Here is a 138797-nt window from a genome sequence, read left to right on the forward strand (position 1 = left end):
TTGAAGGTGGTGGAGTTGTTGGAACTGATGGCAGTGGAACACTGATGAAATTTAGTTCCAAGGGAAAACTTCTTGAGCATCGCAAATATGATCGGGAGTACAAAAAAGTTACAAAATATTTTGAGATGTATAGAGAAAGTTTGCTGTTATTCCCCGGTGAACAACAACCCATCCTTTGTGCAACATCACTCCCTAGTGGCTTTAAGGAAGCAACTAACGAAGAGAAAGCAACATCACTCCCCGGGGACTTTAAGGAAGCAACTAAAGAGGAGGAAGAGAAAGCAACAACATCACTCCCTGGTGACTTTAAGGAAGCAACTAAAGAGGAGAAAGAGAAAGCAAGATCACTCCCGGGTGACTTTAAGGAAGCAAGATCGCTCCCTGGTGACTTTAAGGAAGCAATTGAAGAGGAGAAAGAGAAAGAAATTGAAGATGAAGAAGCAATTGAAGATGAGGAAGAGGAAGCAACTGAAGATTCGAATGTATCGGAAGGGGAGTATCCAACTGAAGATGAGGAAGATGCAACTGAAGATGAGGAAAAGGGAGAATTTGATGATGATGATGATAGTGATCGTGATGATGATGATGATCGTGATAATGACGATGATGATGATGATGATGATGATGATGATGATCGTGATCGTGATCGTGATAGTGATAGTGATAGTGATAGTGATAGTGATAGTGATAGTGATGATGATGATGATGATGATGATGATGATGATCGTGATAGTCATGATGATGATAGTGATCGTGATAGTGATGATTATGATGATGAGGATGAAGATGACCAACTGTAACTGTCCAAGAAACAAGAAAAAATAGTATGTAATATTCTCCAACCCTTGTTACCCTTTTGTTCTTATTCTTTTGCATTACAAAAAATGAAATGCTTAAGGCATGATACATGAAAATGATACTTTATTGTTTTCTTTATTTTTGTTAAAAACTGATACAGGGAAAGGTGAGGTTTGGTGGTGGATTTACTTCACTGATAATTAGAGAAAATATGTAATATCTAGCTATGTAGAAAAGTAAAGGCAATATGTGTGGAAGATTGTACATGAAAAAATGTTTGCTCTATCACTTATGTTTTTCTGTTACATTTGACAATTTGATTTTAAAGATAAAATCTTATCAAATATCTGTATGTTGACATTTAAAATCATCTCATCTTTCTTGCAAGCCACAAAGTAAGCAAAAATGCTTTATACAATTTCCTCAATGTCCTAACTTTTCTTCAAATTATGACACTGCTAGCCAAAAGAGGTTGTCATATATAGGATATATTACACATGATAACCTCGTTTCAATGCAGAAATAGTGCATGCAGATATATTAGCAGTGATTGGGTTTAGAGCACACATTAAAATTTAATTATGTTTTGAAGTAGGACTTTTATCAAATTTTAGTTGGAGTAAGTATATACTATGTAGAATCATTTTTTATTTTCCACTTAATATTGTAATTGCATTTGCATTTTGTTTCCCTTACCCTCTTTTACATGGTTTTCAGATTAACACTTAGGTGCCTTTGTTCGATGTTTTGACTTGAAGTTGTGGAGATACTGTGGTCTTAACCATATAGTACCTTAAAGATGGGATGGAGCGAAAGGTTTTGAAACTAGTCAAGTTGTGTTATGAATTGATCTTGTGTGTAATTGATTTAACCACTTTGTCACATTGATCTTTTGTTTGATAAGGTTTTTTTGTCGTACTTTCATGATATCCCTTATGATACTAAGTAGTTTGGATGTCTATTGCAAGGACATCAGCTTGACTTGCTAATGCCTCTGTTCATATTTTTTTTCTTCCTTTATCAAGATTATATCTATTACTAAAAGGGAAAAAAGGTGTAGTCTTCACTTTCAAGATATTTTTAGCTGCATAATCTATCCAGAAGTTATAAATCACATAGATCTTCAATCTTACAGCAACTTGCGTAATCTTTTTTGGTTAACAAATTATGTATGACTTGGTATCAGAAAAATTATGAATAGAAGTTAACATATGAGATTGCTATATGGCTATGCTTTGCGTTGTTGCATTTATTTTCCACTCTACGCTTTAGGTTTGTCATAAATTTTAAGGTTTGAAATGTTGTATAGTGCATCAAATTAGTGGCAATGGACAGAGTTGATAGTAGATTTTTTCACTTAAGTTTATTGATGTTGACAGCCTATGGTTTGAAGACTTTGTATTTGCCTTGTACTTCCCCCTTCTTTCAAGATCCTTCATCCCATGTCAAAAAGAAATTGTTTATTTTGAGGGAAGTGTTTCAGTAATTAGTACCCTTTCCTTGAAGACTTTGTAGGGTGTTGCTCTGATGTTTGTTACTGTGCTGCTGTTCTTACACGGCACAATACCCTTCTGATCTAAGGTTCTTGGTCCTAGGGTTCACGCCGCACAATACCTTCAATGTAGAGTAAATGGAACTTGCTTTATTCATTAGTGACTTAGCCTTTTATAGAGGGACTGAAGTCATGACCTAAACCTATTACATTTGGACCTTACTCCCACCTTATTGGGCCTTGAGTGCAACAACCCTGTCAATACATTCTTAATACATGTACCTACATAGTCTCGACATTCGTATGATTGCGGTCTCGACATATACTAGTGGTCTCGACACACACATAAAGTTATCTCGACTCGTCATATTTCATACAAGAGTATACCCTTTGAGGACATGCCCAGATTAATTAGGGCGGGTCCAGTTCACATGCCCGCAAGACGTCAAGTCCTTAATGTCTAAGGACGAAGCGCGTCTTCTTTATGCTTCCATTGAGGCGGGTCCGGTCCACATGCCTGCAAGACGTCGAGTCCTTAATATCTAAGGACGAAGCGCGTCTTCTTTATGCTTCCATCGTGGCGGGTCCGGTCCGTATGCCTGCACGACACGCGTCGACCGTTGTTACCCTCTATTCCTTTCCCGATCTCTTGCCTTTCTAACTGACACGTTTTCGGGAATCTCAACAACTTTTCATTTGAAATTGCAACTTGTCTGTCGCGTCCCATCAATTCTGGTCAACAGTCGCTTCAACAGTCATGTCTTTCTACATCCCTCGAGAATAGAAAAATGAGCATTTAAAATCCCCTAAATCATCATTCAAACATCATTAAACCACAACCCATCAAGCCCAATCCAGGGGCGCGATGGACGGCGCGTGACCAACCACCTTCCCTGTGTCTTCCTATAAATAGGGGTGAAAACCCAAATTGACACTTTTCCCCCTCTAAAATATCTCTACCCTTCTCACTTCCGTCCAAAAATCACGACCATGGAGTCCGGTGGCTCAAACCCGTCGGTCGAGGCCTCGAAAGCCACTCCAGGCGCGGCGCTGGATCCGTCGTCGGGCACTTCTCCGGCCAACGTCTCTGCCGCTCCTGTCGCCCTCTCCGGTAAGAAAAATGTTCTTCCCTTTCTCTCTCTGCAATCGCTGGTTCTGCCTTTCTTCATCTTTCTTTCTAAAAGATATTTCTTTTCTCTCTATCGCACTCTCTTTGCTCCTCTTTCTTATCTGACCTCTTCTTGTTCTTCTTCAACTCCGCCGTCGTTTGATCTCTCAATTTCCATATTCCGGCGATGCTTCAACCGCGTCGGGCCATCGTATCGTCGTCACCACCGCCGACGCGTTCGACGAATCCTCCACCACTTGGAGCGATTCGGAATCAGACGAGGATTTGCCACCCCTTTTTCCGGGTTCGATAACTCCAGTAGCCCGCTCTAGCTTCTTGATACCACTTTACCCAAACCTCTTGACCCCAAGCTGCGTATAAGCAAAGAGTTCCTCCAGCCGTCTATTTACGTCACCATGGAGGATGTCAAGGCCATCGATCAAGCCTGTGGAGGGCTTTGTCGAGACGGGTACAAAGATCTGCTGCTTCTTGGCGTGACGGGTCCAGATGAGTGGATTACCTCTCACAAAATGCCTGGATCTCGCGTCACATTATTTTTACCTGTACTCCACTTTGTTCGTCGAGATGGGGTTTAAACTTCCCTTTTCCAACTTCATTTGTGAGACTTTGTATGTTCTGAACATAGCCCCGACCCAACTGCATCCTAACAGTCGGGGCTGTCTTCGTGGCTTTGAAATCATCTGCAAGTACCTTGGGATCACCCCTCTTACACCTTGTTCTTCTGCTTCTACTGGATAAAAGGAGTTGCCAGTGTTTTTCGCAACTTGTTGTCATTCACCACCTTTAACAAACGCTTCCATGCCTTCAGGAGCAACTTTCAAGTCTCTTTCAATCGGAGGTGGTTCAAAGTACTTGACAATCCTGAATTTGCCCAACTCACCACATACGCAGACTGTACTTACAAGTTCTCGCTGTATTGGACTGAGTCGCCTAAAACGTCAATAAAAATTACAAATAAGATGTTGACACCCGACGAGGTCCATGCTTCGGAATATCTGAAAACGCTTACTGTCGTGAGTTGCGCCCAATTATTTGAGGTCGCCGCTCAAAACAGAGTTGCCGAGTTTCTAGTATCTGGCGAGTGTCTTCCCTTTTTTTTGTTTTTTGTGACCATGTGTCCTTTACTTATACTTTCCTTTCATTTGCAGTTTCTGATGATGCTACTTTCACTTTGAACGGGATGGCGGCTTTTCGGAAGCGTCAACGCGCCCTTGAAAAATATCAGAGATTACACGCCCAAGTCGGGGGTGCCAAAAAGAACAACGTGGAGAAAAAAACTGTCCGAGAAACTGCTCCCGTCCCGCCCCCAAAAGATGTCGACAGGGAAAAAAGGGAAAGAAGCAGCTCCGTGGATTCTGACACTCAACCTATCAAGAGATTTCTGCCAGCTTCTCCGAGCACCAAACCTTCTGGATCCACTAGTCCTTCTTGTGATGACAAGTGGTGGAGACTACTGGTGAATTTCGAAGATCTGACCTTAGAATCTGCATCCTTGCCTTGGGACACTCGCCTTAATTCCAGATTCGTTTCTGAGAAGATATCCTTGGATTTGTTGCAGCTTGTCGTGCAACGATTGGGTGTGTCAGAATCGTGTGAAGCCATGGCTAACTTTTCATTGAAGGTTGCAACACTTACCACTTGTTTATCTAAGGCCTTTGCAGAACAAGACACCAGGCGAGAGCGTCTTGACTCAGAGATATTAAAGCTGAAGATGTTATTGGACAAGACACAGCGTGAATTTGGGATCTCGCCTCAAAGGAAAAAGAAGTTGTTGATGCTAGTTTCAAGAAGACTATTGAGGATTTGAATGGGCGAGTTGAGTAGTAATCTGGTGAGAAGAAGTTGTTGAATGACGAGCTTGCGGCTTTACGTTCCCAATCTGAGGCTCAACTGAAAGAGAAAGAAGATGAACTCACCACTTTACGCTCTCGTTATAAGGACCAAGTAACTCTCTTTAATGAAATCGTCAACACCCTGACCAACAAGGCTATTGATAAGTTTGAAGAGGGCTTCGATCATGCAAAGAGTCAAGTACTTTTTCTCGACCCAGATTTTATCACCAAATGTAACATCCCGATTTCCAGGTGTCACTTAGCGAATCAAACTTAAACTTTAAGGGGAAAAATGGTATATTTTTTTTTTCGTTTTCTTTTTAGAATGAAAGGAATTTTCAAAATAAAGACGCGGCCCGAAATGCGATAAACATAAACTAATTTACAATACTATTACAGCCCTGCTGTAACCCCAAAGTGTCACGAGTATCAGCAAGTGACAGAAAGTGAGCCCGAAGGCAGAATAAGTTAAAGTCCAGAAATCAAGTGAGAAGTTATAAGTACAATCCTCCAAAACATGAGGGAGTCAGCCCAAAACGGCCTCTTCCATACCTCCTAATGTCCGACTACTCTCTGTGTTCCCCACGACAGAGAACCACACAAAAAGTAATGTGTCGGGGACCTACCCTGCCCCAAATATAGACTCGACTAGTCAGAGCTATAACAATGGCACCTAACCTTGAAAGACTCTATACACCCATACCATACACTTCTACCCTCGACCCTCATCTGATCATGCATTCCGTCCGGGTCCTCGCTGAAGGGTTTAGTAGTAGTCATTACGCTCCTGGACCTCCCCAAGAGATGAGGCATCTCGAACTAGTTGTCGAGCGTCTCGCAGCAGGCCGACCGCCCAAACACAAACATACAACCAAAGCCAAGGCGCTAGGTTCAACTTACGGAATACAATAGATATACAAACATCATGCGATAAGAGGGGTATATATATATATATATATATATATATATATATATTCCTAGCATGTTATCGAGGCTCTAACAATAATTCAATAGACAATATCACACATTTCCAGTTAAGGTGCATGTATGCTTGCAATGCAATTCAAAATGATCCGGATAGTTCAATTGGGATGGGCACCATCGAGTCAGTCACCACTGGCCTAGTGTGTGACCTTTTCCGCTCGGGTGTCGCTTACAACCCATGCATAGTCGGATCAATTCTAACCACCCTAGGTTGAACCATTTCCGCCTGCTATGCCGAAGATACACTCTTGGTGTTCTTCGTGAAGGCCTAGTCTTTCGACCGTCCCAACCTTCGTGAAGCCCGACCGAAGCCGTACCGACTTCACTGAGGCCCGATCTTTCGATTGTCCCAACCCCGAATGTATGCATGATGCAATATGGTTAGCCAAACATCGAATCGTCCTCGCACGTACGTGTTTAACTATAAATCCCAATTTTAAAAGTACCTGAAGATCAAAGTAGTCTTTGCGACTAGGCTGTGATAAGCCGGAGTACATATTGCACTCAGTGACGTTTCCCTGGTCACTATGGTTCACCCCCATGGCGACCATCAAATCTAAAGAACTCAACAATGTCGACTCTATGACTGGGCTGTAATAAGCCGGAGTACAGATCGTACTCAGTCACATTTCTCTGGTCACTAGGGTTCATCCTCGTGGCGACCATCGAATCTCACAATTTAAGACTTATCGACTTTTCCCGTTTTTTCAAAATCATTTCTAACTCCCAAATTACCCTAAGGTCTCATTAATTAGTTAAAGCGTTCAAGTTTGAGTTAAATCCATTATGAGGTTTTAATAGCGAAATCTATGTTATAGTGATTCTCAATTCTAAGTCCTAACTATTCAAAGTTTCTGAATCCCCCAAATATAATCCCCGGGAAAAGTCTAAGTATTTCAGGAAGGGCTAGATCTCAGACCTTTGGTCAGGACCTACCTAGGGTTATTATTTCAACCCGAAAGATCGAATGAATCAATTCAAATGTCTTACACTCCTCAATCACGTCAAGCGCACAATTCAATAACAATATCAATATCTCAAGCTATAAGAAGCAATATAACAATAATTCTGTGCGGAAATCATAAGACAGAAACCAGTAAACGGCCGAAGCCTCTCAGAAAACGGAGACACACGTCTCATATAAGTTCACTCGGCCGAAGCCTCTAGAAAACATTTTCCCAGTTCAAAGCGATAAACAATATTTAAAGCAATATGCAATATCAAGCAATATTCAAGTCGAATTTATCGACGCCTACAATACAATAGCTAGTAAGTAAGTTTCCCTAACCTCTAGTTGTTCCAGCCTCGCGGTGTAGGTTTTCCTCACAAGCTTGCTCGGTAATACCCAAAGTTCCTTCAACTGAACCTTGGAGCAAACAAAGCGAAAATCAATCCCAAGTCAATCAATTCGATCATAACAAAGTTAACTAACGATGGACAAAACTTATGAAGCCTCAGAGTACAACAATTGAGCACGAGAGGACGAGTTATCGCGAAAAACGAATTCCCCCCCCCCTAAACATGTTCTCGGCCACTCAAGGAAAATAGGGGTTTCGGCGCTTTTTCTTCGATCTAAATTAACTCCTAGGTAGTTTTAGGGTAAAACTAGGGCAAGGAAATTGTCGGAAAAATTTTAGAATGAACGGGTGGAATTACGACTTGTTGGGCACTTTGGTCCAAAATTAAAGCTCAAAATCTCAAAGTTGAAACTTTGAAAAACAAAATTGATGGGGTCGTTCACAACGACATTTATAGCAACTAATCTTAAGGGAACTAAGTTGAATTGTGGCTTTTTGAAGATAAAGTTTCAATATGTGAGTAAATGGGTTTCTATACCGTTTTTCAGATCTACGACGACTCGATCGAAATCGGCGCGCATCGGCGAGAGATTTAGGTAGCGTTTGGTAGACAGGTGGGAAGGGAACGGAACAGGACATATGAGTTCCGTTTTGTGTTTGTCATGTATTTAAGATGGAACGAAACGGGACAAAAGGCTCCAGGAACGGGACACTTTGGTTCCCTGAAAAATGGTGGAACGGAAGGGAACGGAACATAACACTCTCTTAAAACTTTTGCAAGTTCAAAACTACCCCTAATTTATATTTGAAATTTTATGTATCTAAACAGTTTAAAATTACTTCTAAAATTGAAAGCACTTATTATATTTGTAGACAAAGTTAATGAAAATCTATTTTTTCAAAAAAAATCACTTAAAATAAAATCAGTTATTTTTTCAAAAGTAAAAATCACTTTTTGTAAGCAATGATAAACGAGCCAATTAGAGTGCGTTTGATTCAACTTATTTTGGAAAAAATCACTTTTTAATCAAAAAATAACTTTTTAAATCAAAAAATTATTTTTTAAATCAAAAAATCGTTTTTTGTGTTTGTTTCAGCTGAAGCTCAAAACAGATTATTTGAAACAGTTACTTTAGATTATCATGAAAATCTATGATGATAGATGAGAGGAGGTAAAACAAAGTGATTTTAATCAGAGTAGTCAAACACGAATCAACTTAATTAAAATAAAATCAATTATTTTTTCAAAAGTAAAATTAGTTTTTGTAAGCAATGATAAACGAGCCAATTAGAGTGCGTTTGATTCAACTTATTTTGGAAAATCACTTTTTAAATCAAAAAATCATTTTTAAAATCAAAAAATCACTTTTTGTGTTTGTTCCAGCTGAAGCTGAAAACAGATTATTTGAAACAGTTACTTTAACTTATAATGAAAATCTATGATGATAGTTGAGAGTAGATGAAAAAAAGTGTTTTTAATTAGAATAGTCAAACACGAATCAATTTATGCTTTTCTCAAAATCTCTTAAAATATATATATAGTTAAAAAACAATTTTTTTAATCTAAACAAACGCACTTAAAATAGCTTAAATAAATAATTAGGTTTCTGCTTTTTTCAATAGCATACTGAAACAACTTAAACAATATATAAGTGATTATTTTAAAGAAATAAGTGATTATTTCATGAAGTAAGCAATAACAAACGGTTTCTTTGAAAAATGTTCAATTGAGTTCAATTTGTTTTCATCAATCAAATATTAAACATGCAGGGTTATATATGTAATTAAAATCATGGTTCTGTTCTATTGATTTGGTGTTACCAAACACAACACACAGAACATTATTGTCCTGTTCTGTCTCGTTCTGTTACGTTCTGTCCTGTTCCGTTCCGTCACCAAACGCTACCTTAGCTTGTTGGGAAGTCATAGAAGGTAGTTCAAATGAATAATCGAGAAAATCGGACAATTTTACAAAAGGCTCAAAACTAGGAGCTCAGAAAGAGATAAAGAAACGCGATAACAAGAATGATCAGAGGTAAGAAGTGAGTAGATTACCTCTGTGCCGTGAAGTAGAGACAAACAACTCGAAGATCCGTCAAGAAACGGCGAAGTTCTCCCTCTCCCTCTCTTCCTCCTTGCTCGCGGCCTCAATGGTGGAGAATGGTGAGTTTTTTTGTTTTTTATCTATTTATAGGAGAGAGAAATCGCTGGAAAAAGAATATTTCGCGATTCCGATTTTTGCAGTGCGTTCCTCTGTGGATTCTAAGTGAGATTCTGGTGACAGAATTCCAGAACTCAAAACAAGTCCCTTGAACTTGAAGAAAACGATCCAAAAGCTGTACGAACTAAAATGCTACGAAAAACTACTTTTTGCTGTGAAAGTCGGATGACAAAACTTCCTTTTGAAGAAAGGTTGGAAACGTCGAAAGAAATTTGGCAACACGGATGGAAACTTCTTTAGAAGTTCCGAATAGAAAAAGTCTTCATTCAGTGTTTGAATTTAAAGTCTTGAGAGAATAGAATTTAGCATCGTCGGACTTCCGAGAAGTGAAACCTATCGTGCGTATAGTCCAGAGTTCCGAAATGAAACGCTGGTCGAGGGAAAAATAAAGAGGGCCTCTTATTTTTCCAAGGATTTAGAATTTCGCTTTAACAGTGCTTTAAGAGCGGAATTAGCCTTTTCTATACACTCTCGCCATAAGGCGGGTGTGCAGACGATTCGTACTAACTCCTATAACGACTATGGTACTATCCTCAACCAATTCCTGAACTTTCTTCTTCATTAAACTTTCCCAAACATCAAACGCTTGCACGGGGTCCTGTCACGCTTACACCGATCCTATGCGTGAGTCGAAAAAATAATTATTTAAACCAGCTACGAAATCTGGGTCTTACACCCTACAAGGAAATCGTCAACAACAAATTGGTTGGTTCTGACTCGGAGTCTGAGGACTTGGCTGGCGATGAAGGAGATTTCCAAGAGGAAGATGTTCGAGAAAGTGGTGAGGTTGTGGTCCCGAAGGTTCCCGAAGATGGTGAAGTTATTCCAATTGAAGATGGTGTTACTGTTGAAGCTGACCCGCCCACCAATGGTGTTGAAGTAACAACCATTCTTGAGCAAGTTGTTGGCGAGTGTCCACCTGCCGATGAAGATGTCACAAATTAGTTTTCCTTTCCTGACTTTATTTTGGGTTCCTGTAACTTGTATAGTTTTACTTTCCTGTTTTCTCCTTTTTGTTGTTATTTGTTGTGGTTTGAACAATGTTTGCGACTTCCTTAATGCTTATTTCTGTTTTCCTCTTCCAAGGATTTTGTTTTGCGTTTGAATTTACGTTGTTGTTTTTTCTCTGAATATGCATCAGCATTGAACACGTTTATTTCATAATGACGAGTCGCGCCTTCGGCGACTCGTTTCCGTTAATGTGACGAGTGTCACGTAAGTGGTCTTGAACCATCAATAACAGCACGTGCTCTTCATCTGAAAATGCATCAGCTTGAGCGCGCGTATTTTGTCAAGACGAGTCGTGCCTTCGGCGACTCGTTTCTGTTATTGTGACGAGTGTCACGTAAGTGGTCTTGGACCATCAATAACGACACGTGCTCTTCATCTGAAAATGCATCAGCTTGAGCACGCGTACTTTATCGTGGCGAGTCGTGCCTTCGGCGACTCGTTTCCATTATTGTGACGAGTGTCACGTAAGTGGTCTTGGACCATCAATAACGACACGTGCAAAACCCTTAACCCTAGCCTTCTTGGGTCTGCCCCTTGGCCTGGAAACTTTCACAGTCTCAATGAGTAGAGAATGATCAGTAGAGGGGGAAGGCAAAGAGGAAAAGTTGGCTCCCGAATCCTCCGTGCCAGAAGAACCGAGACCAATGACAGCAACACTCACCTCCTCCCCAAGACCATCGCCCTCTCCAATCACCTCAACCACGTGAGAACCGAGAAACAGAGGATCAAGCTCAGGGAAAAGGAAAACGTCGGGAACCCTTTCACCCAAAAAGCACCCCCTAACGAGCCCTTGACCCATCTCCTCTTCTTCAAGAATCTTACCTCTAACGTTGGAGATAGAAGCCATCTGCGAAGGAAAGCCCTTGCTGTGAGCACATCCAGAAACCGAGGCCTTCAACACGTCCCTGGGGAACCTGGCCGGAGACACCGACAGGGCCACCCCACCCACCCTGAGACCATCAATCGCACAGGCAGCAAAAGAGGCATGCTCCACTGAGAGAAAACTGACGAAACCGAAACGAAATCGCCTCCCAATCTTGCGGTTTCATTGAACAAAAACCCTCAAGATGCTTCCAAACATAGAGAAAAGACCCTGAATGTGATGGTAGCTGATCGAATCTTCGATGTCGTTGACGAAGAGAGTATAAACGTTGCTCCTTGATCCGTGATTGCTCGGAATCAAAACCCCCTTCTCGCACCCAATTCCCCCTTTTTCCCGACTCAGCAAAATTAGCGTCCAGGGCCAGTAACGGACTGCCCCAGACCTCCTCCAGTTCATCCTCTTCCACATCGCCATCTTCCGCCACCGGGCCTTGCCCCCTTCCGCCTACAGCCGCCGCAAGGTTTGCTTGGGTTGGAGAAACCCTAGCAGAGCTTGACATGTCGTTATCTTTTAATATTTTTTATATTTACATTTTCATATTTCCTCTCTCGTTTTTCTTTTTTAAATACGCATTATATCACATATTTAAGTTTTTTTTTCTAATCCTAGTTACATTCTAATTCCATTTTTTTCCTAATTTGTTATGCACTGAATCAATATACTAAAACAATTCTTTTGGTACATCGGAAAGATAAATTGCACCCTTCAGGAATCGATCCCTGGACCTCCCCCTACCCAACTCATATGTCCCCCAGTTCTACCACTTGAGCTATCATAAACCATGTATTATTTTATATACGAAAACATAAAATACAAGAAGTTTGAGTTAATTTCCAAATCAATCCTCTAAAAATATTTGATATTAATTTTTTTATATTGCATGTTTGATATCATTTTGAACGGAAGATATTACATTTATTTTTTTATTTTGATATAAAAAAATAACCAAGTCATTAAAAAAAGACTTTGTTAGCATATATCTTAATAGTATAACAATCACAAATAATTTTTATTAATTGTTCTAATAACATTAAAAATCATTAAATGTTAAATTAATACAGTAGATGTTTTTTTAATAAAGTCACAATTGATTATTAAATGAATATTAATAAATTAATTATTTTCAAAAATATGAAATTATTTAATATTTAAATTACTAGAAAATCAAAAATATAATTATGATATCATCTACCTCCTAATTATAGTATGAGAGAGAAAATTTATGAAGAAAGACATTGAATGAGGGGGTGACACTTCGGAGTTGCCACTTTTTGCTTTAAGAAATAATATATAGTATAGAATTAAAGAAATCTAACAGGCACATGAAGTTTTAATTTTTTGTTGTGATGAAACATTTTTGTTCGAGGGAAAAGAGAAAGAGAGGTTAGGGAATGTGTGCGCTGGTTAGGAAAGTATGCGAGGTTACTCACAATGTGCCATGACTTAGCCTATATCAGACCCAAGTTAGACCACATCAAGTTCATAGATAGACAAGGTTAAGAATTTTTTGAAAGCCTATTTTGTTATTAGAAAAAGTTCAGCTTAGTCTACTCAAAAAGTCTTATAAGTCTTACAGGTCGACCTATTTAAATAAATATATATAATAAGGGTTAATGATCAAATTAGTCTCTGATTTTGTAAGCGAGTTTGAATTTAGTCCTTCAGCGGAAAAATGACATTTAGTGACGGTTATTTTTACAATTACTGGTTGTTTTGGACCGCCACTAAACGTCATTTTTTTGCTAAGGGACTAAAATCAAAGTCGCTTAGAGAGTTGCTAATTTTAAGTCACCCGTCCAGTGCTCCTTGTCTTGGCGTTGCCACGGGACATAGGCCCTTTTAATATGGAAAGACATTGAGTTTGTTTGATTGTAGTTTTTAAAAACTGTTTTCTGTTTTTACAATTGAAAAATTGAAAAAACTTGTATAAAAAATTGTTTATGTGATCAACATTCACAGCCTGTTTAGTTCGCCCAAAATGTCACTTGACACATAATGATGGTAGAATGGGAATTACCGCCTTGGGAACCAGATAAGTCTGGCTAATGAACTAGAGCAAAATGCATCCTATCATCTTTCTAATGTCAAATGACAAGGATGAAGGGGGTTATGTGTTGGCATCCAAAAAAAGGAAAAATTCGGCTAACAACATCAGTTGTTGATTAGTTGATTTCGACTGTTTGAATATGGCAATTTGGCCAGTTGTTAGTTGATGGATCGACTATCAGTCAGTCATTAGTCGATCTGGATCGACTGCCATTCAACTGTTAGTCGATCGAGATCGATAGTCAGTCAGCTGTTAGCCGATTTGAATTGATCGTCAGTTAGCTTATTCGGATCGACTAACAGTCACCTGTTAGCCGATTTGAACTTTCAAATGTGGAGCCTAATTCGTTACTTAAGTTAAATTATCAGATAAAGCATGCGCTAAAAGAGATAATATAGTTATTTTTATAACAAAAAATTCCTACTTTTAAGGAGGGAATATCCTGCATGCATTTTGAGAATTTTACAATAACTACTTAATCTTTAAGTGACATTTTCGTCCAATACTTGAAGATATTGGATTCACTTGGCACAAGTATAGGAGTTTCATGTGAAATGGAGGTAGTAACTTTAAATCTTTAAGCTTTATTTCATTTACATCCAACCAATTTAAGTCTTTCTTCATCCATTTTTTTCTTACCTTCGTTAGTAGTCATCCTTTTGACACAAACTGTTCAATGGCGATCACTAAGAGTTTTTTAGAGTGTTTTAGGAACCTGGATTGAGGAACAGAGTCACTTCCTCAAGTAACCGCTTGATTATGAAAGCGTTACATTGGTTTCTCAATTGACCTAAACAGTTACCTAGTTCCCAAAACTATTTGTAAACCAAAAGTTATATATTATTAAATGTTGTATTAGAACTTCTCCTATCGAGCCTAATTGTATCGAATTTTATACCATACAATAAGTTATGGAAGTGGAACAACCACCTTTGGATGGAAGTGAGTCTATTCCCAAATAATAGCTCAAGTGGTTTTTTCTTATGAGTAAAAAATTATATTCAAACTAGCACAAGAGGTGCTAAAGCCGAATACAAGAGAAGAAGAAAAAGAGAGAAAAACAAAAATAATTACAAACTGGTAGCAAATTAACCAGCAAGCCCCACGATAAAAAACTAAAGCCAGCCCCACTAGCAGTGACAGATGCAAACCCAAAAAGCTCCAAGAGCCACCCCATTATATAAAAGCATAATACTTAAAACTATCCTTCACCATCATTGACACAACGTACTGTCAGCCACACCAAGAGTCAAAACCAAAGCATCCTCTCCACACTAGAGATGGCCCCAGCGGGAGAAAAGAAAAAGCTGGCCTGCAATTTACAACATGGACAAACACTCCAAGGGGCAAGACTTCCATTCATACAGAGTTGCAAAATCTACTCCATCGTGCCTTGAGCCAATGCATAAATAAATACATTTGAAATCTTTAAACCCCAATATCCATTCCAATGCGAAGTAAGAAAACAAAAAACCCTTCTCTTCTCGACATGGAGAACGAGAACGAGAAGAACCTCAGTCTACCTACCGAGTTGATCATTGAAATTCTGCTTCGGCTACCGGTGAGATCTTTACTGCGCTTTAGAAGGGTTTGTACGTCATGGTCCTCCCTCATTTCTGATCCCCAATTCGCAGAATCCCATTTTGACTTGAATGCTGCACCCACTGATCGTCTTCTTCTTCGATTTATCAATGAGAATAGGGCTAGAGTTCAATCCTTTGATCTAGCTTCATCACTTCGCGACCGTTCTGCTGTCAAAACCCTCAATTTCCCCTCTCCATCCATGTCGTGTGATCACAACCCTATACATTTCTTAGGTTCTTGCAGGGGGTTTATGCTTTTAGCCTATGAACGTACTTCTGATTTCATTGTGTGGAATCCAACAACAGGTTTCGATAAACAAATTCAACATTTTGAAAGTGACTTCATGTCTGCCTCTCTACATGGTTTTGGGTATGACAAATCAACAGATGATTATTTTGTTGTTCTTATAAGACTACTGATTAGAGCTAACCAAGCTGAAATTCAGGCTTTTTCTTTGAAATCCGAATCATGGCATGTCACTAAGTCTGTTAATAGTCAATATGTGGATCATGGTGATGATTTCAGCTCCGGGGTATTCTTGAATGATTCTCTTCATTGGCTGGTTGCTCCTACCGCTAGGGATACAAATGCTTATGTAGTTGCTGCCTTTGATTTGGTAGAAAAGAGTTTATCAGAGATTGAGATTCCTCTTTCACCTAATTTAGCAGCATTTGTGACAGGGAAAGTGTATCATTTGAGGGTTTTGGGAGAATGCCTCAGTGTGTGTTCCTCGGGTGGACATACGTATGGTAGGGCTGATATATGGGTCATGAAAAAATATAAAGTGCAGGCTTCTTGGACCAAAACTTTTGTCATATCTTCTTGTCACATTCCTTGCAGACACTTTTATCCAGTATGTTTCGTTGAAGGTGGGGGAGTTGTTGGAACTAATGGTCGTGGAACATTGATGAAATTTAGTTCCAAGGGAGAACTGCTTGAGCATCACAAATATGATCGGGAGTACAAAAAGGTTTTAAAATATTTTGAGATGTATAGAGAGAGTCTGCTGTTATTCCCTGGTGAACAACGACCCATCCTTTGTGCAACATCACTCCCTGGTGACTTTAAGGAAGCAACTGAAGAGGATGAAGAGAAAGCATTTGAAGATGAAGAAGCAATTGAAGATGAGTATGCAAGTGGAGATGAGGAAGATGATGCAACGGATGATTCAAATGCATCTGAAGGTGGGTATCCAACTGAAGATGAGGAAGATGCAACTGAAGATGAGGAAGAGGGAGAAACTGAAAATGATGATGATGATGATGACGATGATGGTGATGATAATGAGGATGAAGATGAAGATGACCTACTGTAACTGTTCAAGATTCAAGAAAAAATAGTATGTAATATTCTCCAACCCTTGTTACCTTTTTGTTCATATTCTTTTGCGTTACAAAACATGAAAAGCTTAATGCAGAAGGCATGATACATGAAAATGATACCTTACACATATACCATACTCTCTCTTTCTTCCTACCTAATAATGTTTTCTTTATTTTTTCAAAAAACACTGATACAAGTTAAGATCAGGTTTGGTGGTGGATTTAATTCACTCATGAGTAGATATCTAGCTCACGTAAGAAAGTAAAGGCTGTACAAGAAAAAATGTTTGCTCTATCACAGTGTCACTTATGTTTTTATGTTACATTTGACAATTTGATTTTAAAGATAAAATCTTATCAAATATCTGTATGTTGACAATTAAAATCATCTCATCTTTCTTGCAAGCCACAAAGTAAGCAAGAATGCTTTATACAATTTCCTCAATGTCCTAACTTTTCTTCAAATTACAACACTGCTAGCCAAAAGAGACTGTCATATATAGGATAAGATATTACATATGAATATATGATAACTCGTTTCAATGCAGAAATAGTGCATGTCTTAGCATTGGTTTCAGTCAGATTGGGTTTAGAGCACACATTAAAATTTAATTAGTTTTTGAAGTAGGACTTTAACTTTTATCAAATCTTAGTTGGAGTAAGTAGATACTATTTAGAATCATTTTTTTATTTTCCACTTAATATTGTAATTGCATTTGCATTTTGTTTCCCTTACCCTCTTTTACATGTTTTTCAGATTAACACTTGGTGCCTTTGTTCGATGTTTTGACTTGAAGTTGTGGAGATACTGTGGTCTTAACCATATAGTACCTTAAAGATGGGATGGAGCGAAAGGTTTTGAAACTAGTCAAGTTGTGTTATGAATTGAACTTGCGTGTAATTGATTTAAGTATTTAACCACTTTGTCACATTGATCTATTGTTTGATAAGGTTTTTTTTGGCGTTCTTTCATGATATCCCTTATGATACTAAGTAGTTTGGATGTCTATTGTAAGGACGGTGCAATGGATTAAAAAGAATTAGAGATTCAACTTGACTTGCTAATGTCTCTATTCATATTTTTTTCTTCCTTTATCAAGATTATATTTATTATTAAATGGGAAAAAAGGTGTAGTTTTCACTTTCAAGATTATTTTTAGCTGCATAATCTTGTAAATCACATAGATATATCTTCAATCTTACAGGCTACAGCAACTTCCGTTTTCTTTTATGGTTAACAAATTATGTATATATGGACTTGGTATCAGAAAAACTATGAATAGAAGTCAACATATGGGATTGCTATATGGCTATGCTTTGGGTTGTTGCATTTATTTTCCACTCTACGCTTTAGGTTTGAGATAATTTTTAAAGTTTGAAATATTGTATAGTGCATCAAATTGGTGGCAATGGACAGAGTCTATAGTAGATTTTTTCACTTAAGTTTATTGTTGTTGACAGCCTATGGTTTGAAGACTTTGTATTTGCTACTTCCCCCTTCTTTCAAGATCCTTCATCCCATGTCAAAAAGAAACTGTTTATTTTGAGGGCTGTGTTTCAGAAATTAGGAGTTAGGACCATTACCTTGACTTTGTAGGGTGCTGCTGATGTTTGTTAGTATGCTGGCATCATATGTTTCGTTAGTAGTGTACACCATTTGACATTATATAGGATCAAATTTAAGGTTTCAGACAAATTTCAATAATATCATTTCATCCATGCATGTAGCCAGCTTCCACCTAATGGGAAAGAGCTTTTTCTTTTCAATGTTAATTTGGGAACTAGGAAGTGGATAGGTAAAACACTCTCATTTGATTTTAAAGCATTCTGTATAAAGCAGGACAGAGTGTTGATTGCCAAGAGCTACTTCATCTATGGCAGCATTTTAAGAATTCCTAGTTTCTTACATATGCTGAAGCGTCCAATTGAAGAACTTGTACTTATCTCTCTAAGATTTTTCCCCTTGTTTTCCTATCATCTTATAACTAACGGTTGTCACGGTTATGATTGTGGTCATTACTTACAGCTATGTAAATTGCAACTTTTGCATCAAATGTAAACTTGTTGCCACAATCACACAATTGGGACCACACCCTGCAGTCTAAAATTTAGAATACCTGTACATATTTTACAAGGGGAATTGTTATTCAGACCCCGATAGCTATTTGAACCCTGTTAAATTTGTAAAATCCGAAAAAGCCCTTTATAAATTTTTTTCGCTCACACTTTCAAAATGCGTCCGTCTCGCACTTTCAAAGTGTGTCCATCACGCACTTTGCAAATGCGTTTTGGTCGCACTTTCACAGTGCGAGCGGAACGCACAATTTTTTTTTTTTCCTGTTTAATTTCTAGAAGGAATTTGAGACTGAAACTTTTTGGTTAAAGTAATAGGACCATTCTGAACTCAAATATGCAGTCAGAATCTCCAAAATCCTACACCTTCTAGTAGTCGCTTCACAATCAGGAGGGGTGCGATTTGGAAAAGTGGACAGTTTTTGGTGTCGGATGCTCAGGCGACCAACTCCAAAATTGAAGAGAAAAATCAAACGGTTATACCTTAGCCCCTTCTTTGAAGGTTCTAAGATTTGTGTAATTTAGCCAAATTCTTTCATCTGGTATTTTATTTTGAATTTCAATTTTTTTTATTCCACTATAAATCTCCAAATATTCTATCTTTATTTACTGTGGAGTCTCATAATTTTTAAAAATCATCTGATATCAGTTCTGTACAAATTTGCAGCAATTCGCTCTTTTAAAGTGCGTGAGTGACGCACTTTAAAAGTGCGTGCATAACGCACTTCTAAAGTGCGCTTATGTGCAGAAAAAAAATTAAAAACGATAGAAACAACTCCCTACAGTTGGAAGTTTTCAAAAACAACAGAAGATTGAGGTTGTGGTGGTGGTGGTGATGGTAGCAGCGGTGGTGGTTGGGGCGGCGGTGGTGGCGGTGGGGGCGGTGGTGGTGGTGGGTGGAGGTGGTGGGTGGAAGAAAGAGGAAAGAGGTAAGGAGAGAGGAGAGAGAATATGAGGATGGGGGGTGAGGATTTTTTTATATTTTTTTCATTAAGGGTATTTTAGTATTTTTACACTTTTTCAGGGGTCCAAATAGCTATTAGGGGTCTGAATAACAATTCCCTTTTACAATTAGCTTAAAGGTTTGAGTGGATGTAACCAAAAAAAGGTTTGAGTGGATGTTGTAACTATTTGAAGACTCAAAGATAATGACTGAGAAAGCAGATAGGTAGTCTAAACTAAGAAAAGATAATGCAGCAAATATAGTAATTCATTTAAGATAAGATTGTCTTTCTTATCATAAAATTATAGGGTTAAAATCTATAATCGTCCCTGTACTTTGACCGAGTTTTGAAAACTGTCCCTCGCCGAAAAATTATCTGAAAACCATTCTCAGACTATTGAAAATAATTTCAACCCATCCCTCAGGCCGCCTCAGGTCCGGCCAGCTCCTTACGTGGTTGTCCACGTCAATTGGGTTAAAACATATAATCGTCCCTGCACTTTGAGCGAGTTTTAAAAACCGCCCCTCGCCGAAAAATTATCTGAAAACCATCCTCAGACTATTGAAAATAATTTCAACTCATCCTACAAAATGCATAGCAACACAGGTCATGAACAAGCAACACATGGTGATGAACAAGCATGCATAATTTCAAGCAAATTTCAAGTTTCAAGCATCACTAAACCCAAATCGCACACTGTCAATTCGAACAAACGAAACCCTAAAATAGAAACAAGGTAGAAACAATCCGATTCAATTCCAAAATAGAAACCAACAACAACAACACACAACTCTCAAAACCAACAACAAATGTTGCTCGCAATTCGTATTCAACACCCTCTCAACAACAAAAACCCTAACTTTCAACAGTTAAATGAGAAGGATTGAGAAAAAACCTCACAAGCTTCCTTCCTAGTTCTTCGTCACAACCTCGGTGTTCTTCGTCCAAGGATGGTTTTCAGATAATTTTCCGGCGAGGAACGGTTTTCAAAACTCGCTCAAAGTTCAGGGACGGTTATAGTTTTTAACCCAAAATTATATGGCACAAATACTATAAAGTCATATAACTTTTTCAAATTTTAAAAAACCCTAACTCATTACCTACTTGTCCCTTCAACAAGAACTGATATTAACATGAAATATAGGAGGGCTAACAAAGAAACACACACAAATACAAAAGCTATCTTTCAAAAGAAAGAAGGTAGGTAGCCCGTTTTATTAAGCAGAAACAAATATAATAAACAAGGGTCATCCGGAAACCTAACTCATGAGAAATTCTTCATCAAAAAGTGATTTTATAAGGTTTACATTTAGAAATAAAAAGGGTTAGATATGTTATTTTATTTGAAATATACCATGTTTCTGATGTTAATCATTTTAAAATTATTTTTCCGTTTTTCATCCCTCGAATATAAGTCGTTTTATTTTTTGTCCTTAATGTTAACTTTTCAATCCAAAACAAACGGAAGTCCATGACAGCATTAGACATGGTATGATTTTAGTACCTTAAACATTTCTTGTTTCTAATTTTAATCCTTGGAAATTTTATTTTTCAGGGCAAATTCCAGGGACTATCTACTATAAGCCATCAAGGCAGAAACTATTCTTTCCCCCATCACCTCTTATCTCCCCCACCCATTGCCTTCTCCCTCACCCAACTCCTTCTTCCCCCAGCATTGCATTTCCCCCTTCCTTCCACCCCGAATCCCAACCCCCACCATCATCCACCAAGCCAAAAACTATTCCCTTGACCAAAACCTCAAAGTACCAAGTAAAACCCTCCATCGATCCCTTGTTGTTACCACGCAACTGCAATGAATGCTGCAAAATCATCGTTTACCTTCGTGAGATTCACCATACCTTCATTTCAACCTGTCAACCTTGAACTAGAGGTACCACAACCAGAGCATCATCCCTGAAACCAAAACCAAGAAACACTCACTCACAATCTCACTCCCAAAACATCATTTTTCCTGCAATAGAACTGGAACAAATAAACGTTCTCTCCCCAATCTCACAACCAGAATCAAAAGAAAAGAATTGGAATTGTGGTTCGGTATTTGAGGCCCACAACCAGTCTCACCCCCAAAATCAGACATGCAATCTCTGGATGTGCGAGAGAAGAGAGCATAGGAGATTGCGCGTTTGAATTGAAACGCACCGTTTCACTCAACAGGGGAAGAAAAAAAAAGTGGTGCAATATTTTTAAAGAAAGAAAATGGGTTGAAAACCCACGGTTTCTTTCTAATGTCACTCGAGAGCTATCCCCCCTCCCTTCTGTCTTCGTTCCAATCTTCCTCTCTCTCAAAATCCTTATCCTTCAATTAATACCTTCATCTTCACCATTTTTATTTCATGCACCAGCTCAACAGTAGAAAAGAGAAAGAAACACTAATACCTGTTGTAGTTTGAACTTGGAATTGGGTGGTTAGAAGGTTACACATATTTTGGGTTGGGTTATTTAGAGCTCTTTGAGGTAAACTCTACAACCCAAAGATTTAAGAAATTCGTTTTTATGGCATGAATTAGTAGTGGGTACTGTCATAGTATAGTAGGAAATCAAGAGTTTGATTTTTTTTCATGAGTTCTCTAAAACCCTAAGTCTCATAAATTGGGGGTTTTTATCTAATCTCTTTGCTACCCATTATTGATGCTCTGATTCACAAGGAGGCGTTTCTGTTGGTCCAACGGAAGGTGCAGAAAGGGGTTGAGCTTGCTCTTCATAGTTGTGAGTGCATAGTTTATAAAGTGGCAAGTTTTTATATTTAATTTTCATGGGAGAAACACAAAACTATATTTTCCGTTCAAGCTCTTTATATATTATATCTTATGTCCATGAGTTTTATACCATGTTTTGAAGTACATGAACTAATTGGTGTAGTTTTGTTGTTGTTGCTGCAAACCTTTGGCTTTTGATCACTTGTGATGCTTTTTTTTTTTTACTCTATGCGTTGTGATATTTAAGCTTTAAGTTTCTTTTTAAGGATTTTAGAAGATTCAAGAACGTGATGTGATGACTATGTGAAAGTTTGGAAATTAAACTCATGAGAAGGAAAAATGAAGCTTAATGAGATTTGAAATGTTAGTACATAATATATATATTTTTGGTATTTGAGCTGAACCTAAAACTATATTCTATCAAATCTTATGTTTGAAAATTATGTTATGAGTTATATTTCGGAAAGCCGTTCGTCGCAACGAAGAGATAATGCGACATATTTACCGTTCGTCGCAACGAAGAGATAATGCGACATATTTACCGTTCGTCGCAACGAAGAGATAATGCGACATATTTACCGTTCGTCACAACGAAGAGATAATGCGACATATGTACCGTTCGTCGCAACAAAGAGATAATGCGACCTATGCACTTTAAGTCATAGTATAGTACCGTTCGTCACAACGAAGAGATAATGTGACTATGCAAATTCATGCTTTTTAGTAGCGTACCGTTTGTCGCAACGAAGAGACAATGCGGCCTATATGCATATAGTTTGTGGAGGTGATTGTTGTTGAATGATGAAGGTTGAAGTTGCTTCCCAATTCTTGTTATTCCGTTATTGAATTTAAAGCTTGTGTGAAAGTGTATGGAGCTTTCAAAGATTTTTCCAAGAGGATATTGATTTAAAGTTTCTTATGTATATACATGATATACCAAAAATCTGGTTTTAATGATCGTGCCTTAAGTCTTCTCCTTTCCGCGCACTTTATTTATTATGCCTCACTAAGTCTTTGTGACTTACCCCATTATTATTTCCATTTTTTTTAGATTCACAAGCAGCTATGTAGCGGATTTCTGGGCCTTGCTAAGTTACCCAGGAGTCTTCACTTGTTTTGGTATGCCTCCATTGTCCGGTGGCTAGTATGTTCTTTTTGGTCGACTCCAGTATGATGCAGCCATAGGCATAGAGAGTCGTTTACTTACTTTGGGTTGTAATTATTAAACTCACAATGTTAGCAGTTTGTTGGGTTTGTACTCTTGAAACCCTATGATGGGTGTTATTTTGTTATGATGTAATATCTGGTTATTGGATATCTAGATGTATGTTATGACAGGTATTTATCATTTTGATGATGATGATGTTGAAAATACAAAGGAAACTCTGTCGAAATTTCAGTAGAACCTGATACTTTAATTTACGTGTCCATAGAGTGATTTTATCTTTAGGCTTGCCAGGCTAGTTGAGAGTTTGGTTGTTGCTAGCCTGTGCGCCGGTCACGTACTAGAGTGGGTCATGACATGAACCTTCATTGAACCTTTCAAACCCCTCAATTCTTCCTTTTAGTGTGCAAGAACCTGTCATCATCACCTTGTGTAGAAGAAGCTTCCTTGAAGTCCCTTAGATGCGAATCAAGACGTACTTGGGTGAAGGAGAAGCGGTGACAACATCTCTAACTGCAACAGAATAAGGTGTTTTTGATTGGGTTGGAAAGTGAATCATTGGTGGGATGAAGGGTTTGAGAGGTGAAAATGGAGTTTTCAACATATTTGAAATAAAAAATGTAAGGAATAAAATTGGAAACACTGTGTAACACCCCGATTTCGGTGGCGTCACTTTAGTAACCAAAAAGAAAGTTTAAGCGGAAAAACGTGAATATTTTTTTTATAATACACTCAAAGACTGAAAGAAATAAATTCCCCAACAAAAGATAATAGAACTAATATACGATAAATAATTACAGCCCCCACTATGAGTAACAAACCACGTCACGAGTATCCTCCAGTGACGGAAAGTAGTAGAAAGTAGCGCCCGTAGGCAATAGGTACAATCCAAAAGAAAGGTCAAGTGTCCGCAACACTATCCCTCAAAAATGAGAATAAGGCAGCCCAAACGGCCTAAAACAAGACCCCCTAGTCCAACCAACTCTCTGTGATTTCCGTAGAGAAACCACACAAAAAGCTATCGGCAGGAAACTACCCTGTCCCCAAATAAAACATGACGGTCATAGCTAAGACTCTACTCCTACACTAATCCTATCTCGAGTAAGTCGCTCGGTGGCCAGCGGGGTCGGCCACCCATGAACCGTAGTCCTCCTGATCAAGCATCTCCAACCTAGTCCCCCCGAAGGGTGAACCATCATGAACCAGTCCGCCATGGACATCTGACAAAGGGCGTAGTCCGCCAAAGCACACACAGAAGACGCGAGGGTCAACTCCAAAGAATTATATAAGTAATAACTTCAATAGATACAGTTTAAGTGATAGCTACTTAGACTTATAAGTTAGAGATAGCATCCTAGAGTTGTATATTCCACAATGAATATAGATGACAATAATAACAATTAACATGCATCAAATAAGGTTAACAAGTATCAATCACACTCGGCAACTAAGTTAGTATGCATGTTGCATGGAATGCAATGCTGGTAGACAAGATGCATTCCGGAGGGATGGGCATCAACGAGTCAGCCCTAACACCAGCCACGGTGGGACCATTTCTGCTCGCGCGTCTCTTACACCAAACAAAGTGTAGTCAGATCAGCAGTGAACCCAAAGGTCTGCATTTCTGTCTGCTATGAAGAATCACCGCAGTGTTCTTATGTGAAAATACGGGTCTTATGACCATTTTGGAATCCACCGAGGTCCGGTATCCGCGCCGTGTATTAACCTCAAAATGTGTGCATGAATGCAAAGTGATTAGCCAAACAACGTCTCCGACCTCACTCGACACGTCGCCACGTGTTCTAGCTAACTTATTGTCTCTAAAAAGAATACCCTAAGGCAAAAGTTGATTCTGCGACAAAAGACAATTAATTATAAAATGTAGTAACTCATGATGATTTCTCGAATCATCCTACTCATCTCCATCCGATGGTCAAAACTGCTCAGCGAGCAAAAGAGTATTAACACACTCAGAAACGTATAGTTTCCCCAAAACTTGGATTCGACGACACTTCTCATTTTCCAAAACTAATATTCAATCCTAAGCTTGCATCCGAGATTGTTATCATTATTTAAAGGTTTAGAGGTTGTTTAATATCTTATGAATTTTCCTTGTAAAAATAGTTTCCATTTAGTCTTATCGTATTTCCTATGAGTTTCAAGATCCCATAATCCCAAGTAATTCCCAGAGAATGTCTCAATCCACTAAAACCATAACAAGGCCCGAACTCCGTTCGTCCCGTAAAACTTTCTCAAAATCTCATAAAAATTTGGCATGACTTGCCCGTTATCCTCACTCTGAAGTACAGTAGATATATGAGTAATAGCATAGTTAAATTAGCACAGTCCAACAATCATGGCACAGATATCAACACATCCTAGATTAACCACGTAGCACTTAGCATATAGGGAAAATATCACACATCCTAGATTAACCATTTATCACATAACATGTAAGTCAATCCCAAAAACAATCAATAGATGACTAATCATCATTGTCAGCCGAAGCCTCAGAAAACATTTTCCCAGTCAAACACAAACAAGTGCATAAACAGTAAATCAAGTCGAATGCGTCGACACCTAAAGCATTAACTAATAGTTCAGTGAGTAGCCCTCACCTGTAGTTCCTCCAGGGTTCTCCTCAAACGCTCCTTCACAATCCACGCCTTGTTCTTCGGGAAATTCCTCAAAAGAACCTTAGAGCAAAAACCACAGAATTCCATCATAATCAGTCATAAACTCAGCAATCAATACTCATTGAGGTTACACGAAGTAGCATATACTCCGAGGTACGATAATCTAGCGTGATAGAACGAGTTTTCGAAAAAGAAATTTTCCTCCTCCCCCCTAGGGTGCTCACGGCCACACACAACAATTGTGTGCGTCGACTTTTCTTCGATCAAACTTGGTTCCTAGGCTATTATTAGTCGTAACTAAGGTGAATCTAAACTCGGAAAAATTATCGGATCGAAAACTGTCGCAGGGGTATTTTGGTCAATATTTTTAGCTCAGAATTTCAAAATTGGAATTTCGAAAAACAAATTGGATGGGGACGTCACCAACAACGTTTATGACGACTAATCCTACTAGCACTAAGCTATGTCGAGAGTTTTCAGTATAAAGGATGAAACTTTGTCTAAAAATGGGTATTTCCTACAGAAATGAATTCCGGGGGCATTTCGACGACATTCGGCAAAATGTAATCCGCTAGAAGAACTCTTGGGTACGTAGGGAAGATGTTTAGACACTAAAATCAAGCTATTTGGACAGTTTTACAAAAACCTCAAAACTTAGAGCACAGAAAGACATAGTGAAAAACTACGGAATTGACAATCAGAGGCAAGGATTAGCAACTATACCTCGATACCTTCAAGCAGCAATTGTCTGAGCAACGATCAAGCAAGAAATGGCGAAAATCTTCTCCTCCTTCCTCCTCCTTGAGCTTGCGGGTTTTGGGTAGAAAATGGGTGAGTTTTACCAAATTTTCCATTTTCTTGCTATTTATAGGTTTTGGAAAATGCGGAAAAATGAAAATTTCGCGATTCCGATTTTTCCTACGTATTCCTCGGAGAATTCTAAGATACGTTTTGGTGACAGAATTCCAGAACTCAAAACAGGTTTCTTGGAATTAAATCAAACGATCCAAAGTCAGTGTAAATCGATTTTACCCGAAAAGTTACTTTTTGCAGTGGATGTCGGAAGAGAAAACTTCCTTCTGAAGAAAGATTGGAAACATCAAGAGAAATGGGTTTTCACGTGTGGAATCTTTATTTGAAGCTCCGAATAGAAAAAGTCTTCATCGTCGGTTGATTTTAGGTTTCTTGAACTATCAGGGTTTTAGTTTCGGCAAACCTCCGAGGATTGGAATCGGACGTTCGTGCATTCTAGGGTTTCGCATCGAAACGCTTGTTTATAGACGATCAAGAGAAGTTCTAACATTTCTCTGAAGATTTTTGGAAATAGTTTCCATTGTGTCTTAAAGTGTAAATTAGTTATTTACTAGTGTTCTTGCCCTAGGTTTAAGCGTATATCAATCGTGCTATAACTTTTATCGATTTTGATACAATCCTTAGACCTTTCCTGAAATTTCTCCTTCATAAATTTATTCCATTCAATAAACTCTTGTTCAGGTTTCCCTTCACGATACATCAAACCTAATCGTGAATAGGAATTTTATTCACTTATCAAACCTACCCGACCCTTATTAGTCTAAGTTTTTTTTTGTAAGCCATGATTTATTATTAAAGGGCACAAGGGGTGCAACCCAATTATAAGATAGGTAATTCAAAACATAACAGAAAGGTAGATGGACAGCAGGGGATAGCGAAACAGAAGCAAAAAAGTTACAGTATAGGGGAAAAAGAGCAAAAATGTAAAAGCCAAGACTATCACCACTAATTCAAGGTAATGCTCCCTGCTTATGTATGTTCTGATCCTCCAAATAATCATTCAGCAGTCAGCATCCAGCAAAGAAATAGGAAAATGTGAGCATTCAGGGGAGGTAGGAGTACCATGTCCCTCACAACAATCTCCACTATACCAGCAGATTAATTCACAGCTTGTATGCAGAGGATGGGCTGAGAGATCCATTCATACAGTGAACAATGGAAACCCTTGACTCTCCTAGAAAGCCAATGCCATACACGAATTTGGGTCCTATCAAATAGCTCCTCCGGTTGTACCTGATTCCCATTAAAGATTATTCCATTCCTGAGCATCCATAGTGACCAAGTCATAGCCAGCCACACCATTCTCAAAACCGCATTCTGTTTTGATGCTAATCCCGGCCAGACATGTTGTAGCAGATGATCCTTACAGCTTCCTGGACATACTGATATTCCTCCCAACCAGCGAAGGCACCTTGTCGATAATTGTGAGCAACCGTGCATGTCACAAACAAGTGATCTGTTGTTTCTGTTTCATGTAAGCATAACACACAGCGTAGATCGTTATCAGTAGAAAGGACTCTTCGTTGTACCAATTTCTGCTTTGTAGGTAATCTGTCTAGTAGCATCCTCCAGGCAAAAACACAGACATTTGAGGGGGCTCTAGAACCCCAAACCAGATTGAAGACAGGGTCAATTGTTTCTGCTGGAATTCCTTTGAGTATTTTATAAGCGGATTGAACTGAGAAGACTCCATCCGTTTCAAATAACCACTTCCAAGAGTCAGGTACCTCATTCAGCACAATACACCCAATGGACCTTCTAAGATCATCCAGCAGCATTGTTTCACGAGGGCTCAGAATTCTTCGCCGTCTAAACAGCCAAGTTACCTCTCCATTTACCCACTGGTACATGTCTCTCAATTTGCTATTTTTTCTGAATAGAAAGGTGAAAGAGTTTGCTGAAGCTAGTTTTCAAGAGTTCATTCCCACACCACTTCTCTTTCCAAAAATGCACAGTGTTTCCACAACCAATTGTTTGCTTCAAACCTGTATCAAACCAGCACTCGTTTGAACAAGGATTATAGCATACTTTGAACAAATCACGCCACCAAATTGAGTCCTTGTTCAAAGAATTCAGTCCTCCTCCCTTTTCTCTATTTCCATAGCACGCCCAAATGATTTTGCTGCAAAGATCATTGTCTCTCCTCAAGAACTTCCATCTCCATTTTCCCAAAAGTACTAAATTGAAAGCGTCCCAATCCTTGACCCCTAAACCACCCTCCTCGTGTGGTCTACAAACCGAATCCCATTTTACCCAAGCAATCTTTGAACTTTGATCGGTTCCACCCCATAAGAACTTCCTCATGACCCTTTTTGCCTCCCTCAAGATACCCTTAGGAATTTGGAAAGAAAGAGAGGAAAAACAACAGGATTGCAGTCAAAATATTGTTTATCAAGCATACCCTACCTCCAAAGGATAGTGTTTTTTGTTTCCAAGATGATAACTTCTTTCTCAATCGATTCTAAACCGGCTGCCATAGGTTAGCTCTTCTAGGATTTCCGCCAATAGGAATGCCTAGATAGATGAAAGGGAGGCTTCCAACTCTACAATTCATGATAGTTGCAAACATCCGTAGCTCATCAATAGGCACATTAATTCCCACACAACAAGTTTTAAGGAAGTTGACCTTTAAACCTGAGGCGAGCTCGAAGCATCGAAGTATGCATTTCATGGAGAGGACATTTTGTAGAGATGCATTCCCCATGAGGAGCGTGTCATCCGCGAATTGATGAATTGCCACATCCACTTTTTCAGAATCACCCACCTTCACCCCTACTAGTTTATTAATCTCTGAAGCCCTTCTTACAAGACCCGTCAATCCTTCTGCCACTATTAGGAAAAGAAATGGTGCCAATGGATCACCTTGTCGAATTCCCCTCCTCATAGGGAATTCCTCGCCTGGGCTCCCATTCACCAAGACTGATATTGACGCTGATGATAAGCAACCGTCAATCCACTTGATCCACCGCTCACAGAAATTCATCCGCCTCATCATATACCGCAGGAAGCCCCACTCCACGGTGTCATAAGCTTTCTCAAAATCAACTTTGAGAAGAATAAATGGTTTCCTTCCTTTCTTTGCAGCATGTACAATTTCATTTGCCACTACTACCCCATCCAACATGCTACGACCTCCAAGAAAAGCTGACTGTTTCTCATCAATTATGTTTGGGAGTACACATTTCAAACGCTTAGCCAACAATTTGGCCACAACCTTGAATAAGCAGCCAATAAGTGAGATAGGCCGGAACTCATGAAGGCCTTGGGGAGAATGGACTTTTGGTATCAGAACAATGAAAGAAGCATTACTTCCTCTCGGCCATGAACCATTTGCCCAGAAGTCTTGTACCGCCCTCTGAATATCTTCCTTAAGAATCTCCCAGAACTCTTTAACAAATTTGAAATTGAAACCATCTGGGTCGGGGCTTTTGTTGCCATCACACTCCCACACAGCTTCTCTAATATCTTCCATGGATATGTCAGCGCACAAGAAGTGGTTATCCTCCTCTGAAATTCGATTGAACACCACACCATCTAAAGTAGGTCTTTGAAAATCAGGCTGAGCTTGGAATTTATCCTCAAAGAACTCTGTTGCACTTCTCTTAATTCGGCGTACATCTTCTACCTAACTCCCATCCATAATCAAACCCACAAGAGAATCAGCTTTCCTTTTCCAGTTGACAATAGAGTGGAAGTATTTAGTGTTCATATCTCCTCCTCATTCAGTTTTGAAATTCTCCAGAAATCGGCTTGTACATGTTGTCTCTCCATAGTTTCCTCATAAGATAGTCCCATGCCTTATGCCAAGGCATCCAATTCTCCTAATCTCTTCACTAGCCCCCTTCTCGAGGCGTTAACATCCCCAAACACCTTAACATTCCACTTTTTCAGATCAGCTTTTAACATTTTCAGCTTCTCCTTAAAGATGAAGATCCCTCTCCCTTGTACTTGTAGCTTTGTCCATGAGTCCTCCACAAACTTCTTGAAGGAATGGTGTTGGAACCAACAATTCAAGACCCTAAAAGGCTTCGGTCCCCAATTCTGCGCCACTAATCTCAACAAAAGCGGGCAATGATCAGAAATATCTCTATCCAAAACAACTTGAAAACAGTGTGGCCAAGTGCTAGCCCATCCTTGGGAAACTAGAAACCTGTCCAAGCGACTCATAGATTGTCCGTTCGGTTTAAACCAAGTGTATTTTCTACCATGAATTGGAATATCCATGACCTCCAAGTTATCAATGAAAGAATTAAACTCCGCTATCTCATTCAGAATATGATTAGACATCTCTGCCACCCCTCTCCTTTCATCCACTGGTCTGATTGCATTAAAATCTCCTGCAACACACCACGCCAGCACTGCTGATCTCCTTTTCCACTCTACTAACTGGGCCCAAAGTGTGCGTTTCTCCTCCAGAATACATGATGAGTAAACATTTACTATTACACAATCTACCTCATGTTCTCCCCATGATCCCAAGAGTCCAATAAAACCATTGCCCATCAGACAATCATGTAATTTAAAAGTGTCTTTGCGCCAAATGCAAAGTAAACCTCCAGCTCTATTGATAGCCGGTTTTGCTTTCCAATCAAAATTACCATCCCCCCAAAGAGCATAACAAAGTCGAGTACTAACCTCTTGCAATTTTGTCTCCTGAATGAGAATCATGTCCACTTGCTCCTCCACAACAATCTCGCGGATACGCCGCCATTTGACCCGACTGGCCACCCCTCTCACATTGAAGCTGAGCATCTTCATAGACAACCTCCATCATCCCCAACTCGATCTTTCTTGTTCATCAGTGCCCATCCATTTTGGTCTCACTTCTCCATCTCTATTAATCTCTCGACAATTTCATCTTCATTACCTTCAAAAACCGTCCCTAATTCTTTCCCCAAGCACCAGAGTTTTTTTGCCTCCCCCTCTAGGTTCTGTAGCCAATATCTTCTGTTACAGTTTGCCACTGCAGAATCAAGAAGTGAGTCACACAGGGAGAGCATTTGCTGTCGAGTTTCTTTTCTAGAGCCTGAGGTAGTAGTCTTCGAACTTGAAGCTTCAGCACTCACAATATGGTCACGCAAAACAGCAATCTGGTTTGGAGCTTGAGCAGGATTTTCTTCCTGGGCTAGAGGTAATGGCTCTTAGAAAGATATCCGTCCCTTCTCTTGATTTTTTCTAATATCAGGGCTGTCCGGATCTTCAATGGGGTCACTCATCACCACACTATCTGAAACGTAAAGTGCATCAGGGGAATGGATATTGGGGTTGAGAGCCACTCCTTGTGTCTGTTGTGTCGTTAGTAGCAGCTTGTTGGAGGAGATAAGGTTCAAAAAATCTGTATTGGCGTCGTGTGAAAATTAAGGACTTAAAGGAGACTAAATTGATAATGAATCTTAGATTTAAATGATAATGATAAATTGAGACTAAAGTTCTATCAAACTTTAAGAATTAAGATAGATAAAAGTGTAGCTTGATGTTGAGGCAAGAGGTGACCCAATAATTGGTTGTTGATTTCTTGGTTAAGGACAAGCAATTTCAAAGTGCTTCTGGGTAGACTAGTTTCATACTTCACGTTTGAAAATTGATGTGCAATGCCTACAATATACATGGTTTAGAGACAATCAGGAGGTCGCATAGCCTTGAGAAGATGATGGTTTCAACTCGAGTAGACATGGTCAACCTTGACGTTGCCATCCATGGCGGCAAGCGAACCTCAATCTCAGCGGGTTTGGTCGGAGAAGATGACCTTCTATTTTTTCTTGAAGGAAGAAAGGGATGCCAGGGTGAGGAGTTTTCAGAACAACGGATGATATGGATCGAGTAGTGTAGATACAAGATAATCTACTTATAACTTAAAAGCTCCTCCTTTAGCTTTTTCTAAAATGCTCTTATTTCCTCGGTTTTTAAAAATAAGTTATTTTAAAATTTTAGAACTTTATTAAAATTGTGTTTGACCCAATTTTAATTTAAAAATAACTTGAAAGTCTAAAAAAAGTCAGAGAGTAACTATGATTCATTCTAACTTTGGTTTGTTATTCAAATTTCAAATGAGACAATTCTCATTGTTATTGTGTTTGGTAATAACAACTAACAAGAGCCAAGACCAGTTACTTGCTCATGTCAAATTATGTCATCCACTACTTGTTTTTAGATTTTACCCCTTGGCCAATTGCACGTCGCAATTTCAAGAGTTACAAGCACGAAAAGATTGAAAATACTTGCATTATATAATGAAGGCAAAGTTTGTTCAATGACTAAGAAAGACAAACCATTCATGTGTTTTTTATAGGGCTGTGTACATAAATTTTGGGACTTAAGGCAAAAAAAATTGTTAAAGTGAGTTTTTTTATGAGAATTTTAAAGAGACTTAATATATCATATAAAATATCAATTTTATATTAATCTTCCAGTTCTTTAAGTATTTTTGGGGTGGGGGCCTTAGGTCATTGTCTATTTGGCCTAAGGCTCTCCACGGCCCTGGTTTTTTACCCAATAAATTTAACTTTTTTTTGCAAAATCGATTCTAAAGATTTTTTTTATAACATTTGACAACTTCTTTAATTTGTTTCAAGTGGTTAATTTTCTGTTCAATAACTTTTTTTTATCTTACCTTTGTGGTTTTTTTTTTTTTTTGTGTTTATGTTAAGAGTTTCATACACGGGTCTTCTTTTTATGTTTTTCTTATATATTCTAATTTCATCTTTGTAACCCAAAAAAAAGTTTAAATTTATGAAACTCTTCCATTGAATTACATATAAGTTTGTACAGGGTTTAAAAAAAGGTTACAGTTAAACATTTTATTATTTTATCATCAGACAGAATAAAAAGAAACAGAAGATTAATAATTTTTTTAACTAGCAACAATTATATTTCAAATTTAAAGGAAAAAAATAAAATGAACTTGATATCTTTTTTTTTGAAAGATAACAAACTTGATATCCGAAATAAAGTTATAAAAAAAAAGCAAAATCCACAATCCTTAAACCCTAATATCCATATGCCAGTGTTGTAACAAGACAAAACCCTCCTCTACAACTGAATGAAGAGACATGGAGAACGAGGAGAAGAACCTCACTCTATCTCACGAGTCCCTGTCAGCTACAGAACGAAGAGACACACGGAGAACGAGAAGAACCACACTGTACCTCACGAGTCTCTATCTGCTACGAAACGAAGCGACATGGAGAAAGAGAAGGAGAAGAAGAACCTCACTCTACCACACGAGTTGATCTTTGAAATTCTGATTCGGCTTCCGGTGAGATCTTTACTATGCCTTACAAGGGTTTGCAAATCATGGCTATCTCTCATTTCCGATCCCCAATTCGCTAAATCTCATTTTGACCTAAATGTTGCACCCACTCACCGTCTACTTCTTCGATTCCTCAATGAGGATCAAGTTGAATCGTTTGACCTAGGATCGTCACTTGACGACCGTTCTGCTGTCTTAACCCTCAATGCCCCGCCTCCATCCATGTCTTGTGATCGTCACAATCCTTTATATTTCTTGGGTTCTTGTAGGGGGTTTATGCTTTTAGTCTATGAAACAACAAGTGATGTCATTGTGTGGAATCCAACAACCAAATTCCATCAACGAATTCCCAAATTAGACCATGAGTTCATGTTTTGCAATCTATGTGGTTTTGGGTACGACAGTGCATCCGATGACTACTTTGTGGTTGTTATAACATTGTTTCATCAATTTCGAAATGGAACTAAGATTTATACTTTTTCTATGAAAACCAAATCATGGTGTGACACTAAGTATGTTAATAACGTTCATTATATGCGTTATCGACATGGTTTCCGCAGAGCTGAACCCGGTGTGTGTTTGAATAACTCTCTTCATTGGCTGGTCACTTCTATAGATACAAAGCTTTCTGTTGTAATTGCCTTTGATTTGGGAGAAAAGTGTTTATCCGATATTCCTTTGACATCTGAATTAGCGGTGGAGTTGACGCCGGAGGAAGAGTTGACACCGAAAGGGTATTCTTTGAGGGTGCTCGGAGGATGTCTCAGTCTATGTTACTCAAGTGAAGGTGTTTGGCGTGAACAGGCTGAGATATGGGTCATGAAAGAATATAAAGTACAATCTTCATGGACCAAAGTTTTTGTTATGTATTTTTGTGACATGGACATTCGTGTTAGGCACTTTTATCCGTTATGCTTCATTGAAGGTGGTAGAGTTGTTGGATCAAATAACAATGGAATGTTGATGAAGTTTGATGCTGAGGTAGAACTGCTTGAGCATCTCAAATATGATCGGGAGTACTATAAAATAGTTGTTAAATACTTTGAAATGTATAGAGAGAGCCTGCTATTTTTCCCTGGTGAGCAACGACTCCTTTGTGTAACTGAAGATCATGAGGAAAGTGAAGATGTGGAAGAGAAAGCAACCCAAGATGATGAGGAAGCAACTGAAGAAGAGAAAACAACTGGCGACGAGGAAGCCAAGTGAGGAAGATTGTATAAGATGAAATGTTTGCTCTATCTGTTACATTTGACAATTCAATTTTAGAGATAAAGTCTTATATCTATGTGTCATTTACCAGCAATGTTAGCCCGCATGGTAGTTGTTGAAATAAACTTCTCCCATGTCATGGGTTCAATTCTAGTATGAGAAAGCAGAGTGAAAAAAAATATCTGTGTCATTTACAATTAACTTATCTTTCTTGCAAGTCTATAAAGTATGCAAAAGTATCTTATATAATTTTCTCAATGTTCTAACTTCTGTTCAGATCATGATATTACTAGCCAAAATAGAATGTCATATACAAATTAAAATAAGATATTAAGGTATGGTTTTGACACAGTTTTTTTTTTTTCTAACTTCGTTTTTCTTTAAAGGACAAATTTTACCAAATACAATTTATGAAAAGTTCTTGATGAAAAAGATAATTAAAAGTTGGCTTATTAGCACTTTTGGTCTCCAGGTTTTAAAAATGTGCAAATGGAGTCCCTAAAGTTTAAACATAGCATTATGGGACCAAAAGTGCTAATAAGCCTAAAATGTTTTTTAGAAAAATGTATTAAAATAGTTTTTTTTACAAATAATTTTTATTTTATTTTCTTATGAATGCTATATGTCGTGTGGTCTTTCTACAATCAACTTCATTGTTGTCGCAGTCACGTATGTCAGCATCGCCTTTCCACCACTGTCATCATCGTCATATTACCTTCACCGTCGCCTCCACCCTCCACCACCACACTACCGACATCATCACACATCTTCAACCATCGCACTCCACCACCACCATCACCACTGTCACTATCATTACCACAACCACCTGCGCTAGCTACTAGGTGACACCCACCACCACCGCTTTCACCCTCTACCGCCACCTCCACCTCCACCATCACCACGACACCACCCCACCAGTATCACTTTTACCATTATCATCGTCGCCATAGCAGCCTCCATCCACCTCCACTGACACTATTGTTGTCGTCATTGACCTCCACCATCACCAACACCCCTGGCACGATCACCGTCGCCACCAAGTAGAAAAAGTACTATATTGATGGATTCAGGGCCGGCCTTGGGCCTGTGCAAGCAGGTCCACAGCCCAGGGCCTCCAAAAAGAAGGGGCCCCAAAATAAAAAATTTCATTAAACGTTTATAATAAAAAAACGCTAAATTATTAAAGTAAGAGATGTCAGTACTGTTGGCAACATTAAGGCTAGTTATAACCTCTCCTCCCTTAGTGCCTAGGTTCGAATCTGACTTGCTACATTTTGTATGATGTTTTTAAAATTTTATATTTTAAACATTTATATAACGGAATTAGTGACGGAAACTTTCGTCACAAAAGTAGCGATGAATTATCTGCTAATTTTCTTAAATAAGTGTAACATATTTTTTAATTTGTTAATGTTATTTACAATTTAAATAGATAATGTTCTTTAAAAAAACTTATTAGGGGTCCATTTTATTATTTGCTCAGGGCCTCCAAAATGTCGGGACCGGCCCTGGATGGATTAGTTTTGTTATTTTTATTACGAAGACTAAAAGAAGTTTATATTAATATAATTGAAGAGTTTATGTATCTTTCAAAACTCCAATATTTTATTACTATGTTCCTTAACCTGCACTTAAAATATCTGATAGATAGAATTCCGAGTTTTTATGGGAGTAGTTACATGATTCATGATTGTTGGCTGTAGCCATATCTTGAGAAAAACAATATATAGAAATTAATTTTGTATTACTTATAATTTTTTTTTGATTACTTATGTCTGGATAATGAAAAAAACTATGGATTTAATTATTTACAACTGTTGACCTCTTTGGCTAGTCCTAATCAAATTAAGTGCAATTGGGGTTTTCCAAATGACCCTAGATAAAGCTGGGTTAAATCACCATAATTCTAAATAAATTAATGATATTTAAAATGAATAAATAAATATGATCTTGAATTTCATTCGTACACTTAGAATCAGAGTGATTTACCTCAAATTTTATTTGTAGTTATTTAGACTACCAAAGGTAAATTATATTAGCTCTATAAAAATAACATCACCAAATTATTCCATTGAACGTAGGAAATAGTCCCTAGATGTACTTGAATGACAGCTCAAATGATAAGAACTAAGGACATATGAGTTAGGTGGGGTGGCCTAGTGATCAATTCCTGGAGGATGAAATTTATCTTTTTAATGTACAAAAAAGAAAATAGTCTCTAGATTGCACATTTTGTTCCTCCACATTAATATTCTATGTAAACACTTTGATAACAATTGTTTATCCTGGAGGACTTTTTTTCTCGCAAGGTGCATGTCCTTGAGGACTAATTTGATAACTAGTTTTTATGACGAAGAATAGTGTTATTAAACTCGGCTCTGACCGGTCGGTTGAATCGGTCTGACTGTGAACTGGTAGCATGATCGGTTCGAGTCACTAATCAAATCGGACGTGTAATCGGACTGTTACGAATCGGAGTGAACCGGCCGATTTTACCTAAAACCGATGACTCGGCCGAATTTAAATGAACCGATAAGTCATTTAATGAAGAAAAGAAGATGAAAAACTAGATTCTTTATTAGTTTATCCTCATTCACATCAAAAAATGAGAAGACAAAGATGAAGAAACTGGATTTTTTCTCCTCATTCACATGCATGGCCTTGGGTTTTTTTCCTACAACCACTCCAGTCAGGGTCATGTGCAATGCAAGGCAATATAGACAATTTTCTTAGCCCACCCTCTTCCCCACCACATCCTCTAGGAGAATCAGCTAATTCCTCCACCACTCCAGTCAGGGTCATGTGCAATGGTGGTTGAGAAACGGATGGAAACGGTGCATCACCAAGGGGACGAATTCCCTTCCCTCAAAGATGCAGCCACCATCACGACTCACGAGTGACATCCTCTAGGAGAATCAGCTAATTCCTCCACCACTCCAGTCAGAGTCATGTGCAATGCAAGGCAATATAGACAATTGTCTTAGCCCACCCTCTCCCCCCCCCCCCCAAAGTACATATGTAGTATATACTACCGAGACTTGAGAGAGATAATAGAAACAATGAAAAATCAGGCCATATTAATTGCAATGTAGGTGGGAGCTGGGAAGTGCAATTTGAATAGTGAAACTTTGGTAGTTATTAGTAGTAGTGTTTTGTATTAGCAAATTATATGTTCCCAAAAAAAAACTAATAAATAAAGTATCTATTATGTTTAAATTCCCAAAATAAAAAATTAATTTGTGTTTGCTCATAACTGTGTGTTTTTTTCTACAGTGTTGTACAAGTTTTCTTTTCGCTCATTGTTTCTATTCTCAAAATAAGAAAATTTCATTGTTTCTAACTTTAAGTAAATTATCAAAGGAGATACTTGATGTCAAAGTGTTTAAAAATCTTTCATTATTTCATTTCTTGCGTTCCAGGTTCTATTCTTCAACATTTTTTATTTATGATGAAGTATTATTTTATTTATATTTTTTATAATTGTTTTTTTTTTGCAAGAGATAATATCCAAAAGAAAGTATGAATCCTGTTTTAAAAAATTGAAGAAAAACAATTGAATCTCAACGTGGAGCTCCTAATAAATTTGTTACGATGTAGAAGTAAGTTTATTGGGTGAAAATGTGATAGAAAAATCACCAATAGATAATTATGACAACACAAATAGTCTCTCATAATGTGGATTATAAAACTCTGATAAATAATTTCGCAGCTCAAAAAATTAGAAGATTAATATAAAAGATTGATCATTTATATGATATATTAAGTACCTTTAAGATTCTTGTCAAAATTAAATCACTTTTACATTTTCACTTTATGCTCCAAAATGTGTATACAAGGCCCTCACTCCAAAAGAACGACAAACCCCCAAATTAAGAGGAAGAACCTACAGTCAACTTCCGCACAAACACAAAATCAAGGAACTTCGAAGAAAACATGGCATCGTGACGTCGTCCAAACTCATTGTCAGCTTTGTCGTCCTGCTCTCCGCTGGCAGCCTCACATCCTCGTTGTTGTCACCACAATTAGCCGACATGTCACTCCAATGAGAAGTAGTCATCGTTACTGTCCTCGCTCTAGTTTGATCGGAGCGAGAGTAAAAGGGAATCATGTTTAATTTCTCTCTTTTTTTTTCTTTAAATGGGCAAAAAAAATTGGGCTGAGGATTATCCCATTTATCTCTTCCTTTTTTTGTGTTAGGAGGTTTCGTCTTTTATTTAGTTTAATGGCTTAATGCAAGCTAGTTTATCAAACAGAGTGAAAAAAAATTGTACGAATTTACAAACTTTTTAACTTTTCAAAACTAACAATGAGTTTTAAGTAAAACAAAAAAAAGATAAAAAATAATTTAATATTCAAAATAAATAGAAAAAGTTAAAAGAAAAAACAACCAAGCAAAATCCTTAAACCCTAACAATATCCATTTCCTTCTAGGGACCTTTCTTCTTAATAGCCTTGACCTTATTAACAATAGGTTGGTCAGCAGTCACGCTTGACCTCTTCCTCTTTGGATTAGGAGTAAGGAACCTTTTCTCTTGCCCTTCAAATTGCCCTTTTCATTGTTATCACCACGACTAGCTTGACAGACCACTCTGATCATAAGTAGCCACCATTGTTGTACTCGCTAATCTTTGTCTTTTTTTTATAAATTTCGTATTTTCTCTCTTTTTTTTTGGGGCCAAAAAACCTACCTAGGCCAAAGAATTTTTTTATTTTTTTTTCTTTGAGTCAAGGCATTTGGTAGGTCCGCTACTGAGTAAAAGGAAATCACGTTTGATTTCTCTCCTTTTTTTGTTCAAATGAGCAAATTTTTATGGGTTGAGAACAATCCTATTGATCTCTTCCTTTTTTTTTGTGTTAGGATGTTTCGTCTTTTATTCTGTTTAATGCAAATTAGTTTTTTTTTTTGTATATCGGAAAGATAAATTGCACCCGTCAGGAATCGATCATTGGACTTCCACCACCCAACCCATATGTTCTTCAACTCCTACCACTTGAGCTATCCTATGAAACAAAGTGAAAAAAAATATAAATTTGACAATTTTTTTAACTTTTCAAAAGTAACAACGAGTTTAGGTAAAACAAAATTAAAGACGAAAAATAAAAGAATTTGATATTCAGATTAAAAAAAAAGTTAAACGAAAAAGCAACCAAGAAAAATCCTTAAACCCTAACAATATCCATTTCAATTCCACAGTGAATGTGAAGTAAACAAAACCCTCATCTTCTGTCTGCATCTGCTAGTCTGCTACAGAAGGAACGCAATGGAGAACGAGAAAGAGAAGAGCCTCACCACTCTACCTCTTCCCTCTCTCTCTGCCACTGATCGCAGCGACATGGAGAACCAGAACGAGAAGAACCCCTCTCTGCCTCACGAGTCTCTATCTGCTGCTGAACCAAGCAACGTGGCGAAGGAGAACGAGAACGAGAAGAACCTCACTCTACCTACCGAGTTGATTTTCGAAATTCTGCTTCGGCTACCAGTGAAATCTCTACTTCCCTTAAAAAGGGTTTGTAAGTCATGGTCCTCTATTATTTCCGATCCCCAATTTGCTAAATCCCATTTTGACCTGAATGCTGCACCCACTGATCGTCTTATTCTTCGATTTCTCGATGAGGATGGTAATAGAGTTGAATCCTTTGATCTAGCTTCATCACTTGACGACCGTGTCACCGTCAAAACCCACCATGTCCCGTCTCCATCCATGTGGTGTAATCACAACCCTTTACATTACTTAGGTTCTTGCAGGGGTTTTATGCTTTTAGCCTATGAACATACCGGTGATGTCATTGTGTGGAATCCAACAACCGGTTTCGATAAACAAGTTCCAGATATAGACCTTGGGTTCATGTTTAGCTATCTTTGTGGTTTTGGGTATGAAAGTTCAACTGATGACTATTTTATAGTTGTTATAACCCTGTATCGATCTTTCCTCCCGGAAACTCAAATGCGATGTTTTTCTCTGAAAAGTGATTCATGGTGTGACACTAGGTATGTTAATGTTCATTATATGGATTATGGACATGATTCTAAACATGGGGTCTTCTTGAATGACTCTCTTCATTGGCTGGTCATTTATAAGGATTCAAAGCTTCCTGTAGTTATTGCCTTTGATCTGGGGAAAAAGAGTTTATTGGAAATTCTTTTGCCACCTGAATTAGCGATGAAGTTGACACGGAAAGTGTATTATTTGAGGGTTCTGGGAGGATGCCTCAGTCTGTGTTACTCAGGTGGAAGAGGTTGGCATGAGAGGGCTGAGATATGGGTCATGAAAGAAAAAGTGCAATCTTCTTGGACCAAGGCTTTTGTTATGACTAATTCTTGTGACGTTCCTTGCAACCACTTTTATCCACTATGCTTCAATGAACGTGGTCGAGTTGTTGGAACAAATGGCAGAGGAAGATTGATAAAATTTAATGCCAAGGGAATAGTGCTTGAGCATCTCAAATATAATCGGGAGTACAAACATGTTCAAAAGTATTTTGAAATGTATAGAGAGAGTCTTCTGTTTTTCCCTGGTGAGGAACGATTCTATTGTGTAACTGAAGATGAGGGAAGTGAAGATGCAGAAAAGAAAACAATTGAAGATGAGGAAGCAACTGTAGGTGAGGAGGCGAAAGCAACTGAAGATGAGTATGCAAGTGAAGATGAGTATGCAACTGAAGATGAGTATGACTCTGAAGAGGAGTATTCAACCGACGAGGAGTATTCAACTGGAGATGAGTATGCAACTGAAGATGAGGAAGAGGAAGCAACTGATGATGAGGATGGAATTGAAGAAGACGAAACAACTGACGACGAGGAAGAGAACTAAAGATAACCTACAGTAACTGTCCAGGAAACAAAAAAAACTAGTATGCAATATTCTCCTACCCTAGTTACCTTTTTGTTCATATTCATTTGCATTATAAAAAAATGAGAAGCTAAATGCAGAATGCATGATACATGAAAATGATACCTTATTCTCCCTTTCTTCCTCTACCTAATAATATTTCGTGATGCTTGAAATTGTTAAGGAAATATGAGGTTTGGCGGTGGATTTAATTCACCGATGATTAGAGAAAATATTTAATATCTTGCTCTCGTAGAAAAGTTAAAGCCGATTTGAGTGGAAGATATTATAAGAAAATGTTTGCTCTATCAACATTTGACTAGTCAATTTTAAAAGATAAAATCTTATAAATTATCTCTATGTTGACATTTACAATTAGCTCACTTTTCTTGCATGCCACAGTATGCGAGTATATTCTTTACAATTTCCTCAATGTCCTAACTTTTGTTTAGATCATGATTGTGCTAGCCAGAAGAAAATGTCATATACAAAATAAGATATTAAATAACCTCATTTTAATGTAGAAATAATGTATGTTTTAGTTGTGATTTCAGTAAGATTGGGTTTAGAGCAAACTTTAAAATGTAATTATGTGTCTGAAATAGGATATATTAAATCATAGTAGGAGTTAAGTTAGTTTTTGATATGTAGAATCTTTTTTCCCCCTTTAGTATTGTTATTGCATTTGCATTTTGTATCTCTTACCCTCTTTTACATGGTTTTCAGGTTAACACTTAGGTGCCTTTACAATTCCTGACTTTTATTATTTAATGTGTTGTTCGATGTTTTCACATGAAGTTGTGGAGATATTGTGGTCTTAACCATAAGGGAGCTTGAAGATGGGATTGAGTGAAAGGGTTGAAACTAATCAAGTTGTGATATGAATGGATTTTGCGTGTAATGGATTTAACCACATTGTCACATTGGTCTAGTATTTGATTTGATACGGTTTTTTGTATAGTTTCATGATATCCCTAAAGATGCTTTGTAGTTTGTATGCCTTTATGGCAAGGACGGTGCAATGGATGAAAAAAAATTAGAATTTCAACTTAACATACTAATTTCTCCATTCATATTTTCTGTTTCTTTTATAAAGATTGTCTATTACTGAATGGGAAGAAAGCTCTAGTTTCCACTGTCAAGGTTATATTTAGCTGCATAGTCTATGACCAGGAGATAGGGCTGATGATACATGGTGAGGTTTGTTTCAATCCTACTAATTATAGTACCCTTACCTGAAAACTTATCCCTGTAGGGTATTTGTTACTATGCGACTGGTCTATGTGGAAAAGCTTAGAGTTCAAAAATAGGGACATTAGAAAAGGAATTGACTTAAGATTATTTGCTATCAAATTAAGAGTTGAAAACTCTCTTTCTGTGATCTCTTTTGATCTATCTCAGAAGTTACTTTGCAACTCTGGTCTGTTGAAGTCTTGCTTTTGAACCTAGTGCATTCCCATGATTAGGAACTGTCCTTAATGTGCCAATTTGTAAACGGAACATTCTAGATTCACGTAGAATCAAACTGCTCTGCAACCTCATTGCAGTGCTTAATTTTTGGTAGATGTTTCTATAATCCAAATGTTAGACATTATGAGTTTGATCGAGGCTTGTTTCTGTTTGATATATGTATATCCAAATGTTAGAATATATGGCATGTAGGATAATTAAGTCAGATAACTTTATGAAAATGTACAAATGCTCTCTTTCAAACAGAGGTAGGTAGGAACCCCGTTTTCACATTAAGGAGTAAGAACCAAGCAACCACTTCACACCCTTTAAGAAATTTAGTTAATTTAGGTAATTTCATAAATTTGTTATTGATTTATATAAACTTTCCAAAGTTACCCTCCACCAATTATTCCTAGGGTCTGTTTGATTGCAGTTTTAGTTTCCAATTTTTAAAACAATTTTCAGAAACAATTTTTAAAAACAGGTTTCAAAACAAGAAAAAAGTTTGAATGATATGTTTTCTAACATTAAGAAAACTGATATCTGAAAATTAAAAACAGAAATTGAAAACATCTTTTAGCTGTTTAGTTTTTTAGTTTTAAAAACTGAAAATGAAAACTGGTTTCAAAAGCAGTTTTTGAAACCATGTTGTATCAAACACATTTTCAGTTTTTAAAAATTGAAAACTGTTTTAAAAACTGCAAACAAACAAACCATTAATTTCTATGCATCAGTAATGCTATAGAAAGTGAAAAGAGAGATAAAATTCAGTTAAATAAGGGCATTTTTGTCCAAAAACATTAATGTTCTACAAACTCCAAGTTGTTTCTTATAAAAAGGACTAAGGTGCACCTTCCATTTGGTTCTTTTAAAAATGAACAGAGGGTTGCTCGGCCGAACATAAAATCTTTATAATAAAAAGTAACTTTACCGGGTTTATTTACTAGGTGAATTTTGTGATACCCAACTTTTTTTTTGGTGTGTTACCGAAATTAGGTGGCCCAATAGATTATTGATATGTGTAATTTAAGTTATAATTTTAGCATTTTCCTGAAGAAAAAAAAAAGGGTTGAGAGATTTTTAGGGAAATAGTTAAAAGGTGAGGGACATTAATAAAATAAAAAAGTTCTCTATGTCTGACACATCCTTATCCTCCTCAATATCTATCTATCTATCCGTTTGTAACCATCATGAAAACTCACTCAACTCTCATAAATTCTCCTCCCTTTAATCCACTTTCTATTTGATTCTTGCACCAAGGGGAAGCGAATTGCGTCGCTGTGATTATTCAAGATTGTAGATGAAGGAAAAGGGAAATCCCTAGACCAACAACACGATGATTGCGTATTAATGTCTTTGAGGAAAAGGAGGGGAAATTGTGGTCGATTTTGAAACCCTAGCTATGTGAATTGGAAGGTGTCATTGAGGATATGATTGGATGCAAATGGAAGAAAGTGAAAGGAAAGGATCAACGGTTGATCCGCCCTTTGGAGTGTGTTACTCGTCTTTTTTATTTGAAATGCGTGGACTCTATTTCCTAGAGATTAGTCTTGGGCTTCTAAGCCCCTCATTATAACTATTAAAAAAATTAATTTTTTAGTTTTTCAAAAGTAACTATTAGTTTTTTTTTTCTGGATGTAAGTAACTATTATGCTTTGTTTGGTAGATGTGAGTTTGTGAAGAGAGAGATAGGTTGGAGAGAGTTAAAGAAGAGAAATAAGAAGTACCCTTGTTTGGTAGAGGGGAGAGGGGGAGAGAGAACTAAGAAGGTGGGCTCTACCACGTTTCTCCCCAAAATGAAGAGAAATGGGGAGAGATAGGAGAGCTGCTGCTTTTAGACATATTTTTACATTTCTGGCGATTACAAGTTGCTAGGATGTGGTCAAAAACCGCCAAAAATGTTTTAACACAAGAAAAATAATTTTTTCTCTCTCCTCCACCTCGTTCTTTCTCTTCTATTTCTGTTCTCTTTTTATCTTACCAAACAACCTCTAAATTTACTTTATTTCTTATATATTTCTCTATACTCAACTTCTCTCTTCCATACTGAACGAAGGGACATGGATAACGAAATTACAGCATAAGAAGAAGAGTGAAATTGAGAAAAAATAGGCTAGTGAAACTATGAGCCAATATGTACTAAACAAGTTAGAATAAAGTGAAATTTAAGGGGTTGTTCGGGGTGGTTGCCAGTTTTTAGTTTTTTGTTTTCAAATGCAAATTTGGAAACAAAACGTGTTCGGCAAAAATGGAGCTGATGTGAGTTTTTACTGAATTTCAAAACCATTTTAGTCCGTTTTTTAAAACCACAAAATATTGTTTTGTGATTATAGTTTTTATTTTCAATAACATGTAACTTCATCACCACCACCACCACCACCATCACCCTCCACTGCCACCACAACGACCATTGCCGCCACCACAGCCACCACCATTATAGCTGCCACGACGATCACCCTCCAACACCACCACCACCACCACCAACGCCGACTCCACTACAACCACCACAATCTCCACCGCCACAACCACCACGTTGCTACCACCACCACCATCATCACGATCACAAGGTAACATCCCCCTCCACCACCACACCACCACAACCACCTCAACCTATAGATAATTGTTGTGGATTTACAAAGTTGATAATTATTTTAAAATTGAAAACCTCAAAAACTAAAATTGAAAACTAGTTTTGATTTTTAAAAATTTCAAAACATAAAGGCTTAATACATCAGAAGGCCCCTGTAATTGTAAAGGGAATCAAATTCAGGGCCTAAAAATTTTTTGCATCAAATTGGGTCCCTAGAAATTTTTTTTTAATTCAATTAAGGCCAAAGTGTGCCAGCAGACTATTTTATCCCAATCATCAATTCCACGTGGCTTTTATTATTATTTTTTAATTACAAAAATAATAAAAAATTATTTTTATTTCCAGCTCAATTAAATAATCAGAAAAAAATTAAAAACTTAATAAATCAATCCAGCCCTAATTAACTCATCTAACCCCAAAATTTATTTTCCACCCACATCTTCATCTTCATTCTGTTCATCTTCCACTTCCTCTTCTTCCATCAAACCCAGCAATCTAGAACCACCACCACCTCATCTTCTCTCTTCCATCAATCCCTAATCTAAACGGAGGATTTCTTTAACAAAAGCACAAGAAAACCCCTCCTCCACTATCGAAGCTTCATCACAGCCAAGCTCCAATTCCATCTTTCCTTTGCAGCAACCCACGGTAGAGAGAAGCAGAAACAACAGAGGCAAGGGTTTCTCGTAGATCCAAAGTTTACGGTTGCATCTCCAATCTTTACCCTAAACCCAGCAACACAACAACCTTACAACCTTCATGAACACAGACAGCAACAACAGCCTCCACCACCACAACCCACAACCTTCACCCTTTCTACAGAGCCCAGAAAAACAGACAAGAGAAGGAGAAGGAGGGATCCAGGGAAAGAGATCGAGAGAGACAGAGAACCCCCGATAGAAACCTCACACCCCAACCTCCATCGAGATCGAGACGGAGGGGGGATGGAGAGGCGCGGTGCGAGGAGCCGAGAGACAGCGAAGCGAGATCGAGAGACGATGGACCACCACCATGCCTTGCACCTTCCACCGCAAACTCCAGAACCCACCTTTGCTTTGGGTTTTTTGAGATTGGTTGTTGTTCTTGGTGATGGAGGAGGAAGGAGAGATTGAGTATTGTTTGGGTATTTTTGGTTTCTTGCTGGAATTTTATTTTTGGTTGTTGTTCTTAGTGATGGAGGAGGAAGGAGAACTTGGTTTCTTGTCTGGGTTCAATTTGGGGATGGGGAAGTTTTGTAATTGGGTTCAATTTGGGGATGAAAGGATTTAATCAGGGATTGGTTATAATTAGATTATTAGGTTAGTTTATTATTTAGATTATGTAATTGTTTTGTTAAGAGATTATTAGATTAGGATTTTATTAAGTTTTTTAATTTTTTTTTTCTGACTTAATAAATGAACTGGAATTAAAAATATTTTTTTAATAATTTTTATAATTTAAAAATAAATAAAAAAGCCACGTGGAATTGCTGACTAGGCTAAAATTGAAGTCTGGCAACATTTGTCCTTAATTGAATTAAAAAAAATTCTTAGGGACCCAATTTGATGCGAAATTTTTTCAGGCCCTGGAACTGATTCCCTTTACAATTTCAGGGGCCTTCTGATGTATTAAGCCAAACATAAAACCAAAAACCACCTCAAATGGGGCCTAAGGGTTGGGCAGGGCTTACCGCTACTAACTTGATTTCCATTCCATTTCAATGTGAAGTAAAGGAAACAAAACCCTTCTCATCTCTTTCTCTTCTCCTCTGGTACTGAACGAAGGGACATGGAGAACGAGAAGGAGAAGAACCTCAGTTAACCTCTTCCCTCTCTATCATCTACTACTGAGCAAAGCGACATTGGGAAGGAGAAGGAGATGAACCCCTCTCAGCCTCACGAGTCTCTATCTGCTGCTGAATCAAGCAACGTGGAGAACAAGAAGGAGAAGAAGAACCTCACTCTACCTACCGAGTTGATCGATGAAATTCTGCTTCGGTTACCGGTGAGATCTCTACTGCGCTTTAGAAGGGTTTGTAAGTCATGGTTCTCTCTCATTTCCGATCCCCAGTTTGCAAAATCCCATTTCGACTTAAATGCTGCACCCACTGATCGTCTTCTTCTTGGATTTCTTGATAAGGATAGAGAGAGAGTTGAATCCTTTGATCTAGCTTCATCACTTCACGACCGTTCCACTCTCAAAGCCCTCTATGTCCCACCTCCATCGGATTTCTCGATTCCTTGTAGACACAACCCTTTGTTTTTCTTCGGTTCTTGCAGGGGTTTTCTGCTTTTAGCCTATGAGAGTACTGGTGATATCATTGTGTGGAATCCAACAACCGGTTTCCATAAAGAAATTCCAGACCGTGGGTTAATGTTTATCTATCTATGTGGTTTTGGGTATGACAGCTCGTCCGATGACTACTTTGTTGTTATTATAACACCGTTTAGAACATACTTTCCTGAAACTGAAATGCATTGTTTTTCTTTGAAAACTGGTTCATGGTGTGACATTAGGTATGTTAATGTTCATTATATGGAGTATGGACATGATTCTAGACGTGGGGTGTTTATGAATGGCTCTCTTCATTGGCTGGTCATTTATAAGGATACAAAGCTTCCTGTAGTTATTGCCTTTGATCTGGGGGAAAAGAGTTTATCGGAGATTCATTTGTCATCTGAATTAGCAGCGGAGTTGACACGGAAAGTGTATTATTTGAGGGTACTGGGAGGATGTCTCAGTCTGTGTTACGCAGGTGCCAGTGGTGAGACGGCTGAGATATGGGTCATGAAAGAATATAAAGTGCAATCTTCTTGGACCAAGGCTTTTGTTATCACTAATTCTTGTGACGTTCCTTGCAAACACTTTTATCCAATATGCTTCAATGAAGGTAGTGGAGTTGTTGGAACAAATGGCAGAGGAAGATTGATGAAATTTAATGCCAAGGGAAAACTGCTTGAGCATCTCAAATATGGTCGGAAGTACAAACAGACTCAAATGTATTTTGAAATGTATAGAGAGATGCTGTTTTTCCCTGGTGAGGATCGATTCCATTGTGTAACTGAAGATGAGGGGAGTGAAGATGCGGAAGAGGAAACAATTGAAGATGAGAAAGCAACTGGAGGTGAGGAAGCGAGAGCAACTGAAGATGAGTATGCAACTGAAGATGAGTATTACTCTGAAGAGGAGTATTCAACTGGAGATGAGTATGCAACTGAAGATGAGGAAGAGGAAGCAACTGAAGATGATGATGGAATTGAAGAAGACGAAACAACTGACGACGAGGAAGAGAACTAAAGATAACCTACAGTAACTGTCCAAGAAACAAAAAAAACTAGTATGCAGTATTCTCCTACCCTACTTACCTTTTTGTTCATATTCATTTGCATGATAAAAAAAGGAGAAGCTAAATGCAGAATGCATGATACATGAAAATGATACCTTACATACCTTATTGTCCCTTTCTTCCTCTACCTAATAATATTTAGTGATGCTTGAAATTGTAAGGAAATATGAGGTATGGTGACTGATGGATTTAATTCACCGATGTTTAGAGAAAATATTTAATATCTTGGTCACGTAGAAAAGTTAAAGCCGATTTGAGTGGAAGATATTATAAGAAAAAAATGTTTGCTCTATCAGCATTTGACTAGTCAATTTTAAAAGATAAAATCTTATAAATGATCTCTATGTTGACATTTACAATTAGCTCACTTTTCTTGCAAGCCACAGTATGCAAGTATATTCTTTACAATTTCCTCAATGTCCTAACTTCTGTTCAGATCATGATTGTGCTAGCCAGAAGAGAATGCATATACAAAATAAGATATTAAATAACCTCATTTTAATGTAGAAATAGTGTATGTTTTAGCAGTGATTTCAGTAAGATTGGGTTTAGAGCAAATTTTAAAATGTAATTATGTGTCTGAAATAGGATATATCAAATCGTAGCAGGAGTTAAGTTAGTGTTTGATATGTAGAATTTTTTTTCCCCTCTTAATATTGTTATTGCATTTGCATTTTGTATACCTTACCCTCTTTTACATGGTTTTCAGGTTAACACTTAGGTGCCTTTACAATTCCTGACTTTTATTATTTAATGTGCTGTTCGATGTTTTCACTTGAAGTTGTGGAGACATTGCGGTCTTAACCATAAGGGAGCTTGAAGATGGGATTGAGTGAAAGGGTTGAAACTAATCAAGTTGTGATATGAATTGATCTTGCGTGTAATGGATTTAACCACATTGTCACATTGGTCTAGTATTTGATTTGAGAAGTTTTTTATAATAGTTTCATGATATCCCTAAAGATGCTTTGTAGTTTGTATGCCTTTATGGCAAGTACAGTGCAATGGATGAAAAAAATTAGAATTTCAACTTACTGAATGGGAAGAAAGCTCTCGGTTCCACTGGCAAGGTTATATTTAGCTGCATAGTCTATGACCAGGAGATAGGGCTGATTGATACACGGTGAGGTTTGGTTCAATCCTCACTAATTATAGTACCCTTTACCTGAAAACTTATCCCTGTAGGTTATTTGTTACTATGCGACTGGTCTATGTGGAAAAGATTATCTTCTATCAAATTAAGAGTTGAAAACTCTCTTTCTGTGATCTCTTTTGATCTATCTCAGAAGTTACTTTGCAACTCTAGTCTGTTGAAGTCTTGCGTTTGAACCTAACGCATTCCCATGATTAGGAACTGTCTTTAATGTTCCAATTTGTAAACGAACATTCTAGATTCACGTAGAATCAAACTGCTCTGCAACCTCATTGCAGTGCTTCATTTTTGGTAGATGTTTCTATAATCCAAATGTTAGACATTATGAGTTTGATCGAGGCTTGTTTCTGTTTGATATATGTATATCCAAATGTTAGAATATACGGCATGAAGATTATAATTAATTCAGATAACTTTCTGAAAATGTACAAAATCAGAAAATCTTAATAATAAAAAGTTTATTATTATTATGATTGTAAGGTTGTTTAAGTTTGGTCTCTCGTTGAAAAATATTATGATTATCGTCCCCACGATTGCACCCTCCAGTGAGGACTAAATGCAAACTTGGTGCAATCGTGGGGACGATAATTATAATATTTTCCGGCGATTGACTAAACTCAAACGACCTTACAAAGACATGGCTAATTTGATGATTAACACAATAAAAAAAGTCATATATGTCTGACGCATCCTCATCCTCCTGGATATCCATCTATCTATTAGTTTGTAACCATCATGAGAACCAACAATAGAAAATTCACTCAACTCTCTTAATTTCTCCCCCTTTTGATCCAGTTTCTATTTGATTCTCGCATTGAGGGAAAGCTAATTGCATTACCGATTATTATTCAAGATTGATGTATGAAGGAAAATGGAAATCCCTATACTGGCAACACGATGATTGTGTATTGATTGGTGTCTTTGAGGACAAAAAGAGGAAATTATGGTTGATTTTGAAACCCTAGCTGTATGAATTGAAGGTGTCGTTGAGGATATGATCGGATGCAAATGAAAGAAAGTAAAAGGAAATGATCAACGTCTGATCCGTCCTTTGGAGTGTGTTACTCATCTTTTTTTATTTTTTAGTACATCGGAAAGATAAATTGCATCCGCCAAGAATCAATCCCTATACCCAACTCATATGTCCCCTAACTCCTACTACTTGAGCTATCCTACGGGGACTACGAGATTTGAGTTTGTCACCCTAGGTATGTAAAAATTTCGTATCTATTTCAGTATGTAAAAATAGAGACATTTTCAATTTCAGTTGATACGAAACTTTAAGTTCCGTATAAAATACCTGGTTTTAAAAAAAAATGGTAGGGTGCCAAGCCCATACATAGGGTGGCAAACCCAAATCCAGGGGACTACATATCTTTTTTATGAAACATTGAAACGTGTGGTCTATATTTCCTACAAGGCTTAATTACAACTTTGGTCCCTGAAGTTTACAAAAGCCACGATTTTGGTCCATCACCTAATTTAATTACATAAATCGTCCATCACCTAACACTTTGTGAGCAACGTTAGTCATTTTGTCAATTTGCTAACGGAAGGAGGCTGAGGTGGATTAATAATTTGACGTGGATGACACTGGGGAGTGAGAGAGAGAGTCACATGGGGAGCACGTGACCTCCAACGGTCACCTTCTTTCCTTTTTCTCCTATAAAACAGAGGCAGCTCGCGTGTAAGGGTAAGGGTCCTTCTCCAACTACTGCAACTCACGTGAAAGACGAAGAAGCTTCTCCAACTGCTGCAGGTCCTTGGGTTCGACGGTTATGGGGGGATTTAGCGAAGGTTCATCTGCCTGTTCTGGATCTGGAAGGCGATTCCACAAGTCCAAGCCACTGAAGATTCTTTGTGATTGCGGAGTTGAAGCTCTCCTTGTAGCATTAGGGACACCATACAATCATGGAAGGGTGTTTTATGGCTGTGGATTGTACAAGGGTCCCCATGTGACTCTCTCTCACTCCCCAGTGTTGTCCACGTCAGATTATTAATCCACCTCAGCCTCCTTCCGTTAGCAAATTGACAGAATGACTAACGTTGCTCACGGAGTGTTAGGTGAGGGACGATTTATGTAATTAAATTAGGTGAGGGACCAAAATTGTGGCTTTTGTAAACGTCAGGGACCAAAGTTGCAATTAAGCCTTCCTACAATTTAGTTTTCGGCTTCTATTTTTTTTTTTTGAAATTCAACAACAATTCTAATAAAGGCCAGAAGGCAAAGAGTTCAGTACATCTGCATCAACCAAAGAAACTACTGCTAATGGAACCTCTTCTACCCAAACCATATTGGCATAAGTATGTGAATTTCTAGCTAGGAAATCCGCAACAGTATTACCCTTGCGTCGAATAAAAGAAACTGAAACATTGTCTAAAGCTGAAATTAAAATGCGACAATCACTAATAATGGAATCCAAATAAGAGCGTCCCTCCTCCTGTGATCTTCAAGTATTAAATAACTGCAAGCAATCCATTTCAAGAGTAATCCGGCGAAAGCCCAAGTCGGCAGCTAGCTGCATTGTCCACCGCAATCTCAAAGCTTCAGCTAGAAAGTTTCGGGCTTCTAAGCCCCTAATGAAGAGCAAGTTTTAATTTTAATAGTGTACAAAAACATGATAAAACAAATAAAAGACCAAGAAATTGCTAACACAAAGGAAATGGAGAACGAGAAGATGAAGAATCTCACTCTACCTCTTCCCTCTCTTTGTGCCATGGACATGGAGAACCAGAACCAGAACGAGAACTACCCATCTACTGCTGAACCAAGCAACGTGGGGAACAAGAAGGAGAAGAAACTCAGTCTTCCCCATGAGTTGATCGTTGAAATTCTGCTTCGGCTACCGGTGAGATCTCTACTACGCTTTCGAAGGGTTTGTAAGTCATGGTCCTCTCTCATTATTTCCGATACCCATTTCGCAAAATCCCATTTTGACCTGAATGCTGCACCCACTGATCGTCTTCTTCTTCGATTTCTCGATGAGGATAGCGGTAGAGTTCAATCCTTTGATCTAGCTTCATCACTTCATGACCGTTCAACTGTCAAAACCCTCAGTGTCCCACCTCCATCCATGTTGTGTAATCACAACCCTTTGTATTTCTTAGGTTCATGCAGGGGGTTTATGCTTTTAGCCTATCAGCAAAGCGATGATATCATTGTGTGGAATCCAACAACCGGTTTCCATCAACAACTTCCAGATATAGACTATGATTTCATGTTTCTGTTTATATCTGGGTTTGGGTATGACAGATCATCTGATGACTACTTTGTTGTTGTTATAACACTGTATCGTCCTCAAACTGAAATCCATTGTTTTTCTTTGAAAAGTGAATCATGGTGTGACCTTAAATATGTTAATATTCATTTTCATGATTGTGAGGATCATTCCGGACCCGGGCCCAAAGCCGGGGTATTCTTGAATGACTATCTTCATTGGCTGGTCGTTGATATGGATACAGAGCTTCCTGTAGTTATTGCCTTTGATCTGGGAGAAAAGAGTTTATCGGAGATTTCTCTGTCGTCTGAATTAGCAGCGGAATTGGCACGGAAAGTGTATTATTTAAGGGTTCTGGGAGGATGCCTCAGTCTGTGTTACTCAGGTGGACGTGATGTGCATGAGAGGGCTGAGATATGGGTCATGAAAGAATATAAAGTGCAATCTTCTTGGACCAAGGCTTTTGTTTTGACTAATTCTTGTGAGGTTCCTTGCAAACACTTTTATCCAATATGCTTCATTGAAGGTGGTGGAGTTGTCGGAACAAATGGCAGTGAAAGATTGATGAAATTTAATGCCAAGGGAAAGCTGCTTGAGCATCTCAAATATGGTGTGAAGCGCAAACATCGTCAAAAATATTTTCATATGTATAGAGAGAGTCTGCTGTTTTTCCCTGGTGAGCAACAACATCTTTGTGTAACTGAAGATGAGGAAGCAGCTGAAGGTGAGAAAGCAAAAGCAACTCCAGATGAGGATGCTAGTGAAGATGAGTATGCATCAGAAGATGAGTATTCAAGTACTGAAGATGAGGAAGAGGAAGCAACTGAAGATGAGGATGCAACTGGCGACGAGGAAGAGAACTGAAGATAACCTACCGTAACTGTCCAAGAAACTAAAAAAACTAGTATGCAATATTCTCCAACCCTAGTAACCTTTTTGTTCATATTCATTTGCATTATAAAAGAATGACAAGCTAAATGCAGAATGCATACATGAAAATAATACCTTACATACCGTATTCTCCCTTTCTTCCTCTACCTAATAATATTTCGTGATACTTGAAATTGTAAGGAAATATGAGGTTTGGTGGTGGATTTAATTCACCAATGATTAGAGAAAATATTTTATATCTAGCTCACGTAGAAAATTTAAAGCCGATTTGACAGGAAGACTTTATAAGAAAAAAATGTTTGCTCTATCTGTTATATTTGACAATTCAATTTTAAAGCTACAATCTTAGAAAATATCCCCATGTTGATATTTACCATTAGCTTATGTTTCCGGCAAGCCACAAAGTATGCAAAAATATCTTCTACAATTTTCTCAATGTTCTAACTTCTGTTACTGCTAGCCAAAATAGAATGACATATTACAAAATAAAACATTAAATAAGCTCTTCTTAATGCAGAAATAGTGTATGTTTTAGCAGTGATTTCAGTAAGATTGGGTTTAGATTAAACATAAAAATGTAATTATGCATTTGGGTTTAGAAATAATCTTTTTCCCCCTTCTTAATATTTTTTTGCATTTGCATTTTGTTTCTCTTACCCTCTTTTACATGGTTTTCAGGTTAACACTTAGGTGCCTTGGCAATTCCTGAATTTTATTTTTTTATATGTTGTTCAATGTTTTGGGTTGAAGTTGTGGAGATATTGTGGTCTTAACCATATGGGAGAGCTTAAAGATGGGATGGAGTGAAAGGGTTTAAACTTTATACTAATCAAGTTGTGATATATTTGATCTTGCGTGTAATGGATTCAACCACTTCCTCACATTGATCTAGTATTTGATAAGGTATTTTTATCATAGTTTCATGATATCCCTAAAGATACTTTGTAGTTGTTTGTATGCCTATGTCAAGGATGGTGCAAACTGCAATGGATGAAAAAAAGAGTTTCAGCTCTACTTGCTAATGTCTCTGTTCTTATTTTCTCTTCCTTTGTCAAGATTATATCTATTACTAAATCGGAAAAAGCTTTAGTTTTCACCTTCAAGATTAAATTTAGTTGCATAATCTATGATCTGAAGATATAATCAGATAGATCCACAATCTTACAGCTACAACCGTATTCTTTTATGGTTTGCAAACTTTTTATATTTGGACTTTGTCATGATCTGACAGACTATATATCAAAAGTTTACTCTTTAGGTTTGACATGATTTTTCTGCAGGGTTGTAATGACTTTGTAGTTTCCTTCTACGTTATTTTCTACTTCATCCTTCTTTCAAGATCCCTGATCCTATCCAAAAGTTTATATTCATAGATATATGGTGGGCTTCTTTTCAATCCTTATTATTAACCTTTACCTCAAAACGTATCCCTGTACGGTGCTGCTGATGTTTGTTAAATGCAACTGATCTAGATCCATCAGAGTTAAAAGATGATCTTTGATCTAAATATCCATCCCATTGAGAGTTGAGAATTCTCTTTATGTGATCTCTTTTGATCTAGCTCAGAGAAGTTTCTTTACAACTTGGGTCTGAATGATGAAGTCTTGCTCTGAACCTAGTGCATTCCGATAATTAGTATGTATCTATAATTTTCCAGTTTTTCAATGGTCACTTAGTTTCACATAGAATCAGATTACTCTGCGAACTCATTTCAGTGCTTTGTGGTAGATGTTTCTATAATCCAAATATTAGAAGTATGAGTTTGATCTAGTGTCAATACTTATATAGGCCTACTATCATTCCAATGGTGCATCAAAGTTAGGTGGTATCATATGTTGTTTTGTAGTATATACTGTTTTACATTTTTAGGATCTAATTTAAGGTTTGCAGACAAATTACAATATCATTTCATCCATTTAGCCAACTTCACCTGATGGTAAACGGTTTTTTTTTTTCAATGTTAGTTGTATTTTTGTCATGGCCTTTGGACCCTCTATGCTTGGAGCTCTTCTGACTACCGCTAGGGGTGGAAATAAGCTAGGCAGTCCAACAGGGGCTCGTGGCTTGGCTTGCCAGAGCTTGGTCTAGCTTGGTTCGTTTAATAAAAAGGCAGAGCTTAGGCTTTTTAAAAGGTTTGTTAACTAAAAAGGTCAGGCTCAAGCTATCATAAAAGTCCGTTTGGCTAGATAGGTCGGCTTGTTTATCTATTATTTTTATTAATTTTTTAATTTTTTTTAAACTGATGTTTATTTACCCTTATGTAAAACATGAAAACCATAAGTCCCTAACCTAGATTAGAAACGTTTCAGACTTAAATAGGTTTTTTTATTTGAAAAGGAAATACAATGATATATAAAAAGGCATATTAGCCCGCCAGCCTATTGGCACTCCTTAGATGAAATTGTCTATTAAATAGACCTTTAACTCCTGCCGGCCGCGTCCTTGGCTCTCACTCCCATGAATTAGATAGTGTCATACGTCCCACCACAACCGTCCGATCCTCTGATGGAGAGGATCAGTCGCCTTGAACGGGCAGTTAATAAGTTGAGTAGGGACAAGTATGATGTTGCAGATCTTGTAAGTATGCTTGTAGGCCAAATCAGGCTTTATAAAAGGCTAGGTCAGGTCGTAAAATTCGGCTTGTGACAGGCCACAAGCCAAGCTTGGCCACGAAAATAGAATGCAAACCAGACTTGGGTCACGTAAAGTCTGGCTTGACTTGACTTATTTCCACCCCTAAGTACAGCACGGGGGGCTTCTTATTCTACCACAATTTAAACTGAAGCACACTATAGCTATCTTTAAATGTAATCTACTATTTATGCCTTAGAGTTCTTCAAGTTTTTTTCTTTTCAGATATCGATTGACTGTGTTTTAAATTAAAATGTTTTTGCAAACACTAAGTGATGTTTAAATAGAATATATGATTAGAACCAAAACTCTCAACTTCTGAGTGATAAGGATGACTGTTAATCTTATTTCTTCACTTATAGTTTCATCTCTTCCTCTGTCTCTTCTCCACTATCTATGGCTATGTTTGTTTTTCTGTTGTACCCCTTCAATGTGCTTTTGGTTTGCATGTAACAGTGTGTCATCTTGTTTGGACAGTTTGAACTCACTTTCACCTTAACCCACTTTTGCCTCAAAACCCACATTCATCCAACTTGACACAATGCTCACTTCTAAGTTGGATGAAAGTTGGTTGGTACATTAATATTAAACTTTTATAGTAGTTATACATATGAAAGTGCTTTTGATTAATATTATCCAAACAAGATTAATTTATCAAACTTACTTTTAAAATAAAAGTATCCAAACATAAATCACATTACAACAAACTCACATTCATCCAAACTCTGTTTTGCAAACCCACATTGACTTAAACTCTGTTTTGCAAACTGAAATCCAAACACACACATAGTTGTTTGGTTTTGCTCTGCTTGTTATGGAAGAGCGCATGGTGAGCGGGATAAAATTGAGCAGATTTGATGGATTTCATGACCTCTTTCTAGCAGCTTTTACTAGTGGATTTCAATACAGTTGTCGATGTGCATGTTTGGAGTTCCGTTGAACCCAATGAGATCTAAGTTCGAGTCAAGGTGCTAAAAGTTCACTCTCACTCTATTAGATAAAAGATGGGAAATAATTAAAAGCAATGTGTAAATTACTTAGATCCTTTTCTGATTTTCTAATATCCTGTAATTGTAGTGCAATATGGATGTGGGGCATTAGCACAATCACAATAATTGGCTGCTATTGTATTAATCACAATAATATGGATGTGGGCATTTTCCAATCTTAGGCAGGAACAAGTATCCTGATTTGCTTCTGTAATCTTAGTTCTGTGAAAATTTGGGACTTAAAGGAGGGTTAATAAGAAGAATCTTGGGTTTAAATGACAATGATAAATGGGACTAAAGTTCTTTCAAACTTGAAGATGGATTAAGTGTACCTTGATGTAGCTTGCTTCTACAATCTCCAACTCCAAACCCTTACTCTGATGTTATTTGTACAATCTCAAATGAGAAGGGCAACTTCCTGTCAAAATCTCTTAAGTAGACTTTTAGTGCTTTAGAATAGTGCAGAAATATAATATGTACTACAACAATTGCAGTCTCTTTATATTAAGTTTTTTTTTTATCTTATTATAATTCTTTTTAAATGAAAAAAAGTAGCTTCATTTGTGAGAGAACAGTGACGATACCATAGGAGTATTGAAAATTCAATCCAGTGCATTTTATAAATTGAAGTCTCTATTTTAGAAACTTCACAGCAAGGTTAAACAAAATGTTGACTACTATATTATTATTTCCCACCAATCAGGTAACATTTTTAATAATAGTTATAGTCCTAACAAAACTCATTTTAACACTATTTTTCAACATTGATTAATTAATTAAAATTTATACAAGTTCTTCCATAATAACTTAACTAACTGGTTCTTTCAAAAAAAAAAAAAACTTTACTAGCTAGTTAGATAACATATGAGTTGAGGTGGAGAGATTCATGAATCAACCTCTAAAGAGTGAGTGTAATAAAATAAATTAAAATAAAAGTACCAAACTATAATTCCAGTTTGGTTTTTATAATAATAGCTGTAAGTAGCAATTAGTTTTAGCAAAAACAAATCTAAATACAATATAAAAGAGAACTTATAAGAAGGAAACTTTTGACACTTGGCATCCATTGGGAGTGTTTTCAGTCATTTTTTGAAGAATTACAAAAATCAAAAAGAAAATATTATTACCACTTTTGAAAACTTGAGAGTGGCATCATTGCTAATTGTAAGTTTATTGGAGGGTAGTCATGTAATAGCACCTACAATTTTAATAATTTTCGAATTATTTTAAAGCTTTATTTTGACTAACATTAATTGTTACCTTATATTTACTTTCCACTACCCACTTCTACACCAATCATATTTTAACAAATTAAACTATTTTAAAAAAGTGATTATTTATATTTAATTCCACCAGTAAAGTTGCCAATAGGGTAATAGTCGGTGAGTGGATATTAAAATCTGTTGAAAATTGTTTGAAATTCATCCTCTTTATACATGATTTTAAGTTGATTTACTGCCTATCTTCTATTTTCATTAACCACTTAAAATTAAAAGAATAAATCTGTTAAATAATGTGTGGTGGCCGTCCACATTTAACATCGGAATGAGAATTGAGCCACATAAAGGGATGTATTCCCAAAAATTATTAATTTTTAATAATTCAATTTTAACTCACATTTATTTTCCACTACCTACTTCTACACCAATCATATTTAAACAAATTAAACTATTTTAAAAAAGTGACTATTTATATTTAATTCCACCACTAATGTAGCCAATAGGGTAATAGTGGGTGAGTGGATATTAAAATCTGTTGAAAATTGTTTGAATCATCCTCTTTATACATGATTTTTAATTGATTATTTACCTATCTTCTGTTTTCATTAACCACCAAAAATTTAAAAGAAATAAAACTGTAAAATAATTTGTGTGAGTCGTCCACATTTAACATTGGAAGCAGAATTGAGACACATAAAGGGGAGGTATTCCCAATAGTTATTAATTTCTAATAATTCAATTTTATGGATTCTATCACATCTTTCTCCTATAAATAACCCAACGTTTTTTCATCTCAATTCAACTTCATCTCTTTCTCTACTTGGAAAGTGGCGCTGGCGCATGCTACATGAGAAGGACCAGTTATGGCGGAAACTTTTGTATGTGAAATATGGGAATGGTCAGCTGACAAATTCTTCTATATGGTGGAAAGATCTAAACTCTGTTTGCGTTGGAAACTCTGCTGGATATTGGTTCGAAAGGTGTTTGAGCAGGAGAATTGGAGAAGGAGATGATACTATGTTTTGGGAAGATAACTGGATGGGTGGAGGTAATTTTAAGATTAAATTTCCTGAACTTTTTGCACTCTCTAATCAACATAATAAGAGAATAATTGACATGGGGTTCTGGGGTGAACATGGTTGGAGATGGGCTTTTGATTGGAAAGGTAGGTTGGATGGGGAAAATCAGAGGCAGTTTGAGGAGCTGTCACGTGTTTTGTCTAGTTTTAACCCTGTCCTGGGTAGTAAGGATACTTGGGTATGGATCAAGGAGGGTGATGGTCGATTCTCGGTGAGTTCGGCATATGATTCCATTGTGGTTCATCAACCTGAATTAGAGGAGGTTGCTTTTAAACACCTCTGGAAGATTTCGGCCCCATCAAGTGTTATTTTCCTGGGTTGGCGTGTTTTGGTTAATAGGATAGCCACAAAGGTTAATTTATTGAGGAGAAATGCACTGGTTGGTGATGTAATTTGTTCTCTGTGTACTGCAGCTGATGAATCTACGTTTCATCTATTGCTTGTTTGTTCCTTTTCTTGGCAGGTTTGGTCATTGGTGCTTAAATGGTTGGGATTTCATTTTGTGTCTCCTGGCGCGATTTTAGACCATTTCAACCAATTTGTTGGGACTAGCTGCTGTTCAAACAAAGTTGGATTGGCATTAATCTGGCTAGCTGTGGTGCATCAGATTTGGACCGGGAGGAATGGAGTAATTTTTCGGGGTAGTATTCCTGATCCCGTTGTGTTGTTTGATTTGATCAAGAGCAAGGCCTGGGAGTGGTTAAGAGCAAAGAATAAGAGATTTCTTCATTCGTTCTCAGAGTGGTGTATGGAACCTATTGCCTATTTATCTGATATGTAAGTTTGAGTTTTGGTACTGTGTTGTGTGGCTTTTGTATCTGTGCTCACATAAGGCAGTGGTGGGTTATCATCATTCTAGTGTTGATTCTCAAGTGTTCCAGTAGGCTTGGAAAGTTCCTGATTTTGCTACATTATAATTAAGGATTTGGTGGCTTTGATCTGATAATTTGATGCTGGTATATAATTGGAGGATTGAATTGATTAACTCAAAGGATTATTTGAAGGCTCCTTGCTATCACATTGCTGATTTCGTATTTTGGCTTGGATGAGGATATTAGTCTTTAGACATTGTGGTTTGTGGGTTGCTCCTTGGAAATTTCGCTTTGATTTTAGTGAGTTAGTACTCTTTTTCCTTCACTAGGTTTTCCCAAGGGGGTTTTTCCTAGTAAGGTTCTGATGAGGCTTTCTCGCTAAATTCTGTTTCCAAGGAGTTGGGGGGTTTTTGTGGGTGTTTGTTGGATCATTGTAACTGTAACTGAGATAAAGTTACATTAGTTCTCACTCTTTTCTCTGTTCTTTTTTCATTTGTATTGGGTTGAAGTACCCCTTGTACTTCCCTTCAATATATTTTCAATTGCTTATAAAAAAAAAAAAAAAAACTTCATCTCTTTCTCAGTGAACTATTCTTTTCTCAGCGGCTTGGTTTTCCCTTTTGCAATGGCCCCTGTTTATGATAAGATCGCCAGCCTTAATCCAATTATTCATGAACTAATTGATTTAGAGCTTCTGTTTATTTCAAATTTTTGATTCAATTTTTTATGTCTCAATTTCCTATTACTGTGAGGGCTTCATTTTGCAGGTAGTTATTTAAATATTTATTGGTCTGATATCTTTAGTTCCAGTTATTTATGAAAATATGATTATTTTGAATTTGAGGATGAGTTTGTTATTCAAAAGGTTAAAAACATATAATGAACTCAAAGTTATTATCTTTGCTACCTTTCTTAGTCTACTTTTCTTTGATTCTGTAGGTAACTGTAGAATGATGCTGCTATATTGCAGAGGAGAAACACTCAGCAAAGGAAAAGAAAGAAAAAATGAGAAATGTGATAAAATGTATGTGCCCTACAGATTGTGATTGATTAGAAAAATGAGATTAATACAGTATGTGAAGAGTGCTTTTTTAATCATCCCAAACAGTTTTTTCATTACTCTTTGTTTGTATTTATTTTGTTGGGAACCAAGCCAAAGTTTTGCTCAGTTCTGATCCTCTATCTAATTTTCTGTTTGATGAAGTCGGTGACGTGCTTGCAGAATTGAAAGAATACAGTCTGAAACTCTTGGCTTCAAGTGTCCGGAGAGGAAATGTGCTGCTGAATTCCTTCAAGAAGTAAGCAAAATCTTGGTATCCATCATTTGAAGTTTTTTATGAAGTCCACTTACACATAACCTTTCTTTTCTTGCAGATAACTTCACAAAAGGATCAAGAGCAGTGTTGGGTGCACAAAGATGAACCGTTTTTCTTCCTAATCTTATTAGCAATCATAGTCACAGTTTGTAGCCTAATTTATTTAATTGCAATTGAAAGTCTAAATTGTAACTGTTTTTCTTTCAAAAAATTCAGGTAAAGGTATCTTCTAAAGCATGGCAATTCCAACACTCATGCAAAGCATACTATTACCATATATATTATTTTCACATTAGGGGCTTATTCCACCCAAAAAAAATTGTAGGGGCCTTAACCAAAAGATCCCTATTTTAGAGGGACCTCCAACATATTTAAGCCTTTTCAAATTGTTTTATTTATTTAAGTTGGTTACTTTTGTTTGTTGATAGAGGTCTAGGGATTGGTGGATGCAATTCTTTTTTCCGATGTACGAAAAAAAAATGAGTATTTTCAAGGATGAGAAAAATCCAATATTGATTGCTTTCATATATGTAGAAATTTATTACTGATAATCTGATATTCTCTTTGACTTACTTTCTTTGTTGGACAAGGCTACAATCTTATGTCTATAAACATGTTTAAGTGTTTAATTCTGTTGTTTTAGTTTTAATTTTTAAATCTCCATATATGGTTTTGATATAGCCCCTAACCCTTAAATGCAACATTCCCAAAAAAAATGCAACATTCCATTCATTTAATTAAGTCCTATCATGCCTGTCAAAAAAAAAATTAAGTACTATCATTGAGTTCAAAAAAAAAATTAAGTCCTATCATCTTAATTAAAGTTGTAAGTTTTTTGGTTCATAAAGATTTTTTTTATCGTTTGACTCAATTGGGTGATAATGGGATGATTTATGTGAATTGCAAACACTGAAAAGCTTATTGATATCAAATTTTAAAGATGATAGGAACCTCTAAACCAATCAGATTTTAGCATATTAAAACATTTAAAAAATCTGATAACGTATGATTAATATTCAATGGTGCTCTTTAATTGTTATCATATATTTTTTGTTGAACATACGTGATTTTCGAAGGTGCATTTGAATCTTCTATTTTCTAATTCTTTACTAAATGTTTTTAAAGATATTGCTTCCCATATTGTCCAATTAAAAAAAGGAAATATTAAGAGGCATCAACAATCATCCTGCCGTCCACATTGAGCCTATAAACAATGATTGAAATTTTTTTCCTGCTTCACCATTAATTCTGTGTATTTATCAAACAATCAAAAGCATGTTGAAAATCGTTTCAACTTAATCACGTTTTAAAAAAAAAATAACACGTCCTCCCTTGGAAATAAATCCATTCATCTTTTTAGGTTTGAATTTGTTTTTTCCCTAATCACTATCTTGGAAATAAATCCAATGGTATTAATTGTTTATATTTCCTCTAACATGATTTAAAAATATGTGTTAATTTTTTTAGATTCTATCACCTTTTATTTTGATTGGTATATTTTGTCAAACTCACTCTGAAACAATTCATGAGGGTTAATCCTTCTTTCTCCTACAGTCTGCTTTTTCAGTTTTGTATTTCTATTTCTATATAATTTTTGCCTCATCTTTCTCACAATTTTTATTGTTGTTCTGAATTATTTGCTTCTCCCTACATTAGATTTCGTATTCAACAAAGGTTACTATGAATGCGGAAATCTCTAACGAGGAGCAAAGGTTACCACGGCTCAGTGAATCCTTAATCACCTGCTGTAAAACCATCACATAGAAGCCATCCTCTTTTATCTTTAGGAATCAAATTTTTAGGATGTTTTATGGCTTTTTATTAAATAACCATTAAAGTCTTGAATTATCAGATTTTTTTTATAAGCTCTTGAATTATAAGGTGGTTCTCTTATTGAAGAACATGTAGAAGGAGTCATTTAGTTCAGGTTAGTGTTTTAATTTATTCTTTCATTATTTATTATTCATGTTAATATTTTTGGCGAAACTCTTTTTTTATTTTGACAAGAATTAAAACAATTATATTCAACTTTCTACATACTGTACAATTCTGCATCTATCCATGTATCAATTGGTAACTGAACAGGCCTTAATGATTGTGTTCTAACCTCAGTTGCCTAATTTCAAGTTTTCAATTTAGTTAATTTTCATGTTCCAGTCTGTATATATACATTTTAATTGTTTTTTTAAATATTTTTTTGTCAGGACTTGCTGCCTTCTTTCGATAACAGGGCTCTGCTTTTAAAGATACTAATGCAGTAGTTTGGACTTGATCATTTGAAGATGTGATTGCAGCTGTTATTGGTGAGCTCTTTTATGTTAAAGCTATAAAAAAAATACATTTTACCATCATTTTTAGAATCTTTGTGGGTAAATGCATATTTAAAAGAGTGAAAATTTGATTTTGAAAATATATCATATGAGGAGTATAAAATATAATATATATTGACTCTACTTTTTTGTGTACAAGTTATGGATATTTTTCCTATCTGTATAGAGTACTATTGCATTACTTATCCAATAAAAAGTGTGTTCCCATGGATATTCAATTTATAATGAATATTTTTGTCAAGAAAAAACAATCTTAAATCAGTTAAATTTGTGTGCAGGGTACTACTGTAATAACACTCCACAAAACTGATTAAAGGTTGCAACTTGCCAGTTACCTAAGGAACTTAATTACAACATTAGAGTTTTGACTAAGATGCACTTATCTCAAAGTTCTTCAAAAATGCTACAGTTCATCAATTTCACCGAAAAGAACTTACCAAATTGATGCCTAACCAATATTGAGGAAGGAACATAATGCTCTTCAAAGTCTTAAAATTAATACCAAAAGTCTGTGTATGAAAAACCTAAGGAGATAGTCATATGTAGAACATCCTTAAGCAAGAACTAAGAAGACAATATCTTCAACATTTTTAGTGAATGCCTAGACTATATCATCTAAATACAATGTAAAAGAAAGCTTAAAAGATGGAAAAAAAATGACATTTGACAATCATTGAGAGAGGTTTCAGTTATTTTTCCAAGAATAAAAAAAATCAAAAAGAAATAGTTAAAGTAAGAGTTAACGTTCTACTGCGAATTAGAGAAAAATATATAAAACTATGATGAATATGTCGTGCTATTTTCCACGGTATCTATCAGTCATTTTCGATTAAATTTTCTACATAAGCTTATGCTATATGCTATTTTTAGACTTTTTAAATGATTTTAAGGAAATACATATAGAAGCATTATAATTTAATTGTGAAAATTGGGAAGCCAGAGGGAAGAAAATTTTCAGTTATATTTATTTATGTTTAAGTTACATATTAAAAAACTCATACAGAGAGGAACATTTTGCATGAAAATGCTTTCAAGTTGAAACTAATAGAAAATATTTTGTTATAGTTTTAGTACTTTTCTCATACTTTTTAAATAATTTAAGAGTAGATATACATAAGCGTTATAATTTGATTGTGAATATAGAGCTCCCACGGGAATATAGAGAAAAATAGACATATTTAGTCTATATTTATTAATTATATAGTAAAAAACTCCTACATGAGAAACATTTTGCATCAAAATACTTTCAAGTTGAAACTAATATAAAATGTTTGGTTATAATTTAGTACTTTTCTCATACTTTTTAAATAATTTAAGAGTAAATATACATAAGTATTTTAATTTTATTGTGAATATAGAGCTCCCACGAGGAATTAGAGAAGAATAAACATATTTGGCTATAATTTGAATCTAATAGAAAATGTTTTAATAAAATTTTAGTACTTTTTCCATACTTTTAAATAATTTTAAGAGTAGAGAGAGAGAGAGAGAGAGAGAGAGAGAGAGAGAGAGAGAGAGAGAGAGAGAGAGAGAGAGAGAGAGAGAGAGAGAGAGAGAGAGAGAGAGAGAGAGAGAGAGAAGAGAGAGAGAGAGAGAGAGAGAGAGAGAGAGAGAGAGAGAGAGAGAGAGAGAGAGAGAGAGAGAGAGAGAGAGAGAGAGAGAGAGAGAGAGAGAGATTTGTCACACAGGGATTGAAAATATATAGTCAAAGTTTGTTGATATTTATGTTACATAAAAAAAGCTGATACGTACCTTCAAGTTGAAACTAATAGAAAATGTTTTAATATAATTTTTAAACTTTTTCTAGACTTTTTAAATATTTTAAGAAGCATTACAATTTGGTTCTGCAAGATCAGAAAAACAGAAGATTTTACTGTGAATTGGTTTGGAACCCAAGGAGAGAGTCATAGTGCACCTTGAAGAAAGGGTGGAAAAAATTCATCAAAGCGAATAACCTTACAGAGAATCATTTTGTTTGGTTTGAAATTCATAAAGATGATCCACACGTTATTCATGTTGGAGTCATGAACGAAATAATTTCGTGAAAAAATTCTCCCACCAGAAGTCAATTATGGAATTTTTTTATTGTGTTTTTTATTTATCTTGGTGGTGAACAATTAGATAGATTGGATTTTAAATCCAAAATATTTGTATGCTTCACTAGAATGTTGTGTTTTTTCACCAGAGATATCTATTGCGATTTTTAATTAAATGTTCTTGCTTTTTTTATAGTATTTTATATAACAGAATTATTATTGCATTCTTTAAATTTTGAATACCCATCCGTATTTAGTTATATAGAGTTTAGGAAATCACAATGATATAGTGTAAAAAAATGTAATTTAATATGTAATACATATTTTGTATCAAATTTTATAAGTTATAAATTTTGTAGAGTTATTTGTAGATAGGAAAAACAAAAATAAAAGAAAAAAAAGAAAAATATACAATTTATTATATTAATATATCATAAACAAATTAATCAAATAAAAAATTATATTTATTTTTATTTTTTATTTATACAAAATAAATAACTATATATATTAAAAACAATTTATTATATACTCGGAAATATGCCCCCGTGCATCGGCATAGGTATACATACTAGTAAAAGAAAAGCAACCAAGCAAATCCTTAAACCCTAATATGCAAATCCTTAAACCCCTATCCATTCCATTCCACCATGGAAAACGAGAAGGAGAAGAATCTCACTCTTCCTCACCAGTCTCTATCTGCTTCTGAAAGAAGCAATATGGAGAACGAGAAGAAGAAGAAGAACCTCACTCTTTCTCATGAGTCTCTATCTGCTACTGAATGAAGAAGCAATGTGGAGAACGAGAAGAAGAAGAACAACAACAAGTACCCCACTCTACCTCACGAGTTGATCATCGAAATCCTGCTTCGGCTACCGGTGAGATCTGTACTGCGCTTTAGAAGGGTTTGCAAGTCATGGTCCTCTCTCATTTCCGATCCCCATTTCGCGAAATCCCATTTTGACTTCAATGCTGCACCCACTCATCGTCTTCTTCTTCGATTTCTCATTGACGAACAAGTTGAATCGTTTGATCTAGATTCATCAGTTGATGATCGTTCTGCTGTCAAAATCCTCAATATCCCGCCACCATCCATGTGGTGTGATCATGACCCTGTACATTTCCTGGGTTCTTGCAGGGGTTTTATGCTTTTAGCTTATCAACATGCAGGTGATGTCATAGTGTGGAATCCAGCAACCAATTTCCATCAACAAATTCCTGGTTTAGATAGTGAGTTCTTGTTTAAGAATAATCTATGTGGGTTTGGGTATGACAGTTCCACCGATGACTATGTTGTAGTTGTTATAACAATGTATCTTCCTAAAACTGAAATTCATGTTTTTTCTTTGAAAACCAAAACATGGTGTGACATTAAGTATGTTAATGTTCGATATATGGATTTTGCATTTTTAAGAGCCAGACCCGGGGTGCTCTTGAATGACTCTCTTCATTGGCAGGTCACTTGTATAGAACCAAAGCTTGATGTAGTTATTGCCTATGATCTGGTAGAAAAGAGTTTATCGGACATTCCTTTGTCATCTGAATTAGCAGCGGAATTGACAGAGAAAGTGTGTTATTTGAGGGTACTGGGAGAATGTCTCAGTCTTTGTTACACAGGTGCAAGTGGTGAGACGGCTGAGATATGGGTCATGAAAGAATATAAAGTGCAATCTTCTTGGACCAAGGCTTTTGTTACGACTGTTTGTGACATTCCTCGCAGGCGCTTTTATCCAATATGTTTCATTGAAGGTGGTGGAGTTGTTGGATCAAATGGACATGGAAGATTGTTGAAATTTAATGCCAAGGGAAAACTGCTTGATCATCTCAAATACGGTGGGGAGCGCAGACATCCTCAAAAGTATTTTGAAATGTATAGTGAGAGTCTTCTGTATTTCCCTGGTGAGCAACGACTCCTTTGTGTAACTGAAGATGAGGAAAGTGAAGATGAAGAAGAGGAAGAAACTGAAGATGAGTATTCAATATCTGATGAAGAGTATTCAACTGAAGATGAGGATTCAACTGAAGACCAGGAAACAACTGAAGATGAGGATGCAACTGAAGACGAGGAAACAACTGACGATGAGGAAGAGAACTGAAGTAACATACAGTAACTGTCCAAGAAACAAGAAAAATTAGCATGCAATATACTCCAACAATGGTTACCTTTTTGTTCTGAAATAACCTCATTTTAATGCTGAAATAGTGTAGTTTTATCAGTGATTTCACATGTTTTAGCAGTGATTTCAGCAAGTCTGGGTTTAGAGCTAACATTTAAATGTAATTATGTGTCCTATTAGGATTTATGAAATCTTAGTTGGAGTTAGTACATGTTATGTTGTAGAATCTGTTTTTCCTCTTAATGTTGTTATTGCATTAGCATTTTGTTTCTTACCCACTTTTACATGGTTTTCAGGTTAACACTTTTAATGTGTTGTTCGATGTTTTGACTTGAAGTTGTAAAAATATTTTGGTCTTAACCATATGGGAGCTTAAAGATGGGGTCGAATGAAAGGGTTGAAACTAATCAAGTTGTAATATGAATTGATCTTTCTTGTAATGTAGTTAACCACTTTGTCACATTGATCTAGTATTTTATTCGATAAGGATTTCTGTATAGTTTCATGATATCCCTCAAGATACTTTGTAGTTTGTATGCCTATGGCAAGGACAGTGCAATAGAGGAAAAAAAATTAAGTTTCAACTCAACTTGCTAATGTCTGTGTTCATATTTTCTGTTTCTAATACTGAATGGGATAAAAGCTCTAGTTTTCACTGTCATGATTATATTTGGATGCAATATAATCTATGACCAGAAGATATAATAAGATAGATCCACAATCTTACAGGTCCAGCCGTGTTCTTTTATGGTTAGCCAACTTTTTATATTTGGACTTGATAATTGACATCAGACTAATAGAAATGAACATATGGGATTGTTGCATTTATTTTCAATTCTACTCTGTAGGATTGACATATTCAGCGGGGTTGTTATGTTGTATAGTGCATCAATTGATGGCAATAGAACAGAGTTGATTGTAGTTTTTTTCACTTAAGTTCAATTATGTTGACAGGCTATCATTCAAAAGATATGTTGACAGGACAGGCTATCATTCAAATTATATGTTTCAATATTAGTATACACCATTTTACATTGAATAGGCTCAAATTTAGGGTTGAGAGAAATTACAATATCATTATTTCAGCCATTTAGCCAACTTGACCTAATGGGAAGGGGCTTTTTTCCCCAATGTCAATTGTGTTTCTGTCATTGCCTTTGGACCTTCTATGCTTGGAGCTCTTCTGACTTCAACACAGGGGGTTCAGTGTTCTACCACAATTTACACTGAAGCATGCATTGCTAATTTCAATTATAATCTACTGTATTTATCTTTGAGTTCTTCAAGTTTTCTTTGCAGATATTCTTTGGCTGTGTATTAATATGTGTTTTGCAGACACTAAGTTTTTTGCAAGTAGAATATATAATTGATAAGACCAAAGTGGAATGACACAGGATGATTGTCAATCTTATCTCTTCACTCTTAGTTTCATCTCTTCTCTTTGGTTCTTTCTTCTCCACTATCTATCTAAATTGGTTTTTTCTCTGGGGGTGTTGGTAGAGCACATGGTGAATGGGATAAAATGAAAAGGAGTAGATTTGATGGTTTTCACGACGTCTATCTAGTAGCTTTCACTACGAAAAATAGGTAATTCAATGGGGTTTATTTAGCGGAGGTTTCAATACACTCCCGCAGATGCTCTTATTACTTTGTAGATTTTTTTAATTTCCCCTCGTTCAGCTTCTCGACCTTGCAAAATCCCTTTCTTTTTTTAAAACATTTTGAAATCTACAAGTACCTAGAGAACTCATGGCTTCGAGGAAAGTCTCTCTTGGGAATGGTCGATGATTGAACGGGGTTAGGGTTTCTCATCTTCTCCCTTTCAAGCATTTTCCTCTTTCAATTTCTGGTAAGAACTAGTTTCATAGTCACTTCTCCATTTTCTCATGCAGAGTGGTTGATGAATGAACGGGGTTACGGTTTCTTATCTAATTATTTTGCTTCTGATTTATGGATTTTTTAGTTTGAGATTGCACTGCTTGATAAATGAACGGTTTAGGCCGTTATGGTTTTCGTAATTCTTTTTCTGTTTCTATTTGCTCGATAACTCATTGCTTGGTTTCCTGACTTACTTTCCTCTGGTCGTAGACTTAGGCTACCTGTATTTTTTTTTCTTGTTATTCCCTGTGGATGGTTACACTTCGAGTATTCTGGCTTCTGTCTGCATATGTGTGGGGAGCAATTTGTATGTCCCAGGACTTCAATTATTTGCTAACTTGAAAGCTTAACTTTCCAGATGACTGGTTAAATCTTCCTTATTATAGGCTGTTTTTTCTTTGGAGCATTACAACTGTCATGCATAAAATAGTTGATTCTTAAAAAATGTAGCACAGTTAATGTTGTTGGATTTTGTTGATGCTGGAGATTCAACAATTGGATTTGAATTTGCCATGTACCAGATTTTCTGGGTGGTTTATGGTCTTAAGAACTAGAAAAAGAAGTACAAAACTAATTCTTAGGGTAGGATTGGCATTGCCCGTATTTTTATAACAATGTGTATTTGGTAGTTCTTTTGACAGAGTTATTCTCTATAAGAGTTCTTAAAACTCCAGGACAACTTCTGCTATAACTTGCTTTTTAATTAGTATAATTTTAGTCTAGTGGTGTTTCTTTCAGAGAGCAACTGGTCATTCACTTTGTCAATAAGCTTTTGTTCTTCATCCAATTATCAGTAGCTTTTCAAGGAGGACTCCATAGATTTAGAGTGATCCGTAGTTAAAACACTTTCTCTTTTGATTTTCACCCAGCATTTTGTCTAAAGCAGCAATAGCATAGAGTTTTGATTGCCAAGAGCTACTTCATCTACTTCACGTTTGAAAAAGCACAGTTGTTTCAATATACCTGGAAGTTGCTTATCAAAGAATACCGTGTAACTATTTTAAGGTGTAGAACAAATTTGTCAAAAAGTTAAGTGCATACTATTACTGCAAGATATGTATTTTTATTTTTGTGTCTTAACATTTTATTGCATATATGTACATTGTTTATGTGCATACTATCTTGAACTGCAAATCCCTATCTACATTGTAGGGTGTACCCACCAATCAAAATTTCTCAATTAGACTTAGAATCTCTTTGTATGAAAATGGAAAAATATCATATTTTAAAATACTTTTTCAAGTAACAATTTGCTATTTCAGTAAAAAGTGTTATTTTCCTCTTTTCATATTTTGCTAAGAAAGTTTTTAGTGTCCGTTTTGGTTGATGTTTGCTTCAATACAAATGGAAAAACACATATTTCCACTCATTAATACAGAAATAGATTTTGTCACATTAACTCAAATATGGATCGGTGTTGAGTTTAATACCAAACCAAATAGACACTTAGTGTATATATAAAATGGTCGTCAAATTATTGATGACCTAGGCTGTCAGTAACTTGTGGTCTTAGCCCTCAATAATTTCATTTTTTTAAAGTTACTGATGACTTGAACTGTTAGTAACTTGTCGGTCTTTTAAAATTCTTGTTGTGGGTTATCGAAGGTCAAAGCTATGAATACATTATAAATATTTTGCCAAAAGTCATGGAGATCTAACTGATGACTAAAGCAGTAGGTAACCTATAAATAAGTGTGTTCGAAGAACTTCTTACTCAAGCTTCCTCCTCCTGCTATAAACCCGAATCAACAAAACCACAAACAAGGAGATTTTGGGGTTCTCTTGTCATTTAAGTCATTTAACCCTCTTCAGCAAGAGGTTACCAATTTCCAAGTCCTCCATGCCTTGGCTCCTTCTACCTTTTTTTCCTCCTTTGTGACATCACAAGGACTTTTTTAAAACAAAAAGGACTACAAGCTATAAAATCAGGGACCATTTAGATACAATTGCATAAGTCAGAGACTAAAAAAATATTTAATTATTTTTATTTTTAAGTATATATATATATAAATATATAATTGAAGTAAATACATATAAGATTTAAAAAAAAGAAAAATTTGTTTATTTTTTAATGAAGATAAAAATACAAATATGCAACATTCTGTCATTTTGCTTCGCTACCTGAACCTAAGCATCTACGACACATTGTTATACACGATTTTGGTGACGCTTTTTACCATCTCGATGCGAAGTGTTAGTAAAACACATTTACGACAGCCTCAAGCCACTAGAAAAATTTGAGTATGTTTTCATTCCACAATTTTGTTGCAGTTTGAGATAATTAAAAACGTGTTATATGTGCTTTCAACATTTTGCATTTTGTGGCGGTTAAAAACTGCGACCACTAAATGCGTGATCTAATATGTCCCGAAAAATTGAGGTTCAACAATTTTTTTTTGTCATCTTATCAAAAAGAATCATCACAAGAAGGAGAAGAAGCTCACTCTACCTCTTCTCTTATTAGAAGTTAGTTGTAAGTTAGTTACATAGTTAGTTAGAGTAGTTAGTGATAAATCTTCACTTAGAGTGCTCAATGACATAAAGTGCTCTGGTATTCCTGATCATCAGTTGGTTTTGAAAGTAGGATCTCTGTCATGCTCATGCGAAATCTAGATATACTGGATTGCGTAATGGAACTAGGCTCATTGTTACACATCTACGTCCAAATGTTGTTGGAGGGATTGTTATTTCTGGCACACATGCTGGGAGGAAAACTTTCATTGGTAGAATGAATTTGATTCCAACTGATCCGAGTATGCCAATCAATTTTCAAAGAAGACAATTTCCGCTTCTTCTCTCATTTGCCATGACAATTAATAAAAGTTAAGGACAAACACTCGCACATGTGGGTGTTTTTCTACCAAGTCCTGTTTTTTCTCATGGACAGTTGTATGTTGTTGTATCTCGTGTGCAGACGAAATCAGGTTTGAAGATACTTGTATGCAATGAGGATAGTGGGCAGACAAATGTCACAAAAATCATTGTTTATAAGGAGGTTTTTCAAAGAATTTATAATTAATTATGGTAAGCATTGAGTTGAGCGTTGCATGCGTATGAAGGATACGATTGGTTTTTTCGACGTTGGTCTTCATTTTTTTTTTTGTTATCTCGGGACGTGAATCCAATTATTTTGGTTCATAATTTTCGGGTGCAATTGGTGTGTTGTGCAAGCTTACTGCTGTTAACTCTCTATGTTGGTTGTATTTTGCTTCCTGGTTTTAATTTTTTTTGCTGCATTGGAAAAACTACAAAAGGGCTAAGGAATAAAAGCATAAGCACTCAGCATAAGAGTCATATTCTCCAGCTGAGGATTGTCCCATACATGAACACCAGGTTGCAAACTTTCCGCACCCAAACGAGCCAGATGGTCTGCCACCCTGTTGGCAATCCTGTTAACAGGTTGCAGCACCACAATCCAGTCTCTAAGAAGCCAATTGTTGATGTCCTGAAGCACTGGCATGAACCGGGTCCTCTCTTGGTCGCCAAGGGATGAGATCAACTCTTGACAATCAACCTCGCATATGAGGTTTCTGAAGCCACGCTGCCACCCACACCCCAATCCATCACGGAGCGCCGTAGCTTCCTGGTTTTAATGTAATTGGCTAAATTAAATGGAGTTAAATAAGTGAAATACTAAAAAAATCGAAGAACTGCTCGTCCTTACATCGCACGGAACCGGGCTATAATCCTAGTGATTTTGAAAAACATTCCCGGGAATAACTTATACTAACCAAACACATTTTTCATTTTACCCGGAATTGACTTTGCTGGTAGTAATGAGATTCCTGGGAAACAACATTGAAATATTTTTGTAAAACTTGTAACAAACAACCCACTATATGTAAATCCAACCCTTCCACCATGGAAAACGAGAAGGAGAAGAATCTCACTCTTCCTCACCAGTCTCTATCTGCTTCTGAAAGAAGCAATATGGAGAACGAGAAGAAGAAGAAGAAGAACCTCACTCTTTCTCATGAGTCTCTATCTGCTACTGAATGAAGAAGCAATGTGGAGAACGAGAAGAAGAAGAACAACAACAAGTACCCCACTCTACCTCACGAGTTGATCATCGAAATCCTGCTTCGGCTACCGGTGAGATCTGTACTGCGCTTTAGAAGGGTTTGCAAGTCATGGTCCTCTCTCATTTCCGATCCCCATTTCGCGAAATCCCATTTTGACTTCAATGCTGCACCCACTCATCGTCTTCTTCTTCGATTTATCAATGAGAATAGGGCTAGAGTTCAATCCTTTGATCTAGCTTCATCACTTGGCGACCGTTCTGCTGTCAAAACCCTCAATTTCCCGTCTCCACCCATGTCGTGTGATCACAACCCTTTACATTTCTTAGGTTCTTGCAGGGGGTTTATGCTTTTAGCCTATGAACGTACCGGTGATGTCATTGTGTGGAATCCAACAACCGGTTTCCATAAACAAATTCTAGATATAGACCATGAGTTCATGTTTAGCTATCTATGTGGTTTTGGGTATGACAATTCCACCGATGACTATTTTGTAGTTGTAATAACACTGTATCTTCCTAAAACTGAAATTCGTGTCTTTTCTTTGAAAACCAAATCATGGTGTGACATTAAGTATGTTAATGTTCGATATATGGATTGTGGGTATAATTCCGGACCCGGACACCCCGGGGTGTTCTTGAATGGCTCTCTTCATTGGCAGGTCACTCGTATGGATACAGGGCTTGATGTAGTTATTGCCTTCGATTTGGTAAAAAATAGTTTATCGGATATTCCTTTGTCATCTGAATTAGCAGCGGAATGGACAGAGAAAGTGTATTATTTGAGGGAACTGGGAGGATATCTCAGTATGTGTTACGCAGGTGGAAGTCGTAGGCGTGAGAGGGCAGAGATATGGGTCATGAAAGAATATAAAGTGCAGTCTTCTTGGACCAAGGCTTTTGTTACGACTGTTTGTGACATTCCTCGCAGACGCTTTTATCCAATATGTTTCATTGAAGGTGGTGGGGTTGTTGGATCAAATGGACATGGAAGATTGTTGAAATTTAATGCCAAAGGAAAACTGCTTGAGCATCTCAAATATGATCGGGAGTACGAAAATGGTCAAAAGTATTTTGAAATGTATAGAGAGAGTCTGCTGTTTTTCCCTGGTGAGCAACGACTCCTTTGTGTAACTGAAGATGAGGAAAGTGAAGATGCAGAAGAGGAAGAAACTATAGATGAGGATACATCTGAATATGAGTATTCAATATCTGAAGAAGAGTATTCAACTGAAGATGAGGATGCAACTGAAGACGAGGAAACAACTAAAGATGAGTATGCAACTGAAGGCGAGAAAACAACCGACGATGAGGAAGAGAACTGAAGATAACCTACAGCAACTGTTCAAGAAACAAGAAAAAATAGCATGCAATATATACTCCAACAATAGTTACCTTTTTGTTCTGAAATAACCTCATTTTAATGCTTAAATAGTGTAGTTTTAGCAGTGATTTCATGTGTTTTAGCAGTCATTTCAGTAAGTTTGGATTTAGAGCTAAAATTTAAATGATGTGTCGTATTAGGATTTATGAAATCTTAGTTGGAGTTAGTACATGTTATGTTGTAGAATTTTTTTTTTTCCTCTTAATATTGTTATTGCATTAGCATCTTGTTTCTCTTACCCTCTTTTACATGGTTTTCAGATTAACACTTGGGTGCCTTCACAATTCCTGACTTTTTTTTAAATGTGCTGTTCGATGTTTTGACTTGAAGTTGTAAAGATATTGTGGTCTTAACTCTTACTATTAACCATATGGGGTCAAATGAAAGGGTTGAAACAAATTAAGTTGTTTTGAAAGGGTTGATATTTTGTTTTTTTTTTTGATAGGCAAGGGTTGATATTTTGTGTAATGTATTTAACCACTTTGTCACATTGATCTAGTATTTGAAAGTTTTTTTGTCATATTTTCATTTTGTATTCCTATGGGAAGGACAGGGCGCCATGGATGAAAAAAATTTCAACTCAACTTACCAATGTCTATGTTCATATTTTCTGTTTCTAATACTGAGTGGGAAAAAAGCTTTAGTTTTCACTATCAAGATATTTAGCTGCATAATCTACGAGTAGAAGTTATCAGATAGATCCACAATCTTACAGGTCCAACCGTATTCTTTTATGGTTAGCAAACTATTTATATTTGGACTTGATAATTGACATCAGATGAATAGAAGTGAACATATGGAATTGCTATGGCTTTGGGTTGTTGCATTTATTTTCCATTTTACTCAGTAGGTTTGACATACGTTTTCAGCAGAGTTGTAGTGTTGTATGGTGAATCAGTTGATGGCAACGGAACAGAGTCGATTGTAGTTTTTTTTTTCACTTAAGTTCAATGATGTTGACAGGCTATGGTTCAAAAGTTTAGTGATAGATATATGGTGGGCTTTGTTTCAGTCCTTATTAACTAGTATCCTTAACTTTAAACTTATCCATGTAGGTTGCTGCTGATGTTTTTTACATTGTATAGTATCAAATTTATGGTTTTGAGACAAATTACAATATCATTATTTCAGCCATGTAGCCAACTTTACCTAATGGGAAGGGGCTGTTTACCCCAATGTTAATTGTGTTCCTGTCATGGCCTTTGGACCTTCTATGCTTGGAAATCTTCCGACTTCAACACAGGGGAGGGGGTTCAATGTTCTACCACAATTTGCACTGAACCATACATTGCTAATTTCAATTATAATCTACTGTTTGTATGTTTGAGTTCTTCAAGTTTTCTTCTTTGCAGATAGTTATTGGCTGTGTATTAAAATGTGATGTGCAGAGACTAAGTTATTTGCAAATAGAATGTATAATTGATAAGACCAAAGTGATAATGATACAGGATGATTGTTAATCTTATCATTTCACTTTTAGTTTCATCTCTTCTCTGTCTTTCTTTCTTCTCCACTATCTATCTAAATTGGTTTTGCTCTGGGTGTGCTAGTAGAGCGCATGGTGAATGGGATAAAATGTAAAGGAATACATTTGAAGGATTTCATGACGTCTGTCTAGTAGCTTTTATGAGTGAATGCATGAGTAGATGTCTGGCCACCTTTGTTTCTTTGGTTATTTTGTGGATACTAAGGGAAAAAACTTTGATTGAAGGATATGTAGATGAGATTCTGAAAAGAAATAGTATCTTTAAGTGAAAGGAGGAATATCAGTAGCTTTTCAAGGAGGAATCCATAGAGTGATCCGTAGTTAAAACTATATCTCATATAGAGTTTTGATTGCCCAGTTTTACTTCATCTACTTCACGTTTGAACTGGAAGTTGCTAATCAAAGAATACCGTGTAACTTAAGGAGTAGAACAAATTTGTTAAAATGTTAAGTGCATACTATTACTGCAAGACAAGATATGTATTTTTATTTTTGGGTCTTAACATTACTGCATATCTGTACATTGTTTGTGTGTATACTATCTCGAAGTCGAACTGCAAACCCCTACGCCTATGTACATTGTTGGGTGTAACCACCAATCAAAATTTCTCAATTAGTCTTAGAGCCTCTTTGGTAAAGTATGAAAATGAAAAAGTATCATATTTTAAAATATTTTTTCAAATAACAATTTGCTATTTTGTGTCTTCAAATATGTTATTTTCCTTTTTTCAACAAGTTCTTAGTGTCCGTTTTGGTTGATGTTTGCTTCAACATAAACAAAAATACACATGTCTCAATGCATTGATAGAGAAATAGATTTTGTCACATTAACTCAAATAGATTTTGACACTTAGTGTATGTATAAAATGGTCGTCAAATTATTGATGGCCTAAGCTGTCAGTAACTTGTGGTCTTAAAAAATTCAGACCATTAGTTATTTACTGACAGTCAAAGCCTTCAATAATTTCATTTTTTTTATATTACTGATGACTTGATTTGTTAGTAACTTGTCGGTCTTTTAAAATTTTTGTTGTGCGTTATCGAAGGTCAAAGCTATAAATACATTATAAATATTTTGCCAAAAGTCATGAAGATCTAACTGATGGCTAAAGCAGTATGTAACCTAAAAATAAGTATGTTCGAAGAACTTCTTACTCACACTTCCTCCTCTACTATAAACCCAAATCAACAAAACTACAAACAAGGAGATTTAGGGGTTCTCTTGTCATTTAACCCTCTTCAGCCAGAGGTTACCAATATCCAAGTCCTCCATGCCTTGGCTCCTCCTCCTACCTTTTTTTCCTCCTTTGTGACATCACAAGGACTTTTTTAAAACAAAAAGGACTACAAGCTATAAAATCAGGGACCATTTAGATACAATTGCATAAGTCAGAGACTAAAAACATATTTAATTATTTTTATTTTTTAAATATATATAAAAAAATTAAAGTAAATATATACAAAATTAGAAAAAGAAAAAATTTGTTAATTTTTTAAGGAAGATAAAAATACAAATATTGCAACATTCTATCATTTTGCGTCGCTTCTTGAACCTAAGCATCTACGACACATTGTTATACACGCTTTTGGTGACGCTTTTTACCATCTCAATGCGAAGTGTTAGTAAAACACATTTACGACAGCCTCAAGCCACTAGAAAAATTTGAGTATGTTTTCATTCCACAATTTTGTTGCAGTTTGAGATAATTAGAAACGTGTTATATGTGCTTTCAACATTTTGCATTTTGTGGTGGTTAAAAACTGCCACCACTAAATGCGTGTGTCTAATTTGTCCCGAAAAATTGAGATTGTCACAAGAAGGAGAAGAAGCTCACTACTCTACCTCTTCTCTTATTAGAAGTTAGTTACATAGTTAGTTAGAGTAGTTAGTGAAAAATCTTCACTTAGAGATAGTTGGTTAGAGTTAATTATGCATTGAGTAGTAGTATATATAGATAAACACTGAGTAGTAATTGTAATGAAAATTAGAATTCATTGCTCCTTCAAACACTTCCTCTCTGTGGCATCTTTCTCTCTGGTTTCTTGATATCTCTCTCTTTCTGCTGCTGCTGCTACTGAACGAAGAAGCGACATGGAGAACCAGAACGAGAAGAACCCATCTACTGCTGAACCAAGCAACGTGGAGAACGAGAACGAGAACAACCCCTATCTCCCTACCGAGTTGATCAATGAAATTCTGCTTCGGCTACCGGTGAGATCTTTACAGCGCTTCAAATGCGTTTGCACATCATGGTTCTTTCTCATTTCCGATACCCATTTCGCAAAATCACATTTTGACTTCAATGCTGCACCCACTCATCGTCTTCTTCTTCGAATTCCTAATGAGGAGCAAGTTGAATCTTTTGGTCTAGAATCATCGCTTCAAGACCATTCTACTGTCTTAACTCTTCCTCCTCCACCCGGGTTCGAATTCGAAACCACACCTTCTTGTGATAACTATTTGGGTTTTTTGGGTTCTTGTAGAGGGTTTGTGCTTTTCCTCTATCCACAATCAGGTGATATCATGGTCTGGAATCCAACAACCAGATTCCATAAACGTGTTGAATATGTAGACGACGGGCATTTCATGAGTAGACATCTATATGGTTTTGGATATGACAAGTCAACCGATGACTATTTTGTAGTTCTTGTTAAACTTGTACTACCGAGTGGGGGTGAGGGTGTTATTCTTGGTGTTTATTCTGTGAACACGGATTCATGGTATGATGAGATTGGCAAGCATGTTAATGGTCAATACATGAAAGATTTTGAACCGGAGGAATCCTATGCTGGGGTGGACTTGAATGACTCTCTTCATTGGCTGGTGAAATCTAAAGACACAAATCTTCCTGTAATTATTGTCTTGCATTTGTTAGATAAGAGTTTTTCAGAGATTTCTCTACCAACTGAATTTGCAGCACATGATTTAACCGCACTGAAAGAGTATCACTTGAGGGAACTCGGAGGATGCCTCAGTGTTTGTTACTCAAGTGGTAGAGGACAAAATTATAGCCCTGAGAGATTGTGGGTTGTAGGTGATGGCTGTGACGGAGCTGAGATATGGGTCATGAAAGAATATAAAGTGCAGTCTTCTTGGACCAAGGCTTTTGTTATGACTGATTGTGACATTCCATGCAAATACTTTTATCCGATATGCTTCATTGAAGGTGGTGGAGTTGTTGGATCAAATGGGAATGGAAGATTGATGAAATTTAATGCCAAGGGAGAACTGCTTGAGCATCGCAAATATAGGCATAAGTCCAATAATGTTCGAAATTATTTTGATGTGTTTAGAGAGAGTCTGATATTATTCCCTGGTGAACAACCACACAACTTTAAGGAAGCAATTAAACATGAGGAGGCAGCTGAAAATGAGGAAGAGGAAGCTAGTGAACTATCACTCCTTAGTGTAAAATCCCTCCCTTGTGACTTTAAGGAAGCAACTAAAGATGATAAAGAGGAAACAACCAAAGATGAGAAAGCAATTGATGATGAAGAAGCAGAATCAACTGATGACAAGGAAGCAGCTGAAGATGAGGAAGAGGAATCAACTGAAGATTACGTACAGTAACTGTCCAAAAAAGAAATATTAGTAGGCAATATTCTCAGCCCTTGTTACTTTTTGTTCTTATTCATAAACATGAAAAGCTAAATGCAGAATACTTGAGACTTGAAAATGGTACCTTATACATAACACTTTACTCTCCCTATGTTCCTGCATAATAATATCTCCTTTATTTTTTTAATTTTGTATAAACTTTATACTTGAAGGTGCAAGGAAAGCTAAAGTTCCGTGGTATATTTAATTCGCCGATGACTAGAGAAAAACACTTAATATCCTGCTCAGTTAGAAACATAAAAGCCAATTTGAGTGGAAGATTGCATAAGAAAAAATGTTTGCTCTATCACTTAGGTTTTTCTGTTACATTGTGGTCTTACACATGGGAGCTTAAAGATGGGATAAAGTAAAAGGGTTGAAACTAATCAAGTTGTGAAATGAATTGATCTTCCATTAGTTTTTTTGTCATAGTTTCATGATTATCCCTAAAGATACTTTGTAGTTTGTATGCTTATGGCAAGGACATGCAATGGATGAAAAAAATTAGAGTTTCAACTTGCTAATGATTCCATTCATATTTTCTGTTTCTTTATCAAGATTGTATCTTATACTGAAAGGGGGAAAATCTCTAGTTTTAGCTGTCAAGATTATATTTAGCTGCATAATCTATGACCAGAAGATATAATCAGATATATCCACAATCTTACAGGTCCAGCCGTATTCTTTTATGGTTAGCAACCTTTTTATGTTTGGACTTGATTATTGATATCAGAAAATTTATAAATGGAGGTGAACATATGGAATTGCTATGGCTTTGGGTTGTTGCATTTATTTTCCATTTTACTCTGTAGGATTGGCATACTTTTTCAGCAGGGTAGTAATGTTGTATAGTGCATCAATTGATGGCAATGGAACAGAGTCGATTGTAGTTTTTTTTCACTTAAGCTCAATGATTTGACAGGCTATGGTTCAAAAGTTTATAGTGATAGATAAACGGTGGGGTTTGTTTCAGTGCTTATTAATTAGTACCCTTGCCCTAAAACTTATACCTGTAGAGTGCTGCTGATGTTTGTTACCATGTAAGTTATCTATCTTGAATTCCAGAAGAGTTAAAAAATAGGGGTAATCAGAAATACAATTGACTTTGACCATACTACGTGGAAAAATGATCTGCGCTCAAAATATACGTGGAAAAATGATCTGCGCTCAAAATATCCATCCCATTAAGAGTGGAGAATTCTCTTTATGTGATCTCCTTTGATCTAGCTCAGAGAAGTTTTTTTACAACTTGGGTCTGTTGAAGTCTTGCTCTGAACCTAGTGCATTTCCATAATTAAGAACTAGCTGTATTGTTCCACCTAGAATCAGACTACTCTGCAACCTCATTGCAGTGCTTTGTGCTAGATGTTTCTATAATCAAAATGTTAGACATTATGAGTTTGATACAGGCATGTTTCTTTTTGAAATATGTATATTAATATGTCTTTTTTATGTCAACGCAGTTTCAATATATACTTACTTACAAGCCTACTATTAATCTGTAGTTGCACCAAAGCTAGGTGACATCATATGTTTCATTTCTAGTATACACCATTTTACATTGTATAGGATCAAATTTAAGGTTTTGAGACAAATTACAATGACATTATTTCATCCATGTAGCCAACTTTACATTATTGGAAAGGGTTCACCCCCGCCCCCCCCCCCCCCCCCACAATGTTAATTTTGTTTTGTTTCTATCTGTGCCTTTGGACCTTCTATCCTGGAGCTCCTCTTACTTCAACACAGGGGACTCAGTGTTCTTCCACAATTTAAGCTCAAGGATACTATTGCTAACTTCAATTATAAACTACTGTTTATATCTTAGAATTCTTCTAGTTTTATTCTTTTCAGATATTGATTGACTGTGTATTAAAATGAGTTTTGCAGACACTAAGTGATTATGATTGATAGGTCCAAAACTTACAACTTGTGAGTGATAATGAAAAAAGGATGCATATTAGATTGTTAATCTTATCTCTTCACTTTTAGTTTCCTCTCTTCTATTTTGCTCTTCTCTACTATCTATCTAAATTTGTTTCGCTCTGCATTTAATGGTAGAGCGCATGGTGAACGGGATAAAATGAAAATGAGCAAATTTGATTGACTTCATGACCTCTCTCTGGTAGTTTGTGTGTGGATGCATCAGAAGATGTTGGGTCATCTTTGTTTCTTTGGTTATTTTGTGGATATAAAGGAGGAAAAAACTATGATTGAAAAATATGTAGATGAGATTCTGAGAATAAATAGTTACTGAAAGTATAAGGAGCAATATTTGGATGGGTGGAGCAATATTAGTAGCTTTCATAGGTGAATCTACATATGGATAACATGTTTGGATTGGTAGTGACATAATTCAAAGCATGGCAGATTCAGAGGTGTTCATAGTTTTCCCCTGAAGTGATTATGCGGCTTCCCACCACTTACCAACCATTGTTAAGGCTTGGTGGGTTGAATGTTTTAGGAGTGCTGGATATGATTGCCTGTGCCAAAATATTGAGGGAGATGATATTTCCCTATTGTTAGGTTGCCTCCCCTCATTTGCTGAACCAAAGAGCCCCTTTTATGCTATCTCTTTTCTCTTTTTAATATTTTTGTTTGACCTATTTGACCCTCCTCATTGTCTGTGTGAAGTTTGTAACACCCCTAATTTTATAAGGCAAATTCTTTGGTGCCCTGAAATTCTTTTGGGTCCAGTAACCCGACTAGATGAAATTGTGAAATTGAAGGGCAGAAAAAGAGAGAAGATTAGACCTTTTAACTTTTGTTGGAATCTTAGACGTCATGTCGGTTGTTGCAGCTCTTTTTAAGTCATAATCTAGTGGCGAAAGTGGAAATGTATGCGATGTAAGAACAAGAGAGTTATTGACCACAATAAGGGTGAGATATGGAAATTGGTGTTTGGCGAATGACAGGATAATGATATAATCTACTAAAATACCCATGAATGATAGTGCTAGAGGCTTTTAGAAGTTAAAAAATTGGAGATAAAGAGGTTTTACATCATTTAAGGTACCGTACCCTCATTTAAATTAAGGTACCACAACACCATTTTATAAACTACAAAGTAACGTATATTTAAATGACATGTAAAAAAATATTTAATAAAGAATCATAATTGTAAAACCTTAAATTTGATGATTAATTTCATATTAGATACTAAAAATTGAGTGTACAAATAAATTCTTTCAAAAATACATTATTGGAGTCATCAAAATAATTTAAAGACTCCTAATACACGTGGTGACCTGTACTGTGACCATGATTCGACGACCTGATGTGTCTGTAACTAACTACTTGTGATCCTGCAGAGATGACACATACTCTCTCGTCTACTATCTGGAATGTCTCAAGCAAGCTGTTTTCTAACAATTGCTGATGTAATGGCAAAAATAAAAATTAGCCACTACATCAGCATCCAAAAAAGATAAAACAACAGAGGGAACCTCTTCCACCCAAACGAATCAGCTTAGGTGGAATCGTTCCTCCCCAGGAAATCAGCTACCGCATTACTGGTGCGTCTAACAAAAGTAAAAGAACAAGAATAAAAAACCACAGATAATAAATGATAGTCACGGACAATAGAGTCAAGATAGGATCTGCCTACTGTCCTCCTATGCCAACACTGATAAAACTACATAGAATCAGTTTCAAAGCAGACACGACGGAAACCCAAATCACGCGCTAACTCCATCACCCATTTGAAAGTTGTAGCCTCCGCAGGCATGACTGAAGCAACATGGATCTGATAGCTCGTCCTCGCTGCCATCACCTCGCCTCTCTCGTTTCTTGCCACCATATCCATCACCGCAACACACCCCTCCATGAAAGACGCATTAAAATTAAGTTTAATCACCTCCGGGTCTGGTTGTCGCCACACGCTCGCCAAATCTCTCCCTGAGCAACATCCCGCCGCTGAAACGAGCGGGCAAATGAGCATTGTTGCTCGACGAATAACCCCCTCCACATGAAAACTCCTCTTCTGAAACGCTGATTGGTTTCGTGCCTCCCACAACGGATAAAAGAAAGTCTGCACCGAGGCTATAAGCTCGTCGTCCCCCTCGTCCAACACCGCCACCCACATGTCCTTCACCGTCTAGAATCGCTGCACCCGCAAGGATAAGGGAGAAGCATACCATGCCGCCGCCATCACAGCTGCGCAAAATTAGTTGTTATACAAGCTGAAACCATAAAACGACATACTTATTTATATATATAATTTTTTTTATATTTAATATTATTATGTTTACACATCAATATCTATATTATATTAATTTTAAAATAATTATCACTTTAAATATTTAATTTATTTCAAATTGTTTATATTTTTTTAAACTAAATTGTTTATCATAAAACTATAATATTTTTTTATTTTTTCATATTTCTATTACACTAATAGGATAATAAATTTAAATAACTGAAGAAACACCAACCAGAACCTTCTCCCAATTGGTTGTGCTAGGGTTCCCTCTCATCCCTGTTCTCCGACGACGACGATGTTTCCCTTCCTTGCGTGGAGGTAGCGGTCGCCACCAGTGTTCGTCTCTGCTTCCGTTCGCTGCGTTCAAGTGTCCTTTGTTTCTCATTCAGTTCAGGGATGGAGGCAAGTTCGGGGGCGTCTCCTACTAGCTTTGGAGTGGTGGTCGAATCCAGCAACGTGGCGAAGGGGAACGAGAACGAGAAGAACCTCACGAGTTGATTGTTGAAATTCTGCTTCGGCTACCGGTGAGATCTTTACTGCGCTTCAAATGCGTTTGTAGGTCATGGTTCTCTCTCATTTCTGATCCCCAATTTGCTGAGGGAAAACTGCTTGATCATCAAAAATATCGGGAGGAGTACGAAAATGATCAAAAATATTGTGCAATGTATAGAGAGAGTCTGCTATCATTCCCTGGTCAAACATCACTCCGTCGTGAGGAAGCAACGGAAGATGTGGAAGCAACTGTAGATGAGGAAGAGGAAGCAACGAATGACGAAGAAGTGGAATCCAAAGAGGAATCAAATGAAGATGAGGAAGCAACTGAACATGAGGAAGAGGAATCAACTGACGATGAGGAAGCAACTGAATATGAGGAAGAGGAATCAATTGAATATGAGGAAGATGAATCAACTGACGATGACTATATCTAACTGTCCAAAGCAGAAGAATTGGTATGCAATATTCTCAACCCTTGTTACCTTTTGTTCTTATTCATTTGCATCATAAAAATTGAAAAAGCTAAATGCAGAATACATGATACTTGAAACTGGTACCTTTTACATATAGCTGTACTGTCCCTTTATTCCTACCTAATAATATTTCCTTTATTTTTCTATAAATGTGATGCTTGAGTTGAAATTGCAAGAAATTATAAGTTTTGGTGGTAGATTTTATTCGCCGAGGATCAGAGAAAATATATAATATCTTGCTTAGGTAGAACCATCAATTTGAGTGGAAGATTGTATATGAAAAAATGTTTTCTCTATCACTTAGGTTTTTCTGTTACATTTTACAACTCGATTTTAAATAATAAAATCTTATAATATGTACGTGTTGACATTTACAATCAGCTCATGTTTCTCACAAGCCACAAAGTATGCAAGAATATATTATACATATTCCCCAATGTCCTAACTTTTCTTCAAATGATGCTACTGCTAGCCAAAAGAGAATGTCATTTATAAGATAAAATACTAAGTAACCTCATTTTAATGCAGAAATAGTGTCTGCTTTAGCATCGATTTCAGTGAGGGTTGTGTTTAGAGAAAACATTAAAATTTTATTATGTTTGATAGTAGGATTTATCAATTTATACTTAGAGTTACTACATGCTATTTGGAATCTTTTTTTTTTCCTCCTCTTAATGTTGTCATTGCATTTGCATTCTGTTTCCCTTACGCTCTTTTACATGGTTTTCAGGTTAACACTTAGGTGCCTTTACAATTCCTGACTTTTATCATTTAATGTGTTGTTCGATGTTTTGACTTGAAGTTGTGGAGATACAGTGGAAAGATGGGATAAATTGAAAGGGTTGAAACTAATCAAGTTGTGATATGAATTGATCTTGTGTATAATGGATATAATCACTTTGTCACATTTGTCTGCATTTGATAAGTTTTTTTTTGTCATAGTTCCCTGATATCCCTAATGGACAGTGCAATGGATGAAATTTTTCTTAGTTTCAACACAACTTTCTAACGTTTCTTTATCAAAATTGTATCTTTTACTGAATGGGAAAAAAGCTATAGTTTTCTCTGACAAGGTTATATTTAGCTGCATAGTCTATGACCAAAACCAGAAGATATAATCAGAACCACGATCTTACAGGTACATCCGAGTTCTTTATGGTTTTCAAGTTTTTATATATGGACTTGATATCAGAAAAATTATGGATAGAACTGAACATATGGCATTGCTATGTGTCAGAATCGACTCAAAAACAGAGAGAATGTACAAGTAATACACTAATACTGAGCATTCCAGAGGCTCAAAACTCTCTTTAACATAATACCATAATCGACTAACTTCCTTTACTACTTCTCTCCCTTTTTATATAATGACTTACAACAGTCCCTTCCTCTGAGTTACAGTCACAATCAGTTAGTTGTAGTCACAATCAGTTAGTTGTTCCCCAACTAACCTCACTAGTACTAACTGACACTTCACTGTCTCCTAGTCCTCCTTGAATAGACTTTCTTAATGGTTGGCTTAGCTCGTGAACTATCACTATGGCTTTGGGTTCATGCATTTATTTTCCATTGTACTCTTTAGGTTTGACATACTTTTGAGCAGGGCTGTAATGTTGTATAGTGCTTCAATTGATGGCAATGGGATAGTCGATTGTAGTTTTTTTTCATTCAAATTCAATAATGTTGATAGGCTATGATTTGAAGACTTTGTAGTTTCCTTGTACTTCCTCCTCCTTACAAGATCCCTGATCCTATCCGAAAGTTTTTAGTGATAGATACATGGTGGGCTTTGTTTCAGTCCTTATTATTAATTAGTACCCTTACTTTGAAATGGAAAATGTTCGGTTAACATATCAACTACACTTCCACCGTGATCAAATATGAGGTGAAGAGAAAAAATGAGTGATATGATATGTGATGTGATAGGAAAACGCAGAGAAAATAGAAAGAAAATGAGTGGAAATGAGATGGAATAGAAAGTGAAATGTGAATGAATAATTATAAGCTAAAAGTTTAGTTTATGTGGAACTTGAATTCTCACATTTTAAAATGTGTATTTATAATTCTAAACTTTTATAAGTGTGCAAAATTAACCTTCTATTAACATTTTTATTAAATTTTAATAGAGTTTGTTACATAAATTGCACATGACATTTCCCCCTCTAAATTACCCCTTTAATTTTTTTTTTTTGAAATGAATTACCCCTTTAAATGAATCAATGAAAAATTGGTTGATTTATTTCCACATTTTTTCTTATAGCTTTGGTATTTTATTTGTTATGTATTAGTAGAATAGTAAAGTAAGTTCTATAATATTCTTTTCAATAGTGCACCCCTAAATCTACTACGATCTTCCCAATCATTTGTGGTCTCTAGGACTACTGTTTCCAACAAAAATTACATATCCTTCTTCTGATATCCTCTTTGCAGGAGTAAAAGCACATATGTTCCAAACCAATATCAACAATAGTCTTTTCTATTTAATGATTGAAATATACCTCAATAACTTGTCTTCATTACCCAGCCAATTCATTACTAGAAACTATCTCAGTAAATCCTATAATAGAAACTAGTGTTTTGTTACTCGTGTTTTGCACGAGAAATATGTCTGTCGTATTTTATACGTCTATTAATACGTTGATTATTAAAAATATATTAAACAGCAAATGAAATAGAAGAGTCTGAAATGCGAAGCAAAATGAACAAAATGACTTCTTTTCTAAGCCTGATCCATATCAATAGGAACTCGTTTGACATTCGTCATGAACATGAAGACAATAGCACAAATAATAGATATAAGAATTACCAACATATTAAACAACATGTGAAATAGAAGAGTTTGATATGTTAAACAAAGTTGTCAAAAAGTCTTAAATTGAAACCGTTGGTTAACGAAACCTCAAATACTGCAAAACATAAGGAAATGATTTTACGGTGTCTAATAAACAATAGCTTAGTTAATCTGCAGTGAGCGCGATTATGCGTGTTTGTTTCCACTCATACGTTCATAGCTCAAGTACTCTCTCTCGACACCAGGAATCTTTGACAACATGTAGTTGTTTACTTGCTCGACACTCTCGAGGGTCGGGGCGAGAATCGCTCTTTCTTGGAAGTACAAATCATTTTCCAAGTTCGCGACTAAGTCCGGATAAGCAAAATTAACTAATTCAAGAAGAGGATCAGGACCTTGTCCAATCAACAAATTCGACGGAATCTCAATCGTGGTTTCATCCTCGTCGATGGTGTCAACTGTTCCGTCGCCCACCTTAAGAATCCACTCTGCAAACTCCCTTATCTCTGCAGCAGACGCTGAGGATGAGGCGCTCCGTAATCTCATGTTTACTGTCAGTTTCATCACCTTGCAATATTTCCATAAGTAGGATGAAGTGACTGTCGACCCCACAATAGAAGCCTGACTTCCTTTTGAAATAACCGGAAGAATTTGCCTGAAGTCTCCTCCCAATACAACAACCTTACCCCCGAAAGGTCTGTCGTAACCAAAATTTGCTATTGTTTTCATAACGTCATTTAAAGACATGTACAATGCTTCAAAACAATGTTTGTTCAACATTGGTGCTTCGTCCCATATAATAAGACTCGCCTTTTGGAGTAATTCAGCTTTAGGCGATCCCTGACGAAGGTTGCACGTGGAGACTTCATTTATTGAGTTTGGTATTGAAAATCTGGAATGAGTAGTTCTCCCTCGGGTAACAGTAAATAAGCTATCCCACTGGAGGCAACATTCAAACAATTAAACCTTTAGAGCGCACTGCAACAGACAATGTGTTCCACACACAAGTTTTACCCGTTCCTCCAAAACCGTAAAGGAAAAAGAACCCTCCGTTATTAGACATGACCGCATTCAACACTGCTTATATACACCGCCTTCTGTTTTCTGATAAGTGAACGGACAAACTCTTCATGAATTTTCTGTTCTATGATTATATCAACTAAGTTCAAAGTTTCAAAATGCTCAAAATCGTAATGCTGAGGTGCTTGGGACGGGAGAATAAAAGAGAAACATTTCATAATGCTCAAAATCATAATTTTTTTTTAACTCACTCAAAATCATAATGTTAAAATAATTTTGTTTCTTATTATCACACGCTTGGATTTCTCCAAGTTATACCAATCCTTGTTTAATACAATATGACAAAGACACGAGGATATACAACAAAAATCACGAATGTGAACTAAATCACAGAAAAGACATCAAACATGAACAATTGAAATTGAATGATTTGAAATCACAGTAAGAATTAGAGAATCAAATAGCACACCACAATTACATATTTTTTTTATATTGTGGATCATGATAAAGAATAAAAGGAGAAATCACGGGATTATTGTAAATATGTAGTAAATTAGGCTTGAGACTTTTCCTAATTTGAAGAGATAATAAAAACGGTTTCAAGATTTGTTTTGGAAATAAATTTAGTAAGGAGTAATCTAGGTAAATCTTAGATAATTAGGGCAAATATTTAAAAATTCGGTTTCAAGATAAAATAACACAACATAAGAGAATCTATCAAATGGAATGACACGTGAATTTTTTTTATGAGAATTAACCTGACACGTGGGATTTTTTTAGAGTATATTAATTAATTTAAGATAAAAATAAACAACATAAATCCTAATTAATTTATACTCTAAAAATAACTCTAAAATAAAATAAAATATTTCCTGAAATTAATATTAAATAAATAATAAGATAAATTAAGATAAAATCAAGAAATACACAACCTATCCTAATCAAATCTAAAATTTAAAAAGGTAATAAATAAAGATTGATAAAAACTAAAAAAATCTAGGAAATCACAATAAAAACTCATAAAATCCTGAATTAATTAAAAATCTAAAAATTCAATAAAAATACCATAAAAATTAATTAATACTCTAAAAATAAATAATAAGATAAATTAAGATAAAATCAAGAAATAAACAACCTAAATCCTAATCAAATCTAAAATTTAAAAAGGTAATACATAAAGATAGATAACAACTACAAAAATCTAGCAAATCGCAATAAAAACTCATAAAATCCTGAATTAATTAAAAATCCGAAAATTCAATAAAAATACCATAAAAATTAATTAATACTCTAAAAATAAATAAAAAATAAATTAAGATAAAATCAAGAAATAAACAACCTAAATCCTAATCAAATTAAAAATTTAAAAATGTATTTTTTTAATGAGAATTAACCTGAGAATCACACGTGGAATTTTTTTTATAAGAATTAACGTGAAAATAACACGTCACTAAGATTTAACGTGAGAGTGACACTTCACCAAATCAGCCTGATGGAAGTTCTTTTTTTCTAATATATATTGATTGATATTGATATTGATATTGATTCAACTATGTGATGAATGTTTAGGAGAAAAATCCGTTAAAAAACTAGTAATAACTCATTAATAAAAAACTACACATGTACCATGAGAAATCTAATAAATTACTAAACATGACTTAAGAGGGGTAGTTTAGGAAGAAAAAATGTCATGTGCAATTTATGTCACCAACTCTATTAAAATTTAATAGAAATGTTAATAGAAGGTTAATTTTGCACACTTATAAAAATTTAAGGTTTTAAATTCACATTTTAAAAGATGAGGAGGGTTTAATTCGTACGTAAGCTAAACTTTAGGATAGTAATTTACAACTTTTACTTAATTTTTTGTGTGAAACTATGAAGAGATATATCGTGAAATTATTGTGTTAAAGAAGATTTGTGATGCATGGAGGAATTTACTATGCTCAAGGAAAAACTCGTGCATAGTAAACGCCATGCACTTTTGACCTGCACTAGCAGGTATAATTCCTATTTTTTTAAAATAAAAATATTTGACATATTGTGGTATAGGGGTGGGGATGTATCCTATAAGAAAGATAATCTTATGTGAGAAAATGAGAATAAATCACGACTGTTAGATCTAATCATGGATGGTCAAGATTAAAATGTGAAGTCATGTGACATTTTAAAAAAGTTGACTTTTTTAAAATGTCACATGACTTCACATTTTAATCTTGACCATCCATGATTAGATCTAACAGTCGTGATTTATTCTCATTTTCTCACATAAGATTATCTTTCTCATAAGATACATCCCCTTGTGGTATAATAAGATAAATAGTTAGTGAATGATTATAGTTAAGTGGATTTGGTAACTCTAATTACAACATAAAATAATAATAAGATATTTTCATCTCATCTTCATCTAGAACCCACCATCACCCAGAACCCACCAACCACCATCACAACCACCACCACCGGTGAACGATGGGGAAGTCACCGAAGAAGAATTGAGAGTTGGACACTCTTCTCATCGTGGTGGGGATCATCGTGGTGGTGTTTGTTTCTTCAAAGGGCGAAGGAGTCGGCTGGAAAATCCATTTATAGGTGGCGGTGGCGGAACGACGATCTGATTTGGGGGTTTTGTTGCGGACGGCGAGGGGAGTATGATGGTGGTGGCGGTTCCTTCTGATGGCTCGTGGTTTGGCCGGAATCGGAAAGATAAGCCCAAGTCCGTCATATCTTCTCACCGTCATCTCACCAGCTCTGGGTTCTAATAAACATTACAGATCTATTTTTCTGATATAAAAAAAATTAAGTAGATTTTGGGACACTCTTATAAACGTATTATGTTTATTAATGGAATTTGAAATTTAAATATTGAAAATAGGAGAGAGACAAATAAGTTGTTATAATAACTACTTGTCGGGTGGGATGTGTAGCTCATTTGGTGAAATAAAGGAAATGGAACCCTGATCCTTACCTGCAAATACCTTTAGGCTATGTTTGACATGTCATTTTAGTTAGCTTATAACTTATTTGACTAGCTTAAAGTTTATTTGACTTGTTTAAAAGCTCTTAAAAAATGTTTAGTGAATAAGCTTATTTCAGTAGCTTAAAGCTTTAAGCTATAAGCTATCTCAGGTAGCTTATAGCTTAAAACTTATAGCTTATTAAATTTATTCTCATTTTTATCCTTAGTCTTTTATTAAAATCCCCCCATTACCCTTATATATTTATAAAAACAATAAACCTATTTCTCCCTCACACTTACGTATGTTGTTCCCGCCACACCGTTGCGCACTACAAGTATTAAATATATTATATTAATAAAAATAACTAAAAATTAATATTATATTTTTAAGAGGATAAATAACTAGAGTTAATAAAAATATTTAAAGTGATAATAATTTTAATATTAATATTCCTACCCCATGTTATAGGAAATTGGAAAGATCGATGATGAGATTAATAAGGAAAACCGTGCGGGTTTAATGAGAGGTTATGGGAAATTGAAATGAAAAGAGGAATGATGGATGAAAATAGAAATTCATGAGGAGAGTGATTCGGAAATCGGAACAGTGTATTGAGAAAAAAAAAACTATCATGAATTATTAATGAAAAAAGCACTATCAAATTCAAACTATACATTTTTTTAGGCTTAAATGCATTTGGTGCCCCTGATGTTTCAGGTTCGTGCAAATGATACCCTCCATCTATTTTTGTCGACGTTTGTACCCTCGATGAAACAAAATAGTGTAGTGAGTACCCCTCCGTCAGTTCAACGTTAAAAAACTAACGGAAGGTGCTGACGTGGCTTTTTTATTTATTTTTATGTGGAAATTACATTTAAAATTTTAAAAAGAGGGAGAGGGTGGGGGGATTCAAACTCAGGATCTATAAGTGGCAAAACACAACCCTAACCAGTTGAGCTACACAAAGAATTGATATATAATGCAATACAATTTTATTTATATCTTTATTTCGTCATTTTCTTCTCACCAACACAGTTCTTCTCCCTTTTCCTTTCCCTTTCACGCTGCCATTTCTCCTTTCCCTCTCCTCTTCATGTTTTCCTTCTCTTGGTTGTGTCTTCTTCTTCACCTTATCACCACCGTCACCGTGTTCCTTCCAAAGTTTCTTCTCCTTCAAAGGACAACACCATGAAACTTACCCAAGCTTTGTCCTCCTCAACCCAAGATCAGATTTGGGCTTGGAGTTACCCCCACTTCCGCCAGTGGCCGACCACCACCACCACCACTGTGAGTTCATCTTCTTCATTCGTCTCCGGCGAGACCGCCACCAACACCATATTCGTTGCACTTGAATCGGCTAAAAAACCCCACAAAATCATCATTCCCGTCTACCCAAGTGAAGAGGAACGACCAGAAATGCCTCTTGGACGTCTCACGGCCGCGATCTGGTCGTTCACCGACGAACCATCCGACCTGTAACTGCGATTTCCTGGAAAACCGTTGAGAAATTGGAGAAACGGATGCCACCACCGTGTTCCTGGCCACGAAAGGATGGAGAACCATTACACTTTTCCCCCCCCCCAGCGACATCTCCGACGCGGGCCACCATCCTTGCCGGCGACACTTCGCCGGAAAATCTCCAGAATTGCGTTTTGGTAAGTTTTGACCTACAGAACTCATTTTTGGACTCCAAACTTCAATATTAAATAGAGAATAAAGTGTTGGTTGTTGAATAAAGGTGAAAAGGTGAAGAAGAAGAAGGGTAATCTATCGTTCTACACATGAGCTAGATGCTAATGATGTTGTTAGTATCAGCATGTGGGTTGAAAGCCACCTGAATTGTGTTTTCTTCTATGAAGATTTCTCAAACTCAGATCCTTTCATTTTGGGTATTCAAACTGAGTAGCAATTGCAAAGAAACTAACATCAAATGGATAAATGCATTTAAGCCCATTTTTTTACGAATTCAACCTTACGAAAACTATTTCAAATTCCATTGGAGATGAGAGAATTGGAAAGGTTTATGACAAATTGGAGAGATAAGAGATGTGAGGTTTAATGCATTGATTGATTCATAAATGTATTGAATTTATTGATTGATTCATTACTGTGTGAGTGTGAGGTAACGAAACAAAACCCTAATTTTCCCTACTGGCTACAGAGGGAAGCGGCATATTTAAGCCTCTAAAATTTAAAACTTTAATATTACAGAACCTCATACATATTTAAGCCTCTGAAATTTAAAATTTTAATGTCTACAATTATGGGTGGGCTATTAGTTCTAGTATAACGGATTGATAGAAAGGTTGACAACAATCAGAAGTTATTGGCATTGAAGATTTGAATAAGAGTAACCATCAGAATTTATGACAAATTGGAGAGATAAGAATATGAGGTTTAATGCGAGTTATGGTAAATCGAAATGAAAAGATGAATGGGGATGCATTGGAATGTCCACGTTAAGTTTTGAGGCTTAAAGTGAAAGCTGGCAGTGTCATGTAGGATATAAGATGATTTTATATATCAAGCATGCAATGATAGATTCATATATGTCTTGATTCATTACACTGTAAGGTCACGAAACTAAACCCTCGTTTTCCCTGCTGCCTATAGAGGGAAGCGGCATGGCGAACGATGAGAAGAAGAACCTCACTCTTCCTCTACCTCTATCTCGCGATTTGATAGTTGAAATTCTGCTGAGGTTACCGGTGAGATCTCTACTGCGCTTGAAATGCGTTTGTAGGTCATTCTTTTTCATTTCTGATCCCCAATTTGCTAAATACCATTTTGACCTTAGTGTTGAACCCACACATCGTCTTCTTCTTCGATTTCTCAATGAGGATAAAGTTGAATCCTTTGATCTAGATTCATCACTTGACGACAACTCTGCTGTTGTAACCCTCAATCTTCCTCCTCCATGCATGTCTTGTGATCAGAACTCTTTAAAATTCTTGGGTTCTTGCAGGGGGCTTATGCTTTTAGCCTATGAGTATAAACGGCTTATTGTGTGGAATCCGTGTACGGGTTTCCATAAACAAATTCTAACTGGTTGTGATTTCTTGCTAGGCTCTCTGTATGGTTTGGGGTATGACAAGTCAACTGATGACTATTTTGTAGTGATTATAGGACCGGTTTGGTCGAATGCTAAAATTCAGACTGTTTCTGTGAAAACCAATTCATGGGATTTCAAGGATGTTAATGCTCAATATACAGATCTTGGATATCATTACAGACATGGGGTGTTCTTGAACGACTCTCTTCATTGGCTGGTTTTTTCTAAGGATGCCAGTTTTCTTGTAGTTATTGCCTTTGATTTGTTAGACAAGGGTTTATCAGAGATTCCTCTGTTACCTGAATTAGCAGCGCCTGTGTTAACAGCGGAGGGTGTACCCAAATTTTATCATGCGAGGGTACTAGGAGGATGCCTCAGTCTGTGTTACAAAGGTGGTAGGCGTGATAGGGCTGAGATATGGGTCATGAAAGAATATAAAGTGCAGTCTTCTTGGACCAAGGCTTTTGTTGTGACTGATTATGACATTCCTGGCATACACTTTTACCCGATACGCTTCATTGAAGGTGGCGGAGTTTTTGGATCAAATGGCAATGAAAGATTGATGAAATTTAATGCTGAGGGAAAACTGCTTGAGCATCACAAATATAGGGAGGAAATAGAAAATGTTCAAAATTATTTTGGAATGTTTAGAGAGAGTGATTTCAAAAATATTCAAAAATATTTTGAAATGTACACAGAGAGTCTGCTATTATTCCCTGGTGAACAACCACTCCTTCGTGACAAAAAGGAAGCAACGGAAGTTGAGGAAGCAATGGAAGTAAAGGCAGAGGGAGCTAGTGGGCTGCCACTCTATAGTGTAAAATCACTCACTTGTGACTTCAAGGAAGCAGATGAAGAGATGGTGGAAGTATCTGATGATGACATAGAAGAGGAATCAGAAGAGGAATCGACTGAAGAGAAGGAAGCAACTGAAGATGAGGAAGCGGAATCTACTGAAGATGACAATATCAACTGTCCAAAAAGGAAAAATTAGTAAGCAATATTCTCAACCCTGTTTACCTTTTTATTTTGCATTATAAAAATTGAAAAAGCTAAATGCAGAATACATGATACTTATAAATGGTATCTTAGTACCTTGCGCATACTCTCCCTGTATTCCTAGTAATAATATTTCATTTATTTTTGTATAAATTTGATACTTGAAAGTAGAAATTGCAAGGAAAGATAAGTTTTGGTGGTAGATTTATTTCACTGATGATTACAGAATATATTTAAGAAAAAATGTTTGCTCTATTACTTATGTTCTTCTGTTATATTTGACTCGATGTTAAAAATAAAATCTTATAAAATATCTATCATTTTGTATTATCCTCTTTATTAATGTTGTCATTGCATTTGCATTCTGTTTCACTTACCCTCTTTTACATGGTTTTCAGATTAGCACATAGGTGGCTTTACAATTCCTGGTTTTTTTATTTGATGTTCTGTTCGGTGTTTTGACTTGAAGTTGTGGAGATATTGTGGTCTTAACCATATGTTAGCTTGGAGATGGGATAAAGTAAAAGGGATGAAAATGATCAAGTATTGAACTATTGATATGAATTGATCTTGCGTAGAATTGATTTGACCATTTTAGCAATTAGGTGGCTTTACAATTCCAACTGTTTTTTTTTATTTAATGTTATGTTCGGTGTTTTGACTTGAAGTTGTGGAGATATTGTGGTCTTAACCATATGTTAGCTTGGAGATGGGATAAAGTATAAGGGATGAAACTAATCAAGTATTGATATGAATTGATCTTGCGTAGTATTGATTTGACCATTTTGTCATATTGATCTAGATCATCAAGTATTTGTTAAGTTTCATGATTACCCCTAAATATACTCTGTAGTTTGTATGGCTATGGCAATGACAGTGTAATGGATGAAAGAAATTAGTGTTTCAGCTCAACTGGCTAATGTCTCCATTCTTATTTTCTCTTCCTTTATCAAGAATATATCTATTGCTGAATGGGAAAAAGGTCCAGTGCTCACTGTCAAAATTATATTTTGCCCCATAATCTATATATGACCAAAAGATATAATCAGGGAGGTTCACACTCTTACAGCTACAGCCGTATTTTTTTATGGTTATATTTGAACTTGATAGCATAAATTTTTTGTATTGAACATAGGGGATTGCTAAGGCTTTGGGTTGTTGCATTTATTTTCCACTCTACCCTTTATGTTTGACTTTGACATACTTTTTCAGCAGGGTTGTAATGTTGTTAGATGGCAATGAATTGAAGTCTTTTGTAGCTTTTTTTGCTTTGTTTAATGATGTTGACAGGCTAAGGTAGTTTTCGTTGTACTTCCCCTTTCTTTCAAGATCCCAGATCCTTTCCAAACGTTTGTAGTGAGGTGTGTTTTTGTTTCAGTCCTTATTATTCAGTACCCATTACCTTAAAACTTATCCCTGTAGTGTACTGCTGATGTTTGTTACTATGTAATTGATCTATCTTAAAATGCATAAGAGTAAAATATCAGGGGTAAGTAGGAAAGAAACTGACTTTACCCCTAGTAGATAGAGTTCCTAATAATGGGAAGGCACTCTAGCAAGACTTCATCATACACAAGTTGCAAAGAAACTTGTCTGAGCTAGATCCAAAGATATCACAGAAAGAATTTTCCACTCTTAATGAGATGGACATTTTGAAAACCAGCTTCAGATATTGGTTGGTTGTGTATTAAATTAAAACTAGATTCAAACCCGCGCATCGTGCGGTTGAAGAAAACAGTAATTTTATTTTATTTAATTAAATTATATATGAAAAATAAAATAGGCAAATTAATATTAATGTAAATATTATATGTAATCATTTAAAAAAATAGTCTTTGATATTAAAAAAATGTACAAGAATATGTGATTTTGGTTAATAAAAATGTGAGTAAAATATGTTCATACACAATATTTTTTTTCGGGGGATAGACATTTTGATGTCATTATTGTTTTTATGTTTGACCACCTTCAAGCATAATTTAGTGAACTTGTGTTTTAGTGGATATGGTTCTCCTAAAGGTTGATATATTACTTTGAAGAAGACATATATGTCATTTTCTTACTGGATAATTCATGTGCTTCTATAACATTAACAAAAGGATAAGAAAATTCTTCAATATGTTACTATAATCAACATCCATACAACTATAGTTAGACATTATTGGAAGCCTGAGTTGTGAAAAAGTAACTACCTGTCAACTTTCATTTGTGGTACAAAGCAAAAGGATAGTAAAAGACGACATAGGTGGTGTCATGCACCCAGAAATAGGGACCGGAAAGGTTGAGGTAAAACTTAAACATATTTTCTTACCTGAAAGTAATATAAAATTTAACACGCATCAGGTTATGCTTAGGTACTGCATCAACCACAACAAAGTTGTTGGAAAAAAAAACACTAAAACGGGTTATGCTCGCATGCCTTACCATGATCGTATCTCCGGGATGTGGATGCAATAATTGTACTGGTCTTGTATCTCATTGAATTTTATTCCTATAAAAACTTCTTGAAATATTTGTAAAAACAACTTTGCTGTGCAATTCATTTCCTTGTTCGTCTGCTGCTGTTATGTGAGAGTGCCTGAATATAGATATTGCTTTGGTGATGGTAGGGGTTATATAGCATTTAAGAGGGAGGGGGAGAGGATGCTCATCATGAATGAATATGAAGGGTTGAAAAAATAATTGTTCTGTAAAATGAATGAGAATCAGCGTTGAAGGAATGTCTTGTGGAATATAATTAAGTTGAGTTGGATAGGTGTGTGGAAAAATGGAAGATGGAGTGTGTGAGATTATAACGTTTATTGACGTTAGAATGGAGAAGCCAATACAGGAATATGATGAGGCATAGCTTTAGAGAATAGAAGAAGTACAATGGACGGAAGGAGAGACAAAGGGGAAGTGATACAAATTGATTCAGAGAAGAGAAAGTGACACGTAAGATAAAAAGCTGATGTGGCAAATTTTAGAAATAGAATGAAAGATGAGTTGACAGTGTCATATTGCGTGCTTCACAATCTATATATATATGTAAAACTCACTTGAGCTATAAGTATTAAATACATTAAACAATGAAGTTAAACAAATTAAATTTCTATTTAACATTCAAAATAATGTAACTTTTGAAACATGTCAATCTTTTTATTTTTTGACTTTACACATGCCAATATAATGTAACCTTTGAATTAAATTATGTAATAATTTTTTATTAAATAAATTAAATATAAAGATTAATTTAGCTAACTATACTAAATAATAAAATTATAAACTAAATTTTGAATTTTATTTTACATTACTCATTTATTATTTCTTTATTTCAAGGAAAAAATCATCAACTATAAAAAAACTACATTAAATCATATGGCAGTACTATATATTAAATAGTAAAAATATAAAATATATTAAATAATAAAAAACTCCAGTTTTTATTAATTGTATTAACTATTAATTATAAATTTCAGTTACTTATAAAAAAATATTTATAAGTATTAATTAAAAAATGTTAGAATATAAATTATCAATCATAAATTGAAGGGGAGAAAGTTAAAATAAAACTAAGTAATATATTGATACACAAAAAAATATTGAGAATTAAAATTAATTATAATAAAATAATATTTATTAAAAAATAATTAAGAAAATGTTGTCTTTAAATAAAAAAGTGGTGCTCTATAAGTATTTACCATTAACTATAATATGTGTGTATTCGTTGAAAAAAATCTTTAAATATAATATTTGATCTATTATATATTAGTAGAAATTACTTGAAAAAGAATAACGGAGTAAAATAACTATGACCAAAGTTGAATAAGTTTAAATTTAGTAAATAATTCTTTACACTAATAAAATCATTTCTTATTATAATTTTAAAAGTTAAAATTAATTTATTGTGGATATAATGTGTAAAAAATATGTCATTATAACTTATTTAAGATATTAAAATTTATTACTTGATTTCATATATTTCAAATTCACATAATGATTTTCTATATTTTTTCAATGAATAAAATTTTAAGTCTACTTCAGTGCTAATTATTTAATATCAATTACTACAGAGAAATGCATGCGTATTTAATAACAAAGTTGTTTGTGTTGAACATATATGAGACTATTGCTTAGTTTGTGTGTTTGGTGAGTCAAGGTGAAGTGGAATGATTGTCCATATGACTTGGAACAGTTTGCTAGAGACTTTGAGTGTATCGAGTGGCCACGAAAACAAAAGATGCCACGAACAGTGTATTGGGAGCAACCGCCAGCCACTATTTTGAAGTTTAATGTGGATGAGGCGTCGAAAGGGAACCCAATTGTAAGTGGTATTAGCGGGGTTTTGTGGGATCAAGGAGGAGTTGTTAGGTTACTTTGCAAAAGGAACTAGAATGTTGTGAGCTTTAGATGAAGGTTCAAGTAGTGTTACATGCTTTGTTATTTTTCCAGCAATTTAAATTTTCAAATGTGGTGGTTGAGAGTGATTCCTCCTTAGTGGTTGGGTGAGTGTCTAGGGGAGATAGGAGGTCATGAAAATTAAAAAAATGTATTTAATCATATAGAGCATCTGATGTTTGTAATTCAGTGTGTTGGTGTGGTGCATGTATTGCTCGAGGGAAACACTGTGACAAACTTTTTGGTAAATCAAGGGTGTGGTAGAGAACAACAGATAGGGTTTGTTGTGATCCAATGTAATTATCTAAATGAGAATATTGTTCTCATTTTTATTGCGTTTCAATATTTTTTTTAAATATCAATTATTAATTTGAGTAATACTCTAATTATTTAGATCTAGAGAACTATAATTCTATTCAATGAAATGTCTCACCTCTATTATTATTTAATTTATTATATTTTATAATTAAACATATTTTATTTTTATATTTATTAAAACTATAATAATTATATATAATTTTAAAAATATTATAAATCAACCCGTGCAACGCACGGGTATTATTTCTAGTTTATATATTATAATAGATAGATAATAGATAGATGTGTTTTGCACAGTAAGGGATTGTATATAGAATCAATAATGTTATCTTCACACCTCTCTTTGAGGTGGAGAGAGGTGGAATGAAGAGAGAGATATGAAGAGAAGAAAAAGTAAGAGAGAGAAAGTATTAGATGTGATAGATAATAAGAGGAGAGAGATAGAAATAAAAAGAGGTGGAAATGAAGTGTTTCAAAAATGAGGTGTGTATATATCATTACTCATTATAGAATATATGAATGATAAGACCAAAACTTACAACTTGTGGGTGATAATGAAAATGGATGATCGTTGATCTTATCTCTTCACTTTTAGTATTCACATCTTGTTCACTCTCTCGTCTCCACTATCTATCTAAATTGGTTTTGCCCTGCCTTCGATGGTCTAGCGCATGGCGAACGAGATAAAATGTAAAGGAGCAAATTTCATGGGTAGATGTAGGGTCACCTTTGTTTCTTTGGTTATTTTGTTGAATGAGAATAAAGTGTTTCTGTAAGTAAAAGGAACAATAGTAGAAGCTTTCTTAGGTGAATCTGTTGATGTATAACATGTTTGGATTGGCGGTGATATAATTCAAAGCATGGCTGATTCAGAAGTTTTTCATAGCTTTTCCCCTGAAGTGATTATATGGCTTCTCACCACTTAACCAAACATTATCAAGGCTCAGCAGGTTGAATGTTTTAGGAGTGCTGGATATGGTTTTGTCTGTGCCAAAAAAATTGAGGAGGGAGATTATATTTCCCTATTGTTTGGTTGCCTCCCCTCATTTGCTGCACCAGAGAGTCCCTTTTATGCTATGTCTTCGCTCTTTATTATTTTTGTTTGACCTATTTGACCCTCCCCATTGTCCCATTCTCGCATAGTGAAGTTCCTTTCTAAAATGAACAAACCATTGTGCAGTCATTCTTACATTTCTTCTTCCATGCTGGTTTCCTTTATTTTGATTTTCACCTTAACTCTCCTTCTTTCTCCAATAAATTTTAAGTTATACAACTCCCAAGTGCACAACACATCTATCTATTATAATATAGTAATGCTACAGTGCGCAATGTAACGTCGCCACCTCATTCTTCAATTCTCACACAAATTTGCCATGTCAGCTTTTGAAGTGAGGTGTCCTGCTCTACCTCTTGCATCTTTTCAGCATCTCTAACCCGAACATCGTTTTGGGTTTCCATTTTGCGTGGTGGCATCCGGATTAATTTCGCCTGTTACACAATAAACGAGTTATCAAAACTCTTCGTGCGTCACAGTCTCACAGACCTTTCCTTCCGTTACACCATTTTACGTTACGATTTTACATTACCATTTTCCTACACGACCTCTTCTTCGTCCAGCACCCATACTCCGGTCCCAACCACAGATAGTGATTCATGTTTCTCCGTCATCGGCAAAGAGGATTACGTCCTCGCATCTCCTTCCGCAAACCCCTCCTATTCGATCTCAACCTCCCTCCCCTATTTTTCTTTGCATTCTTTCCTGTTCTTCCTCTCCACTGCCCATGCGTTCTCCTCTGTGTATTTTTCGTGCGACATTTTCTATGCGTTCGGCGGTAAGCCCCGGGTCGGCATAGTTTCCACGTGTTCTTCTTCATTCAACCTCTTCACGATCACACATTCTTCTATGTATAATACAAATGCGCATTCAGTTCAAAACTGATTTGCTAATATAATGATTAAACATGAGAGAAGCATACCAACGGTACAGGTATGATGATCAGGCACTAATCAAATTCTGTCTGCCACTCGCAGTTTCTCTAAAGGTAACATTTGTGTTTGTGCATGTTCTGAATCAAATTTGGTTCCTTTGTTAGAGATTGTGATTCATTAAAATTATCCCATTTTTATAAACACACCTGTAAAGTACTTGACTTTTTATCCTATCTCTAGCCTTAAGGGTCAAATAGCAAATTGAGAATCAAAGAATGAAGGTCTAAGGAGCCAGGCAGCTGCTATTGTAGAGCAAAATGTTTATGCAAGAAGTTTTTGTTATAGAGCATATACAACCGAGAGATATTGCAAATAACATGGCTTCTCAAATCAAGGTAGACTTATATACTACTGAGTTTTCCCTGAGGATTATTTCATTATGTTATATGACAATTATCTTTTATGATGATGCAAGACTTGGATTTTTTTTTTTGATAAACATGTGGGACTTGGATAATGGAAATCTTTCAGAGGAATAGTGTCGTTCATGAAAGGAACGTCCAACTTACTAACAATTGTTCTTCAAGAATTTCAACGGTAAATAATTGATAATGTAAGTTAGTTTAAAAAATATATATGTTTTCAGGAACCTAGAGCTACCTATTTCTTTTCTCACAAAATAAAGGTCACTGACCTGTTTCCATTTGCATAAAGTGCTTCTTTGAAGAACATTGAATTTCTTATTGTTGTTGTTTCAATGGTACAGTTCACTTCAGTTACTGGATTTTAGTCCCAAAGAAGAGCTGGGAGTTGTCATATATAAAGTCATTGATGTGTTTTTGCTTAACCTTAGTAAGCCCAACATGTACATTTGTCCTCACTCTAACCCATTATAGCTAAAAGGATTATCATAGTTGGATATTGGAACTCCTACCGATACTTAGATTCTTAATAGAAAATAAAATGACACCTACTTGACAGTGGTTAGAAAGGTGCATATTCAAACTCTTGCCACAACCTTAGTTAGAGTAATTGGCAAACATGATTAACTGATTTATTAAAGATACTATATTCTATTGACCATTAATAATGATTTTGCCATGCAATTTAGTGTTGCACCATTTGTTATGTGCCTATTTTTTACATTGTTCATTTATGTGACTAGACATATAAGTGTTGCAAGCTGATATGCTAGAGCTATCTTTTGACGATGAGTGTTTTGATTTGGTTATTGAGAAAGAAACTATGGTAAATTAAATGTTTCTTTAACCTATGTTGGAACTTTCCTTTGATATTCTAAACTAATAACTAAAATTCCTATGCTATCAAGTTTTTGAAGTTTTAAGGGTTAAATGTGAATTTGATAGTCTAAACTAATAAGTATAATTCCTAGGTTATCAAGTTTTGAAGTTAAGGGTTAAATTTGAATATTTTATCTTTTATTTTGAAGGCCGTATCTTTTATAGAGAGTGGTTAGCCATGGAATCCAAAGAAACAACCAGGTCATGACCTCATTGAAAGGTGTTCAGTTGGAAAATTTATCTCGACAACTTTTGGCCAGGTTTACTTCATTCCCCTGGGAAGTTTCGAAGAGCATGTTGTTCTTATGCATTTGCTGTTTGGATTCTACTGTGACCCGTTTGTTCTCACGCTTGGAGGCTCCTTTTTGCTGTTTCTGTTTTTCATGTAGTTTTTCCTCTGTTTTCTCTATTTGAGACTATCTCTGTTGCCTTTAATTCTGTTTGTATGTTGTACTAATTATCCATTGAATAAAGACACCTGTTTTCGAAAAAAACTTTGGCCTGGATTCAACTATATTTCAGCCGGTCTATTGAGTGGACTACTTTTGGTGAAACCTTGCACTAATTTGTCAAAGTTTAGTACATATAGATTCACTTTTGATTTTTGCTATGATCATAAAACAAATGTCCTTTAGTTTTTGTTTTAAGATACTGCTAGTAACCTGAAAAATGACCATTGGTTTCTGACCTGGTGAATCAAATTCATTCAAATGTCACCAATGTTATACTTCTCTGACCAATGATGCCAATTTAAGAACTAATTTTAGTTAAAATATGTTTCATTGAAGGATCGATTTGATGTCATGTTAATCTTTCAAGGACAAAGTTTTACTCTTCTTCTTGTGTTTTAACTATGAAGATGAAAGGATCTCTATATACCACCTTTAAGAGCTTCAAAGAGCTGCTTATTAATCTACTCCATGAAGAGTTAGAAAGTGAAGATTTTTCTTTCTGGATCAATGTTTGATGAGTTGAACTACTGAAATTCATTGTGTGAAGTTTTATTTATCAACCTTAATTTCTTTATCTTGCTATTCAAAACCACTTAGTTTCAAAGAGGAATGAGGAATGCGCGCGGGTCTTAGTCTAGTTGTATGTTGTTTTAGCTTCTAGCTTGCCTACCACTATATCAACATTTTTAGAAGCTTTTTGCTTAAATGCTATACTTGTCATGTCCACAAGACAACTTTCCAATTAGACATTAGGACCATGAATTCTTAAGCTCAAACATTTGCTTTAGCGGTCAGTAAGGGTGGATACTGCAGTGGAAAGTGACTACTTCTTGAGTGAAAATCCTATTACTTCAGAGGTAATTATTACTTGAAAATTTGCATGAGTCAAACAGGGGAAGTGATAGATATTTTGCATGAGTGAAAATCCTATTATAAATTGATTGCTCTGTATTGTTTTTTCCTATCAAATCTTAATGAATATGGCACCTTTCATAGATAATGGAAGCTCCTAGTCTTATGGAAGAGGGATCAACAGCAGTAAAAATGAATATTTTAAAGCAGAAACATGAGCCCAAGCATCCCAACTTGCTTCTAAAATCCCCAGTACTGTCTTTTGGTTGATCAATTGCCTGTATTAACAAAGGCAAAACATTAGTGACGATTTTTAAAAAATTGACCTTAAACTATGTCGAAAAGATGTTCGATTGGAATATATTTGTCGGAGCATCATATTTATTATTTTATCAAACAAAGTGAAAGAATATGTTTGACAATGTAATTGCAGCTAGCTAAAAGTTTCTGAAAGTCTAAAAAGCTAGTTAATTGTAAAAAATGTGTTTGGCGAAACTAGTTGTTATACAAGTTGACACTTTAAAATAACTTACTTTAAATATTTTATTTTATTTCAAATTGTTTATCATAAAAATATAATATCATTTCTAAATTTGTTTTATTTTTTCATATTTTTATTACACTAATATGATAATAATAAATTAAAATAACTAAAGAAACACCAGAACTTTTCCCTAACCCGTTGTGCTACGGTTCCCTCTCATCCTTGTTCTCCAGCGGCGACGTCGTTTCCCCTCCTTGCGTGAAGATGGCGTCCCCTCCCTTTGGCACGCGTTGGCGTCTACTCAGGGCTCTGCTCTCGTGGGTGGCAGAGGTTCCATGTGGCTGTGTACTGGGTAGCGACGTACCCTTTCTTCTAGTCGTCGTCGTAGTGCTTGCTCACCCTTATCCCTGATAGGGATGACAATATTTCCCGACCCCGTGGGCACCCGCCTGAATCCGGCCCGATTTTATGGGTAAAACTCGATATGATTTGGTTTGGGTTTGGTATTGGTGAAACATGCACCCGAACCTGAACAATATATATAAAATTATAAAACTACTATTATATATATCATCCATTGCACTGTCCTTGCCATAGGCATACAAAACAAAGCATCTTTAGGGATAAAACTACTATTATATATAACAAATACAGTACGGAACTCATATGTCAACTTTCGATCTCTTCCCACATTTCTAAAAAACGTTACCTATGAGTTTGTTACAGCCTTACAAGCATGCTTCCTTCAATATATGTATTGAGTTTAATTTTGATTCACTAATAGTATAAAATTTTTATACACCGTCAACTAATCAGATTTCAAAGATTTGCCATGACATTGAGTTTAGTTAAATAAAAAAATTTATTTTTCCCACATTCACGAAATGTGATTGGTTGATGGTGTAAACAAAATTTACATTGTCAGTGAATTTTTTTCTCATATTTTATACTACTGCCTTTTTTATATCAACCCAGTGTAAATATATATGAGCCTATATAAAGAGTTCTGATCACAACCCACTGCCTTTTTAAATTGTTTGGGTTGATGGAAAAAACATAAAAATAAAAATGAAAAATGAGATGATTTTTAAATTGTTCCTGATGTCGCCACCTATGCTCGCCTCTGCTTCCGTTAGCTGCACTTCGAGTTTCCTCTGCTCCCGTTTGCTTCTTTCAAGGGTGTCCTCTATTTCTCTTGTAGTTCCTAGGATGACGACAAGTCCGATGGCGACTGCAACTGGATTTGTTGGTGGGTCTTTGCTGGGTGGAGTGGTGGTCGAAGGCGCAATGTTTCCCCTTTGTTACGTCTCGTCTCCTGATGTAGCTTTATAAGTTCAAAGGTACCACAAGTAACTTAATCAAAAAACTTTAAGCTATTGAATTAAGCTCGTTTATCCTCACTTTTACATAACTTTTAAGGTAGTCAAATAAAATTAAGCTAGTAAAATAAATTTTAAGCTAATTGAAATATCATGTGAAACATAGTCTTCAGCTAGTAAAATAAATTTGAAGTTAATTAAAATATCGTGTGAAACATATGTCAAATAAACTTTTGTTTTTGAAATGATACTAGTGTTTTTTACCCGCGCGTTGCACGGGGAATATGTCTATTGTATTTGATACATCAATTAATACTTTGATTATTAAAAATATATTAAACAACGAATGAAATATAAGAGTCAGAATTGATGAGTAAAGTGGACATAAGGACTTCTCTTCTAAGCCCGATTGAGACCAACGAGAACTCGTTTCACAGTCTCCATAAATATGAAGACGATAACACAAATCATAGATATAAGAAATTACCAACATATTAATCTTAAAAAAAAAATGAATATGATAGTAGCACAAATCAGAATTGTGTAAGATAAATCATAAAGTATAACATTATTGTGTTTACTCCAATTAAGTAGGGATGAAAATGGGTAGGTACTATGGTACCACCCCATACCCGCGTTTTTAAAAATTACATATACTCGTCCCTATACTCACGTGGGTAGCAACTCGAAGCTCTCCACCTTTAGACAATTCAATGTCATTACACGAAGCGATCAATCTTTGCCAAAATCTAAATCTAGGGATGACGATGGGTCACGAAATCATAGGGTACCCGCAAAAAATACTCACTATGAGTAGGGTAAAAAACCGCTAAAAGGGTATGAGGTTGGGTATAGGTAATTACCCACAAAAAATAGTGGGTATGAGCACTATAGTACCCAACCGGCTCATACCCGCACACATATGTTATTATCATTATTATTATTATTTGGGAATATATTAACAAATTAACTTAAGCTATAGCTTTCAAACTCACTCTTCTTAAAAAAAGTTAGGGATATATTAATTAATACTCAAAAAATAAATAAAAAAAATAAATTAAGATAAAATCAAGAAATAAATCACCTAAATCCTAATCAAATCTAAAATTTAAAAATGTATTTTTTTTACTTTAAAAATAAATCAAAAATAAATTAAGATAAAATCAAGAAATAAACAACCTAAATCCTAATCAAATCTTAAATTTTAAAATGTATTTTTTTATGAGAATTAACCTGAGAATGACACGTGTAATTTTTTTCCAATAAATGAATATTCTGCACCCCAAAAGATTTTCTTTTCCTCAATCTTTTTGCTTTTGATTAAGAAGAGAAAAACATGAATCCTTGAAGCATATGACATCTTACAATTAGCTGAAAAACAAAATCAATTCATAAAGAAGATTGAAACAGAAACCCAAAATGAAGTCTTGAAGAACAAAAAACCCTCCTTCACCAATTTAAAAGGACTGTGATGAAAGAATTGTATCTAGTGTATTTGTGAATCTTCGGGTGGAACCCTTGTGAAACAAAAAATCAAAGACGCATATCAGTTAAAAGAAACAAAAAATGGTGTAATGCCCCAATTATGCACACCCCAACAAATTATCTATATATGTGAGAAAAAAAAATTTTCCCACCCAAAATAATTGTGGTTACTTCACCAATGAACTTATACTAACAATCAATTTAAATTGAACTTAAGGAAATATATAGAGCAAAGTAAGATAAGTCACCCAATTGACATACTAAAACATGATTATATGCAAAACTAATGAGTTTGAGGAAAACATGAACCAACCTTAACAATAGGCTAAACATACTCATGAAGATTAAATATGAGCTCTTCAATTTCATCAATTTGACTGACCTGTGCATCATAAAAAAAAAAATTAGTAAGTTGTGCATCATTCACATACAGTGCAAAAAGTATGCTTATACACACACAGCTCAAACATGATGAATAAAAAGGAGCAAAATTTGAGAAATGAATATAAATTCAGCTATCCTAAGTTTCGTGAATTTCTATAAATTATACCAAAATCTCGTTTAGAATGGCTTCACGCGCATGGATTTCTACAAACTATACTAAAATCTGGTTTAAAAAAATACAAAAGCGGAAGGAGAGCAATAGAAAAAGCATTACATAAGAATCAAAACATTACGTCTTCAATAATAATTCGTTAAAGGGTCTATGCAAAAATTTTGTAAACTTTAGGATCAAAACACACAAAATATGTGAAATTTAAGAATTCATGATTAAATTACGAACAAAGGATAAACTGAAATGACACAAATCATCAATCACAACATGATAAACTCTACTTCACGTAACATCATCTTACGGCATACCTCTGTCCTGATCGCGACATGTGGCAGAGGTAGAAATAGCAGCTATCAAATCTATGCGTGTCCATGGTAGCTTTGTGGACCCTCAGCACCAAATCAACTCCCTTTTCATAGAATTAGCATTAAATAAATAATAAGATAAATTAAGATAAAATCAAGAAATAAATAACATAAATCATAATCAAATCTAAATTTTAAAAATGTACTAAATAAAGATAGATAAAAACTACCAAAATCTAGCAAATCACAATAAAAAATCATAAAATCCGGAATTAAATAAAAATATGAAAGTTCAATAAAAATTAATTATTATACTCTATCAATAAATGTAAAATAAAATAAAATATTTCCCGGACGTAAAATTAAATAAATAATAAGATAAAATTAAGAAATAAACAACCTAAATCATAATCAAATCTAATATTTAAAATGGTACTAAATAAAGATAGATAAAAACTACAAAATCTAGCAAATCATAATAAAAACTCATAAAATCCTGAATTAATTAAAAATCCGAAAATTCAAGAAAAATTAATTAATATACTCTAAAAATAAATCTAAAATAAAAGAAAATATTTCCTGGAATTAAAATTAAATAAATAATAAGATAAATTAAAATAAAATTAAGAAATAAACAACCTAAATCCCAATCAAATATAATATTTAAAAAGGTATTAGATAAAATAGATAAAAACTAACAAAATCTAGCAAATCACAATAAAAACTCATAAAATCCCGAATTAATAAAAAAATCGAAAATTCAATAAAAATTAATTAATATATTCTAAAAATAAATTAAAAGACCAAATCTTATCTTTTAAAATAATATGAATCAATTATTTTAGAATATATAAAATTAAAACATATATCAATTGAAAATTATATCTTCTAAAATAATATCAATTAATTAGTTTAGAATATATAAAATTAAAACATATATTAATTGAAAATTATACCCTCTAACAAATTGACACGTGAAATAATTTTTATGAGAATTAATCTGGTGCTGACACGTCACTAAGAATTAATCTGGTGCTGACACGTCAATATGAAAATTCTTCTTTTCTAATATACTAGTGTTTTTTTACCCGCGCTTTGCACGGGGAATATGTATGTCGTATTTGATACATCTATTAATATCTTGATTATTAAAAATATATTAAACAACATATGAAATAAAAGAGTCTGAATTGCTAATAAAAGTGGACCAAAATATATTAATTATTATTTAAATTTACAAAAAGAAGAGACATTCTTCTTTTTTGGTTCAAAAGAAGAGATATTCTAAGCAACAGAGAATAGAAATATTCTTGCCCAGACCCCAAGTTGTGAACATTAATTTCGCTACAAAAAAAAACTGAGCAAAACCAATGGTGAAAAAAAAGGATAGAGAGTAATATGTTGAAAAGAGAAAAACCACCCCTTAAGCAATTAAAAGGACATGGCACAACATCTGATATAAAAAAAAAACTCAATATATATCATATTAATTAATTCAGAAATATGAGAATCCATACATAAGTTTTTTCATCATAGATCATAGCACCAACCTGAGCAATATCGTGAGTCTTAAAGGTAATCACACCGGTCTACCATGGGATTAACCACGTCATTACGAATACTTTCTTCAACCTACAAATCAATGAGAATAAATCACAAATGTTATTTAACCCAAAAGTCCTAAAAATGCAGAGAAGCCAAAGACATAGAAGGACTCTGTTGAATATCTGTTAAGATTTAGTTTATTAATAATCTAACAAAGAGATAAAAAGAAACTAAATCTATCTATACCTATCTCTATTTAAATAGATATTATCTCTATTTAAATAGATACTATATTTTTTTATAGTATCTACAATATATTCAAATCATCCTAAATTTCAAATAATAATATATATTCTCATTATCTACAATATAAAATTAAAATATGTAGTGCTAAGATTATAATCCATTAAAAATTAATAAATACTGTATTAGATTGGTTTTCAAATGGGTATGATAAGCAAATAAATAATTCTAAATCAAATATATATTGATTTTTTTTTTAAATTTACAACATCAGTATTTTTAATTTTTCAATTTTTTATTTTATTTTGTATATATTTTAAGTAATTCAAATTTTAATTCAAAAATAATTAAATATTTAAAATTAATATTCCCTATAATTTTTATAACAATATAAAAAAATTCAAAAAATACATAATAGAAATGTCGAAAAAGATATAGAAATTTCAGTATTTTAAAATCATGTTTTTATTTTCAAAATCAAATAGATATTGAACTTTTTTTAGTATATAACAAAAATATATAAAATACGAAATACGTATTATATGTGATGTTTTTTATATAATATACAACAAAAACATAGAAAATACGAAATATGTATTATATGTAATGCTTGGAATCTTTTTTAGTTAATTGGATATCAAGTTTAAATATAAGTTAAAATAAGAAAAAATAATAAGATAAATTAAGATAAAATCAGGAAATAAAAAACCTAAAACCTAATCAAATCTAAAATCTAAAAATGTAATAAATAAAGATAGATAGAAACTATTAAAATCTAACAAATCACAATAAAAACTCATAAAATCCTGAATTAATTAAAAATCCGAAAATTCAATAAAAATACCATAAAAATTAATTAATACTCTAAAAATAAATAATAAGATAATTAATATAAAATCATGAAATAAACAACCTAAATCCTAATGAAATCTAAAATTTAAAAATGTACTAAATAAATATAGATAAACAATATCAAAATCTAGCAAATCACAATAAAAACTCATAAAATCCTGAATTAATTAAAAATCCGAAAATTCAATAAAAATATCATAACAAATTAATTAATACTCTAAAAGTAAATCAAAAATAAATTAAGATAAAATCAAGAAATAAAAAACCTAAATCCTAATCAAATCTAAAATTTAAAAATGTATTTTTTTATGAGAATTAACCTGAGAATGACACGTGGAATTTTTTTATGAGAATTAACATGAGAATGACACGTCACTAAGAATTAGCGTGAGAACGGCACGTCACTAAATCTGCCTGATGAGAGTTCTTCTTTTCTAATATATATTGATGATATTGATGATTGATATTGATATTGATATTGATTGATATTGATATTGATATTGATTGATATTAATATTGATGATTGATGTGAAATAAACTTTAAAATATGCGAAATATTATGTGAAAAAAAAAGCATAAGATAAATAATGTTTTTTCAACTTTTTCAACAGAACAGAACCCTGTGAGGTTAGCCGGTCAGGTATTGAAACAAAACCCTCCCTCTTCTCTGCTCTTCGTGTTTTTACCTGCTGCTACGGAGAGAAGCGCCATGGAGAAACTCACTCTACCTCATGAGTTGATTTTCGAAATTCTGCTTCGGTTACCGGTGAGATCTCTACTGCGCTTCAAATGCGTTTGTAAATCATGGTTTTATCTCATTTCTGATCCCCAATTTGCTAAATCCCATTTTGACCTAAATGCTGCACCCACTCATCGTCTTCTTCTTCGATGTCTCTTTGATCTAGATTCACTTGGCGACAACTCTGCTGTTGTAACCCTCAATCTTCCGCCTCCATGCATGTCTTGTATTCAGAACTCTTTATATTTCTTGGGTTCTTGCAGGGGGTTTATGCTTTTAGCCAATGAATATCAACGGGTTATTGTGTGGAATCCATCTACGGGTTTCCATAAACAAATTCTAACTAGTTGTGATTTCATTATAGGCTCTTTGTATGGTTTTGGGTATGACAACTCAACCGATGACTATTTTCTAGTTCTTATAGTACTGGCTTCGATGAATGCTAAAATTCATGCTTATTCTGTGAAAACCAATTCATGGGATTACAACCATGTTCATGTTCTATATATGCATCTTGGATGTGATTACAGACATGGGGTGTTCTTGAACAACTCTCTTCATTGGCTGGTTATTTCTAAGGTTACAAGTCTTCAAGTAGTTATTGCCTATGATTTGTCAGAAACAAGTTTATCAGAGATTCCTCTGTTACCTGAATTAGCAGAACCTGTGTTAAAAGCAGAGTGTATGCCAACATTCTATCAAGTGAGGGTACTGGGAGGATGCCTCAGTCTGTGCTACACAGGTAGTAGGTGGGATATGGGTCATGAAAGAATATAAAGTGCAGTCTTCTTGGACCAAAGCTTTTGTTGTGACTTTTTGTGACATTCCTTGCATACACTTTTACCCAATACGCTTCATTGAAGGTGGTGGAGTTGTTGGGTCAAATGGCAATGAAAGATTGATGAAATTTAATGCCAAGGGAGAACTGCTTGAGCATCACAAATATGAGCATAAGTACAAAAATGTTCAAACCTATTTTGATTTATTTAGAAAGAATGGGTACAAAAACAGTCAAATATATTTTGAAATGTACAGAGAGAGTTTGCTATTATTTCCTGGTGAACAACCACTCCTTCGTGTAACATCACTCCCTCGTGACTTTAAGGAAGCAACTGAAAATGAGGAAGAGGAAGCTAGTGGTTTGTCACTCGATAGTGTAAAATCACTCACTTGTGACTTCAAGGAAGCAGCTGAAGAGGTGGAAGCAGCAGAAGATGAGGAAGAGGAAGCATCTGATGACAAAGAAGAGGAATCTACTGAAGATGAGCAAGAGGAATCAACTGAAGATGACAATATATAACTGTCCAAAAAAGAAAAATTAGTAAGCAATATTCTCAACCCTTGTTACCTTTTTTATCTTATTCATTTGCATTATAAAAATTGAAAAAGCTAAATGCAGAATACATGATATTTGAAAAAGGTACCTTATACATGTAGCTGTACTGTCCCTTTAGCCTACTAATAATATTTCCTTTATTTTTGTATAAAAGTGATACTTGAAAGTTGAAATTGCAAGGAAAGATAACTTTGGATGGTAGATTTAATTCACTGATGATTAGAGAAAGTATTTAAGAAAAACTGTTTGCTCTATCACAGTATCACTTATGTTTTTCTGTTATATTTGACTCGATTTTAAATATAAAATCGTATAAAATATCTACATGTTGACATTTACAATCAGCTCATGTTTCATGCTACTGCTAGCAAAGAGAATGTCATATATAAGATAAGACATTAAGTAACCTCATTTTAATGCAAAAATTGTTTGTTTTAGCTGGAGTTACTACATTCTATATAGTATCTTTTTGTTTTATCCTCTTAATGTTGTCATTGCATTTGCATTCTGTTTCACTTACCCTCTTTAACATGGTTTTCAGGTTAGCACTTAGGTGGCTTTACAATTCCTGGCTTTTTTTTTCTTTAATGTTCTGTTCGATGTTTTGACTTGAAGTTGTGGAGATAGTGGTCTTAACCATATGTGAGCTTGGAGATGGGATAAAGTGAAAGGGTTGAAACTAATCAAGTATTGTCGTATTGATATGAATTGTTTTGACCATTTTGTCATATTGATCTAGTATTTTATAAGTTTCATGATTATCCCTAAAGATGCTTTGTTTTGTATGCCTATGGCAAGGACAGTGCAATGGATGAAAGAAGTTAGTGTTTCAGCTCAACTGGCTAATGTCGCCATTCATATTTTTTTTTCGAAAACGAAATATATATATATATAAATAAGATAGTTGAGAAATATCCCCTCTCAACATGGGTACAGTAACCAAGGCAACCGAAAGCCGGCAAAACAGATCACCCCTACAACAACCTCCCAAACACCACAAAACCTCCCAACCGAATGGGTACAGTCGCCATTCATATTTTCTCTTCCTTTATCAAGATTATATCTGTTTATGAATGGGAAAAAGCTCCAGTGTTCACTGTCGAGATTATATTTTGCCCTATTCACACTCTTACAGCTTCAGTCGTATTCTTTTATGGTGAGCAAACCTTATATTTGAACTTGATATCAGAAAAAATTTGTATTGAACATAGGGGATTGCTCTGGCTATGGCTTTGTCATGTCCATAAGACAACTTTCCAATTAGACATTAGGAATTTAGGATCATGAATTCTTAAGCTTGAACATTTGCTTTAGCAGTCAGTAAGAATAGATATTGCAGTGGAAAGTGAAACTTCATTTGGTTCTGAGGTATATATATAATCATTGATTTTCAGAGGTAATTAATACTTAAAAATTTGCATGAGTGAAACAGGGGAAGTGATGATATTTTGCATGAGTGAAAATCCTATTATAGATTGATTGCGCTGTATTGTTTTTTCCTATCAAATCTTTAATGAATATGGCACCTTTCATAGATAATGGAAGCTCCTAGTCTTATGGAAGAAGAATCAATAGCAGTAAAAAGGAATAATTTAAAGCAGAAACAAGAACCCAAGCATCCCAAATTGCTTCTAAATTTTAAAATCCCAGTACTACTGTCTTTTGGTTGATCAATTGCTTGTATTAACAGAGGGAAAACATTAGCGATGATTTTTAAAAAATTGCCGTTAAATTATATGTTGAAAAGATATTGGATTAAAACATATTTGTCGGAGCATCATATTTTTTATTTTATCAAACAAAGTGAAAGAATATGTTTTGAAAGTCGAAAACTTAAAAGCTAGCTAAAAGTTTCTGAAAGTTGAAAGCTAAAAGCTAGTTGATCGTAAAAAATGTGTTTAACGAAACTAGTTATTATACAAGTTGAAACTTTAAAATAACTTAATTTAAATATTTTAATTTATTCCAAATTATTTATCATAAAAATATAATATTATTTCTAAATTTGCTTTTATTTTTTCATATTTTTATTACGATAATAAATTAAAATAACTGAAGAAACACCATAACCTTAACTCGGTGTGCTAGGGTTCCCTCTCATCTCTGTTCTCCAGCGGCGACGTCGTTTCCCCTCCTAGCGTGCGTGAAGATGGCGTCCCTTCCCTTTGGCACGCGTTGGCGTCTGCTTGGGGCTATGCTCTCGTGGCAGAAGTTCCATGTGGCTGTGTGCCGGGCGGCGACATACCCTTTCTTCTAGCCGCCGCAGTAGTGCTTGCTCGCCCATATCCCTAACGTTTGCACTTGTGTCTCTTCTTCCGTTAATTGCGGTTCTAGTCTCCTCTGCTTCTGTTTGCTTCGTTCAAGTGTCCTCTGTTCTACTGCAGCTCTAAGGATGGCAACAAGTCCGATGGCGGCTCCTACTGGCTCTGCTGGTGGGTCTTTACAGAGTGGAGTGGTGGTCGAAGGCGCGATGTTGTCGAAGGTGGTTTTCCCCTTGCGGTGGGGAATCCCATCATATCTGATTGGTTTCCCCCTTTTGATTGAGTGTTTGTTTTGGCAAGGTGGGGGGTTTGTCCGCAGGGTTGAGTTGAGGTTAAGGTGTTCTTGTTTTGTATGAGCCTATGTTGCGTCTAGCATATTAAAAAAACTTTAAGCTACTGAAAAAAAATCATTTATGAAATACTTTTAAATAGCTTTTAAACTAGTTAAATAAGCTTTTAAACTAGTGAAATTAACTTTATCAAACAAAACCTTAAGCTAGTGAAATCAACTTTAAGTGAAATGTTTTGCAATACATAAAAAAAAATAGCATATGATGAATAATGTTTTTTTTGAACTTTTTCAAAATAACAGATTTGATATCCTTAATGGAAAAAGTCAAAAAGTTAAGAAAAGCCCTTTAAAACCCTCATTTTCTCTGTTCTTCTTTCGTTGTCTGCTGGCTACAGAGGGAAGCGACATGGAGAACGAGAAGAAGAAGAACCTCACTCTACCCCACGATTTGATCATCGAAATTCTGCTTCGGCTACCGGTTAGATCTTTACTGCGCTTCAAATGCGTTTGCAAATCATGGTTCTTTCTCATTTCCGATACCGAATTTGCAAAATCCCATTTTGACCTAGATGTTGCACTCACTCATCGTCTTCTTCTTCAATTTCCCAATAAGTATAGAGTTGAATCGTTTGATCTAGATTCATCACTTGACGATAGTTCTGCTGTCGTAACCCTCAATTTTCCACCTCCATCCAAGTCTCTTTATCTCAACCCTTTATATTTCTTGGGTTCTTGTAGGGGGTTTATGCTTTTAGCCTATGATTTCACCAGCAATGTAATTGTGTGGAATCCATCGACCGGTTTCCGTCAACAAATTCTAGATGACAGTTATTTCATGTCTAACTCTCTATATGGTTTTGGGTATGACAAGATAACTGATGACTATTTTTTAGTTCTTATAGCACTGTCTTTCGACGCAGTGCCTTTCGGGGAGATCCTTGAAAAAAGAATTCGAACTTTTTCTTTGAAAACTCGTTCATGGTATAATGCTAAGGATGTTAATGTTGATTATATGGATTGTGGACGTGTTTCCAGACCAGGGGTGATTTTGAATGATTCTCTTCATTGGCTGGTTTCGTCTTTTATTACGGGGCTTCACCTAGTTATTGCCTTTGATTTGGTAGAAAAGAGTTTATCTGAGATTCCTTTATCGCCTAATTTAGAAGGAGTTGACATGGAAAGAGTATCATTTGAGGGTATTGGGAGGTTGCCTCAGCTTGTGTTACTCAGGTGAAGATGGTGCGTGTGACAGGGCTGAGATATGGGTCATGAAAGAATATAAAGTGCATTCTTCTTGGACCAGAACTTTTGTTATCGCTTTTAGTCACATTCCTTGCAGGCAATTTTTCCCAATATGTTTCATAGAAGGTGGTGGAGTTATTGGGTCAAGTGGCTTGGGAAGATTGATGAAATTGAATGCCAAGGGAAAATTGCTTGAGCATCGCAGATATGGGCAGGAGAATGAAAATGTTCTCAAATATTTTGAAATGTATAGAGAGAGTCTGCTATTATTCCCTGGTGAGCAACCAGTCTTTGGTGTAAAATCACTCCCTTGTGACATTAATGTAGCGACTGAAGATGAGGAAGAGGAAGGAACTGAAGATGAAGAAGAAACTGAAGATGAGGAAGAAACTGAAGATGAGGAAGAGGATTCAGAAGAGGAATCAACTGAAGATGACCTGTGACCTACAGTTACTGTTCTAGAAACAAGAAAAATTAGTATGTAAATTTTCAACCCTTGTTACCTTTTTTTTCTTAGTCATTTGCATTATCAAAAACGAAAAGATAAATGCAGAATGCAGGATACATGAAAATGGTACCTTATGGACTTTGCTGTACTCTCCCTTTATTCCTAATCCTACCTAATAATATTTTCTTTGTTTTGTAAAAACTCGATACTTGAATTGCAAGGAAAGATAAGGTTTGGCGGTGGATTTAATTTACTGATGATTAGAGAAAACATTTAATATCTCGCTCACTTAGAAAAATCAAGGCAATTTGAGTGGAATATTGTATAAGAAAAAATGTTTACTCTATCACTTAGATTTTTCTGTTACATTTGACAATTCAATTTTAAATATAAACTCTTATAAAATATCTATATGTTAGACATCTACAATCAGCTGATGTTTCTTGCAAGGCTCAAAGTATGCAAGAATATTTTGTAAACTTTCCTCAATGTCCCAACTTTTCATCAAATGATGATACTGCTAGCCAAAAGAGAATATAAGATAAGATATTAAATCACCTCAATTTAATGCAAATATAGTGTATGCTTTAGTGGTGTTAGAGCAAACATCAAAATTTAATTATGTTGGTAATTAGGATTTATCAATTATTAGTTGGAATTAGTACATAATATTTAGAATCATTTAGTTTTTCCTCTAATAGTTAATATTTGGAGTGGCTGTGGATCCTCTGGAGTGGCAATATATCAGGACACCGTCAAGGCCATTGTTGCTTGCTTAGCTAACACGGTAGATTCAGCCGAATCTGTCTTAAGGGTTGCCGCTACTGGCCATGACAAGCGGCTCTATTTTAAGGTATCTCCTTCATTATATTAGATCCTAACTCACTTTGTGCATGTTTGGTTTAGTGTTTGTTAGAGTAATTTTGGGTTGAACTGATTCTGATGAAATTGTTTACTGTAAATGAGTTGAAAGTAGTGTGCTTTAAGTTTGGATACATTTACTATAATAGTGAATTTTATACAAAAAAATAAATAGATATGTGTTGTGAGAAGAGCTAATATCACTTTTATGTTATAACTCAAAAACTTGGTTGTTTGCTTTGTCCTCAATATGATTCAGTCAGCTTGAAGTGCTTCTAAGAATTCCACCCAAACATGTTCTTATGATGAAAAACAAGGTTACTTAAAACCATTTTCTTATTCTGACAGAGTTCAACCATGCATAACAAAACTTCTTTTTCTGGGTTATAATTGACTGAATTTTGGAGTTCACGGATGCCATTAAATAAACCTCATGAATTCTATCATCAAATTGAGCCTTTTAGCCTTGTAAAACCCACCAGCACTGAAACAAAGTTGCAGAGATGGTAACAGCACCAAACATGATTCTTATTAAACATAGAATTAAGTAACCTTAGTTCACCATCCAAATCCAATGCCAGCTATGAAATTAGCGACTTGAATAAATTGGTTTTGATTGCTTTTAACTTGGTTTTTTTTTCTGAGCTTTTCCAAATGAAATGGACTTCTATTATGCATCTTACATAAAGCACTTGATAAGAGAATGGCACAGTTTCATTTCTAATTTCGTAGGATTGAAAATGACATTTTAATCATATTACTTACAGATGATCAAAGGCAAGAGATCTAGAGAAAAGATATAATTACTGTACAAAGTCTTGTATAGATACTGATTCCTTATTTCTTCATATATTTGTTATGTGCAGGGACATGCAATTTACTGCTATTGCAAAATCTGATGAGCGAGTTTGAGTTAGCCTCAAAGTTATGGCTTCACCTTGCATCCTCTACCTATACTTGATGGATCTACCGTTAGCAATCCAAGAGGGATTTGGAATGTCCAACTACTAGAGACATATATAGTCACATAGGAAGGGACATGATATCACAGCGCCACAATCTAAAACTATTGTTGTAGTTTTTTTTTGTGTGTTAGCACTGTTTTCCATTTTCTATGTAACATTGATTCCTTTTTTTTTTGGTACATGAGAAAATTAAAACAGAAACTAAAGCGCTAAAGTATCTCTAGCCAAGAAGGGGGTGACCAAACTTGGCGGATCCAAGAACTCCATAACAGGACATTGCAACCTAGCTCATTCTCCCGCTAGGCAATCAGCTGGACCATTTGCTTCCCGTGGGATATACCGAACCCAAACTTCCCAATGCCTACTCAAAAGCAAGTGAACAGTTTGTAACTCAGAGGCATAGGTATGGTAGCATCGGTTCCTATCTTGAAGCGCCATTACTAGCTCTTTGCAATCAGTTTCACAAAGCAACTTTGGAATGTTTTTCGCCCATGCAAGGTGTAGTCCCATCACCATGGCCCGAATTTCCGCAAGCATAGGATCCCCACCAGCTGTACCTGCATAAAACCCAAATTTCCAAACTGCTGCACTATCCCGGAGGACTCCTCCAAAGCCATTCTGTTATGCACCGTGCTGAAAGCACCATCCACCGTAAGCGAATAGAACCCTGGAGGAGGAAGGAGCCATCTTGCCACCTGATCTATCCCATGAAGGGAACCCGTACCCTTTCCCAGCAGGTTCTGATAATCACGGTCCTCACCCCGAATCCACTGCACCACGAAATCTACAGTCCACTTTCCCTCTCCTACCACTTTCTCATTGCGCCACCTCCACAAACCCCACAGACCAGCCAGGAAGAGAGTAGCTACGCGACCACGAGCTAACCCTTTCACCCAGCTCCTGATATCTTGGGAATAAAAGTTCGGCCAAGCCAAAGCATTAAGCCTCCTCCACACTTCCATGGAATGAGGACAATCCCTCAGACAATGGAACCTGTCCTCCACCGGGTTAGAGCACCGCGGGCACGCCGGAGAGGCTGACAAATGACAAGCATATCTCTTCTCATTAACCTGAATCCCATTCTGCAGAAGAAGCCAGATAAACACAGGAACTTTCTCCGGCGCTTCTACCTTCCACACCCAGCCCCAATCCTCCTCAACAGGGTCCTCCTCTTCCTGATTACGAAGCCAATCGTAGCCCACAGCCGCTGAGTAGATTCCAGACGCGTGAGGATGCCAAGTCCAACAATCCCTCATATTAGGAACCACTACAGTTCTCATCTGCTGAAGGGCATTAACATAAGGTGGTGGAATTTCCGTATGCAGCGTGGAAACATTCCAAAATCCTCCATGAATAATGTCTCGCAAGCACCTCGCTGAATCTGATATGTGCACATAAGGTACTGCTGCACCCAACGCCCCACTCCCACTCCAATCTGTGAACTAAATAGAGGTTGACCCATCTCTAACCTTGAACCTGAACCCATCCTTGATAGAGTCACGGGCTCGAAGAATACCTCTCCACAACGGAGACACTCCCTGAACCCGAGGAGCAGCCAGAATATGCTGTGTCCCAAGGTATTTATGTGAGAGCACTCTAGCCCATAATTTATGGGAATTTTGAGCCAAACTCCACACTACCTTCCCCATTAGAGCCGTGTTAGCCATACCAACATCACGGATACCCACTCCTCCATTGCTCTTGTCCTTAATGAGCTTCTTCCAACTCACCCTGTGCCACCCCCGGTTAGCTCCTCTAGAGGACCAGATAAATTCCCTAGTCACCCTATTAATTTGATGTGTAACCGCGCGGGGGAGCCAAGCTGCCTGCATCGTGTATGTAGGGATGGCATTAATCACCGCTTTAGCTAAACAAATTCTACCAGCCGAATTCAAAAGCTTCGTCTTCTAGCTAGCTAAGCGCCGTGATATCTTGTCACTAGTTTAAATCAAGCTGTTAAGGGATTGATTGCAGTTGAGCAAAGGACAAGGACAGTAAATTTTGAACGATGTCCTTTATTGAGCAAGGTGCCTGGTGATTTTGCTCAACAAGCTGTTTTAATGTGTTGGTGAAGTTTTTTTATGGTGCTAATATATGTTCTTTCAGGTATTGAGTTTATCTTGGGTTGGGGGGTGCTTTTTCATCTATTCATTGATTTCATTAGATTAGTGTTGAGTAATGATTCATTCACCCTCATCTTTCTTTTTCATTTCATTGTGCTCAACCAAATCCGAATATCAAATACAGGAAAAAACAGCTAGCCTGCCAAATGATTAAATATCCAAGAAAATGATCAAACCAATGCAATTCCTCATCCATTAATCAAAATAAGGTACTAGAACACAAAAACAAATTAGAAGCAAGGAAAGAATACATAAAATGAATGGTCATGCTAGATTATTTGAACTTAATCAGGAACACCTTGAACTAATTTATTGTATTGGATTGAATAAGGTGTTTGATATTTGTTGGGTAAGCGATGGCTGGATTAGAAGAATTGTATGAAGTTATTGCAGTGACTAAGTTTGCAGCTTCTGTTGTGTGAATTCCATCCCAAAACACATACTCATGCCTATTCTGGCATGGAATACCATCACGAATACATTTTCCCTTTTCATTTGTCGGGCAACAACCATGATGAGTAACCGTGAAACCTGAAATTCAAGAACCATGGTGTTATGTCATCTTCAAGTACTGATTCAATTGAAAATTGGGAATTGAAGTAAGAAAGAAAGAATGTTTACCAACGGATTTGTCATGGATTATGGCTGTACTATTTATAAAGATGAATTTGGAATCCATTAAGATTTTCTTGTTCAATCGATCCACTAGAGATTTAAGCTGATCATTGAAAAGGAATGTGGCAACGTTCTTCTCCTCAACACAAGATCCATTTACCAAGAGCTTTGGAATGCAACCTAAACGATCCAGCCCAACTAGCACAGACTTTCTTGCCCCAAAATGATGCAGAGTCTGTTGTAGATCATAAACAATTTTTCATTATCATATACATTTTTCCCTTATTATAAAACATGATATTTGTTCATAATATTAAGAGTGATACAACGTGAACATATGGTTTATGGCAGACATCCAAACAACACCTTGTTTAGCGCGGTTAAAAACTGTCACTAAACAGAGTGTTGAAGGAATGTCTCTCAAAACCGTATGTCCGAATAACATTTAAGGGATCAAATAGATACTAACTGAGCCATATTCAAGTGACATTAGCAATAACATGTGATTTGAAAAGTAGAACTTAGCCAACCAAAAGATTCATGCTTTTCATCATCTCAAAGCTAGTAAATAGTTATCAATTTGTACCTAATTCAGTACTTGATTTTTTTGTTAGATATGTAAGATATTAACTATACCTGTAAATAATGAGATAATTGTTGGATAAGAGCTTTAGCATATTGCTTTGGGGTATACATGCGGCTTGTGTTGAATACATTGGGAAGGAAGTAATTTTGTTCGAAATCATTGGTGCCTATATTCACATAATACAAGCACTGATTAAGGTATTGTGTAGCTTTGTCTAAGCCTCCAAGTCTGTGGGCAATTCGAGACACTATAGCTCTGTGATGAAGTAGTTGTAATCCTAAGTTAACGTTATGACCCTGCATAACATGCATACATATATGAAATTTAGCGGTTGCATGAAACACAAATAAGAAAATAATTCATCCACATTCACTCAAAGAAATATAGGGATAGAAAAAGTCAGTAGCAATACCAATTGGCTGCCGCTTTCCTTGCGAATTCCAGCTGAACCGGATGCGTAGTTGACACCTTTGAGTATGTCTGAGCCATTAAGGTTTGCAAATGGTGGGATGAATTCCTGAAATCCCAACATTTGTGCTGCAAAGGTATAATTTTAAAATGTTACACATATCTTTGCATATGAGTTCCTATACGTAAACATATATATGGTTTTTTTAACTACAAAAAATATTTGTTTCTGATAAAAACCACTGTTAGCCTTTATGTCTTGATTGTTTATCAGTGAAAATCATAGAATATGCATGTTACCTATTTTGTCAATGGGATTTCGTCCGTTGGAATATCTTCCGGTAGGAAAAGTTGCAGGGAAGTCGATGCCATATGGCAAGAAATTAGCTTTTGCAGAGGTTGGAAGATTGTTGTTGTTTCCACTATCAGATAGAGAGTCCCCAAACACAAAAATGCAAGGCACTTGGGATTCTCCAAGGACAGTACTATGTTGCATGATGCTTGCAACCATGACAACAAGCAGAGACAGAACCAACCATGTTTTACTCTCACAACCCATTTAATTAATTTCTCTCTTTTGATCACAACAAGCTAATTAAGTATTTGCTATATGAGTATGGTATCAAGCTAATAGAATATTGAGTGACAATAAGAGAAGATGAATGCATGTATTTATAAGGTACGTAGCCGTGAAGGGAGGGACATGGGCAAGTTAAATTGTCTAAATTGGCAGCATTGATTAAGGGATCACAATTAAACTTCGACGAAATTAATGGAACCATCTTTTTCCATGGATTCAATAGTGTTTCCTTCGCCGCTCATGTGTACATTATGACCATCTATTCAATATTTTCGCCCACCATGCTTGCTGTAGTAGTATAGGAGAATCAATGGGAAAAGTTATGATATTTTAAAAACACTTTCACTTTCAATCTTGATAAAATATGATTTTTTTTTGGTACATTGAAAAATTTATGAAATATGATATTGATAAAATATGAAGAAAAGAAAAATAAATAAATGATATAATATGTGATAATTATGATAAAAATGCAGAAAGAAAAAAAAAAGTAAAAATGAGATGTGAAAAATGAAAAAACACTTCAGCGTGTGTATTAAAACTTAAAATCAATATATGTTTGCAGAATTGATGTTACGTTTAGTCGTTTACACTTGAATTTCAATTCCACTCCAATTTCAGGGGTGCCACATCAGCATTAATCATCCAGTCAGTTGTACAAGTGGATGGAGAGAGGTAGTTGAAATGCTGACCGAGGAGAGTCAACCTCTATTGGGGGAAACAAACCAAATTTGAAACAAACCAAATAAAAAGGAGTCAACGTATCGGCGAAGGCTACATTTGATTTACCACACTATGCATGTCATATGACCATTTCTTTGAAGACAAACAACAGGATAAAATTATTAGATTAATAAATTTAGAAAGTGGGTGGTTGAGCTTCTCATTAAACAAACAAGATATATAAACATCAGACAAAGTTCTGTGTCACCGAATGATAGCTCAAGTGATAAGAACTAGAGACATACAGGTTGAGTGAGATGAAGGGTGAAGGGTCCCGGGTTCGAACCCGGAGGAGAAATTAATTTGCTAACATTTCTAACAACTAACATTTACCTATAAAAAAACACAATTATGTGCCTAAATTTTATCTTTCTCTAAATCATGCACATTTTAATTATTATACAAACCTTAGCTGTTTTTATTAAATGTAAAATTATAATGAAAATATTCTTACATTTCCCCCTTTCTTCTTTTCCCCTGCTCTTTTCCTTTTTCCTCTTCATTCTTTGTGTTGTGGTAGTGTGGTACCCCAAGTATCGCTCTTCTATATATTAATTTGGCTTACTAAAAAACAAATGATTACATAAATAAATTTATTAATAATATATTATAATTATAATTCAACTAATGACGACTCACTAGTTGGACTAGTACAAACCCGTTAGAGAAACGAGCCATCCTTGTTAACCATGCAACGCCTCCATAAGTGTTGTGGATCTTTTTGTTGTTAATTATACCCATGCAACGCCTACATATAAAATGACGATTAGTGAACCGCCGCAATATAACCACCTTAAATGTAGCAATTTTTTTAGTGTATTAATTCAGTTTGGCTTATAAAAAAAGATTAGGGTTTACGGTTGATGGGGCCGGGCAAGAAGGAGAAGTAGGAGGTGAGAAAGAAAGAAAGCAAAAGCCCGATCTTGAAAGGAGAGGCGGTAGGAGGTGAGAAAGAAAGAAAGTTAGAAGATGGAGAAGGATGAAATGAAGATGAAAAGATTGAGAGTTTTCTTTTCATTTTATTTAAATTAATAATTTTTACTATCAAAAGAAAAAAGAAATGAATTATGATATAGAAATGAGTCTAAATCAATATATATTAGAAAAGAAGAACTTCTATCAGGCTCGTTTAGTGACGTGGCAGCACCATATTAATTCTCATAAAAATAATTCCACGTTTCAATTTGTTAGATAACTTTCAACTTGTTAGATAACTTTTGAGGGACAGGCTTCCATATGCCACTTTTCTGAAGAGGCATGAGTGCCTCCCCTGTCTTAGCCATTGATTTATAATATTTTAATTGAATGGTCCGGATCAGTTGAGAAAAATAATTATGGCTTGGTCCTATGGACTATTCGAAGTATAATTTTGGTCCTATTACATTTCGTTATTCACGTAAATGGCTGCAAGGTTTCTCTAATCCAGTATAGACCCTTTGAGTTGTAATATCTTGAAACTAGTCCTAACTATATATACCCAAAACCAAGCAATTTCAATACTCTCCTTCTCCTACGATACCATGGAAGCTTGCCTTCTCTGAGTCTTTGGATAGCTCTTTTCCCTTCTATAAGATTAGTTTTTGGTTCTCATACATACAACCGGCAGTAAATTCAGCTTATAGAGTTCCATATTTCTCCCCGTTTCGTAGATCTGGTAAACTTAACTTCCATTAAAATCACTACCCCGCAGATCTTGATCTAGTAAACTTCTTTAGCACCGGAATGCAACCAACCGCATTTCTAAGGCGACGCGTTTTGGTGTTAAGTCACGCGTCTCAGATCTGATTCGTGAGCTACGAATCTGGGCCGCGTTTGAAAACTGAACCACACATATCATATCAGAGCATCTATAGCGGGGCGGAGAGGTGCTATTCGTTCGGTTGTTTTGGCTATAAGAGGATGGGATGAGGTGTTTGGATTTTAAGGTAAATTGTAGTACCAATAGTATGTTAATTATGTTGAACTAATTCTGGAATCAACTATGGGATCCCCAAAACTATTTCTTGTTAAATTTTTAAAAATCTAGAAAAACTTGGAAAATTTCCAGATTTTCCACGCTGGAGAAAACGAAGTTGTGGTTGCGGCCACGGCGGAGTGCATGCCAGAGAACAATGGACCACATTATTTTTTTGGTAAGCAGAATGACCCACATATTAGCTCTATGGACCATAAATTGGGCCAGGTAAATGCACGACCTCATTCATAATTGCTGAAACTACCAGGCACAAGCTAATGGGGAACAACAAAAACATTTCAAGTCTTGCCACAATTTGAATGGGCCAAGGTAATGCAAGCCCAATACTATGATTGGTAACATGGTCCATTAAATCCTGCAAACGCTCTAAATGCCTAATATTGCGCCGTTTAATAGAACTCACTGCCCCATTCAGTGTACAAAAATAAATTTGGACCCAAGATACTACAAAAATTAAGATTAATATGGTATCACCAACCCACACATGTAACTTACAATGATGCTTCGCCGCTCAGTTGCACCTAAAGAGTGAAGAGAAGATGCATTGGATAAAAAACAATAAAAATAAAATAGAAGATACATAGCCTTGTTGTTTGACGTTACCAAGTAGAGAGAGGAGCAAGCTACCCCTGCTGTTTCACGTGCTATTGTTTATGCAGCTTTATGAATTGAAATGACATGTGTCTTTTCTCTTCACGTGACTGACTTGACCATTGACTGACTTTGCCATTACGGCCAAAATAACGTGCCTGACTTGACTCATTGAGTCGGTTCACGTGGGCATTCTTGACTAACCCTTTCGATAGGAGCATGCTTTATGAATATTAGACCAAAAATTCGCAGTCTTTTACTCCCTCACACGTTTCAACACAACTCCGTTTATCAATAACTATTTTCAAATTATGGCGGGTCTAACCTGGCAATAAAAGAAGGATCTGGCATTAAATATGTTAAATAATTGTGGAATTCTCCGTATCAATGCACTGCGAAGGTTGTGAGACTAAAATGTTTGGTTAGGGAAGAAAGGAGAGGAAAGGAAGGTAGAAGGAAAGGAAGGGAAAGGAAAGGAAAGGAAAGGAAAGAGGAAGGAAAGTGAGAGGATTTTTTAGGTTGTTTGGTTTGATAGAATGATAAATAAAAAGAGGAAGGAAATAAAAGAAGTGTGATACATAATGACTATTTTACCCTTTATATATAATATTGATAAATATTTATATCTGTCTTTTTAAATATATATATAGGCTTAAATATGTTGGAGGTCCCTCTAAAATAGGGGTCCTTTGGTTAAGACCCTTACAAATTTTTTTGGGTAGAATAAGCCCCTAATGTGAAAATAATATATAGTGATAAGCCCCTACCAAGAGGTTCCGTTAAATTTCTGATGATTCTGCAAACGGCGCTGACATGGATTATATTTTTTGAAAATTATTAGGGTTCCACGTAAGTAAATTAGGGTTGAAAAAAAAAAAAAAACCCAAAGTAAAATCCCCAAACGTACTTGGGTTTTTTACTTTGGGTTTAGATTTTATTTTTATTTTTTTAACCCTCATTTACTTACGTGGCACCCTCTTTAATTGAATAATTTTCACAAAATATAATCCATGTCAGCGCCGTTTGCAGAATCATCAGAAATTAAACGGAACCTCACGGTAGAGGCTTATCACTATATATTATTTTCACATTAGGGGCTTATTCCACCCAAAAAAATTTGTAAGGGCCTTAACCAAAGGACCCCTATTTTAGAGGGACATCCAACATATTTAAGCCAAAATATATATATATATATATATATATATATAATTTTTAGGAGTGACAGAATATAAAATTTATATATTCAATAATATTATAATTATTTACATTTATACTAAAACTATAGTAATATTTAAATTTTGAAAATTTATTATTAATATTAAACGTAAAAAAAAATAAAAAATCAATAAAGAAGAAAATTGAAACGTACAGACTAAAAACTACACACGTGAATACAATATGCATTTTCTAGTTTGTACAATGGCAATATAGAGAATTTGATAGCGCAATCAGTTTTCTTCCCATTTTGGGCGGAAAGTTTCAGAGCATGGGACCCACCAATTCTTTTCCTTTCCTCTATTGTTTATGGTGCATCCAAAGGAGAGAAAGTGTCTTGGTATTTGTGTTTTCTTTCCCTTGGCAATCTTTTCTCTCCCCTTCTGTCAAGACACTATTTTCATCTGTCTCCTTTATGTCAGCCATCATATGTCATAGTTAATGTCATAAGCTTTCGGTCACACAAACATGAAACCGAATAGTTAGATATGGAAGAAGATATATAAGAACAAATCATAGAGAAAATAAAGATTTAATAAATAAATTGATATATAAAAGAAATATAAATAGATAGAAAATGAGTGTGGAAAAACGTCAGAGGTGTTTATATTTTTCAATACTCACCTTTTCACATTTAAATCACTTTTATGTTCTATATATTCCTTTATTTTTTATCAGTAAGATTATCTATCTAATCTTAAATTTCTTTTTTTTTTTTGTGGGAGATCTCTCCTCCTCCAACACTTCTTTGAGATGTTTACTAAACATTATTCCTTGAATTGTGATATATATATATACATCTCCACCTCTTTTCTATCTTCGTTTTCAATTATTTCTCTATTCTCTACTAATTAAATTGTCTATCATATCTTTACTTTCTATATTTTTTTCTTCCTATATCTCTTTTTCTCCGTCTCTCCACACCTAAAGATATAATAATTCTTATTCCTTGGTGGTTGTAACTGGCCTTCTCTTTCCATCTAGAGGGTTATTTACCCCCCTTTTATCTTTCACTCCTTGACCTAATTTTTTCCCAATTTGGAGAATAGCCGCCACTCATCTCTCCTCAACGTTCTCACTCTGGCAACCACATTCACAAATCCATCTCCACAACACTGACTGTACCGACTCCACTAATCCCATCAACAAGTTATATATCTTCAGCTCAGGTTTGCACGACATTCCCCCTTCATATCAGGGATAGGTCCTGTTCTTCGTTCGCCAGGTTTCATTAACACTTTGAGTCACTCTGACCACACATGCGTTCATTTGCATATCATTTTTCTCCCTGGTTTTATCATTATTTCATATTCTCTGTAGATCTTTGCATTCTGAATTATCTGCCCACTATTTTTTGAAACTTCCTATAGCAATGAATTTATTTGTTTTCCATTTTCAATACATTTGAACAAGTTCTTAAGCTTTCTTTCGTTCATCCAAGTGCTATACTTACAGGTACCTTTATTTACAACATAAAATTTAACTTAATTAACTATATAATGGTAGTTTACATGTTATCAACATCTTATTATGCATGTTTCACTTGTAAAGGACATACTCTAATGCAGAAGTTTTTCTAAGCCAATAGTATATCAGAGGAAGTAGTAGGAGTGGTTCAATACATGTACAAAACAAACAAAAAAACAAAAGACATTCGTATGATGAATCCTAAATCATATTACCAATTCATTTTTTATTTCATCACCATTTTTTACCAATGTGCAGTGGCAATGGATCCAATCTCGTTGAGATCACTTCACTCCAACGGAAGAGTCTTCATTAAATCACTACACGCGGGAGTGGTAATTTTACAGATTTTTTCATAAGCTCGTAAACCATTTTTTCACATTTAGTACTGAATTAAACTATTTGTTCCATTTTACTATTTGTTCAATATACAGCCATGTGTTTTTGTCCCGGAAAGGTTTGATCACCGTTTTGGCCATGAAATCAATGATACGGTTGAGTTAAAAGACCCCGTTGGAAATATTTTCGTAGTTTGTTATATTCACGGTCCAGGAGATGCTCGCCTATCCGATGGGATTTTGGAGTTGCGATCTCTCCATAAAATCGAAACAACACTGCATATTCAATTTGTCTACTGTGGCCAAGCAAGATTTACCATCAACATTTACAAGTTATGGCCTTCAGAGATTGACTACAAGATTGGGTATCAAATGAATTCATCTACTGTTGATGCGAAATCTTTCACCCCGAACAAGAACTACAACTATCTGGATCAGTACCGAGGCAATGATCTGATGTGGTCTGCTGATATAACTATTAAACACATTTATGGCGAGCAACCAATGGTTGGTCTTATGTTTCTTTAAAAATTGCCACAATGTTAATATTCATCTTACTAAATTCAAATGTTAAATGCTTTGTTATCTTTATTTGCAGCTCATTCCTCTTAGTGTGCAACAAAGAGCTTTCCAGCACTTGCCTATGGAGATAGAGGTTCTCCTTCCTGACGAGAATATTACGCAATGGCGTATAACCTGGTATTCCAAGAATGATGTCAGTACAACTTCCTCTACGGACTCCGAAGACTCAGAGAAGCCCGAGTCTATAGGTGAGTTCGCTGCTGGATGGTGTGATTACTTTAGAAAAAAAATTATAAGAGATGAGAATAGGTACCTAGTTTTTGAGATGGCTTTGTATGAGGTACCTTGGGGGGATTTGTACATTTTGTTGGTTGATCCAGCAGTGTAAGTGGCTAGCAGTGTAAGTGGCTTACTAGCGTACTCTTTTCTAGAACTGTGTTGCCTTGTCTTGTGGATAGCTTGGCGTTAAATTAAGAACTTATTATCTTATGTAATTGAGATAATCTTTTTTATTTTGAACTATTTGTAGTTTTATTAGAGTAGTCTTCGTAATTAAGTGCAAATAACTCGAGTGTGACGACAATCATATTAGTGCGTGATATCCCAAACTCCAAAGGAACTATAGTCAATTGAGCATGAGAATCCTAACACGAGAGGAACTTTAGTCAATCGTGTTTGAGAACCCTAACTCGAGTGTGCCATCGATCATATTATTCAATATATTAATCACTTGTTGTAAAATATTTCAATATTGCATATTTAAAAGTTAAATTTAATACTTAAAATGTAAATTTTAATAATATATTGTGTGAGTATTTTAAATAACATAAAGAATTATAAAGAATGTACTTATAAAAAAAACGTAAGAAGCATGTTAAAATTTAAGAATTGTTAGAAAAAAATGGAAAGATATGGGATTGAAGCCACTCCATCATGTACTTTAGCAAGATAAAATCCCACTACGATGAGGAGTCATATTGAACAAAAGTTGCACCACTTTTTATACATTAATTTATGTTTAAAATAAACGCAACACTGAAATTAATCAAAAAATAAATGTAGCAACGGATCGAACCCAGGACCTATAACATTAATGACAACCCAGGACCTATAACATTAATGACAAGTTCTTAACCAGTAGTACAAGTCAAGGTAATGTGTTTCATAGCACTCTGCATATATATAAATGGAAAAAACAATTTAATTATAGTTTCATCAAATCTATCTATCTTCTATATATATTATATATATGTAAAGCACACTTGAGTTTTTTGGCATTTAATTTATAAAATAAAGGAGTTATTAAAAATAATTCAATGCTAATTATGAAAATAAATTATTAAATTTAAGTATGTATTTATTCACACAAAAAACTCTAAATTGTCTCAAGATTTTTATATTACTTCTAATTAAAAGATACTTTTGAAATTCCTTTAAAGTATTTTAATTTTTTTTTAATGTTAAAAAAAATTGTAAATAAATCTGTGCATCGCACATGTATTATATCTAGTATAACGTAATTGACAATGAACTAACATGATTATATTTTAGTTACTCGTGTGTGAGAACAGTATTTCGAGGGTGACACCGAAATTATTTGTGCGTGAGAATCCTAACTAGAGTGTGCCAACAGTCATATTAGTGCGTGCGAACTCTAACTCGAGTGTGCCAACAATCAGATTAGTGCGGGGGTACTCTAACTCGAGTGTGCCGACAATCATATAAGTGCGGGCGAACCCTAACTTGAGAGTAGCCACAATCATACTAGGGCGTGAGATCCCAAACTCCAAAGGAACTTTAATCAAACGTGCGTGAGAACCCTAACTCGAGAGTGACCACAATCATATTAGTGCGTGATATCACTTACTCCAAAGGAAGTATTGTCAATCGAATGTGAGAACTCTAAGACGAGAGGAGCGAGAGGAACTTTAGTCAATCGTGCGTGAGAACCCTAACTCGAGTGTGACCACAATCATACTAGGGCATGAGATCCCTTTACTCCAAAATATATTAATTACTAGTTGTAAAATATTTCAAATTCACATATTTAAAATTAATATATTGTGAAAATATTTTAAATAACATAAATAATTATAAAGAATGTGCTTATAACAAAAAAAGGCAAGAAACATGTTAAAAATTAAGAAATTGTTGGAAAAAAATATGAGTATATGGAATTGAACCCACTCCATCATGTGCCTTTCAACCTTATTAAAAGCTATTGCCCAAATAACCAAGACACAATTTAGTATATTTTTTTGAACTTTTAATACAAATATTATAAAGAAATATATTTCCAGCTGTAGCACACTATTCCCCAACCTATCTTCATTGTGAGAACACACTCTCAGTTCTTCATATTCCCCAACCCATACTCTATACGGTCTCATCAAGCCCCAATATAGGGAAGAGAGACATAGACATAATCATTGTAGGCCTTGGTATGCTACAAAGTTGAGTTGATTGAATTGAGAAGCTCATCCGAACGTCAATCACCATTGAAGACACACCCACTCCTGAAACTCAACCGGTGCAAGAAATCGAATCGACAATGGCAAGAGTGCTCTCTTCAGCCCGATATATATACCCCTCAGTTCCCATTGCAAAAACTTTACACTTCCATTTGCTGAAGCTCAAGAGGTTAGTCCCTTTTCGATTTTTTAGGGTTTCTTCATCTCATGCTACACGATCCTGCTTAATTTCCTTTCTATTTAGAGTTTGTTTGCTTTTGGGGCTTTTTCATTCATTACTTCTCTTATCTGACCATGATTCTGCTTAATTTCTATTTAGGGTTTGTTTGTTTTTTAGGCTTTTTCGTTCAGTACATCTCTTAATTGACCATGATTCTGCTTAATTTCTATTTAGGGTTTGTTTGTTTTTGGGGCTTTTTTGTTCAGTACTTCTCTTAATTGACCATGATTCTGCTTAATTTCTATTTAGGGTTTGTTTGATTTTGGGGCTTTTTCGTTCATTACTTCTCTTATTTGACCATGATCTTGCTTAATTTCAATTTAGGGTTTGTTTGGGGCTTTTTTCGTTCATTACTTCTCTGATCTGAACATGATTATGCTTAATTTCTATTTAGGATTTTAATTTCTATTTAGGGTTTGTTTGATTTTGGCGCTTTTTCGTTCATTACTTATCTTATTTGAAACGTGGCAGTTTTTTTCAATTTCAATTTCAAATACGTTTCTAACTTCCTTCGTTATCTGATTTAGATTAAGTGTTTGAATGTTCTGTTTGATTACACTTGACCACTAACTTGCAAAAAGAAGCGTGTAAATTCAGGCAGTTACAGAAAAGGAACACTCTTCATAACCGTTTGAATACACTTGGACACTAACCCTCTTTACACATACTTACACGTTGTTTAACTTCCCCCATTAATTATCAGTTATCTCCATGTTGTGTAACTGCTCCTTTATTGTCTATATATATTTACATATGTGCTTAGTTTTGTTAACTTATTTTCTGAATTGTTTCTTGTAGACCAATCAAAGAACTCCTCAAATGGCTTCGAGGACTGTCTGCAATCCCATGACCTACAGTTCTGAGGACTTATTGGAATGGAATGTTCCTGGTGCAGACCAAATTTTTAACTCCCCACTTCAGTGCATCAACAATGCAGCATTTTCTCCAATTTACCCTGAACTTGTTGAGGAGTTTTGGGGTTCTGCTACTTTGAATGAAGAGGATGGTATAGTGGCAGACGTCTTTGATTTTGCTGTTAATTTGAACATGGCTAGGATTTCTCAATTGCTGGGTGCTCCAAGCCAAGGAGCACAATATGAACGGGCATGGAACCTTGAGGTCGGAAACTGGGTCATCCACCGTGCTGTTTATGGAAGAAATTTCATCTCCCCTGAAGAAGCCACCGAAGTGAAAAATCTGACCCCTGCTGCAAGGATGATTCACACCCTGGTTGTCAACGTGTACTGCCCAAGGCTTAAGTTCCAGGACTACGTCCTAGATAAGGATGTCTGCATAATATACCACACCCTCAAGGATCTGAGTATAGATCCTGTCCACCTTGTTTATGATCATATCAAGTGCGTGTTCAGGAACAAAACTCATGCAATCCCTTATGGATTTCTTATCACACATGCCCTGAATGACATGATGGCTCATCCCTTTCCAGGGTGGAGCCATTTCTGTCCAGTGCATTCTGATGTGATCACAAAGGAGATCCTTCAGTGGAAATGCCTTATTGCTCGTGAACAGGTGGATGAGGGTGCATCAATGGACGTTGCTGGGGGTGAAGCTTAGGGGAGTTGTTGCTGTGTTGCAGTGTTCCTGTGTTGCTGGTCTTTGATTAAATTCTGTTTTAATGTATTCTGTTTTTAAATATTTTAACTATTTTGATTTCCAATTGGTGGGGCATAAGCCACCCAGATGGAAATGGTATAATTTGTGATGACAATGTTGACTATTTTTATATATTTTATGCAATGTGTTGTGTCCAATTGCATATCTGTGTTTTATGGTTTAATGCTTATATTTTTTAGTGTTGTGACATGCATTTTTGTGAAAGTTGTTTCATTTTTGACTTGATTTCAACTACACTTGCACACCTTGCTTCACTAACAGGTTGTTTAAATATCTTCTTTTTGTGCATCAATACATGTGTGCCTCTTGCCGAGATTGAATGTTCAAGTTACTAAGATTGAATCATTTGGAAAAATAGTCCCTTAGGCTTTAAATCTGTAAATTAGATCCTAGTAAATTTAAGTTTATTCAACTTTTGTTGTCATTATTTTTCTCTGTCATGTTTCCTCAAGTTATTTTTACTTCTATATAATAGATCAAAAATTGTATTTAAAGAGTTTTTTTTCAAATAATATAAACTTTCGATATAGTAATAATTGTATCTTATAGAGACATTTTTTTTTAATTTTCAACTATTTCTTCGACATTATTTATCAATAAATGTTTTTTATAAGTAACAAATAGTAATAAATTTTATTTTTTATTTTTGTTCTAAATTTATCAACTTATGATTAATAAATAATAATATTTATAATTATTATAAAAAATTAGTAAATAATATAAACTAATTGTTATGAACAATGTATTATTGTCAATATCAATTATTATTATTATTTTTAAAAAATTCACCTCAATTTTTAATGAATAATTAAAATTTAAATATTTCATTTTAAATAAGATAATTTTAGTAATTATTATAATGAATAATAAAGAGATGAGTTTTTTCAGATTAAAAATAAAATTAATAAACTGAAGATGATGACGAAAAAGTGAAGCGGGTGAGGAGAGAGATAATGTGTGTTTCATATTAAAAAATAAATTAACAACCAATTTACCTTCTTCTCTAGAAGTTTGAGTTAATTTAAAAAAATCACCTGGTTTTGCAAGACTATAGAAAAAGGTGTAACCTGATATCTTGCACCTTCGAAAATATCAAGATACGCAATTTAGGAAAACCCATGTTTCATTACTTCAATGCGAACAAGGTAGGGAGTCTTTATTTATGTTTACAAGGTTTTCCCGGATACTATTTGGTTGTGGTTTTTCGTAGAATATAAGTATAAAGTTTGAAATGTGTATCTTCTGGGTTACAACAATTCATGCATAGAGCTATGAGTTTCTGTTAAATAACCTACCGTACATCAATTTCAAAAAAAAAAAAAAAAACTACCGTACATCGCTGCCTCTTGCCCACATTAAAAGCCAATTGCATTCTGAAAAAGTAAATTGACAAGTAAAAAAGTTCACTACCAGGAAAATAA

General features: G+C 35.5%; 16 protein-coding genes and 4 long non-coding RNA genes across 24 annotated transcripts in view; 16 read left to right on the top strand and 4 right to left on the bottom strand.

Moving 5' to 3' along the window:
• LOC130744886 (F-box/kelch-repeat protein At3g06240-like) overlaps positions 1 to 1002 on the top strand; it is a 1510-nt gene extending 508 nt beyond the window's left edge. The window contains exons 1-2 of the mRNA XM_057597048.1: positions 1 to 384; positions 959 to 1002. The exon at positions 1 to 384 is cut by the window's left edge and continues 508 nt beyond it. Of these exons, the coding sequence (XP_057453031.1) occupies positions 1 to 384; positions 959 to 1002 (428 nt within the window). The remainder of the gene's footprint in view (positions 385 to 958) is intronic.
• A 14143-nt stretch (positions 1003 to 15145) lies between these two features.
• On the top strand, positions 15146 to 17658 carry LOC130744893 (F-box/kelch-repeat protein At3g23880-like). The gene is made up of 2 exons (XM_057597054.1): positions 15146 to 16618; positions 17359 to 17658. Exon 1 carries the CDS (start codon positions 15146 to 15148, stop codon positions 16592 to 16594), a length of 1449 nt encoding a protein of 482 aa, XP_057453037.1. The 3' UTR covers positions 16595 to 16618; positions 17359 to 17658.
• A 3438-nt stretch (positions 17659 to 21096) lies between these two features.
• On the top strand, positions 21097 to 23740 carry LOC130746702 (uncharacterized). The gene is made up of 2 exons (XR_009022182.1): positions 21097 to 22345; positions 23387 to 23740. It is a non-coding gene; the product is annotated as an uncharacterized LOC130746702 (long non-coding RNA).
• Positions 23741 to 28812: 5072 nt separating this feature from the next.
• On the bottom strand, positions 28813 to 29253 carry LOC130744900 (uncharacterized mitochondrial protein AtMg00310-like). The gene has a single exon (XM_057597061.1). The coding sequence runs from the start codon at positions 29251 to 29253 to the stop codon at positions 28813 to 28815; it is 441 nt and encodes a 146-aa protein (XP_057453044.1).
• Positions 29254 to 30747: 1494 nt separating this feature from the next.
• On the bottom strand, positions 30748 to 31707 carry LOC130744910 (uncharacterized). Its single transcript, XM_057597072.1, has one exon. It carries the CDS (start codon positions 31705 to 31707, stop codon positions 30748 to 30750), a length of 960 nt encoding a protein of 319 aa, XP_057453055.1.
• Positions 31708 to 34129: 2422 nt separating this feature from the next.
• Positions 34130 to 35404, top strand: LOC130744918 (F-box/kelch-repeat protein At3g23880-like). The gene has a single exon (XM_057597081.1). It carries the CDS (start codon positions 34130 to 34132, stop codon positions 35402 to 35404), a length of 1275 nt encoding a protein of 424 aa, XP_057453064.1.
• A 5194-nt stretch (positions 35405 to 40598) lies between these two features.
• LOC130746723 (F-box/kelch-repeat protein At3g23880-like) lies at positions 40599 to 43294 on the top strand. Its single transcript, XM_057599441.1, has 2 exons — positions 40599 to 42259; positions 42964 to 43294. Exon 1 carries the CDS (start codon positions 40669 to 40671, stop codon positions 42217 to 42219), a length of 1551 nt encoding a protein of 516 aa, XP_057455424.1. The 5' UTR covers positions 40599 to 40668; the 3' UTR covers positions 42220 to 42259; positions 42964 to 43294.
• A 4648-nt stretch (positions 43295 to 47942) lies between these two features.
• On the top strand, positions 47943 to 50638 carry LOC130746733 (F-box/kelch-repeat protein At3g23880-like). Of its 4 annotated transcripts, XM_057599466.1 has the most exons (3): positions 47943 to 48657; positions 48775 to 49595; positions 50314 to 50638. In XM_057599466.1, exons 1-2 carry the CDS (start codon positions 48137 to 48139, stop codon positions 49553 to 49555), a joined length of 1302 nt encoding a protein of 433 aa, XP_057455449.1. In that variant the 5' UTR covers positions 47943 to 48136; the 3' UTR covers positions 49556 to 49595; positions 50314 to 50638. The 4 variants fall into 4 exon arrangements, with proteins under 4 accessions (XP_057455449.1, XP_057455437.1, XP_057455436.1 ...); XM_057599454.1 differs by having other exon boundaries at positions 47943 to 49602; XM_057599453.1 differs by having other exon boundaries at positions 47943 to 49595.
• A 2561-nt stretch (positions 50639 to 53199) lies between these two features.
• Positions 53200 to 55888, top strand: LOC130746756 (F-box/kelch-repeat protein At3g23880-like). Its single transcript, XM_057599478.1, has 2 exons — positions 53200 to 54879; positions 55545 to 55888. The coding sequence occupies exon 1, from the start codon at positions 53376 to 53378 to the stop codon at positions 54837 to 54839; it is 1464 nt and encodes a 487-aa protein (XP_057455461.1). The 5' UTR covers positions 53200 to 53375; the 3' UTR covers positions 54840 to 54879; positions 55545 to 55888.
• A 4570-nt stretch (positions 55889 to 60458) lies between these two features.
• LOC130746764 (uncharacterized) lies at positions 60459 to 62186 on the top strand. The gene is made up of 2 exons (XM_057599490.1): positions 60459 to 60754; positions 61249 to 62186. Exons 1-2 carry the CDS (start codon positions 60716 to 60718, stop codon positions 61564 to 61566), a joined length of 357 nt encoding a protein of 118 aa, XP_057455473.1. The 5' UTR covers positions 60459 to 60715; the 3' UTR covers positions 61567 to 62186.
• A 319-nt stretch (positions 62187 to 62505) lies between these two features.
• On the top strand, positions 62506 to 63203 carry LOC130732016 (uncharacterized). Its single transcript, XR_009016918.1, has 3 exons — positions 62506 to 62621; positions 62802 to 62895; positions 62972 to 63203. It is a non-coding gene; the product is annotated as an uncharacterized LOC130732016 (long non-coding RNA).
• A 4858-nt stretch (positions 63204 to 68061) lies between these two features.
• LOC130746785 (F-box/kelch-repeat protein At3g23880-like) lies at positions 68062 to 69683 on the top strand (the record flags this gene model as incomplete). Its single annotated transcript, XM_057599512.1, has 1 exon — positions 68062 to 69683. A coding segment is annotated over one exon (1311 nt), but the record flags the coding sequence as incomplete, so codon positions are not given.
• Positions 69684 to 75132: 5449 nt separating this feature from the next.
• LOC130744927 (F-box/kelch-repeat protein At3g23880-like) lies at positions 75133 to 76844 on the top strand. The gene is made up of 2 exons (XM_057597088.1): positions 75133 to 75173; positions 75273 to 76844. The coding sequence occupies exons 1-2, from the start codon at positions 75133 to 75135 to the stop codon at positions 76612 to 76614; spliced, it is 1383 nt and encodes a 460-aa protein (XP_057453071.1). The 3' UTR covers positions 76615 to 76844.
• Positions 76845 to 80251: 3407 nt separating this feature from the next.
• LOC130744937 (F-box/kelch-repeat protein At3g23880-like) lies at positions 80252 to 81730 on the top strand. Its single transcript, XM_057597097.1, has one exon. The coding sequence runs from the start codon at positions 80252 to 80254 to the stop codon at positions 81728 to 81730; it is 1479 nt and encodes a 492-aa protein (XP_057453080.1).
• A 4455-nt stretch (positions 81731 to 86185) lies between these two features.
• On the top strand, positions 86186 to 87927 carry LOC130746826 (uncharacterized). Its single transcript, XR_009022228.1, has 2 exons — positions 86186 to 86908; positions 87657 to 87927. It is a non-coding gene; the product is annotated as an uncharacterized LOC130746826 (long non-coding RNA).
• A 1976-nt stretch (positions 87928 to 89903) lies between these two features.
• On the bottom strand, positions 89904 to 90446 carry LOC130744946 (uncharacterized). The gene has a single exon (XM_057597106.1). It carries the CDS (start codon positions 90444 to 90446, stop codon positions 89904 to 89906), a length of 543 nt encoding a protein of 180 aa, XP_057453089.1.
• A 3916-nt stretch (positions 90447 to 94362) lies between these two features.
• LOC130746838 (F-box/kelch-repeat protein At3g23880-like) lies at positions 94363 to 98796 on the top strand. Its single transcript, XM_057599583.1, has 2 exons — positions 94363 to 97739; positions 98144 to 98796. Coding segments are annotated over exons 1-2 (1422 nt in total). The 5' UTR covers positions 94363 to 96318; the 3' UTR covers positions 98145 to 98796.
• A 15593-nt stretch (positions 98797 to 114389) lies between these two features.
• On the top strand, positions 114390 to 116676 carry LOC130746855 (uncharacterized). Of its 2 annotated transcripts, XR_009022235.1 has the most exons (3): positions 114390 to 114529; positions 115608 to 115823; positions 116380 to 116676. It is a non-coding gene; the product is annotated as an uncharacterized LOC130746855 (long non-coding RNA). The 2 variants fall into 2 exon arrangements; XR_009022231.1 differs by lacking the exon at positions 114390 to 114529 and having other exon boundaries at positions 115282 to 115823.
• Positions 116677 to 118754: 2078 nt separating this feature from the next.
• On the top strand, positions 118755 to 119628 carry LOC130746860 (F-box/kelch-repeat protein At3g06240-like). Its single transcript, XM_057599619.1, has one exon. The coding sequence runs from the start codon at positions 118798 to 118800 to the stop codon at positions 119623 to 119625; it is 828 nt and encodes a 275-aa protein (XP_057455602.1). The 5' UTR covers positions 118755 to 118797; the 3' UTR covers positions 119626 to 119628.
• Positions 119629 to 124229: 4601 nt separating this feature from the next.
• Positions 124230 to 126265, bottom strand: LOC130732017 (GDSL esterase/lipase At1g29670-like). Its single transcript, XM_057584152.1, has 5 exons — positions 125940 to 126265; positions 125644 to 125768; positions 125282 to 125527; positions 124652 to 124880; positions 124230 to 124561 (listed from the first exon to the last, which is right to left on the bottom strand). Exons 1-5 carry the CDS (start codon positions 126196 to 126198, stop codon positions 124335 to 124337), a joined length of 1086 nt encoding a protein of 361 aa, XP_057440135.1. The 5' UTR covers positions 126199 to 126265; the 3' UTR covers positions 124230 to 124334.
• Positions 126266 to 138797: the final 12532 nt, after the last annotated feature.

Source organism: Lotus japonicus, chromosome 1, assembly GCF_012489685.1.
Source record: "Lotus japonicus ecotype B-129 chromosome 1, LjGifu_v1.2".
Taxonomy (NCBI): Eukaryota; Viridiplantae; Streptophyta; class Magnoliopsida; order Fabales; family Fabaceae; genus Lotus; species Lotus japonicus.

What these genes read in the sequence shown, in the direction of transcription:
- LOC130744893 (XM_057597054.1), top strand. Translation starts at nt 15,146, where the DNA reads ATGCGAAGTAAGAAAACAAAAAACCCTTCTCTTCTCGACATGGAGAAC.
- LOC130744900 (XM_057597061.1), bottom strand. Translation starts at nt 29,253, where the DNA reads ATGAGGAAGTTCTTATGGGGTGGAACCGATCAAAGTTCAAAGATTGCT.
- LOC130744910 (XM_057597072.1), bottom strand. Translation starts at nt 31,707, where the DNA reads ATGAAGATGCTCAGCTTCAATGTGAGAGGGGTGGCCAGTCGGGTCAAA.
- LOC130744918 (XM_057597081.1), top strand. Translation starts at nt 34,130, where the DNA reads ATGGAGAAAGAGAAGGAGAAGAAGAACCTCACTCTACCACACGAGTTG.
- LOC130746723 (XM_057599441.1), top strand. Translation starts at nt 40,669, where the DNA reads ATGGAGAACGAGAAAGAGAAGAGCCTCACCACTCTACCTCTTCCCTCT.
- LOC130746733 (XM_057599454.1), top strand. Translation starts at nt 48,137, where the DNA reads ATGAACCCCTCTCAGCCTCACGAGTCTCTATCTGCTGCTGAATCAAGC.
- LOC130746756 (XM_057599478.1), top strand. Translation starts at nt 53,376, where the DNA reads ATGATAAAACAAATAAAAGACCAAGAAATTGCTAACACAAAGGAAATG.
- LOC130746764 (XM_057599490.1), top strand. Translation starts at nt 60,716, where the DNA reads ATGATACTATGTTTTGGGAAGATAACTGGATGGGTGGAG. An exon ending in AGATAACTGGATGGGTGGAG is followed by an intron (nt 60,755 to 61,248) that starts GTAATTTTAAGA and finishes TTTTCTTGGCAG; the next exon opens with GTTTGGTCATTGGTGCTTAA.
- LOC130744927 (XM_057597088.1), top strand. Translation starts at nt 75,133, where the DNA reads ATGGAAAACGAGAAGGAGAAGAATCTCACTCTTCCTCACCA. An exon ending in AATCTCACTCTTCCTCACCA is followed by an intron (nt 75,174 to 75,272) that starts GTCTCTATCTGC and finishes TACTGAATGAAG; the next exon opens with AAGCAATGTGGAGAACGAGA.
- LOC130744937 (XM_057597097.1), top strand. Translation starts at nt 80,252, where the DNA reads ATGGAGAACCAGAACGAGAAGAACCCATCTACTGCTGAACCAAGCAAC.
- LOC130744946 (XM_057597106.1), bottom strand. Translation starts at nt 90,446, where the DNA reads ATGAAAACAATAGCAAATTTTGGTTACGACAGACCTTTCGGGGGTAAG.
- LOC130746838 (XM_057599583.1), top strand. Translation starts at nt 96,319, where the DNA reads ATGGCGAACGATGAGAAGAAGAACCTCACTCTTCCTCTACCTCTATCT.
- LOC130746860 (XM_057599619.1), top strand. Translation starts at nt 118,798, where the DNA reads ATGGAGAACGAGAAGAAGAAGAACCTCACTCTACCCCACGATTTGATC.
- LOC130732017 (XM_057584152.1), bottom strand. Translation starts at nt 126,198, where the DNA reads ATGGGTTGTGAGAGTAAAACATGGTTGGTTCTGTCTCTGCTTGTTGTC. An exon ending in AAATCCCATTGACAAAATAG is followed by an intron (nt 125,769 to 125,939) that starts GTAACATGCATA and finishes ATACCTTTGCAG; the next exon opens with CACAAATGTTGGGATTTCAG. An exon ending in AGGAAAGCGGCAGCCAATTG is followed by an intron (nt 125,528 to 125,643) that starts GTATTGCTACTG and finishes CATGTTATGCAG; the next exon opens with GGTCATAACGTTAACTTAGG.